This window comes from Macaca mulatta, chromosome 9, assembly GCF_049350105.2.
Source record: "Macaca mulatta isolate MMU2019108-1 chromosome 9, T2T-MMU8v2.0, whole genome shotgun sequence".
Lineage (NCBI taxonomy): Eukaryota > Metazoa > Chordata > Mammalia > Primates > Cercopithecidae > Macaca > Macaca mulatta.
Window position 1 is genome coordinate 91,563,745 of NC_133414.1, and position 144,179 is coordinate 91,707,923.

The 144,179-nt window shown below is 38.4% G+C and overlaps 2 protein-coding genes, 1 non-coding gene and 1 pseudogene across 8 annotated transcripts; 3 read left to right on the plus strand and 1 right to left on the minus strand.

The window, feature by feature from the left end:
• Positions 1–12,202: 12,202 nt before the first annotated feature.
• Positions 12,203–32,877, minus strand: CISD1 (CDGSH iron sulfur domain 1). 2 transcript variants are annotated; one of them, XM_077945120.1, is made up of 4 exons: positions 32,719–32,862; positions 25,812–25,973; positions 24,775–24,980; positions 13,472–13,894 (listed from the first exon to the last, which is right to left on the minus strand). In XM_077945120.1, exons 2-4 carry the CDS (start codon positions 25,816–25,818, stop codon positions 13,805–13,807), a joined length of 303 nt encoding a protein of 100 aa, XP_077801246.1. In that variant the 5' UTR covers positions 25,819–25,973; positions 32,719–32,862; the 3' UTR covers positions 13,472–13,804. The 2 variants fall into 2 exon arrangements, with proteins under 2 accessions (NP_001244519.1, XP_077801246.1); NM_001257590.2 differs by lacking the exon at positions 25,812–25,973 and having other exon boundaries at positions 12,203–13,894; positions 32,719–32,877.
• Positions 32,878–33,964: 1,087 nt separating this feature from the next.
• IPMK (inositol polyphosphate multikinase) lies at positions 33,965–118,593 on the plus strand. Of its 4 annotated transcripts, none has more exons than XM_015147592.3 (6): positions 33,965–34,580; positions 59,782–59,867; positions 73,275–73,371; positions 90,508–90,680; positions 111,024–111,105; positions 113,407–118,593. In XM_015147592.3, exons 1-6 carry the CDS (start codon positions 34,391–34,393, stop codon positions 114,027–114,029), a joined length of 1,251 nt encoding a protein of 416 aa, XP_015003078.1. In that variant the 5' UTR covers positions 33,965–34,390; the 3' UTR covers positions 114,030–118,593. The 4 variants fall into 4 exon arrangements, with proteins under 4 accessions (XP_015003078.1, XP_015003077.1, XP_077802862.1 ...); XM_015147591.3 differs by having other exon boundaries at positions 33,969–34,580; positions 59,782–59,876; positions 113,407–116,109; XM_077946736.1 differs by having other exon boundaries at positions 33,969–34,580; positions 59,782–59,876; positions 90,508–90,626; positions 113,407–116,109.
• Positions 58,838–58,941, plus strand: LOC114670236 (small nucleolar RNA U13). Its single transcript, XR_003719717.1, has one exon. It is a non-coding gene; the product is annotated as a small nucleolar RNA U13 (small nucleolar RNA).
• Positions 93,732–94,495, plus strand: LOC107000193 (translationally-controlled tumor protein-like; annotated as a pseudogene). The gene has a single exon (XR_013398112.1). The product of XR_013398112.1 is annotated as a translationally-controlled tumor protein-like (transcript).
• Positions 118,594–144,179: the final 25,586 nt, after the last annotated feature.

The following is a 144,179-nucleotide window of genomic DNA, read 5'->3' on the forward strand; positions in this document are numbered from 1 at the left end:
AGGAAGGAAGGGAGGGAGGGAGGGAGGGAGGGAGGAAGGAAGGAAGGAAGGAAAGAAGGAAGAAAGGAAGGAAGGAAGGAAGGAAGATGGATGTGGGGAGGTGTTGCAAGAAAAAAGAGCAGCTTGGTGTGGGATCTAGATTAGATTGGAATCGCTGATTTCTAGGGTATGGGTTGCAGATGAAGGACGACAATGCCAGAAGGGTAGTCAGGCTTGGTCTTGAACTACACTGAATAACCTTGATCTACACTAGCACACTATGCAACCTAATGCTTCTTCTTTTCCCCAGTGGCTTCCCGCCCCCCCACCCCCCACCCCCTCAGCCCCTCTTAACTTCCTCTTATTCTTGGACTGGGCACATCTCATCTATTCTTCGTGTACCAGTTCAAGTGCCACTTTCTCTGGAAAGATAGTCAGTCCAACCACCTTGTAGCCCCCAAGAACAGAATTCGAATAGACTGAACAACTGTACTTTGCACATACTATTATTTTAACACTAGTTATTCTGTTTTATAGGTATTATTCTTAGTTTTCCCACTAGGCTGGAATTGTTTTAAATTTTAAAAATTAATCTTTGTATCCAAAGCATCAGTATGATACTTTGTACTTGTTCCCTGAATGAATAGATACCTGCATATGAGTGTTTCTGAAATGCAAAAGGAGTAAGATTGTCACTGATGTCAGAGGAGAGATAATTTGAAATGGACATTAAGAATAAGTAATGTTTAACATAGAAAAAGAATGAGAGAAGACATATGCAAATGGAATAGCATAAGCAAAGACACAGAGGCCAAAATGTGAAGGCAAATACTGCAGAATAATGAATAATGACAAGGGATGAAACGTAAGGCAGGCATTAGGGGGTATTTAATGATAACAAAGTTAAGTTAGGGTTATATTATGAAGGGTCTTGAATGTCCAGTGAGGGGTTCAGATTTAATCCATTAGTTCATATGGACATTATTCATAAATGTCATTTCAGATTTTTAAAAAATTAAATTGAGTAATCAAAAGACAACGGGAAGACAAATGCAAATGTATCCTACTTTGGATATTTATTTGCGGATTGTCCAGGAATCAAAACGTGGGAGTTCCAGCTGTTTAAGAGCCCTTCTCTCTGAGCTCAGTTTACATCTCTGAGGTCATGATGCCTAATATAGGACTAGACATTACAGTGAATATTTAATCAGTATTATTGGCATCCTGAATATTGATTGCTGCTTTGGTAGAAGGTTAGATAGTAGTCCACTTTGAGAGGGAACAGAGTCCTTGAAAAATAATTGATGGAGAGAAAAAGATTGTGCCATGAAGTAACTGGGAAGTAAGCACTGGGAAGAACTGAAATTGAGAAGAGGAAAAATAATAATAAATAATAATATGGCAACTTAGCACTTATTATGGACCAGACATTGTGCTACGTGCTTTACGTATATTATCTGCCTTGTCCCTGACAACAGCCTTTTGAAGTAGCTATCACCTTTTGTATGTTACACACACACAGTCTGAGGTTCAGAGATTCAGAGGTTCATTTGCTGAGGGTCACACAGGTGATAAAATGGGGTGGGGCCAAGATCTGCAGCCAGCTTTGTCTGATAATAGTTGCTTCAAAGAGTAGAAAGGTAGTAGAAAAATAAGCAAAAGAAATGTTGTGATATCTCTTTAAAAAAATGTACAAAGGATGGAACAGAAAAAAAGCAGGGAGAGAAATTCTGCTGTACCTTGAGGAGGGGAAAAGGCAAAAGGAATTTCTGATAGAGTTGGGATATCTGCTTATTCCTCTAAGGTCACCGGAATTAAAAAGGACTGCCAGCAATGTCTCAGGGAAAAAAACACTTCATCAGAATCTCTGCAAAGATCATCTGTTGCTAGGATTAGTTTCCAAGTCAGCTGGTCCTCAGGGATTATGTAGGTGAAACTTTGATGTGAAATCCCATTTTGCCTGGTTTTAGACAGACTATGATGGAGTGTGATGTAAAGCTTACGGTTTATGTGTGAAGAAACATCTGAAGAAATAAGATCTGAAGAACAGTTTTTAAACAACATAGCATTAAGCAGCAAGCTAAAAATTTATCTATGTACATTATTATTCAGGAATAAAATTGTTGGAGATCATCTGATTAGGTGGAAGACATATTGTGGTAAAGCAGCATAATATTATAATCCAGGGCAGATATTTGATATGTGGACCTGAGAATATAAAGGTTTGGTGGCACTGTGACCAGTAAGTCCTGAAACAAACACTCTGAAATCTGATATCCAGTTAGAGACTATTTGAGATGTTGTGGAAGCTAAAGTCTGTGTAATGAATGGAAGTCTAGAGAGCATGTCAGTTTGGGCCAACTCATGCTTAAATGCCTCAGATAAGAAGAAAAGGGACCAACTCACATATAAAATCTCTGCCAAACAGCCTGTTGTCTCTAGAGTCAGAATAGAACCAACAGGAGGAGAACAAAATAATCAAAGGAAAGTAGACATTACCCATATCCTTGCAAAAGGTGTGTAGCCTGAGGGATCAGAGCTACATAAATAATAAAGAGATAAATAAGTGGGAAAAATTTGTAGGTTTCAGGAAAAAAAATTAAGGGAAGACCTTCAAACAGAAGCATGGAGATAGAGGAAGGGACAGAAGAGAAAAAATGAATTAAAATGAGTTAAATTCACATTTGGGCATGATACAAGAGGTGATCTGTTGCTGCAGAAAACATATAGCACTTCACGCCAACATTGTATACCTTCCTTGTTAATGGCGTGACCTTTGCAAGGCACCTAACTTTTCAGGCCATCTATAAAATGAGGACCAAGAAACCTTACCAACCTTACAGATTTGCTGTGAAGATCAACTGAGATGATATATGAGAAGCATTTTGCAATCACTATCAAACCCTAAGCAGAAATAATAGTATTCATTAGTAGGCAGGTTCTTATAAAATCTAGTTTAAAATGGTGGTGCAAGTGATTAAGTGGGGTTGAAAATTTAATGGCATTTGCTTAGGAGGAAGGTTGTCATGGAATTTCATGTCACACTGAGCTCTGCTTCTATTGCTTTGGGCTGTGTTCAAACATTGAGAGTGAGCCTATTTGCTTATTTGTGTTAGTGCCATTGAACAGACAAGTACGACAGGTGTTTCCTGACAGGTCTCTTCCTTGTGTATACTATTATAAAGACCCAGTTCATGTTGGACTTTTTCCATGCAGTGTTTTCCAACCATTAAAACCTAAAGAGCTCCCACCTCTTTTCTGGGTCTCTCTGAACTTTCTGCTTATACAATATCTTCCAATATAAATTATAATCAGGCTGGGTGCCGTGGCTCATGCCTGTAATCCCAGCACTTTGAGAGGCCGAGGCGGTGGATCACTTGAGGTCAGGAGTTTGAGACCAGCCTGGCCAACATGGTGAAACCCTGTCTCTACTAAAAATACAAAAATTAGCCAGGCATGGTGGTGCGTGCCTGTAATCCTAGCTACGCGGCAGGCTGAGGCACGAGAATTGCTTGAACCTGGGAGGCAGAGGTTGCAGTGAGCTGAAATGGCACTACTGCACTCCAGCCTGGGTGACCAAGCAAGACTCGGTCTCAGAAATAAATAAATAAATAATAATCCCAAAGGCATGTTTACTTGTTTTCTAATTGCATACTTTATACCTTGATTTGTATCTGTAAAGTGACTTTTTAGCTTGCGGTTGGTATTTGTAAGACATAAATACTACAAATACATAAATACACAGAGAGAGATATACAGATAGAGAGTTGAATCTTCATTTTATTTTTTTGTAGTTAATTTTTTTTTATACTTTAAGTTCTAGGGTACATGTGCACAACGTGCAGGTTTGTTAAATATGTATACATGTGCCATGTTGGTGTGCTGCACCCATTAACTCATCATTTACATTAGGTGTATCTCCTAATGCTATCCCTCCCCCCTCCCCCGTCCTGAGTTGATTCTTCATTTTATATGAGTGAGGAATTATGAATCCTTCTTACCCAGCAGGAAAAAAGAAAAAAAAAAAAAAAACCCATTAAATTAGAAGAGTAAGGGTAGAGAAATGTGCTTCACCCCGGAAATGTATTAAACATTTCTGATAATTTAAGATGTATTTGAAGGTGATGTGAGATTAGAAATTTTATTTGATATTACATGTGGAATTTCTTAGAGCTCTCTGCCTGTGCATTTTTCTGTCCCACTGATAAAAGAACAGTCTAAGATCCCCTTGCTTTGATCAGCTTACAGTCTGCTTTTTGATTCTGCCCTTAGGGTTTATATTCGACTCTTTCTTAGCACACCAATAAAAACTTAGCTGGTTGAAATCAACTTGCGTCTTTGAAATCAAGTGGCACACTTGCATTCGTCAACAGTACCACTGATTTTCTAATCTTGATGAAGTGTTAATGAGAAACTTCTACAAAAAAGAGTTTGACCCACTCCCACCTATTACCTTGCCACAGAAAAGTGTTGTCAGGCCTCCCCCTGGAGGACATGGTAACAAGTGCATAGAGGTCCCTAAAACTTGGATCTCTCGCTAGGCTTTCCTCCTATGGAGCAGATATTAATAGAGGAGGCTAAAGGACAAAATAGGACCTAGAAAAAAAGTAGAAATGTTTGAGCTACTTCTCTCAGTTCAGATTTCCAACCTCCTCACCTTTGTGTGGTGTGTTTATTGCTTCTGTCCTTCTCCAGTTTCTTCTTCTGGGTCTTCTAACAGTATTAATCAAAGGGTATAACAAAGAAAGCAACCTTAGTCCCCAAACCAACTGTAGTTGGTTGACTATAGTTACCACTAAGCTATAGTTTCTAATAAAGAAAATGGCTTCTTTGAATGGAAACATTCATGACTATGCAGTAGTCATGATTCCTACTCATTCTGATATGCTGTTAAACAGCTGAACCAAAATGGACAGTAATGAATAATGGAACACACTTACCAGGTGTTGTGCACAGTGTAAAGTGCTTCCTGTGCATTTCACCTTCATGACAGCTCTGTGAGACAAGTCTTCTCGTCCATGTTTTATAGGTTCTCAAAGAGGCTAAATGACCTGATCTAAAGTCCTTATCTCTTTGTTAGAGATTCCCCCAATGTGTTCAGTAATGAGCAGTGAATAATGAAAACAATGGCTTTGATATACACACCCACTTAGCCTTCTTCTTCAAAAATCACATGGTGGTATAGCTTAATTTATTTATTGTTATTTTTAATATTTTTGAGATGGAGTCTCGTTCTGTTGCCCAGGCTGGAGTACAGTAGTGTGATCTTGGCTCACTGCAACCTCCGCCTCCTGGGTTCAAGTGATTCTCCTGCCTCAGTCTCACGAGTAGCTGGGATTACAGGCGCCCACCACCACAACTGGCTAATTTTTTGTATTTTTAGTAGAGACAGGGTTTCACCATGTTGGCCAGGCTGGTCTTGAGTTTTTGACCCCAAGTGGTGCACCCGCCTCAGTCTCCCAAAATGCAAGGACTACAGGTGTGAGCCACCACGTGTGGCCGGTATAGTTTAATTTAAAACATCACTATTTGTACTGAGATCATGAAACATTTGTATCCAGGTCAGGTATTTCTTCAATAGGAAATGAGAGTACGTAACCACCAGTGATTTAACATTTTAGCCTCTCTGGTGAGGTGATCATGTTTGTGTAAACCAAAAATTATCTAAGACAGGTCTCAGTCAATTTAGAGATTTATTTTGCCAAGGTTAAGGATTGTGACCCATGACATATCCTCAGGAGGTCCTGAGAACATGTGTCCAAGGTAGTTGGGTTACAGCTTGGTTTTTGTGTGAAGTATACATTGGTTCCATCCAGAACATCAGGTCATAGGTGGATTCAAAGATTTTCTGATTGGCAATTTGTTGAAAAATCTAAGTTATTATTTACAAGCTGGGAATAAACAGAACAGAGTGTCTGGGTAAAGATAAGCAGTTGTGAAGATCAAGGTTATTATGCAGATAAAGCCTCAAAGGTGGCTGCTCTTAGAGGCAATAGATGGCAAATATTTCCTCTTCAGATATTTAAAGGATATTAGAGACTCTCAGCTAATCTCCTCAGGATCAGAAAAAGATCTGGGAAGGGAAGGGAAGGGAAGGGGATTCTCTATGGAATGTACATTTCCCCCACAAGAGGCAGCTTTGCAGGGCCATTTTAAAATATGTCAAAGAAATATATTTTGGGACAAAATTCTCTCATTTCCTTCAGGGCCTGCTATTTGTCATGGAATGCTATACTAGTGTCAGGTTTCATCTTTTTTTTTTTTTTTAAGACTGAGTCTTGCTCTGTTGCCCAGGCTGGAGTGCAACCTCCGCCTCCTTGGCTCCTGAGTAGCTGGAATTACCATCACACCTGGCTAGTTTTTCTACCTTTAGTAGAGACAGGGTTTCACCATGTTGGCCAGGCAGGTCTCAAACTCCTGATCTCAAGTGATCCACCTGCTTCGGCCTCCCAAAGTGCTGGGATTACAGGCATGAGCCACCGCACCTGGCCAGAATTTCATGTCTTGTTGCTACTAAGAATCTGTCAGTCTTAAGATCTCTATTTTAATGTTAATGCTGGTTTGTTGTGTCTAAACCCCAAAAGAAAGAGATATAATGAGGCATATCTGACCTCCCACTTCCCAACATGACCTGATCTAGTTTTTCATGTTTGTTTGGCATCCCTTTGGCTGAGAGGGGGTCCATTTAATTGGCTGAGAGGCTTCGAGTTTTATTTTTGGTTTACATTTGAATACAAGACCTTTTAAGTCTTGGCCAAGGCAATGTGAGCTGCCTCTTCTGTTTAATCCTGATATTGAGTCAGGAGTGACAACTAGATTTCATCTTGCATATTAAAAGTCAGGGGAAAAAATGCTATTAATGATATTATTCTACAGGAAGGCACACTGCAGACCTAACAAGTGGTGGAACCAATCACATCCATCTTGGAGAGGGCAAAGTGTATTGCTTTGAACTGGTCTCCAAGCTTTGAAACTTGCTGCCTCCATTTCCCTTCAAAAACATAACTTATTCTTTAGTTCTTATTACCCTGACCTGGGTGGTTCTAGATTTATGCCTCTTGTACTCATATAGCTTTTGTACTTCACTCTCCCACCTCATAGCTCTAATCATATTAATTAAGAATGACCTTTATATTTGTCTCTAACACTAGCCTTTTCTCCTACTAGGAGAGATGTGTGTATGTGTATTGATGAACTCCACAAGGGCAGAAATTGTTTCCGTCTTGTACTTATAGTCTGGCAAACAGTAGGTGCTCGATAATGTGAAAGAAAAGTAGCTCAGAGCAGTCTGAGCTATATGAGGTATGCAGAATTAATCAGGTGAGAGACCGGAATAAGAGACTTCAATCACACCCTTACCCACTGTTATGGTCAGGCTTTGTGTCCCCACCCAAATCGCATCTTGAATTGTAAACCCCATAATCCCCATAAGTCAAGGGAGAAACCAGGTGGAGGTAATTGAATCATGGGGGTCACTTCCCCCATGCTGTTCTCGTGATAGTGAGTTCTCAGGAGAGCTGATGGTTTTATAAGGGGCTCTTCCCCCTTTGCTTGGCACTTCTCCTTCCTGCTGCCCTGTGAAGAAGGTGCCTTGCTTCCCCTTCACCTTTTGCCATGAGTTTGTTTCCTGAGGCCTTCCCAGCTGTGCTGAACTGTGAGTCAATTGAGCCTCTTTGCTTTATAAATTACCCAGTCTTGTGCAGTTCTTTATAGCAATATGGAAATGGACTAATAGACCCACCCACTCATGCCTCGGGGCAATTGTTTAAGGGCATTTTACTTTTCCTTTCCTTTCCTGTAATTTCCAGACTAGCTAATAAGTTACCTAAAATGTTATCACAAGTTGCACAATGTAACCCTCACCTGTTATCTTCACATTACTGGAATTTGTGATAGGAAGAACCATGTGTAGCCCATCAACAGCTTATTATGGTTAATGAACCAATGTAAGAAGTGCCCCCACCCCCGCCCCCACCACAGACACTTTTTTTTCCTTTAAAAACCCACTTGTAACTGCTGCTAATCGGGGTATATATTCAGGGCAACTTGAATCTGTGTCTCCTGGGTTGCAGTCCTCAAATAAACTTTTTGCCTATATTGACTCAGTTTCTTTCTTTAGGCCAACAATAACTATTTGTAGAAATTACTATAAAATGGCCCTTTTTTTCTCTCATGCATAAAAATTCTAAAAATATTTTTTTTCCAAAATTGTTTTAGGATGTTAACAAGTTTGCCAATGTTCAATCATTTCTCCATATTAAAATTATGTAAGAAACAACTCTGAATCATTGTACTACTTTTAGCAAGTGACATGATTTTAGGCTAAGGAGGCTAAGCTTGTCTATATTATGTGTGAGATACCATGATAGATATTTAAATTCATTATCTCTAATGTTTGGAGGGTAAGGACAATCTCCTTTTTTCATGATAAAAAGGTAAATAGGATGAAGAGAGAGATTATTAGGAATTGGTTCACATGATTACGGAGGCTGACAAGATCTGCAGGGTGAGTCAGCAAGCTGGAGACACAAGAGAGCAGCTGCTTTAGTTTTAGCCTGAAAGTAGGCAGGCTTGAGATCCAGGAAGATTGCTTATTTCAGTTCAAAGCCGTCAAGCAGGAAGAATTCTCTCTTCCTGGAGAAGGAACAGCATTTTTGCTTTATTGAAGCCTTTAAAGGATTGAATGAGGCCCACCCACGTTAGGGGCTGTAATCTGCTTTACTTAGTCTACTGATTTAAATGTTAATCTCATCCAAAACCACTCACAGAAACACCCAGAAGAATGTCTGAACAAATATCTGGGCACCTTGTAGCCCAAATTGCAACATAGAATTAACCATTAGAGAGAATAATTTCTTCAAGATCTCAAATAATGAGGGGCAGATCAGGGATCTGAATTGAAGTCTGACTTAGAATTCCATCATTGTTGCTCCCATATTGCCCCAAGGACAATCAGCAGGACTTTCAAGCTGACAAACACCAGAAACTTCAGTCTTCTTCATAGCCGCTTTCTCCCACAGCACTGGCCACAGATTTGAAATAACCAAGTACCATACCTCTCCCCAGTTATGATACACCATGTACACACTGGTTTAAAACAAGCTGACTTGGATAGTTGTTTTGTTGGTTGGTTGGTTTTTATACCACAAGTTTAGCCACAGAAGTGTGGATTAGGTAGACTACTTTATAGCCAATCATGTCAGAATAAGATAGCTATTCAGTACATTTTCCTAACAGGCATGTTCAAAAATTTAGAATACAGGATGTAGAGAAACAAATAAGAAAAAAAAAAAGGTAATCAGGTTTGGGGACAGAACAAGACAAAATATTGACTTTTTGGCAGCTACCTCTGTATCCTTTAAAAATCTTGCATTCAAATCTATTTATTAAACAAATATTTACTGAACATCTGCTATGTATTTGTAAGTGTTCTGGGTACTGAGACTACTGTAATAATCAAAATTTTAAAAATTATTTTATTTCTCAGGGATTAAAAAAGGTGAGTGCTCGAACATTATAGTTACTTTCCAAACCAGATGCCAAAAGCATAAGGGAGTCACAGAAACGTAAACTGCTGCAAGTGAACAAACTTTTTGGAGTACAAAGGTACTGCAAGATCAGGGACATATACCAAATGCATATACTCGATGGCATTGTTAAATTATGAAATGTAATTCATATTACATGGCTTCATATTTTCATTATCAGAGACTCAACACTAGGTGGCATCCAGGGTCAGGCTGAAAGCAGTAACTAGCAATGGAAAGCCAATCGTATTAGCTTCTGTGCTCGATGCAGCTTCCCTGTGGATTCTAAGAGAAACAGTTTTAAAAGAGAAAGGGGTGATGTTGCTTTAAGTAATGATCAAAATGTTCTTTGCCGGGAGGGATGTGAAAGTAAAGAGATACAGAAGGTACACGTGAAGGCTACAGGGTAGACTGCATTGGAAAAATGAAGGCTGAGACATTTTAAAAGTTTAAAATCATAGTATTCAAGGAAAACACACAGCATGATTGTTCAGAATAAAGAGAAGAAACCTGTTAAGAAAGCTCAGGATTTAAAAAAAAAAAAGATTACTGTGCAGATATGGATAACATAAGTGGAACTCTACTTTTCATAGTTGGGAGATTCTGAAATAAATTTAACAGACATTGCTAAGTTTAACCGATGATAAAGCCATAAGAGACATAAACTCTCTTGTCTGTATCTCATGTCTATCTTGTATAATGAGTTAGATAAACCACTGCTTATGAAATTGTTGGCAAACAGTATCACCAGCAGAAAAATTATTTACCTCCCAGTAATGAGCATTCAGGCAGGTGGACAACGCTCAAAATTATTTTAAATGAAAAAGCTGGGAATCTACACAATGCTGCATATTTACAAATGAAAATGATGTCACAATTAAAGAATAAACTATTAACATGAATTAACTTCTGGTTATCTGTAAGGGACAGGTTGGAAGAACTAGAAATACATTATCTACAGAGATACAGGTATTAAAGAGAACATCTACTTTACACAATATCTAGCTGACAGCATTCTAAGCTCAGCATTTTTCTGTTCCATGCTTGGTGTTGAACTGTTTTTTTTGTGGTTCAGGGATGTAAGAGCTAACACCATAGCAACACTTCTAATTTATAATCTTATATTTCTTTACTGATTAGACAATTTTTCCCCTTTAGGGTGATTCCTGGCAATTTCAGTTAACACATGTTAACAATCGATCTCCCTGTTGTGTGTTTTATTTAATCATTTAAAGTTATGGGTTGAGAAGACATTAGGATGTATTGCCTTTACCCTTGGTTTGGATCCATGATGGTAAACCGAACGAAAGTAAAGACTTTTTTTTTTTTTTTTTTAAATAGTAACTTTCCATGAAGCGTCAACACATTGTGCTAATCAAAAATTCCATATAACACAAACTAAATTTCAAAAGAAAACTGTTATTTTAATACCTTAATAAGTCTCAGACCTTTAAATAGGATGTTAGCTTAGTGGTTTCCAGACTTTTAAATTCCATGGAGCAGTGAAAAAAAAAAAAAATAGGGACCAATATTGTGCTGCCACCTTATTATTTTGCCAAGCTACTACCATCAACATTTCATAAAAGACACTTCAATACCATAAGAGCTGAAATAATCATAATAAAAAATCAAATTTGAGCTATCAGCATTATTTACATTTTTCCTTTGAGGAGAGCTGAAAATTTAGTCTTGGCCTAGAATCTGGGAACAATTGCCTAAAATGCCATTTAGTCCATTCACTTCACAATTTAAAAGGCTGAGAGGTGAGTGGCTTTGCCTGAGGTCAGCTAGTATTAAAATCAAGGAGAAAAAGCACAGCTTTTGACAGCTAGAATTACGCACCCTCACAGATACCCAAGCACAAAATACCGTATGTTGCTAATCAGGAGTCATAGTCAATGCCTATCCTAAAGCAAAATCAAATAAAAAACCTACCTAACTAATGTAAAATCAAAAAATCTCACCTACTTTGTAGTAGAAATAGTAGGTATACATGGTTGTAGCTGTTTTTGTCAAGAGAATAAATCATAAATTACCATAATTATATAACCTATGCCATAAATAGTGTGAGCTTCTAATTCTCCAAAATGTTTCTCTGTCTCAATTATATGGTCTACAGATGCCTAATAAATGTCTGTTGCATGAACAGATGAACAAGATTTTTCACATTAGAAACTTCTCAACCTAGTAAAAACTCTTCAGAAGTAATCAGAATATAAATGACACAGAGAAAAAGGATGAAAGCCCCACTTGTCTTGCCTCAACGAAATAAAAAGCACTTAGAAGCATTAAAGTGCTTAGCTAGAACAGTAATTGCACACGATGATTTCTGTGTAAAAAAAATCTCATATTAACCTAACCACACTCACCTTGGTGTTTAGGTTAAATAACCTGAAAAGGTTTTAATCATAAATGAATGCTAGTTCAAGAGCATGTAAAAATTTTAACATGACCTTGAAAATACATTTACCTAATTATTTTGGCCTTTCAAAACGCTCAAGATCTATATTTCACAGTAAGGTGGTCATTTATAATTCTGCCATACATATATACACACTCATATAATCCTACAGTTTTGAGAACTGGTACCAGGTTCCCCCTGACGTTACAAAAACGCATGACTAACAATATAATTTCAAATTCAAGATAAAGAACAGTCTGTTATGTTAGAAGGATGTCCCTTTATCAGAAACATTGGGAGCTGATGCATTTAGTTTTCTACAAAACAATTCATCTTTAAAAGCATGATTGCTCTGTTTTGCTGACATGTATACTTATTTTAAAAAGGAGGTGGGCAAAGAAAAAATTTACCCTAAGAATCTAATAGAATCAGTTTGTAGGATTTTAGATTTTATGATGAATATGTGACTTAAAGACATATCCAAGTTAGTTACACAGGCTTCTTAAAACCACTGTACAATTCCGTTACCAACTTTTATCTACAGTAATACACAAAACTATGTATTTAAAAATAGCCATGATGATATATTACAGAGGAATGTTGATGTCAGGTTTGATTCCTGTCAAGGTAAATGGATTTTATCAAGTACAAACCTGTGATCGACTACTACTGAGAATTCATGTATACTAAAATAAATAATGAAGATGTTTACCAGCTTAATCAATTTCAATTATGTTTGCCCAATTTTCTATATATTTTGCCATGATTTTCCTTCTAACCTATGAAATTCAAAAATCTAATCTCTCTTTAAAAATATTATGAATTATTTGTCTTAACTCTTCTATTGCTAATTATTTTGTTTTTATATTTTCTTTTTTCTGAATCAACAATGAATGCAATGTTTCTGCTCTGAGTCTTTGAAGAATATTACATAAACAAACACTCGTCTTCAAACTTTTGCTTTTAAGAAAAAGATCACACAATTTAAAAGCCAGTGCTTCATTAGCTAGAGTGGGAAAAAAAAAATCTTCCCACGCCTTTGATCTAATCTTGTGACTACTATTTCTGTCAGGATATGTGGCTTAGTGATTAAAAGGCTTGACATTATGTGCTCCAATTCCTTCAAAGTCCTCAGTTCAAGTGCTTACCATTCCTTGGGCCAGAATTCTGGAACATTAGATTTTAAGACATTCTTCATGACTAATTTAAATCTAATATCACTTTTAACTAAATTTTCACTATTGGCTCCTTTAATGGAGCCATCTTCATTAAATATCTATGAAGATGAATACGAAGAAGTTACCACCCCTTTATTATTGACCTTACTTGTGAAATTAAGCAGAATAACATTCATCAATCATTTTGGTCGAAAACTGTGAAAAACAGAAGCCATACTTTCTCAGTGTCATTTCCAATGTCAAGAAAATCAAGGTCACAACAGGTCTTTCCTAGATTGTATTAAGAAATTTATATAGCTGAATCACATCATATTTAGTTTCTAGGTTAATATGAAAAGATGGTAATTTTTCTTTGAAACTTACAAGTACAATCTGCAAATACATAATTTTGAGAATAATTTAATATGTTGACTTCAAGATACAACTATATTCTATGTAAGATACAACTCTATATGTCAATATTTTAAAGAAACGGATCCTTACAAGACCAAAATAACCCACAGGCCACGAGGTTGGTTTTTCCTTTTTTTTTTTTTTGTTTAAACAAATGTGCACCACGATGTTTCATCAAGACAAATGCCATGAATGTGAAAGCTGCAGTTTGCAATATACCACATTTAGAACCCAGCGAAGGTGAATTAGACAGAGGTGGTAGTCATTCTAATTAAACAATCAGGTAACTTCACGACAAGCTGATTTGCAGCATCAAAAGTGTCCATTTAAGTTTCTTTTTTCTTGATGATCAGAGGGCCCACATTGTCTCCAGTCTCTTCGTTATGTTTTGTGTGAGCCCCATCACAGAATGGGAACTAGGAAGAGAAAGAATGAATGTGAAACATCTAATCTCAAAATCAGTATTATGCTTGGCAGAGTGGAAGGTGATGCTTAATTCACATAACATCACATAAAAGATTTTCTTGGCTGTCTTATATAGGCTTTCTGAAACAGCATATGTAAACTATACTACTTAGTAAGAGGAAGAAATTGACTTGAGCATAATACACCCATCATTTACTGAATTTCACTGTGATTTTGATGAGTGTTGAAGGCCTTTTTTATGTTTATATATTAGTTACATTCCTTTCTAGTGAATATGTCTATTGCCTATTTACTTCTAAGAGTTTAAGTTCATTTATTTAAAATCAATTTGTGGTCAGGCGCAATGGCTCATGCCTGTAATCTCAACACTTCGGGAGGCTGAGATGGGTGGATCGTTTGAGGTCAGGAGTTCAAGACCAGCCTGGCCAACATGGTGAAACTCTGTCTCTACTAAAAATACAAAAATCAGCCAGGCATGGTGGCAAATGCCTGTAATCCCAGCTTCTCGGGAGGCTGAAGCTTGAACCTGGGAGGTGGAAGTTTTGGTGAGCCGAGACTGCACCACTGCACTCCAGTCTTGGTCTCAAAACATATAAAAATAAAAAATAAAAAATAAAAATCAATGTGCATATTATCCCTTTATTTTTGCAGCAATCTTTCCCAAATCTTTTCATTTTGCTTATTTTTTCATATTCTCAATTTCTCCACTTTCATACAAACATGCCAATATCTCCCTTTTTAACATCATTCATGGAGACAGCTTTCTTCTAGAGATGTGACAAATATAAATTTCCGTTCATTTTCATGATTTCACATTTCATATAGCCCATTTGAATCACAGCACACATTATTTTAATTTTGCTATAAAAAACACAATTTTATCCCAGAGTTTCTCAAGGTGACTGGACTATGGACACTTTAAATTTTGATTTCTATTATCATAGTTTTCTGTAGAACACACTTTGCAAATGCTGTTCTAAGATCCTGTTGCTTCAGTATTACTGGAGGCTGTTGCTTCCCACACTAATACCTTTATTCATAATGTTATCAAAATAAATTATACATGTGAAAGCACCTATTTATAGCTTCTATGTTATGTTGATCAGCCTACTACAACACTGGGATATTTGTATTTTAAACATTTCAGTGTTTTGTAGGGCTAGTTTTCCTTCATTATTCGTCTTTGTTAACTTTATTAACTTTATCACTTTATTCCTCCAGATAAGCTTGAGAATATTTTTTGCCAAGTCTTAATTTCTTTTGTAGTTTTCATTCTTAGATCTCATGTATATTCTGGTAAGATTATTTCTGTCATATTTTTAAACACTATTATAATTAGTTATTTTCATATCTGAACTCTTGCTATATAAAATCATTTTTAACAAGTATATCCTTCTCTATTATAAAATGAACAAATAAGAATTTAATAATATTTTACTTAACTCCTCAGGATTTTACACTTAGAAGGTATAATTATCAGTAATTTTTTTGCTTCTCTATATTTGTATCTTTTATTTCTATTTCATGTCAAATGACGAGAGCTAGCAACTTTGCATTAATCTTGGAGTTTTGAATGTATCTGCAATCTAGAATCTAGAGTTTCACTGTTTAGTTTAAGGTACACTGTTGCTTTGAAGAAGACTATTCGGAAGAGTAAAGTAAGAGGAGTCTTAGCCTTATGAGTAACAAGTACCTCATTATGTGCAGTGCAGGGAATAGAATAGATCAGTGAAACTTGACAATGATGGTATTTAATCTTAAACTTTGATATCCAAAAGTCTACTTGATGTTAAAGTAATCACATTTTAATCTATCTGTAAATAATTGCAAGAGGCACTAAATTAGTTAAAAATCACAGAAAAACTCAAGTCATTGGTATATCTTATATTTCCAGATATAAACTCTATCCTGTCATAGAGGGCAGTGTAAATGTAATATATGTAAAGCTTACATTATTTCTTTTTTTGAGGTCAATAAGATGTGGTATACAGTATATTCATATTAGAAACAAGCCTTTGATGCAAAAACATATAGTTAAGCTTTCAGTTTTTTCTTGGCATGGATGAGGAAAGAGGCTATAAAAATTAAACTAAAATGTATCCCACAGCAAAGTACAGCATTTCAAAGTGACATATGTTTAATAAACAAACACAGATGATTTTACAGTGAGTATAAAAGTTTACACTGTAAAGATTCTATTTTTATAAATAGCACACACAAAACACTTCACTGTAAATCCACACAGGCTACATTTCTGAAAAATGAAATATTTCTAAATAACTTACTGAAATGGCATGTTTAACTTTTCTTTTTTAATCTTATGTTGAAAATATTAGAAACTACATTTTCTCAAATTATTTTCTTTCATTCACAGAGTAGGAGAGAAATCTATAGAAAAATATACAAAGAAAATCTTACAAAATATTAAGAAAGTCATATGTCGAAAGTGAGAATACACTTTTTCTAACCACCCAATTCTGCCTAAAAACTGAAATTAGCCTGTTTCTTCATATTCTTAAAAGCAAACACATAAACAAATAAACATTTCTTTAAAAAGCAAGTTTATCCCGGTTATTAGTTAATAAACTTTCATGTGATTAAAGTGCACAAAGCTTTTATGCCTTTAAAATGTAAACTAGGCGTATAATTTTGTTCAGAGACATATTTTTTAATGGTACTTTTTATACCACGTAACCCCAGTTACTCTGTTATGTGTCTTGCTTTATTTCTGACCTAAGCAGGAAAAAGATAATGTGTGGTGGATATACACTTTTTTTTTTTTTAAAGAGATTAAATTAGATTGCACAGTGGTGCAATCGCAGCTCACTGAAGTCTCAATCTCCCAGGCTCAAGTGAGCCTTCCATCTCAGCCTCCTGAGTAGCTAGGACTATAGGTGCATGCCATCCCACTCAATTGATTTCTACATTTTTTTTGTGGAGACAATGTTTCACTACATTGCCCGTTACATTCCCAAAGTGTTGGAATTACAGGCCTAAGCCACTGTGCCTGGCATTATATACTTTCAAATACAATGTAGGAAGTACAGTAAATTTTACATTAAATAATATACAAAAATGAGAATTTTATTAACCTTTTTTCATTAAAAATTTTAAAATTTGTTAAATTGTTTTAAATTATGAAAAAAAACACACAAAGAATATTAAATTCAGTTCATGTAGTATTGACACTTAATTTGTTCTAAGATGTCAGTGTTTGTTTATTAACAAATCCTGGAAAAAGACTATAAATCAAATTTCCTTTATGTCCAGAAAACATCCTTTTATGTTTTTAACCTAATTTGAACACTACAAATCCCAAATATCTTTAAAAGTGGGGAAGAAAAGGTTAGAAGAAGCTGGAATAAAGGTTTAGTAGAAAAAACACTGGAGATCCTTGCTCTCCACCTGGAAAGCTAGCAATGCTATTTGGATCTTCATAAAAACACAAGATTTCTTTTTCATAGTCCCACATCTCAAGTTATGTCTCTGTTTTGAGGGTAATTCAAGGTAGAAAAAATGCTCCTCTTTGACTTATCTCTTCCACCTGAAACAATTTTCTTTTAAAGACTATCTTCCCTCTCTGAACTTTGTACTTTATATTAGTTTTGATTTTCTGTCCCAAGGAAGTTGCCTGGCACCATTTTGGCTCATCACCATAAACTGTCCAGAAAAATATGCTTGTTTTGGTTGAGAAAGAAAACTGAAGTAATGAGATTTTTTGAGACTACCCTAGAGATTATGACATTTTATACCATTCTTATGTACCTACTTCAGTAAACCTAAGACAGTAACTATAATATGAAATTAAGAGCTATTAATGAAGAGCTAAAAACAAAGAGAAATTAAGGTTTTTGTAAGACTGTCTTTATGTGGATTGGCCAAGGAATGTCACCAACATTCAGAATATCGTTTTTATGAAGAAAGACTCAGTAAAACCCACTTCTAAGCCATTAACAGGATGGAGGATTTCTCTTTTTCCCCCAACACCCGCCCCCTCCCCAACAACAACAACAACAACAACAACAACAACAAAAAACAACCCAGGATCAAGCCTACTACCAATGACAAAAGTATCAAACTCAAATCTTCCACTGTAAATGAAAGAAAATGAGTCTAAATTGTCCAGTTGCATTTCATTTCAATTTCAGTTGAGCTCCTGATGTTAACTGGGAAGTCTTTCCTCTCTTTCTTCTTAGTCTGTATTCTTTTGCTGTCCTTGTTTGAACTGCCTCCTAGGTGGCCATAATACAACTCAGCAAATGATGTAACCAACCTGAAGTTGCAGGGAGAGGAATCTAGCAATACTACATCCCATAACCTTCCCTCTTACATCAGAGTCCTTTCATCTTTTTGTTTCGAAAGCAAGACTCTCTCTTCCTTTTTAAGGCTGCGTTTCACATCTGTGCTCTTACTCTCATTTCCTTCCAGCCTTTGTCAAGATACCACTGTCTCAAATACTATTTTTCCCTGTAGTCACTTTAATCATTTCCTCTATACTGGCTCATTTCATTCTCACTTCAAATATGGACAGCCCTTTTGTGAAATACAGTCGGCCCCATCTGTATCTGTGGGTTCCACATCCACGGATTCAACCAACTGCGGATAGAAAATACTCGCTAAAATAATTGTATCGGTACTGAGTATGTACACTTTTTTCTTTGTCATTCTTTTCTTTTCTTTTTTTTTTTTTTTTTTTTTTTTTGAGACGGAGTCTCGCTCTGCCGCCCAGGCTGGAGTGCAGTGGCCGGATCTCAGCTCACTGCAAGCTCCGCCTCCCGGGTTTACGCCATTCTCCTGCCTCAGCCTCCCGAGTAGTTGGGACTACAGGCGCCCGCCACCTCGCCCGGCTAGTTTTTTGTATTTTTTAGTAGAGACGGGGTTTCACCGTGTTAGCCAGGATGGTCTCGATCTCCTGACCTCGTGATCCGCCCGTCTCGGCCTCCCAAAGTGCTGGGATTACAGGCTTGAGCCACCGCGCCCGGCCCCTTGTCATTATTTTCTAAACAATACAGTATAACAACTATTTACATAGCCTTCACACTGTATTAGATATTATGTGTAATCAAGAGATGATATAATAATTTAAAGTATACAGGATTATGTGCATAGCTTATAGGCAAATACTGTCATTTTAAATCAGGGGCTTGAGCATTCTCATATTTTGGTATCCATGGGAGGTCCTGGAACCAATCCACGGTCACTGAGGGAAGACTGTACTATAAAATAAACCAATTTCTGGTCTGGACACAGTGGCTGACACCTGTAATCCCAGCACTCTGGGAGGCCAAGGTGGGTGGATCACTTGAGGTCAGGAGTTCAAGACCAGCCTGGCCAACATGGTGAAACCTCCTCTACTAAAAATACAAAAATTAGCCGGTCACAGTTGTGCATGCCTGTAATCACAGTTACTCAGGAGGTTGAAGCACGAGGATTGCTTGAACCCAAAAGGTGGAGGCTGCAGTGAGCTGAGATCACGCCACTGTACTCCAGCCTGGGTGACAGAGCGAGACTCTGTCTCAAGAAAAAGAAAAAAAAAAAAAGCCAAGCCAATTTCTGAAACATCAGATGACATACCAATGCTGGCAAGAAAAGCACTGGACAAGAGGGAAGGATATGTTTTTTAAAAAAGTAATTTCTGCACATTACTAAGAAATCTGATTCATTGGTGTTGAGACACCTGCTCAAAATGTTACAGACACATAACAGGTTACTAGTGACTGCACCTTAAGAATGAATTAGAATTGAAGTTTGTATCGCATATAACATTTTTTCCATTGGTAAAATGATGTTTAAATTTTGTTATAAATACAACTGGTTTGTATGAGGGAAAAATTACTGACTATAAACTAAAGGTAGCCACTTAATCAAAGGTATTAATTAGTCTTTGTGAACTGGCATGCAAGTGTGTGACTTGGCACCTGTGTGATAACCTTAGAACCACAGGAATGTGGGGAGTTTCCAAAAGTGTCTGAAGAATATTAACATTTGTTAACTTGGATAATATTCAAAGCAAACTGTTAATTGATTAATGCAGGAATAAGTGCCCAAGATGCAATGAAAATTCAGAACTGACAAATTCAAGACACAAAGAGGATCACTAAATGGCATAAAAGATAAGCCAGAGGGGGGAAAAAAAAGGCAGGAGAAAACTGGAAATAAAATGACTGGTCTCATTCCCTCTCCTGAAGTTCACCTACGGGAAATGGCAGTCTCTGGCCTAACCATCTGGAAACTCTAAATTGTAAAATCAAAGAATAATCCTGGAATGTTCTGAATTATAAAGTCTAATAAACATTTACACCACTAGTTTGTGTCCATTGGTGATTCTTCCCAAAATATTTGAGATCTTAGTTCATGAAAGCCCACATTTACTTCATTGGATTCTTTGCCCTCTGGGAAAACCGAATCAAAGCAAACACACTTTACTTGATCTCAAAGCCAAGCTGTAGTGTTCACTCAAGCAATTATCTTACTTTTCTTTCCATTCACTGTTGCATCTACTGAAATCTGACATAGACTTCTGTCATTTCTTTGTTAGTTAATTCACACTTTAACTCACTGGGATATAGCTTCTATTCTAATTACTCCGTTGAAATGACACCAAAAGGGCAATTGCTTAATCTAATAGTCTTGTCTATTCACGTAGCTGTCTTTGCATAGGCCAATGTTCAGTACTAAATCTTTGAAACTTTTCCCTCTTCTACTTTGAAGCTATGGTATTTTTAGTTTTATTCTAACCTCTCTGGCCCATTCCATCTCCTTAAATGGCTCTTGTGCCCTTTCCAAAATGCAGAAAATTCCCCAAGATTTCATATTTAGCCCTTGATTTTTATCCATATCAAAGATCAGTTGCATTCCTACACTTGACTCATCAGTTTTGCTGATCTATATCTCCAACCCTGATGTCTCACATTTCACGCTGTCTGCTGTGTATTTCCATTCAACTACCACCTCAAATTCGCTCTCTGAAGCAGAACTTATAGCTGTCCTGGAAAATTAGCCTTTCACCTCGAATCTCTTATTTCTGTTAATGGCATAACCCTCTTCTAATCCTACATGCTTAGATCCTTCAATGAGCTTTAGTTTTTCTCCCCTAGTCTTTCACACAGAAGTCAGTGCATCTGGCTGATCCTTTCCCCGAAATGTTTCATGTCTGCTCATTTGTCTCCATTTCCATAGCTAGCACCCTGGTAAAAGTATAACTCTATGTCTGAAACCCCTGTCAAGAAGCTCCCCATGTCTGGAGTCACAAACTCCTCACACTGTCCTCAAGACTCTCCTCAATTTAGATTTATTCCTTGGGGGGAGGGCAGTACAAGAACCAGACTAGATTCTTTATCCATTTCACCTTTGTTCACAAGTCCTTTCTTGCAGATTTTGAGAGTCTCCAATATATGCAGTTTATTCAAATGCTACCAATTTTTCTCAGAGCAATTTGACTCCCAAGTATATGACTATGCTTTCCCAGAAGATGTGGTCTATTTTTAATTAAGACACAAACAAACAAACAAACAAACAAAAACAGAGACTGGGTCTCACCATGTTGCCCAGGCTGGTCCTGAACTCCGGGCCTCAAGTGATCCTCCTGCCTTGGCATCTCAAAGTATTAGGATTACAGGTGTGAGCCACTGCATCCAGCCTTACGGTGTAATTTCTTCCTCTTAGCTTCCATTTATTTAGACCACTTACACTGCATGTACTATATACATCTGTGACATCTGTTTTACTCTTTAATGTTTCTCACGCATGCACATATAGTAGATAGTAAATGAACTACTGAAGATCACTGACTAAAGAACTATAAAACTCCAACTTAGAAATTCCACAATTTCTAGATGTATTACTTTACTATTTTCCAGTAACCCCACTAGTACTTATCAACAATTCCAAATTCCAAATGAATAGTGCTCTTCATAATTTGTTGTAATGGGCCTACTAATTTTTGGTTTATATTCAATATACTCATCAAGGAGTTTTTGAACAAAATGGCATAACCTAAGTACTTTATCATTGGATTGTACAACAGCAAACCTATTGGGAGAAAGGAGTGAGATACGCTTTCTAGTGTGCGTTCAGTAACCCTTATCTGAAATACTTGGTCATAAGAAAATGAAAAGAAAATGTTTAGGACCAGAAGAGTTTTGGATTTCAGATTTTTTTAACTTTTGAAATGTTTGCATATCCCTAATGAGGTTATCTTTGGGGATGGGATCTAAGCCTAAACATAAAATTTACTTATGTTTTATATATACCTTATACATGTAGCCTGAAAGTAATTTTTTTTTTTTTTTTTGAGATGGAGTCTTGCTCTGTCGCCCAGGCTGGAGTACGGTGGCTAGATCTCGGCTCACGGCAAGCTCCGCCTCCCAGGTTCATGCCTTTCTCCCGCCTCTGCTTCCCAAGTAGCTGAGACTACAGGTGTCCGCCACCACACCCAGCTAACCTTTTGTATTTTTAGTGGAGACGGGGTTTCACCGTGTTAGCCGGGAGCCGATCTCCTGACCCTCGTGATCCACCTGTCTCGGCCTCCCAAAGTGCTGGGATTACAGGTGCAAGCCACCGCGCCCAGCCGCTTGAAAGTAATTTCATACACTATTTTACACAGTTTTGTGAATGAAACAAAGTTTGTATACAATGAACCATCAGAAAGCAAAAGTGTCACCATCTCAGTCACACATGTGGACAATCTGTGGTTATCTTGCATCACCATCATTCCCGACTACGAATTTATATGCTACTGATAAGCAAACATTTTCTTGCATGTATTCACATGTGAGTACTTAACAGTAAAAAACATACCATACCATTAATTCAGTTAAAAAAAAAAGTGCTCCGGGAAATTAAGCAGCATAGTAGCACCACCAGAATACCGACATCAGCAGCTGGGGGGGCCTTTTTTTCCCTTTGGGTCACTGAATTAACTGTGTCCTGTGTGCCTCTGTTTTGACTTCAACTGGTGAACCGTCACATGAGGTCAGGTGTGGAATTTTCCACTTGTGGTATCATGTCAGTGTTCAAAATATTTCAAATTTTTGAGCCTTTCAGATTTCAAATTTTTGGATTATTTGGATTAGAGAAATCCAAATAAGAAGGTACAGCTTAGCCTGTACCTAGTATGTGGCTTCTTCCATATTTGTGACAAGTTATTTGTGAAAATGACCCTCTACTATGGGAAGAGATCTCAAACATAATGTGCTTTCAGAAACAGATACATCGTTTTTATTGATTTTTTTTGAGGGCCCTTTAACATCATTTTTTTTTTTTTTTTTGTAAAATCCATTGTATTTTATTTTTTGAGACAGGGTCTCACTCTGTTGCTGGAATGCAGTGTGGTGCAATCACAGCTAACTGTAGCCTCAATCTCCTGGGCTCAAGTGATCTTCCTGCTTCAGTTTCTTGAATAGCTGGGACTACAGAGGCATGCCACCATGCCTGGCTATTTTTTTTTTCAAGAGATGGTCTCACTATGTTGCCCAGGCTGCTCTTGAACTAATGGGCTCAAGTGATCTGCCTCAGCCACCCAAAGTGCTGGGATTACAGGTGTGAGACACCACGCCCTGCTGAAATTCATTTTATTTGAATGCTAAGAGTGGTAGTACAGTGTTTATACCATGTTTCTCACAACACACCAGAAATCCCAAAGCCATTCGGTGTACAAATCCTTTTGAGATGCTTGAGACAGTATAGTCTCGCTCTGTAGCCCAGGCTGGAGTGCAGTGGCCGGATCTCGGCTCACTGCAAGCTCCGCCTCCCGGGTTTACGCCATTCTCCTGCCTCAGCCTCCCGAGTAGCTGAGACTACAGGCGCCCACCACCTCGCCCCGCTAGTTTTTTGTATTTTTTAGTAGAGACGGGGTTTCACCGTGTTAGCCAGGATGGTCTCGATCTCCTGACCTCGTGATCCACCCGTCTCGGCCTCCCAAAGTGCTGGGATTACAGGCTTGAGCCACCGCGCCCGGCCTACTACTAGCTGCCATCATGTCTAAAACCTGCAGGTTTCACAGATGACACTTCCAAAAGGGACTTGATAAAACACAATTCTCATATAAGAAAATAAGATTTTAGGATCCTATATTGTTAGATATTTAACTGGAGGAGTTGCAGCTGAAAGAAGGTATAGGACATTTACCAGGTAAGTTTTTACAGGTAATTTTAAAGAAGTTTCTTTTCAAATTTCTAACACTTGTCTTAGTATCCGGTGTTTGAAAGCTCAAAAAAATATTTTACTTCTTTTGCTTCTCTTTGTGATTAGGCTGTACACTTCACTTCCTGGGACAGTGGAAGCTAAGAAATCCTAAGAGCAAATTAAAGGGATTTTTCTCTTTTCTTTGGCCAAGAATATGGTTAAATCTGCCTGAATTCGATGAAGGTACAATGTAATTCTACTGCATACTGGTTAGATATTTTAGAAAATATATTCCTTTAAGAGCGTATGAAAGACAAAGAAGAATAGGATTCCAAAAAAAAGAAAAAGAATGAAAGAATGAAAGAATGAAAGAAAGAAGGAAGGAAGGAAGGAAGGAAGGAAGGAAGGAAGGAAGGAAAGAAAGAAAGAAAGAAAAGAAAGAAAGAAAGAAAGAAGGAAAGAAAAAGAAAGGGGATATTATAACAGGTCAGGCGTGGTGGCTTATGCCTGTAATCCCAGTTACTCAGTGGTTGAGGCACAAGAATCGCTTGAACCCAGAGGTGGAGGTTGCAGTGAGCCGAGATCCCACCACTGCACTCCCACCTGGATGACAGAATAGACTCTGTCTCAACAACAACAAAAAAGGGATATCATAACAATATCTGGTGATACAAGTCTGACAGAATAATTTAAAAGGAAATATAACATTAAAAATGGTACTGTATGAAGGAATGGCTTTCCTCACCTTTTTGGACCTCCAACAACGGCAGTACACAGCTTTATCTCCCAAATCCTCCATGTCAAAAGCATGTACTATCTTGGGGTTGTCTTTCTGGATGTGAAGGTTTATCATAGCTTTATTTCGATGATCTTTAACATAAAATCTTTTGTAAGCTAGATAACCAATTGCAGCTGTCCCAGCAGCAATGGTAACTGCTGCGATCCATTCAACTAGAGCAGGGAAGGAAAAAAAATAATTATCAAAACCAAAATATACACTAATAATATCACATGAATGTTCAGAAAATCCAGTTTTTGAGTATTAAGCATCCTAATAGTCCAAGGCTTTTAATGTTAACAAAATGACCAGAAAACACTGGTATAATAGTCCTTTGTTATGACTTTCCCTGGCCCTTACTGAAGCAATTGTGTATTTTCTGCTGAGTGATGACAGCTACATTAAGAAGAAGAAACTTAAAATTATTATTTTAGAGCTGGAGTTAAAAAAACCCAAAGCTCAATACTCATTTAAAAAGTGTTTATAAGTAGATTTTAAATAACATGTGAACTTGCAGGTACCTATTGCTTAAAAAAAAGAAAAAGCCCTGAAACATAAAAATTCAGATTACAAATAACATTTTGTTATGTTAACAAAATGACTCATTTGAGTTTAAATAGTAAGATCCCTTAGTGATTTTTAAATGATTTAATCTACCAAAACTCAGTTGCAACTATTGCAGAAAGCTATAAGAGAAATGATACCCAAAGAAACAAACAAAATAAAACCACCCTTAATGTTAAACACTCAAAGGAATATATGTGGCAGGATTCCAGGTTTCAAAGTCATTCTGCATTCAAAAGGCCTTTTTAAAAAATTTTCAAAGTGTTTTCTCATTAAAATAAAAATCAGAATGTACTAACTTCATTTTTTGTAGAAAACATGATTAATATAAGTATAGTTATATTCTCATTTAATAAATTCTAAATTTACTTTCCTATAAAATTCATTTTGAATTTAATGGCATTATTCTGCTTTCTAATAATAAAAACTGTTTGACTAACAAGCCATCTAGTTATTCTTTTCAAGCAGCTTTTCAAGTCTTTAGAAACTCAAGGGCTTAACAACTACCCCAGCTCCAGGCAATGATGGAGAGAAGAAAGTTCTGCATAATCTGGTTAGCCTCAGCCTCAGAGGAGAGTTGTCTATTCCCAGCATGGAGTGGGCTGCAGGAAGAAGTTGAACAGGGGTCAGGATAAACACACTGGACTCCTTCCCAGCACTTCCTGAGTCAGATCTTCAGTGTTTGAAATAAGTTCCCAGACTATCAAATAAAACCCTAGAGAGATAAGTACAAAAAAACACATTCCGAGGCCAAATAAAAACACATAATGAATAATTAGTTGTATACTTTACTTGCACTATTGAGTCAAATTTCTTATTTCACCATACCTAATAGTACCTTACATAAAACTGGCGCTCAGTCTTCTAAAACTGTAATAGAAAGGATCATTCTCATCTCTTGTATCTTGGTCTTCTTTTCTAGTTTATTTAATAATTTAGACTTTATCTAAATTATTCCTGCATCTTGCTCATCTCGTAAGAGAGCATAATTTCCGCCTTTTCTGGTTTATCCTTGCTTTCTAATTAACGTGTTCCTTGGATTTTATTTTCAACCACGGTAGTACTTTTCTTAACAAATTAATTTATACTGTTTTCCTTCCCATAACATTTCCATTCTTTCTTGCTATAATTCCCTAATAAACATTGACATTTCGTCTTTCCCAGGTCCTGCATGACTGAGAAGACAAGTTAATATATCATCTGACAGCTTCAAACCTTTGGCTTCATCAGAAGACGTTTTTTAAGTAGGTACACATTATGTGTAGATTTATCTCAAATTTTAGTGCCACTTCATGGTATTACCCTGTGGTTATTGCAAGCAGGTCTGCAACTTTGCTATGACTTCTAGCTAGATTCATGATCTTCCTTTCTAATGTTATTTACCATGGAACTTTCTTGAGAAAACATTCCCTCTGCCAGGAGTTGTAGCAATCCACTTCTTAGCTAATGGAAAGCCACTCTGAATAGCTAATGTACCTATCACAAAATGGGCTAAAATGCTGCTTTGCATAGTATTGCACCATAACATTTGCTGAACATCGTCTTTAGTACAAACTTAAAGGGGGGCAATATCCTAAAAGAATAAAATAACTTCCTTAATGCTGTTGATTTTAGTTATACTTTACTTTTTAGGTGAATTATAAAGTACTTCATAACATATTTGTTGGGATGGCACCCACATATTGCAAAAAGTCCTGAGATCCAAAGAACTACAACTGGCTAGTATTAATTTGTTTCATGATCTAAAAAGAGAATACTATAGGAATTTCTACTTGAAACCCATCATGATAGGTGAAAACAATCTCTCCTAGTCATTAAAACATTCTTCTTGCATTCTTTTTTCTCATATAATTTACCAACTGCACCCACAGGTGACTTTTTTTAAGCTTTACCTCCCTTGGATTTTGTGATGGTGGGAGAGATGACAGAATAACTGACATGGAAAAGGGGTAACACCAAAGGCATCATTGAAAGAAATGGAAACTGACTCCAGATCCCCAAGACTAGCTGCCCCATGGGGGCATCAAAACACACATGGGGAATCAAAACACACACTTTGTGCTCTACCCCCTACTCCCCAGCAAGGGTCACTTGTGACCCTGTGCAAATGTCACAGTACCATGTGTTCGAGCAAAATAGCTTTGTATTTGCTCTGAGGTTTTGAGAAAACAATTCCCATTTCTTTTATTTTTTCCCTTCCCAAATTCTAATTCTCTAATCTCATTAGGGACAAATGCAATAGTTCTCAGAAGTTTAAAAAAAAAAATGTTGCTATTTTATCATTTCATGACTGCAGCCTGAATCAGTCTTTTCTGGCAAAAAGCTGTGGATGCCACTGACAACTCTAAAGGAAAAGGAAATTATACACAGACAGACGGATATTTCTGTTGGCACCTTTCAGATACTGGTTCAGACTTGGGATCTAGAAAAAATCTGGAGCATTCTTTGTTTTTCTCTTTTTTTGGAGACAGAGTTTCTACTGCCCAAGCTAGGGTATAGTGGCGGGATCCCGGCTCCATTGCAACCTCCAACTCCCAGGTTCAAGGGATTCTCCTGCCTCAGCCTCCTGAGTAGCTGGGATAACAGGTATGCACCACCACACCTGGCTAATTTTTTGTATTTTTTTTTTTTTTTTTTTAGTAGAAACGGGGTTTTACCATGTTGGCCAGGCTGGTCTTGAACTCCTGGCCGCAAGTGATCCACCAACTTCGGCCTCCCAAAGTGCTGGGATTAGAGGTGTGAGCCATGGCACTCAGCCCCTGAGCATTATTTCTGCCTCTTCTGGATTACCCTCACTTTTTTTTTTTTTTGAGATGGAGTCTTGCTCTGTTGCCCAGGCTGGAGTGCAATGGCACAATCTCAGCTCACTGCAACCTCCGCCTCCCGGGTTCAAGCAATTCTCCTCCCTCAGCTTCCCGAATAGCTGGGATTACAGGCGCTCACCACCATGCCTGGCTAATTTTTGAATTTTTAGTAGAGACGGGGTTTCACCATGTTGGCCGGGCTGGTCGTGAACTCCTGACCTCAGGTGATCCGCCTGCCTCGGACTCCCAAAGTGCTGAGATTACAGGCATGAGCCACCATGCCCAGCCTTCGCTTTTCTTTTCTATAGACATTTCTCAAGGAACAGTTAATTCCTGTAATTAGGTCAAACCCCACCCTACCAGACCTTGTGTAACCGTGCTTTGTATCTACACAAATACCATTAAAGATCACAAATGTTGAGAAAGGTAACACTTCTAATAATTTCTAAATAATCCTCCCATTTGCTTATTCTTCCATTGGCGTACTATTGTACAATACTTGGTTTTCTCTTTAAAATTATTCAGAGAGAGAGAAAACATGGACTTGTTCCCAAACTCAACAGCCTTGTTTACAACCCAATCTTTGGCTTTTTTTTTTTTTTTTTTTTTTTTTTTTACCGTGAGCATTATTTTGCTTTAACTTAGGAATCTCTCTCAGCTTCTTTTACCTTAGCCCCTTTTCTGCTCTAAACTGCCCTCTCCAGCCAACCATCAACTGCCATAGAATCATAATGTTTCTCCTCTTCTGTCAGGAGAGGGGGAGGGGAGCTGTGTTTAAACCTTTCCTTCCCTTAGATCTCCCATAGGCTGGTAATTTTTTTTTTTCACAAGGCCTGGCATATAAGTGGTATTCAATAATGTTGGTTGAGTCAAAAGAAATAATGTATGACTACATTAAATTTGCAATTCCTATGTGCAATTTTTTTGTCCTTACACTGCATCGCTCTTACACTAAATGACTTATCTTTACCTTCTTCTTAACCTGCTGTATCAGGGTGTGGAATTTACTCTCTGATACATATGTTAAAAACAAACAAACAAACAAAAAACTTCAGGCATATATAAGAAGCTATGTTTAAAAAAACTTTATTATGGACCATTTCAGACACACAAAGGGAATACTATAATGAACCCCATTTACCCTCAACTAGCTCTAACAACCATCAATTTGGCCAATCTATAGCTCCAAACTCCCCCCTTATTTTTCTTTTCTTTTTTTTTTTTTTAGACAGAGTCTCGCACCGTTGCCCAGGCTAGAGTGCAGTGGCGTGATCTCAGCTCACTGCAACCTCTGCCTCCCGGGTTCAAGCAATTCTCGTGCCTCAGCCACCCAAGTAGCTGGGACTACAGGTATGTGCCACCATGCCTGGCTAATTTTTTGTATTTTTTGTAGAGATGGGGTTTCATCATGTTGTCCAGACTGATCTCGAACTTCTGACCTCATGATCTGCCTGCCTCGGCCTCCCAAAGTGCTGGGATTACAGGCGTGAGCCACCGCGCCCAGCCCTCTTATTTTTCATTTATTGTTTATAACTTACAGGAGCTATCCCCTTTATTTTCAGTATGATCCATACATTCCTTTTCAGACAAAAACAAACCCTTAAATAGTGACTTTAAATGACTTGGTGAATTTAGTGAACCAAAACAATATTTTCCTATGTTGAGGTTAAATGAATTAGAAAATTAGTTTCAATAAAATACACAAGAATACAAAAGAGATAAGAATTTATGAAATGTAATTTTGGTTACAAGCATTGTAATGATCAGAGTTTGGGACAGATAACGAAATACAAGATGAAGAGACAAATCCCTATGTTGCAACTTGAGGGTAAATTAAAAAAAAGTGATTTCAGGGGAAGGCAGGTTAAGGAAGGCCTTTTAAAATTATCTGGTTTAGTTGGCTTTTTTTTTTTTTAAAGATGAGGGTGAATTATGAGTGACTTTAGGCTGAAGAGAAGAAAATCTTCATGAGGCGCTAAATATTTACGAGCAACAGGTATCACTGAGGCAAAGATTTAAGTAAAATAAAACGGCATCTGGAGGACATGGAGAGAGAACAGCCTAAGAGTTAACATCTTCCTTGCAAACAGAAGGGAAAGGGTTAAGGGTGAAAGCAATCAATGAGTGCTAGAGTTATCAAGGAGCAGGATGATGTTCAGAAAGGTCATCTATTTGGATATGAGGAAGAATCATAAGAGACTGGACAAGTAGGCAGTGAAGGCCACTTAGTACTAGAAAATATAATAAACTAATGGTCTTATCGACCATACTGGTATGAAGAGCTATCTCAGTGATCAGGATCTTAAGAGTATTTCGGTTCCAATCATTCATTCTCATTGCCTCTGTGCAATTCCAGTCCTGGCCTTGTCCCCGTAAAATTTTATTTATAAACTACCTTTTATTTTTCTTCTGAAGATGAACAAGAGTTATGCATATATGTACACACTTTATATTTAACATATATTTATATAGTGCTTACCATTGTCATATATCATTCTAAGCCCTTTATAATTACAAATTCATTTAATTGAGAAGAGACATGGTATCTTCCCCTCAATTAAAAGATCTAAATTGATTTTCAATCCGTAGGAATAAATTTGGTTTAAAGTTTGAGAGTAGAACCAAACTTGTGTGATCTAAACATTAAAAGTTAAATCGCTTTGACATTCTCTGTCCCTACCCTGCCTACTTACTACTATATTGAGGAGGGAAGTGTTGATAGAAGAGATTTACACAGGCTTTGGGCCTCTCCCTACAGTCCTCATGACAACCTGTATGCTTTTTGGTGAAATAAAAAAGTAGTCATGGCAGGGTGTGGTGTCTCACATACGTAATCCCAGCACTTTGGGAAGCCAGGGGACCAAGGAGAAAGGATGGCTTGAGCCCAGGAGTTCAAAGTTGCAGTGAGCTATGATCACAACACTGTACTCCAGCTTGGGCCACTGAGTGAGAGACTCTGTCTCAAAAAATAGATCATAGTCACTCCTCATAACAAAGCTGAATACTTCCAGTTGAAGCCAATAACCTACTTCAGTGATTTCCTATTCCTTAGGCAATGGAAAATGATTGGGAAAGTTGCCTTTGAATTCCTCTGTGGTTAGACTTGAAAAACAAAACAAAACAAAAAAACTTGTTTAAAAAAGAAATCTTGCAGACTAGCCTGCAGATAGTGGTAAGTCCTAGGGGTTCACCTGTTTCACATTTCAGTAATATGCAACCTAAATAACGTTTAGTGTTCATGTACATAAAAAGATCCCACATTTTAAACACACACTGTGGAATCTTTTGGTCCACCTCAAACATGTGCAGTCTTCCTGTAAAATTAAAAGTATCAGCGGCACAAGTCACACGAACATCTCATTTCACAAGTCTTACTCCCAAGAGAACAGTTTTCCAAAAAACAAAAACAAAAATCACACCCTATTTTAAATGCACCAAGCTGCCTCTATTAAAAAAGTCTCAAGATAAGTATCCTTTAATATAATTTTTGCAAATAATAATCTCTATATCATTAGTAACTTCGAAATGTCATGGAATATCACCCTTACTTAGCCAGGTAAATTTTGTCAACAGAAGTGGAACTCTCCAATTTTTGGAAACTACCTATTAAAAAAATAGGGCTCAAGTTAGTAGGGACTTTACATTACCTGGCACTACAGATGCTCAATATTTACTGAACGTATTTTTAATTAACCTCTGGACAATCTCTTTGCCTTTACTCAAAACCTTGCGAAGTGGTGTTTTATAGAGGGACAAAGATCACACATACCGTGTGTCTGGTACACAGTATTGTATTAACAACTATAACATCACCAAGAATGGTTATAAAGTGAAACTCCACACTAAATGACTGCTTATAAAGTCTCCTAATTTTATTATAAGGGACTTTCTGCGAAATACTGTTTCCAAACGCTAAGTACTAGCATTGGGGAAAGAAGACTCAGAAAGCTGAAGGTTCAACGAAGGCGGGTTTCAATTCTTTATCCTGGACTACTGCCACCGAGTGCCAGATGCCAGGGGCATAACAAAAAACCGGGAAAACTGAAGACCTCGGATTGGGTTTCATCCCTGGAAAAAAAAAATCTGCAAAACTAAGATGTGATTAGTCATGCAATGCTTCAGGATTGCAGGAAATCGACGTTGTGGCCCGACGCTGACTGAAACAGGAGAAGGGTAAACAGGTTTGCTGTTGTTTTCTCCCACCTTTCCTTTCTTTCCAGGCTCTGTGACTTAAGGATATGAAAGCGTCTTAGAAGAGAACAAGAAAAGCTAGCGGCGCGGTCATTTGGTGTTAGGGTTTGGCTAGTTGGGGGAAACGTGGACTCTGGTCTCGCATGGCCCCAAACCATCAATCCATCCCTGACCTCGCCCCCCTTCCCTATCCCGGCCGGAGCCCGCAGCCGGGCCGAGCACTTGCCCTTCTGCATCTCAAGGTTATAGGACCGGCGGGCGTGTAGGGCAGCGGTAAAACAACCCAGCTGAGCTGCGGGCGCAGCAACCGGTGAGCCTCACCAGCCTCACCCGCTCCCAGGCCCCACTTCACCTCGTACGCTGGAACTGGAAGTCAGACTCATGGCGCCGTCGCTTGCAAGGCGTGTGCACTAGGATACCGAGCACAAACGGGTTCGCGCGGCCGGCGAGACTAAAGGTGCCAGTGCCGTACTAAGGGCACCGACTCCGCGCTGCTACCGCGCAGGCGCCGCGGCGGGTCGTAAGCACGTGTGTGAGCTCGACCCTGGTAGGTGCTGAGCATGCGTGGAGCTGTGCCCTGGGCCTTAAGGAAGTCTGGACTCCGGATTTTGACAGCCACGGGAGCGGGGAGGAGGAAAAGACTTAGGTAGCAACGGAGTTTGCGCAACGCCGAGGGGCGGGGCCCTGAAGCGGAGGGGCAGGGCCCTGGGATTAGGGAATCCAGGCCAGATTTTACGTCTCTTCCAGGTGTGTGGGCTTGTGGGGACAGAGACAGGTGTTAATAGGACACTTACTTTAATCAGATACCTAAGATTTGACCCCAGTTTTTCTTGCTCGAGGCTTGTGACGATTTACCTTCAAGTCCAGGTCCAGCTTTTATATAACACGCCAGTGGCGGACATACAGGAATCAATGACTGAGTCCCATTCCAGAACCTCGCTTAGCTACCGGTGTCCATCCCTTTCTCCGGCTTTTGATATAATTATCTACTCAGGACCTTGGAACCTGCACTGTCTTAAAGGTCGAGTGGGAGAGAGAAAAAACTTGCTCCTTTCTTTAAAAAACGTGTTCACTTAAAAAAATTAGGATTTTTCTCTTTTACAGTATGAAATTAGTGTCGGTTCCAATTTTATTTTATTTTTATATGTTTTATTTTTTGGTAAGAGCGGTTTAGACACAGCAATCCGGGGAGGGGGTGCTGAGATTAACTAGAAGGGTATTTTGAAGGGGCATCTTCTAATAAGCTGCCTGCTTTAACTTCTGTTGTTTTTGTGCGGGGTGGGAGTTGGAGGGAGTTGAGTGCAGTTAGGGGTGGCCTTTAGAGCCACCCTTGGCAATGCTAGTGCCTTCCAATTCTAATGCCGGACTGCTCCGCACACTTGGAAGTCCCTGGCTTCTCTGAGCTGACGCGCTGAGAAGCGTGTTGAATGAATGAAGCCACAGCAGCACGCGAGACTTCGAAATGCCCGCGAGGTGGGGGTGAGAAGGAACACGAGTGCGCTTGCCCCATCCCTGCTCGCCGTCGCCAGGTCCCGGCAGCGCCGCGCGCCCTCCCCGCTGATGGCAGGGGGGTGTCCTGTCGGACGGCCTCTGGGCATGCTCAGTAGCGGCGGTGCAGGCGGCGCTGACGCGCGCGCGGCAGCTGAGGGGACTGGAGGACGGTGGGAGGGGGCGGGGGCGCAGGAGGTGGGGCCGCCGTCGCCGTCAGGGCCCCAGGGAGCGCGGGGCGCCGCTGCTGCTGCTCTTCGGCTCGGTTCTGTCTACTGGGCAGCGCCGGGGCCGGCGGCTGAGGCGGCAGAGGAGCAGGAGCCGGGAGCCGCGCTCCGCCGAGTTGGGCAGAGGAGCGCCCGCGTCCCTGCGGCGTCATGGGCCCCCTCCCGGGGCCTCAGCGGGCACCAGCCGCGGGAACCCCCGGGCCTCCTCGCGCCCGAGCCTGAGCGACCCCCGGGTTCTCCGGCGCCCCCTCCCTTGCCCTATTTTTTTTTTTCCTGCTCTCGCTGCCGCTACCGCTTCTGCTCTCCGTTATGGCAACAGAGCCACCATCCCCCCTCCGGGTCGAGGCGCCGGGTCCCCCAGAAATGCGGACCCCACCGGCGATCGAGGCCACCCCTGAGGGCACCCCGCAGCCGGCGGGCGGCAGACTCCGCTTCCTCAACGGCTGTGTACCCCTCTCGCATCAGGTGGCCGGGCACATGTACGGGAAGGACAAAGTGGGTAAGTGGGGGTGGCACGGGGTTCGCCGCTCCCCTTCCGCCTCCGCGAGCCCCCTGCCAGCCGAGGCAGCCTGGCGCTCCCGGGCCCCCCTGGTGTGCACGCCAAATCCCCGGCCTCTTCCGCTGTCCCCCGAAGCCTCGCCACTGGAGAACAAGGGGTCGGAAAGTGGGACGATTCCTAGGGTGTGGGTCGTCAGGCTTGCAGCACTGGTGGCAGGGAGAGGCGTGCCTGGTCTCACCCACCCCCCGGGGAGGTTGGGTGTTGATTGGAGACGGCGTTGTTAGTGAAAATAAGGAACTTCATTTTTACTGGACGGGGAAGTAAATTCTCCCTTGAGCACAAGGTCTGTTTATTATAGGCGAGTAGCTATTGCAAAAGAAAAGGAATGAAATGCAGATGATGCTAATCTAGTACTTCTCTGCTGGGTGCAGCTGCATAGCTGGAGGGGAAGAAAAACACTGGGCTTTTTTGGGGGGAGGTGAGAAGGGAAGAAAGCTTGTCTGTGATTTTTCCCTGTCCCTTGAGGAGGTTTTTCTGGTGTCTCCTTGATTTCTCTGGGAGGCGTGGTTCCAGTAGTGCAGAAACTCGGATTCCTGGTAGGAAATTCACACGGGTATGGTACTAGAATGATACACAAAATGTTCAACTATTCTTGTTCATTTTATAAGGCTGTACCATGGCTACTGTAATACATTTTCTGAGTTCACAAGTTTAAAGCTTATCTCAGCTTAGGAACTCTAATTCATCTAGCTTACTCGTAGTGGTTTCCTGGGCCATGATTACTTGGGTAATCTGATGGATGAGTATGTGAGTATTGTGGATCTTTGACCCAGAAGAACCACTAGATACAATTTAGTTTATGCTGGTGAAATGATTCGGGTTTAGGTTGCTAATACTGACATTTTTAGACGAGGTGACTAAGACCAACCCTGGTTAAGAATGACGTGCCTAAAGTCACGTTACAATATGTTAAGAATTGTGAAACCAAGAGTTCTTCCTTGGAGTACTGTTTTTTTTCACCATGTATTGTGTTTGCTGAAACAACTCAAGGCTTTTAGAAAATGGGTATTAGTTTGAGTATATGCTGTTTCTCAAAGCGACGTTTTCCACTACTTTTATTTTTACCTACTTTGTTTAATTGTGTGCCTTTCTCCCCACTAAACTGAATTCATAGAGGTTAGAGAGGGAATCTGTATTCTCATAGCCTTATACACGGACTGGGACTCAGTAACAGTCGGGAAATACTGAATAGTGAAAATTGACGGTTCTTTTAGTACACGGAGGTAAAGAAACAACCTCCTCAAGGTGATCAGTATAGACATTTCCTCCTGTGTGTCGGTGTCTTGTAATGAGAATTTGAGAGTACTCATGGGATTTCAGTTAATAGAGGAATGCCTATTGATTTATATTAATAAATTGTGATTTTAATATTCCTAATAATATTCTAGATGCCTGAAAAAGTAGATGTTTCTCTAAAGGTCCCTAGAGATTGACTTACATGCAAAGGAGAATAGATTTTAGAAATCTCAACATAAAAACAATCTAAATGATAATTGTCACTTAAGAGCGTAACCACTGCTTTTCACAGTATGTAATAGTGATCCCATTCAGAGAGTTATTGCAAATAGTGGCTGAAAAGTTAATTTGTCACCCAAATTGCCTAATTAAAGGAAAAGTTTAGATTCTGGAGTTTAGTACTCCTTAGTTTTATTATTTCATTCCATGTAAAATAAACTTTTTTTTTGCAATTTCACAAGGGTCTTTTGAGTAGGGACAGTCTTTGTGTCACCATAGTAGAATGGATTGAACATACTGTGCTATCAACCTAATAAATTGTTGAATTTAATTCTCAGATAGTTATACAATCCTGCATGTATTGTTAAGTAAAAGGATACTTGAATGATGATTATCTTCCCTATTTGTAAAATGGATAAGATGGTCACTAATTCAAAGTTCAACAGTTTTATTATGTTTCTCCACTGTCGTAAGTCATGTACAGTTTAAAGAATATCATTTAGCTCATGGTTTGATCTGTCAATTGAAGTAATTCTCAGGATAAGCTTTGTTAAGGACATTATGTTGGTATTTGTTTTGTTTTTAAATTTGTGTTACTATCATTAAGTAACCAGAAATGTTCAATTTAGGACTATTTTACCTATTTCCAAAAAGGAGTTGTTGGCTTTGCTAGTTTAAAAATTAAACTCATGGAACTTGATAGAACAAAGGTGCTTGAGCAGAAAAATAGATCTTGTTATATATGCTAAGTAACAAGCATATATTGGTAGTTCAGATATCAGTTATATTTTATGTTCTTCACTAAAACCATATTTCATCAAAGTACATTTAAATCTCAGTTCTAAGAATACAAAGTATTTTGTTTTTTAAATTGTAAAAATTGTATAGTATACGGATCTTTTAGGAAAAAAATTCAGTTTGAGTAGTGCCCTTCCCCCTACTCATTCTCCCAGGGGCAATCACTGGTAACTACTTCCTGTCTATCCTTTCAGGCCTTTGTTTCTGGGCACATACATAAACACATTAGCACAGTTCTGTTTTTTCATACAAATAAATCTATCAGCAACTTTTCTCACTCATTCTGTATTACATCATGTATTATACCTATATTTTTGTACTTACGATATACTTTATTCTTTCTAAAAATTGTGTTCTGCAATGTGGATGTATCACAATTTATTCATTTCTCTAATCGTAGATTTTTAGATTTTTCACCATTTGTTTGCTGTGATAAGTAATGTACTTATTAAACATTCTCGTATATTATAGCATACCTTGCACATTGTGTACCTATCTCTGTAGGAAGTTTTCACAAAAAAAGATCCATATAATTTCCCAAAACTCACCAAAGTTAGCATAAATATTTTTCTGCATAACATTCTTTTAATATCAATTTCTTTAAAAAGTCCTTAAAGTTTTAAACAAATGATGGGAATCTGATATTTATTTCTTGATCCGATATAGGATGTAGAAATGGGGCAGTCTATAGGGAAAACAAGGATTTAAACTGGTAATTGTTGTGGGGGAGAAAGACCTACAATTATCTTGGCTTAGTAGTCTCTTTTGATTAGATATCCTCTGAAACATTGACCTAAAATTATTTCAACCCTTCGGAAAAGTTGCAAGAACAATAGAAATTAACATTTTGCCAAATTTGTTTTATTATCTCTCAATGCAAATAATGTTTTCTTAACTATTTGCAAGTAGGTTGCATACATTATGTCACTTTACATGTTAATACTTCAGTGTATCTTCCTTAAGAATGAGGATATTCTCTTCTGTAGCCACAGCACATTGATCAACTATGGGAAATTTAACAGGGATATAATACTTTAATCTATAGTCCATATTCTCACTTTGTCAACTGTTCCAATACTGTAATGTCTTTTATCACATTTGTTTTTCTCAGTACAGGATCCGGTCCAGAATCATTTATTGCAATTAGTTGTTATGTCTTTTAGTGTCCTTTCATTTGTAACGGATCCCCAGCCTTTCCCTGTCTTTTATGACGTTGTCATTTTGAAGAGAACAGGCCAGTTATTTTATGAAATGTTCTTTAATTTGGGTTTCTGATAGTTCCTTAGTGATGGGATTCAGGTGATACATTTCCAGCTGGAACGTTGTATAAGTGGAGGCTAACAATAGCTGCCCTTTAGTAGTGGATTAATTCTGGTTGTCTGATTCAAGTGTAGTCTGGCTTCTTCAGTATCTAATTTTGTTTGTTTTTTGAGACAGGCTCTTGCTCTGTCACCTAGGCTGGAGTGCGGTGGCATGATATAGTTCACTGCAGCCTCAAACTTTAGGGCTCAAGCAATCCTGCCTCAGCCTCCTGAGTAGCCGGGAGTATAGGTGCGCACCACTAGGCTAGGCTAATTTTTTTTTTTTTAAATGGAGTCTCACTCTGTTGCCCAGGCTGGAGAACAGTGGTACAGTCTTGACTCACTGCAACCTCTGCCTCCCAGGTTCAAGTGATTCTCGTGCCTCAGCCTCCTAAGTAGCTGGGATTACAGGAGTGTGCCACCACACCTGGCTAGTTTTTGCATTTTTAGTAGAGATGGGGTTTTGCCATGTTGGCCAGGCTGGTCTCGAGCTCCTGGCCTCAGGTGATCTACCCACCTCCGCCTCTCGAAGTGCTGGGATTACAGGTGTGAGCCACCGCTGGGCCAGGCTAATTTTTACATTTTTTGTAGAGATGGGATCTGGCTTTGTTGCCCAGGCTGGTCTTGAACTACTGGCTTCAAGTGATCCTTCTGCTTCAGCCTCCCAAAGTGCTAGGATTACAGGAATGAGTCACCATGCCTGACTTCAGTATATAGTTAATGTTTTCTCTTCTACAATTAATAAGCTGTATGTGAGGAGACACTTTACAGTTATGCAGCTATCCGTGTTCTCATCAACCTCACCCCTAGATTTGGCATCTGTTGATTCTTGCCTGAAGCTGTATTTATTCTGATAGTTACAAAATTGTGATTTTTTCCCCCCATTCTTTCACTCCGTCTGCTTCAACAGCTAGCATTCTGAGAAATAGCTCTCCCTTTACCCCTAAGTATTTATATCCTTATTTATAATCAGTTTGCATCGTGGATTCCTATTGGATAACATGTATCATTACCCATTATGGAACTTATTTATTTGACTTTAATCACATCTCAATGTTTTTAAAAAAGGAACTTATTTATTTTGTTGCTCAAATTGTCCCAAATTTGACCATTGAGAGCACTTCCTTTCTGTCAGGTTTTTTAGAATTCTCTCATAACTATCTTCCCCAGCCCTAGAGTCAACCATTTCTCCAAGGATCCCTGGTTTCTTTTTGGGTGGAAAATGGTATTTAGAAACCAAGATCTGTGTTGTAATAGCTGTTGGAGTATCATTTCTTCCAGGACTTTTCAGTGGACATGATTTTTAAAGTATGTATAAATATTTTAGAAATTGTAATTTCGTATTTCATTTAAACCCGAGTTCTTCCTTTCCCTTGATTCTAAATTTGTATTTCCCTTCTTCTCTAGTAAGAACCCTGGCTCCCAGTGATATTAATATGTTTATTCTTTTGCTTAATCGTATAATTTTCAGAATTTCTACACCCATACTACTTCAGAAAACAAGCCTAGAATAAAGAATTCAGGATGAGTTTTGTTTTGTTTTGTTTTGTTTTCTTGTATACTTTAAGTTCTGGGGTACATGTGCACAAGGTTCAGGTTTGTTACATATGTATATATGTGCAGTGTTGGTTTGCTGCACCTCCTAACTTGTCATTTACATTAGGTATTTCTCCTAATGCTATCCCTCCCCCTTTCCCCATCCCATGACAGGCCCCAGTGTGTGATGTTCACCGCCCTGTGTCCAGGTGTTCTCATTGTTCAATTCCCACCTATGAGTGAGAACTGGCGGTGTTTGGTTTTCTGTCCTTGTGATAGTTTGCTTAGAATGATAGTTTCCAGCTTCATCCATGTCGCTACAAAGGACATGAACTCATGAATTCAGGATGAGATTTTCTTATACTGAGGGTATAAACTGTGTTCAAAAATTACCTGGGGCTGGGCACGGTGGCTAATTCCAGCACTTTGGGAGGCCAAGGCAGGTGGATCACTTGAGGCCAGGAGATCGAGACCAGCCTGGCCAACATAGCGAAACCCTGTCTCTACAAAAAAAATGCAAATATTAGCTGGATGTGTTGGTGGCACCTATAGTCCCAGCTACTCAGGAGGCTGAGGCAGGAGAATCTCTTGAACCTGGGAGCGGAGGTTACAGTGAACGGAGACTGTGCCACTGCACTCCAGCCTGGGTGACAGAGCGAGACTGTCTAAAAGAACAAACAAAAAAACAAAAGTTAGTTGGATTAGGTTTTTTGGTTTTGGTTGTTATTTCTTTTTCTCCCTTTTTGCAGTAGTAGTATTCATTTGAAATACAATTGGGTTCATTTGTTTCTGTTTAAATTCATATCCCTGCCTCCTCAAATTTTGTTTGTTTAATTATATATTTGAAAGCTCATAAAATTAACATGCTTCCAAAAAACAAAACTTTACAGAAAAGTATAATTAAAAATATCACTTCGTTATTACTCCACCCATCCATTCCTCAGCATCTCTTGTAGGTAATCAAGTTGTTTTCTGATTTATCCTTTTTGAGTTCTTTTTACAGATATGTAAGTTTTATCTCCCTTTCTTTCTGATACAAAAGCTAGTATGCTTTATATACTGTTTTTCACCTGGTTTTTAAGAGTTAAGACTATATCCTAGAAATTGATATATATCAGTTCTTAGCGTTCCGCCTCATTTTTTTTTACAGCTCAGCTGTGCATATTCAATCAATTTCCTGAATTTGCTTTTGGCCTTTTATTTTCATTGGCTTGTTTATCCTACTTCACGATCTTGATTCAAGTTGTTTTGTAATAAGTATTCATGCATCCCACTTAACTATTTCAAGATTGTCTTGGCTTTTTCTGGTCCTTTGCATTTACATACAGATTTTAAATCAACTCATTACTTTTCCCCAGAAACCCGATGAGATTTTATTTGGCATTGCCTTGAATCTGTAGATTGCTTTGGTGAGAATCGATTTCTTTACAATATTGAGTCTTCCAATACTTGAACATGGTATATCCCTCTATTTAGTCCTTTAATTTCTCTCAGTGAGTCATAGTTTTCAGTGTACAGGACTTACATATTGTTTACTAGGCTTTTTCCTTAAGTATTTGCTTTTACTGTATATTGTACTGCCTTAAGGTTTTTTTTTGAAAAAAATTTAAATTTATTAAAAATATGCCAGAATAGTACAGTGAACTAATGTATGCCATTCATCTGGATTTATCAATCGTTAATATTAATTTTGCCACATGTGCTTTATTACTCTCTGTATATGATGATTGTGCATAAACATTTAAGAATAAATTTTAGATATCATAACCTCTTTCCTCTAAATAATTGTGTATATTGCCTAAAAATAAGACAATTTTCTTACCTAACCATAGTAAAATTACAAAATTCAGAGTATTTAGCATTTGGCTTTTGCCATTATTCCAGTAATATCACTTACAGCACTTTCCCTCATCCAGGATCACACATTACATTTTGTTGTTATGATTCTTTTGTTTCCTGTTATTGGGAGCACTTCTTTCTGTATCTTTCATAACCATGGAATTTTTGAAGAGTATAGGTGTATAACATTTTAGAATGTCCTTTAAATTCACTTTGTCTGAATGTTTTGTCATGATTGTATTCAGATTATGCATTTTTGGTGAGAATATTATATGACTATGTCATGTCCTCAAAGCATATCATAAGACATAGGATGTCAGTTGCATTATTGGTGATGTAACTGATCACCTGGTTAAGTGATTTCTGCCAGGTTTTTCCACAGGAAAGTTATCATTTTTGCTGTTAAGTAATTTGAGAGGAATATTTTGAAACTGTCATATATGCTGCTCCTCATGAAACTGTACCTTGATTGATAATATTTGACAGGCTCACATAGTACTATGATAATTGCAAAATAGTAATATTCTAACTAGCATTCCTGTTACATTTGTTTTCGTTTTTGTTTTTTGAGACATGTTCTTGCTCTGTTACCCAGGCTGGAGTGCAATGGTACAATCATGGCTCACTGCAACCTCTGCCTTCCAGGCTCAAGTGATGCTCCCACCTAAGCCTCCTGAGTAGCTGGGACTGTATGCATGTACCACCATACCTGGCTAATTTTTTTTTTTTTTTCTTGTAGAGATGTGGTTTTACCATGTTGGCCAGGCTGGTCTTGAATTCCTCAGCTCATGCAATCCACCCGCCTCAGACTCTCGAAGTGTTGGCATTATAGGCCTTAGCCATTGTGCCCAGTCCTCATTTCTGTTACATTTGTTAGTTGGCATTCTATATTAAGGAATAGATTTTCCTCCTCATTCACTCATTGATTGTTAAGGTGGATTTTTTTCAAACTTCAGTGGATAGATATTATCCATTATTGTTGCTGCTTGATGTTATGGTTGTCTCAGATTTGAGCAGTTGGAACTTCAAGCTGGCTCCTATGTCTTTTTGATATTTCCTGTTTTTTCTTTTAAAACATTTTTTAACTTTCTGGCATAAAAAGATATTCCAGATATTCTTTTGTGTCTTCCCTGTCTCGGCCCTGAAATGAGCCATTTTTCTTCAAGAAACGCTTGTTCCTTTAGGGGTAAATGGTATTTAGAAACTATGGTCTGGCCATTAGGTGTGCTCATGGTTTCTTGGGTGTGATTGCTGTTTTTCCATTCACAGACTGGACTAAGAAATGTGTAATTTCATATTCTTAAACATTTGAGTTAATCCCTCTACCTATAATTTAAATTCAACACCATGAAGTTCTTTTTTGTCTCCCTCTATTCTGTATTTATATCTCCCTTCTTCCTCAGTGAGAACTCTGTCTCCTCAAAACATCAGTATATTTATTCATTTTGAAATATAAACCAACTTATGTTCCTGGAATGATCTAAAAGAACCATTTTAAAAAATTGCATTGATTTTTCTTCATTGTCCATTTCTTAGTTCTTTGATTTTTCATTCCTGTCTTTCTATTTATTTGGAATTAATACGTTCTTTTTTCTGACATCTTAAATTGGAGACTTCCTTTTTCTTCTAATACAAGCATTTAAAACTGCACATTTCCCTTTAAGTACTAAGCAATACATTATCTGCATTTCACAAATTTTGATAGGTTGAGTTTTTATTATAATTTATATTAAAAATACTTTCTAATTTCCCTTGTGAATTTTGATACATGAATAATTAGAAGGGTGTTGTTTACTTTCCGAGTATTTGGTATTTTCCCAAATATCTTATTGTTACTTCCATTGTGGTCAGAGAATATTTCCTATATGAATATTCTCTGTGATTCCAATCTTGTTAGATTTTAGACTTGTTTTATGGTCAAGCACTTAGTCAATCTTGGTGAATGCTCCATTTATATATTAGAAGAATGTATATTCGGTTGGATATAGCATTCATTCCACAGGTGTCAATTTGGTCAACTTGTTTGTTGCTGTTCAAGTTTTATATATCATTACTAATATTCTATTTGTTTTTTTTTTTTTTGGAGATGGAGTCTCGCTCTGTCTCCAGGCTGGAGTGCAGTGGCGTGGTCTTGGCTCACAGCAGCCTCCACCTCCTGGGTTCAAGCGATTCTCCTGCCTCAGCCTCCCAACTAGCTGGGATTACAGGCACGTGCCACCATGCCCGGCTAATTTTCATATTTTTAGTAGATGGCGGTTTCACCATGTTGGCCAGGCTGGTCTTGAACTCCTCACCTCGTGATCCACCTACCTTGGCCTCCCAAAGTCCTGGGATTACAGGTGTGAGCCACCGCACCCAGCCTATTCTATTTGTTTTATCAATTGTTGAGAAAGTAATTATGGATTTGTCCTTTGTGGATTTGTCTGCCCTTTCAGTTCTGTCAGTTTTTTCTCATGTATTTTGAACCACCAAATAATTTAGTACACACATATTTAGAATTTTTGTATCATCTTAATGAACTGACCTTTTTATTGTTTAGAAATGTCTCTCTTTATATATAATGTTTTGTTTCTTGTAGTCTGCTGTCTCTAATACTATGTGGTCTGACATATAATATTACTATATCAAACGTTCTTATGAGCAATAATTGCATGATATATCTTTTCCATTCTTTCACTTTTAACTCATCTGTGTCTTTAAAAAGTGTCTAGGGGTTTGATATTTTTCAGTCTGTTTCGGATTCTCTGAGCATCTTGGCTGCATGTTTTTATGTTTCTTAATACTTTTAGAACATTTCAGGCATTGCCTTGTCAAATATTTTCTCAGTACCTTTTTCACATTTTAAAAATGTTCTTTATTTTATTATTTTATTTTATTTATTTATTATTGTTTTTGAGACAGAGTCTTGCTCCATTGCCCAGGCTGGAGTACAGTGGTGTAATCTCAGCTCACTGCAACCTCTGCCTCCCAAGTTCAAGAGATTCTCATGTCTCAGCCTCCCAAGTTGCTGGGATTACAGGCACGTGCCACCATGCCTGGCTAATCTTTGTGTTTTTAGTAGAGACAGGGTTTCACCATGTTGGCCAGGCTGGTCTCGAACTCCTGACCTCAGGCGATCAACCCGCCTTGGAGTCCCAAAGTGCTAGGATTACAGGTGTTAGCCACTGGGCCTGGCTGTTAAAATACCCTGTGTTTAACTGAGATTAAACAGAATCTATTATTCTCTTAGTATGTATATAATGTATATACTTTCTTATATCACAGGTGTTCTTTGCTAATAATAAAAGCAAATATGTTGTTTTCATTTGTTTTATTCTGTTTGATTTTAGAAGCAGGGTCTTTTACACTCAGACCAGAGTGCGGTGGTGTGATCACAGCTCACTAGCAGCCTCAACCTCCTGGGCTCAAGTGATCCTCCCATCTCAGCCCCTCAAGTAGCTGGGACTACAGGCATGTGCCAACATGCCTGGCTAATTTTCATTTATTTTTTGTAGAGATGGGATCTCACTATGTTGCCGAGTCTGGTCTTGAGCTCATCAGCTCAAGTTTTCCTCCTGTCTTATCAGGGGAACCAACCCCTAGTATTTCAACGTAGGTTCTTTTCTATTTTCCCTAAGTGTTGGCTGGTCTGAGAAATAAAGAGAAAGAGTACAAAGAGAGAAATTTTACAGCTGGGCCTCTGGGGGTGACATCACATGTCGGCAGGTTCTGTGATGTCCCCGAACCACAAAACCAGCAAGTTTTTATTAGGGATTTCAAAAGGGGAGGGGGGTACGAACAGGGAGTAAATCACAAAGATCACATGCCTCAAGGGGCAATAAAAGATTACAAGGGCAGAAGGGCAGAGCGAGATCACAAGGCCAGGGCGAAATTAGAATTACTGATGAGCACGCATTGTCTTGATAAACATCTTAACAGGAAACAGGGTTCGAGAGCAGACAACCGGTCTGACTAGAATTTGCCAGGTTGGAATGTCCTAATCCTAGCAAGCCTGAGGGCACTGCAGGAGACAAGGGCATTATGTCATCCGTTATCTTCAACCACATAAGACAGACACTCCCAGAGCGGCCATTTTAGAGACCTCCACTTGGGAATGCATTCCTTTCCCAGAGTTATTCCTTGCTGAGAAAAGAATTCAGTGATATTTCTCCTATTAACTTTTGTAAGAAGAGAAATATGACTCTGTTCTGTCTGGCCCTGCAGGCAGTCAGACCTTGTGGTTAGCTCCCTAATTCCCTGAAAATCGCTGTTATCCTGTTCTTTTCAAGGTGCCTAGATTTCATATTGTTCAAACACACATGCTTTACAAACAATTTGTGCAGTTAACGCAATCATCAGGGTCCTGAGGCAACATACATCCCCAGCTTATGAAGATGACGGGATTAAGAGATTAAAGTAAAGACAGACATAGGAAATTATAAGAGTATTGATTGGGGAAGTTATAAATGTCCATGAAATCTTCACAATTTATGTTCAGAGACTGCAGTAAAGACAGGCATAAGAAATTGTAAAGGTATTAATTTGGGGAACTAATAAATGTCCATGAAATTGTCACAATTTATGTTCTCCTGCTGTGGCTTCAGTCAGTCCCTCTGGTCGGGGTCTCTGACTTCCCACATCACTGTCTCAGCTTTCCAAAGTGTTGGGATTATAGGTGTGAGCCACCACACCTGACCAATATATGTTTATCATAGAAATTTCCAGGAGAAATTTACAAAAAAGAAAAAACAAAGAAATATAAATTACCTAGATGGTGATATCATCAAGACGGCAGAATAGAAGATCCCCTAGCATCACTGCTTTCATAAAAATACGATTAGAAACCATTCAAAGACAAGAGCACCAGCCTGAATACACCAGAACTCGGGAGAATCAGAGAAATCCCCTGTATCCACAGACCTGAGAGAAACCTTGGCTGATAAGAGAAATCATCATTTCAGATTGTGCCAACCCCTCCCCCAAGCTGGCATAACACCACTCAGAAAATTTCCCTAGACCCATGGTTTCTGAGGTGAGAGGAGAGAATTGGAGGTGGATGTTTGTTCTTCTCACTGGTCTGGGAATCTTCATGGAAAGCCCACTCCAGCTCCATCTCGTAGGTACCATTGGAAATGCCAGAAGGACTGAACCAGCTGGAGTGTATTGGGAACAAAAGTGGGCCAATGATTACAGTGACAGGTGTGGATCTTTGTGGCTACTCAGTACTCCAATCAGCTGGGAAACCGTGTTGAAGAGACTGGTTGATGCCATAGAGCTGTAGGGACATAGTCTGTGGGATAGCCTGAATCCCAGGCTTTCCACAAAGCCCAGGTGCTTGCATGGAACCTTCCCTGGATAGAAACAACTAACAGTCATGATTAAGTTCCAGTGCCCACTTAAGTTTTCTCCAGTTTAAGAAACAGTGGTAGGGCAGCAATGTAGTTCTGTGGCAGTGTTTAAGCTTTGGTGCTCACTGTAAGTCTTCCCTAGAGTGGGAAACAATGGCAGGGCAGCAATTTCATCCTGCAACAGCATTTATGCTTCAATGTTCATTATAAGTCTTCCCCAGAACAGGAAACAATGACAGGGCAATGAATTAGTTCTAATGCAGTGTTTTAGTTCTGGTACTTACTCTAAGTCATCCACTAAACAGGAAGAAACAACAGGCCATGTTTAAGGTCTGATACTAAAAAGTAAAGGTCTAAGTAACAGCAATAAATAACACCTGCAAAAACTAGAAGAGTTAACTGTCTCTTCAAATGTGCAGGCATCAACATAAAGATGCAAGGATTGTGAAAATCCAACAAAGTATGATACTACTAAAAGAAACCAACTCAACTCCAGAAATGAACTACAAGAATTGAAGATCTACAAGATTTTTGAAAGAGAATTTAGAATTATTTTTTGAAGAAGTTCAGGGAATCACAAGAAAATATGGATAGAAATCTGAATGGAATTTGGAAAACACTCCAGAAATGAAATGAGAAGTTTGACAAAAATAGAAGTGTTTTTTTAAAAAACAGAGAGATTCTATAAATGAAGAGTACCATAACTGAATGGAAAAACTCATTAGAAAGTTTTGACAGCAGACTTGATCAAACAAAGGAAAGAATTATTGAGCTTGAGGGTAGAAGCTATGAATTTACCTAAACGGAAGAGCAAAAAGAAAAGAATAAAGAATGAAGAGGGCCTACAAGAATTATGAGACATCAATAAGGGAAGCAACCTCTGATAATTGGAATTTTTAAAGGAGATGAGAGTGAAAAAGGCCTAGAAGGCATATTTAAGGAAATAATGACTGAAAATTTCCAAACTCTGAGGAAAGATGACAACATCTAGGTAAAGGAAGCTGAGAGATTACCATTCAAATTCAACCTAGAGAGGGAATTCCCCAAGGCACATTATAATCAAATTAGCAAAAATCAAAGACAAAGAAAAAATACTAAAAACATTAAGAAAAAGGAAACATATCTCAGTCAGTGGAGCCCCAATATGGCTTTCAATGGATTCCTCAGCAGAAACCTTGAAGGCCAGGAGAGACTGGAATGCTATATTCAAAGGAAGGGAGGGAGGGAAAGAGGGAGGAAAATTGTCCACCAAGAATATTGTACCCAGTAAAGCTATTTTTCTTTTTCTTTTTTATTTTGGAGATGGAGTCTTACTCTGTCACTCAGGCTGGAGTGCAGTGCATGATGGCTCACTGCAGCCTTTACCTCCTGAGTTCAAGCATTCTCCTGCCTCAGCCTCCTGAGTAGCTGGGACTACAGGCACATGCCACCATGCCCAGCTAATTTTTTGTATTTTAGTAGAGACAGGGTTTCACTGTGTTGCCCAGGCTGTTCTCAAACTCCTGAAACTCCTGAGCTCAGGCAGTCTGCCTGCCTTGTCCTCCCAAAGTGCTAGGATTATAGTCTTGAGCTACTGTGCCTGGCCCAGTAAAGCTATTTTTCAAACACAAAGGAAGGATAAAGACATTTCCAGACAAACAAATGTTGAGGGAGTTCATCAATGCCAGACCTGTTTTGCCAGAACTGTGTATTAGTCTGTTTTCACGCTACTAATAGAGACATAACTGACACTGGATAATTTATAAAGGAAGGAGATTTAATTGACTCACAGTTCCACATGGCTTGGGAGGCCTCACAATCATGGCAGAAGGTGAATGAGGAGCAAAGTCACATCTTACATAGTGGCAGGCAAGACGGCTTGTGCAGGGGAACTCCCATTTATAAAACTATCAGAGACTTATTTACTACCAAAAGAACAGTATGGGGGAAACCACCCCCATTATTTAATTATCTCCATCTGACTTTGCCCTTGACATGTGAGGATTACTACAATTCAAGGTAAGATTTGGGTGGGTACACAGCCAAACCATATTAGACTGCTAGAGGGAGTTCTTCAGTCTGAAGGAAATGGATGCTAAGATGTAACAAGAAAACGTCTGAAGTTAAAAAAACTCATGGATGAGGCTGGGCACAGTGGCTCGTGCCTGTAATCCTAGCACTTTGGGAGGCCGAGGTGGGTGGACCACCTGAGGTGAGGACTTTGTGACCAGCCTGGCCAACATGGTGAAACCCCATCTCTACTAAAAATACAAAAATTACCTGGGCGGGTGATGGGTGCCTGTAATCCCAGCTATTCAGGAAGCCAAGGCAGGAGAATCACTTGAACCCAGAAGGTGAAGGTTGCAGTGAGCTGAGATCACACCATTACACTGCAGCCTGGGTGACAGAAGGTGACTGCATCTCAAAAAAAAAAAAAAAAGAAAACTCTTGGATAAAAGTAGAACAACTATTTGGTATTATGCTTATTATCTGTGTGATGAAATAATCTGTACAGCAGACTTTTGTGACATACAATTTACCTACAGAACAAACATGCACATGGACCCCTGAGCCTAAAAGTAAATCTTAAAAAAAAAAAAAGTGAAACAATCAAATTCAGAATACTCTAATACTGTAGTTATGGTAAATAAAACCACTTATATCTTAAATATGAAGACTAAAACACAAAACTCTTAAAAAACTCCAACAATTGGTTAAGAGGCAATATAAAAAGGTATAAATTGAAGCATGAAAGTCAAAGTACGGGGGGTGATATGGTGTTAAAATATAGAGTTTGTTTTTGATGCTTGTCAGTCCACATTGAGTTATTATCAGTTTAAAATAACCTGTTGTAACTACAAAATATTTTTTATAAGCCTCGTGGTAACCACAAACCAAAAACCTGTAAGAGAGGCACTAAAAATAAATGGCATAGAATCAAAACATACTACTAGAAAAAAATCCTTAACTATGACAGTAAGTGGAAAAGAAGAAAAGACCTACAAAACAACCACAAAACAACTAACAAAATGACAGTAGTAAACCCTTATCTATCATACCTTGAGTGTAAGTGTATTAAATTCCCCAATTAAAAGACATAGAGTTGCTGAATGCATAATGAAACAAGACCCAACTATATGCTGTCTGCAAGAAACTCACTTTACCTTTAAAGACATGCACAGATTGAAAGTAAAGGGATGGAAAGATATTCCATGCAAATGCAAACCAAAAAAGCTGGAGTAGCTGTGGTTGTATCAGATAAAATAAACTTTGTCAACTGTGTTACAGAGGACAAAGGAGGCCATTTGTTACATAATGGTGAAGGAGTCAGTAGTATGGCAAGAGGATATAATCATTGTAAATGTGTTTGTATGCAACACTGGAGCACCCAAGTATATAAAACATATTAATGGACCTAAAGGGAAAAACTGACTGTAATAGAATAATAGTGGGAGACTTCAACACCCCACTTCCGGCAATGAACATGTGATCCAGATAGAAAAATCAACAGTCTTCAGAGTTAAATTGGACTGTAAGCCAAATGGACCCAACAGACATTTATAGAATATTGCAGTAAACAGTTGCAGAATATACATTTTTTTCAACAATGCATGCGGCATTCTCCAGGACAAATCATATGTTAGGTTCCAAAGCAGGTCTTAACAAATTTTTAAAAATGGTATCAACCAGGGGCCAGGCACGGTGGCTCACGCCTGTAATCCCAGCACTTTGGGAGGCCGAGATGGGCGGATCATGAGGTCAGGAGATCGAGACCATCCTGGCTAACACGGTGAAACCCCATCTCTACTAAAACTACAAAAAATTAGGCCGGGGTGGTGGCAGGCCCTTATAGTCCCAGCTACTTGGGAGGCTGAGGCAGGAGAATGGTGTGAACCTGGGAGGCAGAGCTTGCAGTGAGCCGAGATCGTGCCACTGCACTCCAGCCTGGGCAACAGAGCGAGACTCCATCTCAAAACAAACAAACAAACAAATAATAATATCAACTATCCTTTCTGACCACACAGAATAAACCTACAAACCAATAATAGAAGGAAAAAATGGAAATGGTACAAATTTATGGAAATTAAACAACATGCTCCTGAACAATGAATGGAGTCAATTAAGAAATTAAATTATAAAATTCCTTCAGACAAATGAAAATGGAAACAGCATACCAACACATGGGATGCAAGAAAAGCAGTTCTTTGAGGGAAGTTTATAGCAATAAACACTGATGTCAAAATGTAGAAAGACTTCAAATAACCTAATGATGCATCTCAAGGAGTTAGAAGAGCAAGAACAAACCAAAATTAGTAGAAGTGAAATAGACGAAAAGTTTCTGAGGATGGTTTGACATACTATGGCAAATTAAGAAATATGGTACATCACATTCACAGAATAAAAAACAGAAACTATATAATTATTTCAATAGATGCTGAAAAAGATGTGATAAAATTCAACATCGCTTCCTGATAAAAACTCTCACCAAACTGTGTATAGAAGGAACGTACTTCAGAACAAATAAAGGCCATTTGTGAAAACTCACAGCTAATATAATACTGAATTGGGAAAAACTGAAGCCCTTCTGAGATCTTAGAAGAAGACAAGGATGCTCATTTTCACCACTCCTGTTTGACATACGAGTGGAAGTCCTGGTCAGAGCAGTTAGTCAAGAGAAGGAAATAAGAAAGGAGGAAGTCAAATTATCCTTGTTTGCAGACAACATGATCTTATATTTAGAAAAATCTAAAGACTGCACCGAAATACTGTTAGAGCTGATGAAAGAATTCAGCAAAGCTACAAGATACAAAGTCAACATACAAAAATCTTCATTTCTACACATCAGCAGTGAACAATATGAAAAACAAATTTAAAAAGCAATCTCATATACAATAGTTAACAACAACAACTTAACAACAACAACAGAAACCCTTGGAAAAAATTAAACCAAAAAGTGAAATAACTTTACAATGAGAACTATAAAACACTGCTGAAAGAATTGAAGAAGACACACAATGTGAAAAGATATGTTCACGGATTGGAAGAATTAATATCATTAAAATGTTCATACTACCCAAAGCAGTCAACAGAGTCAATGTAATCCCTATCAAATCACCAAAGACGTTTGTCAGAGAAATAGAAAAATGTCCTAAATTTGTATGGAACCACAAAAGACCTCACTCAAATACCCAAAGAAATCCTGAGCAAAACCAATAAAGCTGGAGGCATCATACTACCTGGCTTCAAAATTTACCACATAGGTCTAATATCCAAAACACCATGGCACTGACACAAAAACAGACACATAGTCTAATGGAGCATAATAGCGAACCTGTAAATAAATTCACACATTTCCAGCCAATTGAGTTTTGGCAAAGGTGCCAAGCACATACATTGGGGAAGGAATGATGTCTTCAATAAATGGGGTGGGAAAACTGGATATCCATAAGCAGAAAAATGAAACTAGATCACTGTCCCTTTCCATATATAACAACTGAATATGTATTTGATTGGATTGGATGTAAAACATGAAACTACCAGAATAAAATACTGAAGAAGTGCTTTAGGACAATGGTCTGGGCAAAGATTTTCTGGGCAAGACCTCAGAAGGACAGGCAACAAAAGCAAACATACAAATGGGGTTACATCAAACCAAAAAGCTTATGCACTGCAAATGAAACAATCAACAGAGTGACAGCCTATAGAATGGGAGAAAATATTTGCAAACTATCCATGTGAGAACAGATTAATAAGCAGAATATATAAATAACCAACTCAACAGCAAAAGTAATCCAATAAAAACTGGGCAAAGATTCTGAATAGACATCTCTCAAAAGTGGACATACAAATGACCAATTGGGGTATGAAAAAGTGCTCAACATCACTAATCATAAGAGAAATGCAAATCTAAAAACCAATAAGATATTATCTCATGCTAGTTAAAATGGTTGTTATTAAAATGTCAAACTGAGCATAGTGGCTTATTCCTATAGTCCCAGCCCTGGGAGGCTGGGGTGGGAGGACTGCTTGAGCCCAGAGGTTGGAGGCTGCAGTGAGCTATGATTGTGCCACTGCACTCCAGCCTGTGTTACAGAGTGAGACCCTATCTCAAAAACAACAACAGCATATACATTTTTTTTTTTTTTAAAGTGAAAGAACAGCAGATGCTGGCAAGGATGTGGAGAAAGAGAACACTACTACACAGTTGTTAGGTATGTAAATTAGCCACTTTGGGAAATAGTACGGAAATTTCTCAGAAAACTAAAAATAAATCAGCCATATGATCCGGCATTCCTACTTGTGAATATATATCCAAAAGAAATCAGTATGTTGAAGAGATATCTGTACTCCCGTGTTTACTGTAGCTGTATTCACAATAGCCAAGATATGGAATCAACCTAAGTGTCCACAACAGATGAATAGATAAAGAAAGTGTGGTTCACAATGGAATATTATTCAGCCATAGAAAAGAATGAAATCCTGTCATTTGCAACAACGTGGATGGAATTGGAGCTCATCATATGAAGTGAAATAAACCAGGCATGGAAAGACAAATAACACATGATCTTCTTCAGATGTGGGAGCTAAAAACGTTGATCTCATGGTGGTAGAGAGTAGAATGATGGTTGCCAGAAGCTGGGAAAGGTTGTTGGGAGGAATGAAGAGAGATTGTTTAACGGGTGCAAAAATATACTTAGAAGGAGTAAGTTCTAGTGTTTAATAGCATGATAGGGTGATTATAGTTCATAAAAATGTATATTTCAAAATAGCTAGAAGAGAATATTTGAAATGTTCCCAACACAAATAAATTATGTGTTTGAGGTGATGGATACGCTGATTGCCCTTATTTGATCATTACACATTGTAAGCACATTATCAAAATATATATATGTGCACACAAATATGTACAGTTATGTATCAAAAAACAACTATTTAGAAAGTGCCTTCCGCAGATAGAAATTTTAGCGTGCATTTATTTTGAATATTTGTAATCCTGCTGAATATACATTTTTAATTTCGTTAAAAAGCACATGCAGTTTGCCACCTTAGCCATTTTTAAATGTACAGTATTCTTAATTACGTGCACACTGATGTACAACAGATCTCTGGGACTTTTTCATCTTTTTATTTTATTTTATTTTATTTTTTGAGACAGAATCTTGCTCTGTCACCCAGGCTGGAGTGCAGTGGCATGATCTCAGCTCACTGTAACCTCTGCCTCCTGGGTTCAAGTGATTCTTCTGCCTCAGCCTCCCAAGTAGTTGGGTTTACAGGCATGTGCCACCACCTTTGGCTAATTTTTGTGTTTTTAGTAGAGACAGGGTTCCACCATGATGGCCAGGCTGGTTTTGAACTGCTGACCTCAAGTGATCTGGCTGCCTCGGTTTCCCAAAGTGCTGGCATTATAGGCATGAGCCACCGTTGCCTGGCCTACTTTTTCATCTTTTAAAACTCATGTCCACTGAACAACAACTCCTTTTTTCTCCCTTTTCCTGGCCCCTGGCAGCTAGCATTCTATTTTCTGTTTTCCAAGATTTTAACTGCTTTAAATATCTCATATAAGTGTAATCATGTAGTATTTATCTTTTTGTTAATTTCACTTAGCATAATGTCTTTAAGTTTCATCCATGCGTTAGCATAAGACAGAATTTTCCTTTTTGTAAAGGCAGTGACATTCTATTATATGCATATACAATGCATATTCATACATGCAATGCATATGCATGTATATATACAATATAATGACGTTCTATTGTATGCCTATACAACTTTTTTTTTTTTTTTTTTTTTTTTTTTTACCCATTCATCTGTCAATGGACATAGAAGTTGCTTCCACTTCTCAGCTATTGTGAATAATGTTATAATCAACACGGGTGTGCCTTTCTCAGATATTTTTCCTAGGATAGTGTATTAGTTCATTTTCACACTGCTATGAAGAACTACCTGAGATGTAATTTATGAAGAAAAGAGGTTTAATTAACTCAGTCCCACAGACTGTACAGGTGGTATGGCTGGGAAGGCCTCAGGAAACTTTCAGTCATGGTGGAAGGCAAAGGGGAAGCCCACACCTTCTTTACATGGCTGAGTAGGAGGGAGAGAGAGAGAAGGGGGAAGTGCTGCACACTTTCAGACTACCAGATCTTATGAGAACTCACCATCATGAGAACAGCAAGGGGGATATCTGCCCCCATGATCCAGTCACCTTCCACCAAGTCCCTCCACCAACACAGGGGATTACAATTCAACATGGGATTTAGGTGGGCACACAGAACCAAACCATATCAGATAGTTATCATTATCATAGATTGTTTGATATTATTCTAAAGATCTGGGATGCTTTCTTCTGATTTCTCCTTCCTTTTTGTTTTTTTTCCCTTTGTGTTTTAATTTGTATAATTTCTATTGACCTGACATCAAATTTACTGATTCTCCTTGGTTGTTTTGAGTCTAGTGATGAACCTGTAGAAAGCTTTCTTCATGTCTGTTACCATGTATTTTATTTCTACTATTTCCATTAAACTCTTAAAGTTTCTGTCTGATGGAAGCACTTGTCTTTTCATACATGTTGTGTACTTTTTCTCTTACAGCTTTAACATATTAATTATGGTTAAGTTCCCCTGTCTGATAATGTTAGCATCACTGTCATTTCTGATACTGGTCTGTATTTTACTGTATCTCTTGACAGTATTATTTTCCTTGCTTTTTTATGTGTTGTAATTTTTATTAAATTCTGGTGGGCATCATGGGTAGGACTGTAGCAAACTGAAGCCAACGGTATTTGTTACTGAAATGAATATACCTCTTCTGCTTGACTGATGATGTTGGTGATTTGAACCAATCTAATGAGGAGTTGAGGTAAATTTAAATATTGTTGTTATAATTGGTTTCTGTTACGGACTGAGTGTTTGTGTCCTTCAAAATTCATATGTTGAAGCCCCCCTCCCCTGGAAATGTAAGCGTATTTGGAGATTGCACCTTTATGGAGGTAAGTAAGGTTAAATGAGGTCATAAGGGTGAAGTCTTGACCCAACAGAATGTGTCATTATAAGAAAAGGCATTAGAGAGTTAGCTCTCTCTTTGTCTGCCATATGAGAACACAGTGAGAAGGTGACCTTCTACAGGCTAAGAGAGTCCATACTAGGAACCAAATCTCCCAGCACCTTGCTCTGGGACTTCTAGCCTTCAGAAATATGGAAAAATAAATTTCTATGGTTTAAGCTGCTCAGTCTATGGCATTTTGTTATGCACCACAGATTTGAAATTCTGCTAGTGTCATCTTTTGTTCAGGGTGGGCCTGATTTGCCAGAGGATTTTTCTCAGTATTCCTGTTTAACCCTCTGCTTTAGGTCTTCTTTGTGCACCTAGGCCTCAGAAGCGGTTTTCTCTATGTTCATGCCCCTCCCGCAAATGTAGATTACTGTTATTTTTTACTTGGTGATAGCTACCCCGGTGCTAGACTGAAGAGGTATCCTCTATTGTCTTGGCCCAGCTTCAATGTTAGGTATGCTCTGTGATCCTAAGTTTTGGGGAATGGGACTTGTTCAGGGATCCTGCCCCTCTTTCCTGTAGGAGTCAGACTGCCTTGTGTCTTCATCAGGTCCTTTGCATGAGTTTCCTTCCCACCCCCAGCAGTAGGAGACCTCTAAAGCTAGGACTGCACATGATATCCTGTCTTCCTTCACCCTCCCAGGGTTGGAGAATATTTTTCTTTATTCTTCTACCATCCACAATGGCTTGTCACCTGTTTCTTGGGGGCAACATGATTTGCTGCTCTTACCTCAACAACTTAAGACTTTTGGATCCAGAGGGGAAAAGGGTCTTTTTTAGTAGTGGTGCCTCACTTCCTCCATGCCTGTACCTCTGATGATCACTTTTTCTGGCTTTCTGCGTCTCTCTAGTCTTTTTCTTGACAGCCTGGAAGAAAATGTCGCAAGTGTTTGCAACTTCTTGGAGTTTTATACCCTCACTCGAATCTACACTTTGCCATTAGCTATTTGTTAAAAATTTTAGCTGTATTTTTCTAACCCCCTTGTAAGGTAACCCCACCATCCCATTCCCCTCCATGGGTGAGCCAGCGCTCTCATTTGTCTTTTTTTTTTCATGGTGTATGTCTTCCTTTAGATTTCAAGTTTGTTGGTTATTATCTCAACACTTTGATGGCTTCATGAAAAGTTATGATTTTGTAGATTATAAGTGGGAGCAATGCTTCTTTCAGCTTTCTGTATCCTAGATGGAAACTTGAAAGCACAGATTTTTTTCTCTGGCCCATTCTCTTTTCTTTTTATAGTACCCCAACTACACGTTTGTTAAAAACTCTTGGTATTACCTTACAGGTTTCTAATGCTGTATACATTTTTTTTTCTTTTTAGATACGTTTCTGTATTTGCTTTAATTTAGATATTTTGTATTGGTCTTTCTGAATGTTCTTTGCTCTTCTGTGATTGCTTATCTGTTGATTAAATCCCATTAATTAAATTTTTTATTTCAGATACTGTGCCTTTTCAGTTTTAGAGTTTTTTCATAGTTTATTTATCTCCTGAAGTACCTAATCTCTAGCATTTACGTTAATCTTTTTCTATAGTTTCTTTGGCATATTTATACTTTTTGTTTTAAAATGCTTGCTTGCTAATTACAATGACTTGGTCATCTCTATGTCATCTCCTATTAATGTTTCTCTTGATTGTGCTTCATGTTTTGCTGATATTTTGAGTATGTGTCATAATTTTTTCTTGAATCTAGGGCATTTTGTTTAAAGAACAGTGGGAAGTGATGTGTACTATTTTTTGTTTTGTTTTGATCCCCCATGGAGTACATGCCCTTTCCTGTGTTTAGGGTAAGGGACTGAGTTTAGTTGAGCTAGTGTTAGGCTGCAGTCTTAGATTCAGTGTATCTGTTATTGGCTCAGCCCATTCCAAGGTGCCTCATTTTTTATCTTGACAGTTTTTGAGCTGGGGGTGGGTATTTGGTTGCAGGCTGAGAAACTGTTGGTTGACTGTTGGTTTATTTGGATCCTGGAATTCACTCACCCAGAGAATGCCAAGATTACCACCTTCTATCTTCTCAAACATGAGGGGTTATGTTGCAGGGTGACTAATATGGGAGACATACTGGATCAAGCAATTTCTTTTTGTGTTGGGATTATTACAATCTCTAATCCATCCTGCTATCCCACACAGTTGTCTGTGGCTTGGCTGATTACTGCTTGCCTGATAAAATGTATTTGTCTAATGGGAAGATCACCTGTATCTAGACTGCGGTGTTTGCCCCAAGGCAGGGAAGCTGTCATGGTTCTCTGCTTATTTATGAAAGCTCAATTTTTATTTTCCTCTGGAATACTATTCATCAAAGCTTCTTTACTCATTTTAAGCTCCACAGAAAATGTTATAACCATGGGAATAAAGGCCTTGTGCTCCATCCAAACCTTCAGGAACAGAATTCTTCAGAAATTTTTAGTTATAGTGGACTACTCTTTGAAGTCTTTTGACTGTTTACCAACCAGTCTTATACTGAAAGATTAATATTTACCTTCCTTCTATTCTATATCTAGGCCTTTTAAAAATTTTAAACAATTTTTTTTAGAGAGGGGCTCTCGCTCTGTCACCCAGGTTGAAGTGCAGTGGCCTGATCATAGCTAATTGCAGCCTCAAACTCCTGGGCTCAAGGCATCTTCCCACCTCGTTCTCCTGAGTAGGTGGGACTATAGACACATACCACCATGCCCAGCTAATTTTCTTTTTTAAATGTTTTGTAGAAACAGGGTCTACTATGTTGCCCAGACTCACCTCAAACTCTTCCAGCCACAGACTATCAAAGTGCTGGAATTACAGGTGTGAGCCAGCAAGCTTGGCCTATTCTAAGTCTTAAGATTAAAAAAAAAAAAAAAACTTGATTTCTGTATCTCTTGAGACTTTCTGCTTCTGTTGGCTGAATTCTGCATTTTTGCCATTATTAAAAATTCTAGATCCTTTTGTAGTTCATAAGCACAATGATTGAGTTTTCATGCTCATGCGTGAGATATGCCTCACTCCAATCTTGTTGCAGTGTTAGCACATTACCTATCTGACAGAAAGAAAAAAATTCCTAACACTTGCCAAAAAGAAAAGGAAACTCAAGTGGCATATTTTATCAAAATTCTAAATATGTTATTTGAGCGATATTCTGACTAGCATGATTTTATAAAATCCCAATACATCAAAGTTTAAGATTTTAACATATAAATTTGGAATGTGTCTTCATGGTATAGGGGTAGGAACAGTGTTGGTGTATATATATGGCGACTTTATAAAAAGTCTCCCTCTTTGGACAGATTACAAAAAGTTGCCCCTTCCTGCTCTCGGCTTGTTGCCTGATTTCAGCCCTCATTTTACCCATTGGCTAGATGCCCTGGTACTATCTATATAATTGTATACAGTGCATTTGAATCAGCAAATGTTTTAGTTACTGTTAGATAAGACAGACTTGTAAAAAATTACCAAGTAGGAAATTCATATATTGCCACTGTTAACACAAATGTTCTTTTCTGGTTTTAAAAGTGGGGTCAATTTGTGCTATTGCTTTTAACTTGCTTCTTATAACTATAAATTAACATCTTATAGAAAACCTATTACTGAGGAATTTCTATACAAATTTACACTTATGTTCTATGTATTATAAAGCCTGAGGGTGCCAAAAGAGGTAGTGGTTGGAGACACTAAAATGAAGATATTTGGAATTTGTGTTCTGGTGCTTTGCATATAATAAGTACTGAAACATGTTGGTTGAATGTTAAAATTTCTGAAATAAGTAAAAGTAAACCCTTAAGTTTAATGGAAGTAGTTTACCTGTCACTTCAGGAACAAATCTATTTAATGAAGCAAGGTTTACTATTATTAAAGCATTAAAAAATTTCTGATTTTTGTTCTGTAGGTATACTACAACATCCAGATGGTACAGTTTTGAAACAGTTACAACCACCTCCAAGGGGCCCAAGAGAGCTGGAATTCTATAATATGGTAAGTGAGGTAAGATTTGTTTTGTTGTCTTCAAAGTGTTTTTCAGAGTTTTCTGGTGGTGACTCACAGTTAGACACATATTTGACAGCATAGTCACTGTATGCATATAACGGAAACAAAAGCTTCATGGAAAGCAGTGCTTATCTTTACTGTATGTGATGCAGTCTAGTATTTTCTATTCTATTTCAATTCTTAGATTCTTCTTTTGTGTTTATGGTAGATACTTCTTCTCAGGTTAAGGAAATTAAAATACCCTCTGTGTGAGGCAACGTTTTGTCAAGATACAAATGATATACTCTGTTGGTTTCATAAAGGGACTATTTACAAAGGTAGGGTTAGAGCTTATGGCAACCTGCAAGAGATGTTATAATGTTATACCATCCCTGGGCCTGAAGTGGAGAGAGTGATTCCCGGAATCTAGGGAAGGTAACTTTATGAGAAGACATGACCTGTTAAGGAGGGAGCTAGAAAAGTAAGTAACTGACCTAAACTCTTCTCATACCCTCCAGTCTCTTGTTTGTGTCTTCTAAGGGCAAGAGGGCAAGGGACCTCACTGATGGAGTTGATTCAAGTCAGCCTCTTGGGTGGAGAAGGGTGGAGTGGGAAAGGGACGATACATAGCCTCTTTTCTGTTTTGATTTTTTTCTTTTTTGAGATAGAGTCTGGCTCGTTGCCCAGGCTGAAGTACAGTGGCATGATCTTGATTCATTGCAACCTCTGCCTCCCAGGCTCAAGCTATTCTCCCAGCTCAGCCTGTGCCTCCTAACTAATCGGAACTGCAGGCGTGTGCCACAAAGCCCGGGTAATTTTTGTATTTTTTTGTAGAGATGGGGTCTCACTTTGTTGTCCAGGCTGGTCTAAAACACTTAAGCTCAAGTGATCCTCTCACCTCAGCATCTCCCCACCCCACCCCACCCAACCTCCCCACAGTAGCTGGAACTACAGGCACAGGCCAGCAAGCCTGGCTAATTTTAAAATAGTTTTTTTTTTTTGTAGAGATGGGGTTTTACCATGTTGTCCAGGCTGGTCTTGAACTCCTGGGCTCAGGCAGTCCCCCTGCCTCTGCCTCCCAAAGTTCTGTGTTATTGGTCTATTCTGAGGTTCAACTTCTTCCTGGTTTAGTCTTGGCAGGGTGTATATGTCCAGGAATTTATCTACTTCTAGATTTTGTAGTTTATTTGCGTAGAGTTGTTTATAGTATTCTCTGATGGTAGTTTGTATTTCTGTGGGATCGGTGGTGATATCCCCTTTATCATTTTTTATTGCGTCTATTTGATTCTTCTCTCTTTGCTGCTTTGTTAGTCTTGCTGGCGATCTATCAGTTTTGTTGATCTTTTCAAAAAACCAGCTGCTGGATTCATTATTTGAAGGGTTTTTTGTGTCTCTCTTTCAGCTCTGCTCTGATCTTAGTTATTTTTTGCCTTCTGCTAGCTTTCGAATGTGTTTGCTCTTGCTTCTCTAGTTCTTTTAATTGTGATGTTAGGGTGTCAATTTTAGATCTTTCCTGCTTTCTCTTGTGGGCATTTAGTGCTATAAATTTCCCTCTACGCACTGCTTTAAATGTGTCCCCGAGATTCTGGTACATGTGTCTTTGTTCTCATTGTTTTCAAAGAACATCTTTATTTCTGCCTTCATTTCGTTATGTACCCAGTTGTCATTCAGGAGCAAGTTGTTCAGTTTCCATGTAGTTGTGTGGTTTTGAGTGAGTTTCTTAATCCTGAATTCTAGTTTGATTGCACTGTGGTCTGAGAGATAGTTTGTTGTGATTTCTATTCTTTTACATTTCCTGAGGAGTGCTTTACTTCCAATTATGTGGTCGATTTTAGAATAAGTGCGATGTGGTGCTGAGAAGAATGTATATTCTGTTGATTTGAGGTGGAGAGTTCTGTAGATGTCTATTAGGTCTGCTTGGTGCAGGGCTGAGTTCAAGTCCTGGATATCCTTCTTAACCTTCTGTCTCGTCTGTCTAATGTTGACAATGGGGTGTTAAAGTCTCCCATTATTATTGTGTGGGAGTATAAGTCTTTTTAGGTCTCTCAGGACTTGCCTTATGAATCTGGGTGCTCCTGTGTTGGGTGAATATATATTTAGGATAGTTAGCTCTACTTGTTGAATTGTGTATAATGGACTTCTTTGTCTCTTTTGATCTTTGTTGGTTTAAAGTCTGTTTTATCAGAGACTAGGATTGCAACCTTTGCTTTTTTTTGCTTTCCATTTACTTGGTAGATCTTCCTCCATCCCTTTATTTTGAGCCTGTGTGCGTCTTTGCATGTGAGATGGGTCTCCAGAATATAGCACACCAATGGGTTTTGATTTTTTTTGTCCAATATTCCAGTCTGTGTCTTTTAATTGGAGCATTTAGCCCATTTACATTTAAGTTTAATATTTTTAAGTGTGAATTTGATCCTGTCATTATAATGTTGGCTGGTTATTTTGCCCGTTAATTGATGCAGTTTTTTCATAACATCAGTGGTCTGTACAATTTGGTGTGTTTTTGCAGTGGTAGTACTGGTTGTTTCTTTACAGGTTTAGTGCTTACTTCAGGAGCTTTTGTAAGGCAGGTCTGGTGGTGACAAAGTCTCTCAGCATTTACTTGTCTAAAGGATTTTATTTCTCCTTCACTTATGAAGCTTAGTTTGGCTGGATATGAAATTCTGGGTTGAAAATTCTTTTCTTTAAGAATGTTGAATATTGGCCCCCACTCTTTTCTGGCTTTAGGGTTTCTGCCAAGAGATCCGCTGTTAGTCTGATGGGCTTCCCTTTGTGGGTAATACAACCTTTCTCTCTGGCTGCCCTTAACACTTTTTCCTTCATTTCAACCATTCGTGAATCTGACTATTACGTGTCTTGGAGTTGCTCTTCTCGAGAAGTATCTTTGTGGCGTTCTCTGTATTTCCTGAATTTGAATGTTGGCCTGCTTCGCTAGGTTGGGGAAGTTCTCCTGGATAGTATCTTGAAGAGTGTTTTCTAACTTGGTTCCTTTCTCCCCGTTGCTTCCAGGTATACCAGTCAAACATAGATTTGGTCTTTTCACATAGTCCCATATTTCTTGGAGGCTTTGTTCATTTCTTTTTACTCTTTTTTCTCTAACCTTGTCTTCTCGCTTTATTTCATTAATTTGATCTTCAATCACTGATACCCTTTCTTCCACTGTTAGAATTGGCTATTGAAACTTGTGTATGCATCACAAAGTTCTCTTGCCATGGTTTTGAGCTCTATCAGGTCATTTAAGGACGTCTCTATACTGTTTATTCTAGTTAGCTAACTCGTCAAAGTCATTCTCTGTCCAGCTTTGTACCATTGCTGGCAAGGAGATGTGATCCTTTGGAGGAGAAGAGACGCTCTGATTTTTGAATTTTCAGTTTTTCTGCTCTGGTTTCTCCCTATCTTTGTGGTTTTATCTACCTTTTGTCTTTGATGTTGTTGACCTACAGATGGGATTTTGGTGTAGATGAAGTTTTTGTTGATGTTGATGCTATTCCTTTCTGTTTGTTAGTTTTCCTTCTAACAGGTCCCTCAGCTCTAGGTCTGTTGGAGTTTGCTGGAGGTCCACTCAAGACCCTGTTTGCCTGGGTATCACCAGTGGAGGCTGCAGAACAGCAAATGCTGCACAACAGCAAATATTGCTGCCTGATCCTTCCTCTGGAAGCTTTGTCCCAGAGGAGCAGCCGCCTATATGAGCTGTCTGTTGGCCCCTACTGGGAGGTGTCTCCCAGTTAGGGTATACGGGGGTCAGGGACACACTTGAGGAGGCAGTCTGTCTATTCTCAGAGCTCAAATGCCATGCTGGGAGAACCACTGCTGTCTTCAGAGCTGTCAGACAGGGATGTTTAAGTCTGCAGAAGTTGTCTGCTGCCTTTTGTTCAGCTATGCTCTGCCCACAGAGTTGGAGTCTAGAGGCGATAGGCCTTGTTGGGCTGTGGTGGGCTCCACCCCGTTCAAGCTTCCCAGCTTCTTTGTTTACCTACTCAAGCCTCAGCAATGGTGGTCTCCCCTCCCCCAGCCAGGCTGTCGCCTCACAGTTCGATCTCAGACTGCTGTGCTAGCAGTGATCAAGGCTCCATTGGCATGGGACCCACTGAGCCATGCACAGGAGAGAATCTCCTTACCTGCCAGTTGTTAAGACCTTGGGAAAAGCGCAGTATTTGGGTGGGAGTGTCCCGTTTTTCCAGGTAGTCTGTCATGGCTTCCTTTGGCTAGGAAAGGGAAATCCCCCAACCTCTTGTGCTTCCCTGGTGAGGCAAGCATGGATCACGCTGGGAGCTGCTACTGGAGCTGTTCCTATTCGGCCATCTTGGAATGTCCCCCTCTTTCTTTTTCTTTCTTTCCTCTTTTTTGTGCTTTCTTTCTTTCATTTTTTCCTGGGAAGGGATATATTTTTAACCAGTGATTCAGTTTCTTAAAGTTCTTCAGATTTTTATTTTATTTGTTAGTGTGATAGTACAATATATTTAGATTACTTTTTTTCTTTTGAGAGATGGTCTTGCTATTGCCCAGGCTGCAGTGCAGTGGCATGATCTCTGCTCATTGCAACCTCCAGCTCCAAGGTTCAAGTGATTCTCCTGCCTCAGCTTCCTGAGTAGCTGGGATTACAGGCGCATGCCACCATGCCTGGCTAATTTTTGTATTTTTGGTAGAGATGGGGTTTTGCCATGTTGGCCAGGCTGGTCTGGAACTCCTGACCTCAGGTTATCCACCTACCTCAGCCTCCCAAAGTGCTGGCATTACAGGCGTTAGCCACCGCGCCTGGCCTAGATTGCTTTTTAAATACAAATTGCCCTCTTGACAAAGCTTTTCCTAGTATTAAAAAAAATTATGCTCTATCAGTTGAGATTCCCTTTTCATTCCTAATATTGTTTATTTGCTACTTCTCTGTTTTTGTCTGTAAGGTTAGCTGCCAGCATTCTTGGAGTTCAGTGGTTGGGGGAGGCAGAAGGAAGCCAAGATTTTTATTTTTCAGGATTTAGAATTTTATTTAGTCTCCATGTTTCAGTATAGTAACTCTATCCTCAGCTCTGCCTCATCCTTGAGTTCTGAGATCCTTTGGTTCAGGTCCTGAGTGAACCTCTGTGAAGCCCAAACATCACTGCTTGTGTTAACACTTTTGTTTCATAGGCATGCAAAACTAAGAAGAATTCCCTTTTTTTTCCTTGAGAGCTCAGCGATGCATTTAAGAAAATATTTGTTATATTTTATACTACATTTCAAGATAGAAAGGTTTTTAGGTTATCTTAGGCTGAGGCGGGCGGATCAGGAGGTCAGGAGATCGAGACCATCCTGGCTAACATGGTGAAACCTCGTCCCTACTAAAAATACAAAAAATTAGCCAGGCGTGGTGGCGGATACCTGTAGTCCCAGCTACCTGGGAGGTTGAGGCAGGAGAATGATGTAAACCCAGGAGGCAGAGCTTGCAGTAAGCTGAGATCATGCCACTGCACTCCAGCCTGGGCGACAGAGCGAGACTCCATCTCAAAAAACAAAAAACAACAACAAAAAGAAAGGTTCTTACGTTATCTTGCCTGGCATGTTGCAGTAAACACCAGCCCCACTACTTTAAAAAATATTCTAAATAAGAAGAGAAAATTTATCTGTCTTTCATTTCCGTTCCAGAATTAAACTATCAGTAGTTTCAAATGAATATTTATCATTTTTCCTGTGCCTTTGCAGAGATGATACCCATATATGTATCTTTCTTAATTCCATAGACCTGCTATATATATTTGTAACTAATATGCCTTTTATCTTTTTCATTTATAAATATAGCATGGAGTTCTTTAGATAGTACACAGAGATCTACTTCATTCCTCCATCTTGTAATTAGCTCATCCTCAGCACTGCACCCATGGTCATTGTGCTAGGAATGGAGGGATGTTCAGGTACACTTGCTCTAAGTTACCTTGGCCTGGAAGTGACTAATATGAATCACTTCTACTAACAATTCAACAGGGGAGTCTGGGAAATACAATGTACCACATGGATATTTGGTCTGCCAAGAATCTGCCACACTTGAATTTATTCTGAAGAATTATGTTGCATACAACTACTTGACATAAATATGGTTTGGCATATATAATTAGATTCTAATACTAAGTTTTCGTAAGCATTTTACACCAGTAAACTTCATTGGTTTTAAATAATTAGGTAGGGAATATTTAGAGAAAGTTCATTAGATAAAATGTGTTACATGTCATTTTTTTTTTTTTAAATTTATTTATTATTATTATACTTTAAGTTGTAGGGTACATGTGCATAACGTGCAGGTTTGTTACATATGTATACTTGTGCCATGTTGGTGTGCTGCACCCATCAACTTGTCATTTACATCAGGTATAACTCCCAATGCAATCCCTCCGCCCTCCCCCCTCCCCATGACAGGCCCCTGTGTGTGATATTCCCCTTCCTGAGTCCAAGTGATCTCATTGTTCAGTTCCCACCTATGAGTGAGAACATGCGGTGTTTGGTTTTCTGTTCTTGTGATAGATTGCTAAGAATGATGGTTTCCAGCTGCATCCATGTTCCTACAAAGGACACAAACTCATCCTTTTTGATGGCTGCATAGTATTCCATGGTGTATATGTGCCACATTTTCTTAATCCAATCTGTCACTGATGGACATTTGGGTTGATTCCAAGTCTTTGCTATTGTGAATAGTGCTGCAATAAACATACGAGTGCATGTGTCTTTATAGCAGCATAATTTATAATCCTTTGGGTATATACCCAGTAATGGGATGGCTGGGTCATATGGTACATCTAGTTCTAGATCCTTGAGGAATCGCCATACTGTTTTCCATAATGGTTGAACTAGTTTACAATCCCACCAACAGTGTAAAAGTTTCCTATTTCTCCACATCCTCTCCAGCACCTGTTGTTTCCTGACTTTTTAATGATCGCCATTCTAACTGGTGTGAGATGGTATCTCATTGTGGTTTTGATTTGCATTTCTCTGATGGCCAGTGATGATGAGCATTTTTTCATGTGTCTGTTGGCTGTATGAATGTCTTCTTTTGAGAAATGTCTGTTCATATCCTTTGCCCACTTTTTGATGGGGTTGTTTGTTTTTTTCTTGTAAATTTGTTTGAGTTCTTTGTAGGTTCTGGATATTAGCCCTTTGTCAGATGAGTAGATTGCAAAAATTTTCTCCCATTCTGTAGGTTGCCTGTTCACTCTGATGGTAGTTTCTTTTGCTGTGCAGAAGCTCTTTAGTTTAATGAGATCCCATTTGTCAATTTTGGCTTTTGCTGCCGTTGCTTTTGGTGTTTTAGACATGAAGTCTTTGCCCATGCCTATGTCCTGAATGGTACTACCTAGGTTTTCCTCTAGGATTTTTATGGTATTAGGTCTAACATTTAAGTCTCTAATCCATCTTGAATTAATTTTCGTATAAGGAGTAAGGAAAGGATCCAGTTTCAGCTTTCTACTTATGGCTAGCCAATTTTCCCAGCACCATTTATTAAATAGGGAATCCTTTCCCTATTTCTTGTTTCTCTCAGGTTTGTCAAAGATCAGATGGCTGTAGATGTGTGGTATTATTTCTGAGGACTCTGTTCTGTTCCATTGGTCTATATCTCTGTTTTGGTACCAGTACCATGCTGTTTTGGTTACTGTAGCCTTGTAGTATAGTTTGAAGTCAGGTAGCATGATGCCTCCAGCTTTGTTCTTTTGACTTAGGATTGTCTTGGAGATGCGGGCTCTTTTTTGGTTCCATATGAACTTTAAAGCAGTTTTTTCCAATTCTGTGAAGAAACTCATTGGTAGCTTGATGGGGATGGCATTGAATCTATAAATTACCTTGGGCAGTATGGCCATTTTCACAATATTGATTCTTCCTATCCATGAGCATGGTATGTTCTTCCATTTGTTTGTGTCCTCTTTTATTTCCCTGAGCAGTGGTTTGTAGTTCTCCTTGAAGAGGTCCTTTACATCCCTTGTAAGTTGGATTCCTAGGTATTTTATTCTCTTTGAAGCAATTGTGAATGGAAGTTCATTCCTGATTTGGCTCTCTGTTTGTCTGTTACTGGTGTATAAGAATGCTTGTGATTTTTGCACATAAATTTTGTATCCTGAGACTTTGCTGAAGTTGCTTATCAGCTTAAGGAGATTTTGGGCTGAGACAATGGGGTTTTCTAAATATACAATCATGTCATCTGCAAACAGGGACAGTTTGACTTCTTCTTTTCCTAACTGAATACCCTTGATTTCTTTCTCTTGCCTAATTGCCCTAGCCAGAACTTCCAACACTATGTTGAATAGGAGTGGTGAGAGAGGGCATCCCTGTCTTGTGCCAGTTTTCAAAGGGAATTTTTCCAGTTTTTGCCCATTCAGTATGATATTGGCTGTGGGTTTGTCATAAATAGCTCTTATTATTTTGAGGTACGTTCCATCAATACCGAATTTATTGAGCGTTTTTAGCATGAAGGGCTGTTGAATTTTGTCAAAAGCCTTTTCTGCATCTATTGAGATAATCATGTGGTTCTTGTCTTTGGTTCTGTTTATATGCTGGATTATGTTTATTGATTTGCGAATGTTGAACCAGCCTTGCATCCCAGGGATGAAGCCCACTTGATCATGGTGGATAAGCTTTTTGATGTGTTGCTGAATCCGGTTTGCCAGTATTTTATTGAGGATTTTTGCATCGATGTTCATCAGGGATATTGGTCTAAAATTCTCTTTTTTTGTTGTGTCTCTGCCAGGCTTTGGTATCAGGATGATGTTGGCCTCATAAAATGAGTTAGGGAGGATTCCCTCTTTTTCTATTGATTGGAATCGTTTCAGAAGGAATGGTACCAACTCCTCCTTGTACCTCTGGTAGAATTCAGCTGTGAATCCATCTGGTCCTGGACTTTTTTTGGTTGGTAGGCTATTAATTATTGCCTCAATTTCAGAGCCTGCTATTGGTCTATTCAGGGATTCAACTTCTTCCTGGTTTAGTCTTGGAAGAGTGTAAGTGTCCAGGAAATTATCCATTTCTTCTAGATTTTCCAGTTTATTTGCGTAGAGGTGTTTATAGTATTATCTGATGGTAGTTTGTATTTCTGTGGGGTCGGTGGTGATATCCCCTTTATCATTTTTAATTGCGTCGATTTGATTCTTCTCTCTTTTCTTCTTTATTAGTCTTGCTAGTGGTCTGTCAATTTTGTTGATCTTTTCAAAAAACCAACTCCTGGATTCATTGATTTTTTGGAGAGTTTTTTGTGTCTCTATCTCCTTCAGTTCTGCTCTGATCTTAAGTTATTTCTAGCCTTCTGCTAGTTTTCGAATGTGTTTGCTCTTGCTTCTCTAGTTCTTTTAATTGCGATGTTAGAGTGTCAATTTTAGATCTTTCCTGCTTTCTCTTGTGGGCATTTAGTGCTATAAATTTCCCTCTACACACTGCTTTAAATGTGTCCCAGAGATTCTGGTATGTTGTATCTTTGTTCTCATTGGTTTCAAAGAACATCTTTATTTCTGCCTTCATTTCGTTATGTACCCAGTAGTCATTCAGGAGCAGGTTGTTCAGTTTCCATGTAGTTGAGCGGTTTTGATTGAGTTTCTTAGTCCTGAGTTCTAGTTTGATTGCACTGTGGTCTGAGAGACAGTTTGTTATAATTTCTGTTCTTGTACATTTGCTGAGGAGTGCTTTACTTCCAATTACGTGGTCGATTTTGGAGTAAGTAGGATGTGGTGCTGAGAAGAATGTATATTCTGTTGATTTGGGGTGGAGAGTTCTATAGATGTCTATTAGGTCTGCTTGCTGCAGAGATGAGTTCAATTCCTGGATATCCTTGTTAACTTTCTGTCTCATTGATCTGTCTAATGTTGACAGTGGAGTGTTGAAGTCTCCCATTATTATTGTATGGGAGTCTAAGTCTCTTTGTAAGTCTCTAAGGACTTGCTTTATGAATCTGGGTGCTCCTGTATTGGGTGCATATATATTTAGGATAGTTAGCTCTTCCTGTTGAATTGATCCCTTTACCATTATGTAATGGCCTTCTTTGTCTCTTTTGATCTTTGATGGTTTAAAGTCTGTTTTATCAGAGACTAGTATTGCAACCCCCGCTTTTTTTTGTTCTCCATTTGCTTGGTAAATCTTCCTCCATCCCTTTATTTTGAGCCTATGTATGTCTCTGCGTGTGAGATGGGTCTCCTGAATACAGCAGACTGATGGGTCTTGACTCTTTATCCAGTTTGCCAGTCTGTGTCTTTTAATTGGAGCATTTAGTCCATTTACATTTAAGGTTAAGATTGTTATGTGTGAACTTGATCCTGCCATTATGATATTAACTGGTTATTTTGCTCGTTAGTTGATGCAGTTTCTTCCTAGCCTCGATGGTCTTTACATTTTGGCATGTTTTTGCAATGGCTGGTACCGGTTGTTCCTTTCCATGTTTAGTGCTTCCTTCAGGATCTCTTGTAAGGCAGGCCTAGTGGTGACAAAATCTCTAAGCATTTGCTTATCTGTAAAGGATTTTATTTCTCCTTCACTTATGAAACTTAGTTTGGCTGGATATGAAATTCTGGGTTTAAAATTCTTTTCTTTAAGAATGTTGAATATTGGCCCCCACTCTCTTCTGGCTTGGAGAGTTTCTGCCGAGAGATCTGCTGTTAGTCTGATGGGCTTCCCTTTGTGGGTAACCCGACCTTTCTCTCTGGCTGCCCTTAAGATTTTTTCCTTCATTTCAACTTTGGTGAATCTGGCAATTATGTGTCTTGGAGTTGCTCTTCTCAAGGAGTATCTTTGTGGCGTTCTCTGTATTTCCTGGATTTGAATGTTGGCCTGCCCTACTAGGTTGGGGAAGTTCTCCTGGATGATATCCTGAAGAGTGTTTTCCAACTTGGTTCCATTTTCCCCCTCACTTTCAGGCACCCCAATCAGACGTAGATTTGGTCTTTTTATATAATCCCATACTTCTTGCAGGCTTTGTTCATTTCTTTTTCTTCTTTTTTCTTTTGGTTTCTCTTCTCGCTTCATTTCATTCATTTGATCCTCAATCGCAGATACTCTTTCTTCCAGTTGATCGAGTCGGTTACTGAAGCTTGTGCATTTGTCACGTATTTCTCGTGTCATGGTTTTCATCTCTTTCATTTCGTTTATGACCTTCTCTGCATTAATTACTCTAGCCATCAATTCTTCCACTTTTTTTTCAAGATTTTTAGTTTCTTTGCGCTGGGTACGTAATTCCTCCTTTAGCTCTGAGAAATGTGATGGACTGAAGCCTTCTTCTCTCATCTCGTCAAAGTCATTCTCCGTCCAGCTTTGATCCGTTGCTGGCGATGAGCTGCGCTCCTTTGCCGGGGGAGATGTGCTCTTATTTTTTGAATTTCCAGCTTTTCTGCCCTGCTTTTTCCCCATCTTTGTGGTTTTATCTGCCTCTCGTCTTTGATGATGGTGATGTACTGATGGGGTTTTGGTGTAGGTGTCCTTCCTGTTTGATAGTTTTCCTTCTAACAGTCAGGACCCTCAGCTGCAGGTCTGTTGGAGATTGCTTGAGGTCCACTCCAGACCCTGTTTGCCTGGGTATCAGCAGCAGAGGCTGCAGAAGATAGAATATTTTTGAACAGCGAGTGTACCTGTCTGATTCTTGCTTTGGAAGCTTCCTCTCAGGGGTGTACTCCACCCTGTGAGGTGTGGGGTGTCAGACTGCCCCTAATGGGGGATGTCTCCCAGTTAGGCTACTCAGGGGTCAGGGACCCACTTGAGCAGGGAGTCTGTCCCTTCTCAGATCTCAACCTCCGTGTTGGGAGATCCACTGCTCTCTTCAAAGCTGTCAGACAGAGTCGTTTGCGTCTGCAGAGGTTTCTGCCAAGTTTGTTATTGTTTACTGTGCCCTGTCCCCAGAGTTGGAGTCTACAGAGACAGGCAGGTTTCCTTGAGCTGCTGTGAGCTCCACCCAGTTCGAGCTTCCCAGCAGCTTTGTTTACCTACTTAAGCCTGAGCAATGGCGGGCGCCCCTCCCCCAGCCTCGCTGCTGCCTTGCCGGTAGATCACAGACTGCTGTGCTAGCAATGAGGGAGGATCCGTGGGTGTGGGACCCTCCCGGCCAGGTGTGGGATATGATCTCCTGGTGTGCCTGTTTGCTTAAAGCGCAGTATTGGGGTGGGAGTTACCCGATTTTCCAGGTGTTGTGTGTCTCAGTTCCCCTGGCTAGGAAAAGGGATTCCCTTCCCCCTTGCGCTTCCCAGGTGAGGCAATGCCTCGCCCTGCTTCAGCTCTCGCTGGTCGGGCTGCAGCAGCTGACCAGCACCGATCGTCCGGCACTCCCCAGTGAGATGAACCCAGTACCTCAGTTGAAAATGCAGAAATCACCGGTCTTCTGTGTCGCTCGCGCTGGGAGTTGGAGACTGGAGCTGTTCCTATTCGGCCATCTTGCTCCGCCCCTCCACATGTCATTTTTTTTTTTTTTTTTTTTTTTTTCTTTTTTTTTGAGACAGAGTCTCGCTCTGCCGCCCAGGCTGGAGTGCAGTGGCGTGATCTTGGCTCACTGCAAGCTCCGCCTCCCGGGTTCACGCCATTCTCCTGCCTCAGCCTCCCGAGTAGCTGGGACTACAGGCGCCCGCCACCTCGCCCGGCTAGTTTTTTTTTGTATTTTTTTAGTAGAGACGGGGTTTCACTGTGTTAGCCAGGATGGTCTCGATCTCCTGACCTCGTGATCCGCCCGTCTCGGCCTCCCAAAGTGCTGGGATTACAGGCTTGAGCCACCGCGCCCGGCCCACATGTCATTTTTTTAAACAAAAAATATTCTCTCTTTTCTTCTAGGAAAACTAGAATCTAGTTCTAGGATATTAGAATTTTCTAGTATCTTTTAGAATTATTAACGGTTACAAATCAAGGAATTAAATGAGCAGCAATTAGACTTACACTGTGTTAAAGGATATTTTTAAAAAAAGATAAAAGCAAAAATCACCTTATAGATATAAAATAAATATGTGTTAAAGATTTGCTTTAACGTATTGTTTAATGAGGGAACCAGATAGATGTTAAAACTTGTTCAAAAGAGAAGTTAAAGAAACACACATTTATCTGGAATAATGGAAGTTTGACGTAAATTTTCATATTGCCACTACATTTCCTCCTCTCAGCGTGCATGGAGGAAAGTCAGAAGAACATCCTCTGGCCAGAATATATTTACATGTCTATGGACAAGAGTTATTTTGCATTTGCTATCAGCATCTATAACTTACAAAGTTATAAAATAGTTCAAGGATAGTAAAAGGCTAGAATTAGATAACCAACAAGAGTGTACTCTAAATAATACATAGTTACTCATTGGAGACACACAGTAATATTTTTTGCTTGTTTCAAATTTACTTGCAATTGAAGCCATACCAGATGAATTATAATTCAACATAATATATTTTATTTGAGAAATGTGCAGCGCAGTTACAAAGCATTGTAAGAACCTAGCAATGTTATATTTCTCTGTTTCAGGTTTATGCTGCTGACTGTTTTGATGGTGTTCTTCTAGAACTACGAAAATATTTGCCAAAATATTATGGCATCTGGTCACCTCCCACTGCACCAAACGGTAATCTTTTCATAAAAATTATCTTTCAGTTTTAATTTATGAGTGTACCTTCTTTAAAGGCCTTATATAAAATTAAACTTTAACATAGTATATATTATAAAAACACAGAATATATATGTTTTGCTTTCTAATCTTTCTTTCACTAAATGAAACTTATTAATACTTTTGTTTTCATAATGATTTTTAAAGTGGCCAATCTCTTATAGTTGAATGGAAGCATATATACTTAATACCATCTTAATTTGCAGATGTTCTGTCCTAATTTATTGTGTAGTTTCTTTTCCCATTTTGAGTAATTTTTACAAAATCAAGAAAAATATTGTCTCTGCATGACTTCCTCCCTGTCTCTTATCCTATTCCTTCATCCCTCACCTCCAGGCTTTAAATTACAGTCTTTTGAAAAACACTGGTAAGTTTTATAGGGAATAAAATGACCTAAATAAGGACACAGAATTTCTCTTTTTTGAGATTAACTAATACCTGAAGCAGTATTTGCCCCCAGAAGGCATTTGCCAAAGCAGACACAATTTAATTAAACAAGCAGCTTGACTGACCATTGACAAAGGTGAATTGAGGGGAAAGGGCTTCAAACTTCAGTGGGTTTAAAAATAACCTATGGTCTTGTTAAAATGCAAATATAAAAGTCCAACTCCCAGACATTTTGTTTATACAGGTCTATGTTGGAGTATAGTGATATAACTGTTAAATAAAAGCCATGGGTGTTTCTGATGTGGATAATTCTTGATCCACACTTGGAGGACAGAAAGAGAAGGGGATTCCAGTGTGAGCCTGCCTAATCCTTTGGTCAATTCTTGTCTTCCTTTAACTTACTGACTTTGTGTGCCAGGATTCACTAATAGGGAACCCTGTTATCTGTGAGTATCCTCAGCTAGCTAATAGTAAATCCGTATCTCCCTTGAGTATTTATGATTCCTTTGTACTTTAATTGTATAAAAAAAAGAAAGTGAGCTGAAGCTCTATTAACTATCTTTTTTCCTCCCTCCCTTAATTCCTTCCTTCTTTTTTGTGGGCTTACAGGTCTTTTTAGTCCTAAATATATCTATGTGTCTATGGTTCAGGTCAACATTTTGCTTAAATTACTTTACAAGTCATTATGATTGCCCTTTGGTCATCATTCCCTATATAATCTCTCACAAACTCATTTCATGCCTTCCTTTTTTTTCCCCCTTTGCTGTAAGTGGAAGTTTTCAGGAATGCTATAAATGAGATAAAGGAAAGGAGAAGGTACAGTATCTAGATTCCAATGAACTTTGCTACTGATTGCTGTTTAATTTAGAGTAAATCATTATTCCTCAGTAAAGTGACGCTGAAAAATTAATGAAGGTTGCTGAGGATGGTGTTTGATTAAAAATCTAGATAATTAAACGCTTAGTTTAAAAGATTGTTTGGAAAGAGTAGAATAACAGCAAACATAGCATAATTACTATGAATAGAGTATACAGAAAGAATTTGGATAAGAGAAGAAATATTTTAATTAAAGATAACATTTTTAGTTTAGGATTACTAGCATATAATTTAAATAATCAAGGGATTGCTAGTAATCAACCTTTTTGGTCTTCAGTACTATATAATCTTGAAGTTCAGCTATGCTAATATAGAAGGAGCAGTAACTTTGAAGTAAAAATATTTGGCCTCTGTCTTGGTTATTTACAAATTTTGTGAACTTGGCTAACTCAGTAATCTTTTTGAGCTCCGCCTTCTACTAATAGAAAGTAATACCACTGAGTTGTAAAGATGCATGTTATCTTATGTGAAAATATTTTATAAACTCTAATTCTCTCATTTGAAAATAAATGGAGATATTTATTTTCAAATATCTCCATTTTTGGAGATATTGTGCTACTAAGATGAGAGGATGAAGTGAGGAAGCTGAGTGAAGAGAGGAGAAAACATAAACTGAAGGGGAAAAAGGACAAGAAATAAAGTATATATGATAACACGGTGGTCCAGTAGTACCAACAGTTGCTTCAAGGGATTTTCTACTTCTTTCCTACTTTGTTAGCTCTGGAAGAAGTGGGGCAAAACTGTTGGACCATGCAGATTGTTTTCTTTTGATTTTACTGGCAACTTCATAGAATCATCTTTCTGTTTTTATCCTTTGGATTGCAAATGAAAGAAATAGAAGATGGCAATGTATGTACATGTTTAGCTCACAGGATCATAAAAACATATTTGCTTGAGTTTTAGTAGAATACTACAGTTTGCATTACTGTGTTTTACATAGTCTTAAATTAATGACATTATTTCCTGTTGGTTTTTGTTCTTGTTGTTGGGGTATCTTTTCTTATGTGTTCAGGGTAGAATTTTATAAAGCTGATACTGTTTTTAATAATCCAAAGTAGTAAAATGCTGAAAGCCAACTTGTTCAACAAACTATCATATAATAATTTGAACAATAAGAATGTTTTGACCAATGAGGTTTTTTCTTTTAATTTTGTTATGATAGTTTTATTGAGATATAATTTACATACCATAAAACTGATCCATTTAAAGTATACAACTCAGTGGTTTCTTGTGTGTTCACAGAATTGTACAATCATCACTATTATCTACTTTTAGCACATGAGCAGTGGAATTTTATTTTACTTTATTTATTTATTATACTTTAAGTTCTAGGGTACACGTGCACAACATGCAGGTTTGTTACATATGTATACATCTGCCATGTTGGTGTGCTGCACCCATTAACTCGTCATTTACATTAGGTATATCTCCTAATGCTATTCCTCCCCACTGCCCTGACCCCACGACAGGCCCTGGTGCGTGATGTTTCCCCTTCCTGTGTCCAAGTGTTCTCATTGTTCAATTCCCACCTATGATTGAGAACATGTGGTGTTTGGTTTTTTGTCCTTGCGATAGTTTGCTGAGAATGATGGCTTCCAGCTTCATCCATGTCCCTACAAAGGACATGAAGTCATCCTTTTTTATGGCTGCATAGTATTCCATGGTGTATGTGTGCCACATTTTCTTAATCCAGTCTATCATTGATGGACATTTGGGTTGGTTCCAAGTCTTTGCTATTGTAAATAGTGCCACAATAAACATATGTGTGCAGGTGTCTATAGCAGCATGATTTATAATCCTTTGGGTATATACCCAGTAATGGGATTGCTGGGTCAAATGGTATTTCTAGTTCTAGATCCTTGAGGAATCGCCACACTGTCTTCCACAATGGTTGAACTAGTTTACAGTCCCAGCAACAGTGTAAAAGTGTTCCTATATCTCCATATCCTCTCCAGCACCTGTTGCTTCCTGACTTTTTAATGATCACCATTCTAACTGGTGTGAGATGGTATCTTATTGTGGTTTTGATTTGCATTTCTCTGATGGCCAATGATGATGAACATTTTTTCATGTGTCTGTTGGCTGCATAAATGTCTTCTTTTGAGAAGTGTCTGTTCAAATCCTTTGCCCACTTTTTGGTGGGGTTGTTTGTTTTTTCTTGTAAATTTGTTTGAGTTCTTTGTAGATTCTGGATATTAGCCCTTTCTCAGATGGGTAGATTGCAAAAATTTTCTCCCATTCTGTAGGTTGCCTGTTCACTCTGATGGCAGTTTCTTTTGCCATGCAGAAGCTCTTTAGTTTAATTAGATCCCATTTGTCAATTTTGGCTTTTGTTGCCATTGCTTTTGGTGTTTTAGACATGAAGTCCTTGCCCATGCCTATGTCCTGAATGGTATTGTCTAGGTTTTCTTCTAGGGTTTTTATGGTTTTAGGTCTAACATTTAAGTCTTTAATCCATCTTGAATTAATTTTTGTATAAGATGTAAGGGAGAGATCCAGTTTCAGCTTTCTACATATAGCTAGCCAGTTTTCCAAGCACCATTTATTAAATAGGGAATCCTTTCCCCATTTTTTGTTTTTGTCAGGTTTGTCAAAGATCAGATAGTTGTAGATGTGTGGTATTATTTCTGAGGCCTCTGTTCTGTTCCATTGGTCTATCTTTTCTGTTTTGGTACCAGTACCATGCTATTTTGGTTACTGTAGCCTTGTAGTATAGTTTGAAGTCAGGTAGCTTGATGCCTCTAGCTTTGTTCTTTTGGCTTAGGATTGACTTGGCAGTGCAGGCTGTTTTTTGGTACCATATGGACTTTAAAGTAGTTTTTTCCAATTCTGTGAAGAAAGTCATTGGTAGCTTGATGGGGATGGCATACATTACCATGGGCAGTATGGCCATTTTCATGATATTGATTCTTCCTAGCCATGAGCATGGAATGTTCGTTCTTCCATTTGTTTGTGTCCTCTTTTATTTCATTGAGCAGTGATTTGTAATTCCCTTAAAGAGGTCCTTTCACATCCCTTGTGAGTTGGATTCCTGGGTATTTTATTCTCTTTGAAGCAATGGTGAATGGGAGTTCACTCATGATTTCACTCTGTTTGTCTGTTATTGGTGTATAAGAACGCTTGTGATTTTTCCACATTGATTTTGTATCCTGAGACTTTGCTGAAGTTGCTTATCAGCTTAAGGAGCTTTTGGGCTGAGACGATGGGGTTTTCTAAATATACAATCATGTCATCTGCAAACAGGGACAATCTGACTTCCTCTTTTCCTAATTGAATACCCTTTATTTCTTTCTCCTGCCTGATTGCCCTGGCCAGAACTTCCAACACTATGTTGAGGAGTGGTAAGAGAGGGCATCCCTGTGTTGTTCCAGTTTTCAAAGGGAATGCTTCCAGTTTTTGCCCATTCAGTATCATATTGGCTGTGGGTTTGTCATAAATAGCTCTTGGTATTTTGAGATACGTCGCGTCGAAAGGGCTTTGAATTTTGTCAAAGGCCTTTTCTACATCTGTTGAGATAATCATGTGGTTTTTGTCTTTGGTTCTGTTTATATGCTGGATTACATTTATTGATTTGTGTATGTTGAACCAGCCCTGCATCCCAGGGATGAAGCTGACTTGATCATGGTGGATAAGCTTTTTGATGTGCTGCTGGATTCGGTTTGCCAGTATTTTATTGAGGATTTTTGCATAGATGTTCATAAGGGATATTGGTCTAAAATGCTCTTTTTTTGTTGTGTCTCTGCTGGCCTTTGGTGTCAGGATGATGCTGGCCTCATAAAATGAGTTAGGGAGGATTCCCTCTTTTTCTATTGATTGGAATAGTTTCAGAAGGAATGGTACCAGCTCCTCTTCGTTCCTCTGGTAGAATTTGTCTGTGAATACGTCTGGTCCTGGACTTTTCTTGGTTGGTAGGCTATTAATTATTGCCTCAATTTCAGAGCCTATTATTGGTCTATTCAGGGATTCAACTTCTTCCTGGTTTAGTCTTGGGAGGGTGTATGTGTCCTGGAATTTATCCATTTCTTCTAGATTTTGTAGTTTATTTGTGTAGAGTTGTTTATAGTATTCTCTGATAATAGTTTGTATTTCTGTGGGATCAGTGGTGATATCCCCTTTATCATTTTTTATTGCATCTATTTGATTCTTCTCTCTTTTCTTCTTTATTAGTCTTGCTAGTGGTCTATCAATTTTGTTGATCTTTTCAAAACACCAGCTCTTGGATTCATTGATTTTTTTTAAGGGCTTTTTGTATCTGTCTCCTTCAGTTCTGCTCTGATTTTAGTTATTTCTGGCCTTCTGCTAGCTTTTGAATGTGTTTTCTCTTGCTTCTCTAGTTCTTTTAATTGTGATGTTAGGGTGTCAATTTTAGATCTTTCCTGCTTTCTCTTGTGGGATTTAGTGCTATAAATTTCCCTCTACGCACTGCTTTAAATGTGTCCCCGAGATTCTGGTACATGTGTCTTTATTCTCATTGTTTTCAAAGAGCATCTTTATTTCTGTCTTCATTTCGGTATGTACCCAGTTGTCATTCAGGAGCAAGTTGTTCAGTTTCCATGTAGTTGAGCAGTTTTGAGTGAGTTTCTTAATCCTGAGTTCTAGTTTGATTGCACTGTGGTCTGAGAGACAGTTTGTTATAATTTCTGTTCTTTTACATTTGCTGAGGAGTGCTTTACTTTCAACTATGCGGTCAAATTTGGAATAAGTGCGATGTGATGCTGAAAAGAATGTATATTCTGTTGATTTGAGGTGGAGAGTTCTGTAGATGTCTATTAGGTCTGCTTGGTGCAGGGCTGAGTTCAAGTCCTGGGATATCCTTCTTAACCTTCTGTCTCGTTGATCTGTCTAATGTTGACAATGGGGTGTTAAAGTCTCCCATTATTATTGTGTGGGAGTATAAGTCTTTTTAGGTCTCTCAGGACTTGCTTTATGAATCTGGGTGCTCCTGTGTTGGGTGAATATATATTTAGGATAGTTAGCTCTACTTGTTGAATTGAGTGATCCCTTTACTATTGTGTAATGGCCTTCTTTGTCTCTTTTGATCTTTTGTTGGTTTAAAGTCTGTTTTATCAGAGACTAGGATTGCAACCTCTGCTTTTTTTTTGCTTTCCATTTGCTGGGTAGATCCTCCTCCATCCCTTTATTTTGAGCCTATGTGTGTCTCTGCACGTGAGATGGGTCTCCTGAATATAGCACACTGATGGGTCTTGACTCTTTATCCAGTTTGCCAGTCTGTGTCTTTTAATTGGAGCATTTAGCCCATTTACATTTAAGTTTAATATTATTATGTGTAAATTTGATCTTGTCATTATGATGTTAGTTGGTTATTTTGCTCGTTAGTTGATGCAGTTTCTTCCTGGCATCGATGGTCTTTACAATTTGGCATGTTTTAGAAGTGGCTTGTACTGGTTGTTCCTTTCCATGTGTAATGCTTCCTTCAGGAGCTCTTGTGGGGCATGCTTGGTGGTGACAAAATCTCTCAACATTTGCTTGTCTGTAAAGGATTTTATTTCTCCTTCACTTATGAAGCTTAGTTTGGCTGTACATGAAATTCTGGGTTGAAAATTCTTATCTTTAAGAATGTTGAATATTGGCCCCCACTGTTTTCTGACTTGTAGAGTTTCTGCTGAGAGATCTGTTGTTAGTCTGATGGGCTTAACTTTGTGGGTAACCCGACCTTTCTCTCTGGCTGCCCTTAACATTTTTTCCTTCATTTCAACTTTGGTGAATCTGACAATTATGTGTCTTGGAATTGCTCTTCTCGAGGAGTATCTTTGTGGCATTCTCTGTATTTCCTGAATTTGAATATTGGCCTGCCTTGCTAGATTGGGGAAGTTCTCCTGGATAATATCCTACAGAGTGTTTTCCAACTTGGTTCCATTCTCCCTGTCACTTTCAGATACACCAATCAAACATAGATTTGGTCTTTTCTTATAGTCCCATATTTCTTGGAGGATTTTTTCGTTTCTGTTTACTCTTTTTTCTCTAAACTTCTATTCTTGCTTCATTTCATTCATTTGATCTTCAGTCACTGCTACCCTTTCTTCCAGTTGATCGACTCGGCTACTGAAGCTTGTGCATTCATCATGTAGTTCTCATGCCATGGTTTTCAGCTCCATCAGGTCATTTAAGGACTTCTCTACACTATTTATTCTAGTTAGCCATTCGTCTAATCTTTTTTCAAGGCTTTTATCTTCTTTGCCATGGGTTCGAACTTCCTCCTTTATCTTGGAGAAGTTTGATCATCTGAAGCCTACTCTCAACTCGTCAAAGTTATTCTCCGTCCAGCTTTGTTCTGTTGCTGGCGAGCAGCTGCATTCCTTTGGAGGGGGAGAGGTGCTCTCATTTTTAGAATTTTCAGCTTTTCTGCTCTTTTTTTCCCCCATCTTTGTGGTTTTATCTACTTTTGGTCTTTGATGATGGTGACGTACAAATGGGGTTTCAGTGTGGGTGTCCTTTCTGTTTGTTAGTTTTCCTTCTAACAGTCAGGACCCTCAGCTGCAGGTCTGTTGGAGTTTGCTGGAGGTCCCATTCCAGACCCTGTTTGCCTGGGTATCAGCAGTGGAGGCTGCAGAACAGTGAATATTGCTGAACAGCAAATGTTGTTGCCTGATCTTTCCTCTGGAAGCTTCGTCTCAGAGGGGTACCCAGCTGTGTGAGGTGTCAGTCTGCCCCTCCTGGGGGGTGCCTCCCGGTTAGGCTACTCGGGGGTCAGGGACCCACTTGAGGAGGCAGTCTGTCCGTTCTCAGATCTCAACCTCCATTTTGGGACAACCACTAGTCTCTTCAAAGCTGTCAGAGAGGGACATTTAAATCTGCAGAGGTTTCTACTGCCTTCTGTTTGGCTTTGCCCTGCCCCCAGAGGTGGAGTCTACAGAGGCAGGCAGGCCTCCTTGAGCTGCAGTGGGGTCCACCCAGTTCAAGCTTTCTGGCTGCTTTGTTTACCTACTGAAGCCTCAGTAATGGTGGGCACCCCTCCCCCAACCTTGCTGCCACCTTGCAGTTCCATCTCAGATGACTGTGCTAGCAATGGGCGAGGCTCTGTGGGTGTGGGACCCTCTATGCCAGGCCTGGGATGTAATCTCCTGCTGTGCCATTTGCTAAGACCCTTGGAAAAGCACAGTATTAGGGTGGGAGTGACCCAGTTTTCCAGGTGCCATCTGTCACAGCTTCCCTTGGCTAGGGATGGGAATTCCCTGACCTCTTGGCTTCCTGGGTGAGGCAATGCCTCACCCTGCTTCAGCTAATGCTCAGTGGGCTGCACCCACTGTCGGACAAGCCCCAGTGAGATGAACCCAGTACCTCAGTTGGAAATGCAGAAATCACCCGTCTTGTGCATCTCTCATGCTGGGAGTTGTAGACTGGAGCTGTTCCCATTTGGCCATCTTGGAACTGCCCTGGAATTTAAAAATATAACATTTGTTGGCAATTATCTTTGAACATTTCATGCTATTCATACAAATAAGTATCATTTGTACCTGTGTATAAACACATAAGAGGCTAATACATAGTAGCATCACAAACCTTTGAATATAATTATTTGGAGGGATAGAAAAGTATAACCTTTAGTAGGTTTGAAAAAATTGAGACTTTTCAAAATGTAATCTCTAGCCTGTTTGGTAGTTTTCTGGAGCTACTAGTCATGTTGCAGGTGGCATGAACTGAAACAAGCTGACATACATGTCTGTTGCATCCCTCTTCCTTCACCCCTAATCTGTGGACCCAAAGTCTCTACTTACTATTCTTTCTGCTTTCAACTTGTATTGTTCTCAGGAATAGCTGGAGATTGATGTGGAAAAGAAAGGTCTTATTGTATTAGTCCATTTTCATACTGCTTTAAAGATACTACCTGAGACTGGATAATTTATAAAGAAAAGTGGTTTTGTTGACTCATAGTTCTGCATGGCTGGGGAGGCCTCAGGAAACTTAGAATCATGGGGGAAGGTGAAGGGAAAACAAGGCAGGTCTTACATGGCGGCAGGAAAGAGAAAGTGCAGGGGAGACTGCCACTTTTAAAACTATCAGATCTCATGAGAACTCCTTCACTATCACAAGAACAATTTGGGGGAAAACGCTCCCATAATCCAATCACCTCCCAACAGGTTCCTCCCTCAGTACATGGGGATTCCAATTAGAGATGACATTTGGTTGGGGACAGAGAGCCAAACCATATCATCTGTTTTTCCAGTTGGCTTCATAATTGAGCAGTGGTTCTTCCTCTGGCTTTTCCTCCTTTTTGTGAGGTTTAGAAATCAAACTAGTAGCTAATACCTAGTAGATTTTCCAGATAGGGTGAGGAAAAACTTAATGCAATTTGAAACCTGTATTTTCATGATTTATGAAATCAACAATATTGATTAAGGGGCTATAAATAAGTATTCCTTCAATTCCCTAAGTGCCCTCCCTATTGCCTTCCCTTTAAAGGAACTGGTTATTTCAGCTTTACTATTCAGTTATCTGTAGATTTTTTGAGATTTTTCTGTAGGGCACTTTTTGCCTCTCTTTCTTAGGATACCAAGAATAGCAGTAGAAAATTAGCCAAAGGAATTTTTTTATACCTAACACTTATAAAAGAATATGTATATTTAACTTATGTTTAAGATAATTATATTTAATTATATATGTTTAGCAAGATAGAAAAGTTTCATTCATAGTAACCTGGTGTAATCTTTATTTTTAAATTTTTTAAAATTTCAATAGGTTTTTGGGGAACAGGTGGTGTTTGGTTACATGAATAAGTTCTTTAGTGGTGATTTCTGAGATTTTGGTGCACCCATTGCCGGAGCACTGTACACTGTACCCAGTGTGTAGTCTTTTATCCCTCACCCACCTTCTGCCCTTTCCCCGGAATCCCCAAAGTCCATTGTATTATTCTTATGCCTTTGCATCCTCATAGTTTTGCTCCGACTTATGAGGGAGAACATACAATGTTTGGTTTTCCATTCCTGAGTTACTTCACTTAACCAAATATAATCTCATACTGTCATCAGCATCATGAAATATATAAATATTTTGAGCATGAAAACAATGTCCTTGGTAAAGCCACAGAGGGATCTTATGTAGTCTGCTTAAAACAGCAGGAAGTGTTATATTTCTGAACACGTGGCATTTTCATGATCTTTACCTCAGAAAAATTAAGGGACTACAGAAATTCTTTATATACTTTCTATAAATTAATAAGTGATAAGTTATTGACCATAGCCTCTTAAATGTAACTTTATTTCTAAACATTGTTACCTCTTGAAATGAACTCCACATATTTATGAAGAGTAGATATCCTTTTATTTATTATACAAGTACCAGCACTAAACTTTACAGACCCTCTCTCTTAGATCTGGGGTTTACAAGTGCCAGTCCTTAGACTTCTGCAGGAGTCGCTTCATAAGAGTCCTAAATAGAGTTTTCAGAGTTATAAAAGTAAATCTAGTTAATTGTGCTATCTATCTTTATGATATACACATGTCTGTGTATATAGATATATAAAAATAATCTCTATTCTAATATTCAGAATTCTGCCTTATAAACTGCATCATATGAAATAATCATATTACAATTATTTTACCAGATATTTCCCAAACATCATATTAATATAGTCTAATTTATATTCTTGACCTTGAACAGAGTGAACTTAAACTATTCCAGATAGAACACATCTATCTTGCCAGGCGCAGTGGCTCTCACCTGTAATCCCAGCACTTTGGGAGGCCAAGGTCGGAGGATTTCTTAAGGCAGGAGTTCAAGACCAGCCTGGGCAACATAACAAGACTCTGTATCTACAACAAATTTTAAAAATTAGGCCAGGTAGGCAGGGCGCGGTGGCTCAAGCCTGTAATCCCAGCACTTTGGGAGGCCGAGACGGGCGGATCACGAGGTCAGGAGATCAAGACCATCCTGGCTAACACGGTGAAACCCCGTCTCTACTAAAAAATACAAAAAACTAGCCGGGCGAGGTGGTGGGCGCCTGTAGTCCCAGTTACTCGGGAGGCTGAGGCAGGACAATGGTGTAAACCCAGGAAGCAGAGCTTGCAGTGAGCTGAGATCCGGCCACTGCACTCCAGCCTGTACGACAGAGCGAGACTCCGTCTCAAAAAAAAAAAAAAAAAAAAAATTAGGCCAGGTGCAGTGGCTAATGTCTGTAATCCCAGCACTTTGGGAGGCTGAGGCGGGTGGATCACCTGAGGCCAGGAGTTCAAGACCAGCCTGGCAAACATGGTGAAACCCTGTCTCTACTAAAAATACAAAAATTAGCTGGGCATGGTGGTGGGTGCCTATAGTCCCAGCTACTCAGGAGGCTGAGGCAACAGAATTGGCTTGAACCCAGGAGGCAGAGGTTGCAGTGAGCCAAGGTCACACCACTGCACTCCAGCCTGGGAGACAGAGAGAGACCTTGTTTCAAAAATAAAATAAAATAAAGAGAAAAGAAAAGAAAAGAAAAAAATAAAAATTAGCTGGGTGTGGTAACATGCACCTGTAGTCCCAGCTACTCAGGAGGCTGCAGTGAGAGGATCACTTTAGCCCAGGAGTTCGAGGCTGCGGTGAGCCATGACTGTACCGCTGTACTCCATCCTGCTGTACAGAATGAGACCCTGTCTCAAACAACAAAAACAAAAATCTGTCTTATTTTTAGTTCATTAGATTTTTTTGGATCAATCTTAGAACAAATTTCTTATTTGCCGTCATCTTTTTTATGTTACTATTGCATCAAAGAAAACCTAGCTGTCATATTTATTGTAGTAATGTTTACCATCTATAACCTTGACTAAGCTGTACCTTTTTCTTTAGAATTAAAAAAAAAAATAGGCAAGCTGAGCTTATGGATGATGGGGGAAGGAAGGATGAAATTGTAGTCTCAGAGGATGGAAAAGTGAGATTTGGGAAACAGATCATGATAGTTGAGCAACTTTAAGGGCATACTTGAGGTTAGTGGTCAGATTGAGTGTGTTTTGCAGTCATGACACATGGAAAAGAGAGTTACTTTAACTTGAGATGAAATCAATTTGCAGTAAGTAGGTTTATTATATATAGGTATTATTTTTAATATTTAACTAAAGGCTAAGGCTTGATATTAGCCTGAGGGTTGGAGAATATCCATTATCAAGTGCATAATTGAGTTGTGAATACATCTTTTAATTTTGTGTTTATTATGTTTGTCTCATCTGGAAGGATAAGAATAGACTCCAGGGAATCATCTTATATTTTTATTTATACTGAATATCGAAGTTAGACCTGGACTTGTTGGTGACCTAACATGGTAGCAGGTTTTAATATTTTATCAGTGACTTGCATGTTTAATATTTATATATACTGATAAAATTAATATTCAGCAGCAATTATGCTAAGCGTAATGCGATTTCAACTCTTCAAAAGCAGCTCTATGAAGGCAGGTTTTTATCTGTTTTCTTCACCTGTGTGCCTTGACAGTAATTATATATGGAATGCATGAAAATTTATTTTGGAGGGTATGTGGGAATGTGTAACCTGCATTTATGGGGTGAGGACTGACACTATGCTAAGTGCTTTACTGTATATTATCTCATTTAGTCTTCTTAATATCTGTGTGGTAGAGTCTATAATTATCTGCATTTTACATACAGTTGAGGTTTTGATAAGTGCTCCTGAGGTCACAGGCTAACAAATTGTAGAGTTGAAATTTGAGCCTCCTTTTTCTTCTTCTAAAGCATTTGCTTTAAACTGTATTATCTCAGTTAAGATTCTTTGGGCACAAGTTATAGAAATGAACTTGAACTTGATTAAGCAACAACGAAAAGTTCTTATAAGGATATGAGGGGTCTTATGAAAGCCAAGGGCCATGCATCTGAGTCTCAGATGGGACTGGAACTAGAATCCGAACCCAAAGCCTAGGGAGATCTCTCTCTGCATATTTTGTTAGCCCTTTCTGTTCTCTCCTCTGCCTTCCTTGCTATCCACACCTCTCCCTTCCCTACCAAGGGACTTACATGTTATACTACCAGTCACCCACAGAGGTTAGCAACAGATTTTCTCTGCATTCCAGTTCCAAATTGGCAAGACTGGCCAAGCTTGTATCAGGTATTTGCTCCTGCCCCAGTCAGTGACGGTGGCCCATGGGCTGGATTCCCAAAGTATGATGGTGTTGGCAAAGGGATTCTGTAGGTCTGAGGATAGTTCTTGAGCTGGGCAGACATACTAATGATGTAGTGACATTCTATCTAGTCAAATGTTTTTAAAACTTCTTTGTCTAAAAGGAAAAAAAAAAACACTGGGCCTTTAGGGCATGGGGGGAATAAACTTCTTAGTCTATGATACGTAATAAATACATTTTTACATTGCAACTCAATGTTTATAAGACTGAGACCAACCCAGACAACAATACTTAGTCTTACTCTATGTGAGATAGTCTCATATATTCTCTTTTCTCTTTCATTTAGGAAACTTTTGGTTACAACCTATTAAGTTGAATTCATAATCCAATGATGGGTTGTGACCTAGAAATGGAAAAATACTGCTCCACTCTACACCCAGAGGGGCCTAGCTGAAAAGGTGTCCTTTGTTAATCCAGAATTTGATATTGCTTTGTAAGTGAGGCTCCCTGTAGTAAAATGTCTTTGGTCATTTAAGTAATTGAGTCTCAGGATTGACCCACCTTGAATTAAGCTCTATTCTAGGGAAAGAATTTGCTAATAGCATTTTTCAGGGTGAATTAATATTCAGATTTATTTCTATTAATGACAGCCTGTAAAAAATCAGTAAAAATCTCAATGCTCAGATCATACCCTATTTTTCTATTTACCTTTTTCAAAAACACAGTAAGTGGTGAAATACATGGTATCGCATTCTTTTGTAAGAATTCTGCATCTCTAAAGCAGGTTTTGATGTTTATTTTTTAACTCAGAGGGAAAGGTAGAAATGAGAATCTCAAGTTCTTATTTTCACTTAAAAAAATGTAAGATTAGAGAACAGAAAGAAAACACCAAACCAGTCTTCAATAGGCTTAACTTACAGTTTTATTTCTGAAGGCTAATAAATAATTTAGCAGTTACTTGGTAATTCCAACCATATGAAACATAATAAGGACCTGAAAGTAAAGTAAAGAAAAACACGTTTGGATAGTGTAACTAAATATCAAATAAAACCCATGGCATTCATCCCTATTTACTGAAGGGGTGCCTCAATTTATTATAGCGTGAGGAAGGCCACATCTGAAGTTTCACTAGACAATAGGAATGGGAAGGGCAAACACTCATTCATTCAGCAAACATTTATTGTATTTCCACTATATATAGAGTTTGCATTTGTATTTTACTCCTTTCAAAGAGAAAAAGGAAGAGATAGGGGATTTTATTTCAGATTTGCAAAGCCTTTACTCTAGGTTCTGTTATCTTTATCTTATCATAAAAAGTTTGTTGTTTGTTTTTAATCCCTATCAAGTTGACAGGTAGAAGATACTAACCCTACAGTGAGATATAGACGCTATGACAGTTAGCTATGTTCTCTCACTATCTTTATACTCCCATATACAACTTTACCCCAGTAAGATTTCTGGAGTCCCTTGAGTCTAAATTAATGATAATAAATTTGTGAATGCCAAGGATCTACTGTACTATGTATTACTATCTAATTAGTTTTATTCTGATATTTGAAATTCAAGTCTTTTTACTGAAATTATCATGCAGCCCTAGAGAGGGGCTGGATCTGTTTTCTTCCTTTTTGCATAAGGTAGTTGGAAATGGGAGGAGAAAATCTGAAGGTAACTGTTCTGTGCTGCTCTCTTCTCTCATACCATCCGTGGTTATCTTTTAGACACAGAAGCTTGGGTGTGTTCCAACTCCTTGATCAGGATATTTCCACTTGTCCCATTAGTTTTCACAGACAGCAGTTTCATGTCTCTGTCAAGATCTTTTGTTTTATATTATCCTGAAGGTGTCTGTCTAGGAGAACCTTTCTTTCAAGTGTGGAGGGCTCCTTGGGTGTGTCAGTGCTGCTCCCTTGGACTGCAATAACTTTTTTGTTATATTTGGGCTTAACTTCACTTAGTTCTACAGAGTTATAACCCTGCTCTCATCTTCTTTGACTAAAGCATAAAAAGTATATCTTATCCTTTGAAGGAGAAGATTTATGCCTTTTAAATCTGAGAGGCTTAAAACTTTTCAAGCCTTAACTGGGTTCTCACTTTTGTTTGAGCACAAACTTCTTTATTGTAATTCAGTAACTATGCTAGTCTTGGTGGGATGAGGATAATGAAAGGACATCAGAGAGTAAGGCTTCTCTTACCCCGGTACTCTTTTATTTATTTCAGAAAAAATACACACCTTCTCTAATCTTATTTGTCACGTTGGTTGAAAGTAATCTTTTCTGCCTTTGAGTAGAAATACTTCTTATTGCATTCCTAACTAAAAAATGAGTCATGATCTCATTCAGAACTTTGAGACAATTCTTTTTTTTTTTTTTTTTTTTTTTGAAATGGAGTTTTGCTCTTGTTGCCCAGGCTGGAGTGCAATGGCACGATCTCGGCTCACCACAACCTCTGCCTCCCATGTTCAAGCCATTTTCCTGCCTCAGCCTCCCAAGTAGCTGGGATTACAGGCGCCTGCCACCATGCCTGGCTAATTTTGTATTTTTAAAAGAGATAGGGTTTCTCCATGTTGGTCAGGCTGGTCTCGAACTCTCACCCTCAGGTGATCCACCTGCCTCGGCCTCCTAAAGTTCTGGGATTACAGGCATGAGGTACCTTGCTCAGCCGAGACGATTCTTTAACGCAGGAAAGGAGGGAAGAATTTCTTTCCTTACTGTTTCCCTCAGGGGACCTGGACCCTTGCTTTCAAACTAAAACTATAAGCAGGTCAGCCGTGTATGATAACTGGGGCTTTTATAATACTATATTTGAATCTCTATTTAATTTTTTTGTGGAAACATGTATGTAGGATGCCAGCAAGATATACAGAGCAACTTTTGGGAAATGCCTGTGTTCCAAAAAAAAAAAAACAAAAAACAAAAAACAGCTAGAGGGGCTGAGCGTGGTGACTCACACCTGTAACCTCAGCAGTTTGGGAGGCCGAGAGAGGCAGATCACTTGAGGCCAGAAGTTGGAGACCAGGCTGGCCAACATGGCGAAACACCATCTCTACTAAAAATATAAAAATTAGCCAGGCGGTGGTACATGCCTGTCATCCCAGTTATTTGACAGCCTGAGGCACCCAAGAATTGCTTGATCCCGGGAAGCAGAGGTTACACTGAGCTAAGATTGGCCACTACATTCTAGCCCAGGCAACAAAGCAAGACCCTATCTCAATAAAATGAAAAGCAAGATACTTGTTTTTCCTTTGAAACTAGTAAGACTAAAATGTATATTTGACAATGATCATCATTTGGATTGGTTTACCCTTTCTTAATCTGTACTTCTGTTGTATTGCTCTGTGGGAAGGATTTATTCCGATTACTAATTTTAAACAAATAAATTTTTAAAAATTATTAAAGTACTAAGAGATCTGCTGAAACATATGGCTTAAATTGTATTCACAAGGGGAATGCATTCTGGAAAAACTTTTGAAATGATCCCATTGCCTTTTTAATATTGTTGGAAACCTTGTATCTGCTGTCTTTTGCTAATGGTTGAATTTATTTAATTCACCTCCTGCAGGAGTTTCTCTGTGATGTTTATACTTGTTATAAATTTGTTGTTTAGGTTTATTTTTGTTTTGTTTTGTTTTTTTAGGTAGAGTAAGAATAATTATTGACTCTACATTTATTTTAACTTTTTCCTCTGTTTTAAGATTTTCTCATTTTGTTTTTCCCTGGCAAGTACTTGAGTAGTAATATGTTTGCCTATTACTAATTAATATTTTTCTTTAATAACAGATTTATACCTAAAACTGGAAGATGTGACCCATAAATTTAATAAGCCCTGTATAATGGATGTAAAGATAGGGCAAAAAAGCTATGATCCTTTTGCCTCATCTGAGAAGATTCAGCAACAGGTCAGCAAGTACCCATTAATGGAAGAGATTGGGTTCTTGGTGCTTGGCATGAGGGTAAGAGTGCTTATTAGTGTAATATGCACATTTCTCTGTACTTGTTCTTCCCTTGAAAATTATGGATGTCATTGTAGTACTAATATATCAGAAAATAATGTATTCTGGAATTGAGTTGTCTGTAACTCCCCAATGTGAAAAGCGAGGGCAAGGCTTTTTAAATTTTTTGTTTGTTTGTTCACTGATATATGATCAGTTTCTCTGGTTCAGGAACATAGTAGGGTGATTAATAAATAAATGGATAGTGGCTGAATCTCAAGACTATAATTCTGGTAATTTTGTTTTAAAGAAGTCTTAAATTTAGGTGCAAGCAAATATTAAATGTAAACGTGATATTGTTTATGATTGTCCCATGAGAAAAGTGCTAAATTTATATATTCAGTCATTTTTCTCCATTTTTGAAATAGAAAATAAATTAAAATTTTGGTAATTGTGTGGCTGGGCACAGTGGCTCACACCTATAATCCTAGCACTTTGGGAGGCCAAGATGGGTGGATTACTTGAGCTCAGGAGTTTGAGACCAGCCTGGGCAACATGGTAAACCCCATCTCTACAAAAATGCAAAAACCGGCTGGTTGAGAGGTAGCATGTGCCTATAGTCTGAGCTACTCGAGAGGCTGAGGTGGGAGGATCACTTGAGCCCAGGAGGTCAAGGCTGAAGTGAGCCGTGATCATGCCACTGCACTCCAGCTTGGGTGACAAAGTGAGATCCTGTCTCAGAAAAACAAACAACGCCCCCCCCCCAAAAAAAACACAAATAGGTCATTGTTTCAGACTTTTTAGGTTAAAATAGTTGTTTTATTTTCTCACAATTCTGTGAATTTGCAATTTGAGCTAGTCTCAAGTGTGCAGTTCTTTTGCTGATCTCATCTACGGTTCCTTCTGCAGTCATCTGATGGTTCAACTGGGTATAGATGGTCTAAAATGACTCTCTCTCATTTATTTGGTTTGTATATAAAACCAGAGAAATTGTTCTTGTGTCAGGAAGTTGGTACTGTTGGCTGGGACTTTTTCTTTGTGGTATTATCTATCAGAAGGCTAGCTTGGGCTTTTTTATTTTGAAGTACCACATTCCAAGAAAGTGATAGCAGGAGCTATAAGGGTTCTTAAACTCTAGGTTAGAAAGTTATTTGCTGTCACTTCTATGAAATTCTGTAGGGCAAAATCTAGCCCAGATTTGTAGGGTGAGGAAACAGACTCCACCTCCGACGGTAGGAAAAGCAAAGTCACAGCATGAATAGCAATGTGCACAGGGTGAGGAGAATTGTTGAGGCCATTTTGAAAAAAAGAAGTAATGTGGTATAAAGTCCTCTGAACAAATGCTGCATTTTCTAGATGTGTGAAGGTAAAATTTGTGGATATACCAAGTACTTGTTTACCTATATGTAAGCATGATGGGTAGTTCTGAAATTCCTGTAAAATGATATATGGATCTTCCTTTTTGAGTTTTAAACAGAAGAGCTAATAGGAAGCATTATGGATAAATTGTCATTGTGATGGTAGTAGCAAAATTGAATTTGATATTTGGGTTGTGTATAAAACCAGAGAAATTGTTCAAGCAGTTATTTCATTTTAGAAAACTATAATTAAATATGAGTGTATAGAAAAAGAAAAAACGGTAATGGAATGAAGTTAAAACAAACAAGAAATAAACATCCCACAGGAATCTGACTGGGCAACTATTTAAGCCTCCACTGTTTTCAGATCTCTCACCCCCCCTCTTTCCTTCTGACTTTTAGCAGATGACTGCTTTCTGCTTCAGAAAAAATAAAAATCATCAGACAGGATTTCCCGTAATTTCCTGCTAACACATGCACATGCCATACCTGCAGTTGCTTTTATTCCCTCATTGTTCTTTCCTGTCACATTGAAGAATTTTCTGTCCTCCTATCTAAGGACTGCTCCTTTGTATACCCTCTGAATCTCATTCCTTCTTACGTCTTCAAGAACCTTATACTATTGATTTTCTCTTATCTTTCTTATATTTTCAACTTCTGCCTCTCTCTACTGGCTTTTATCGTTTTGCTTTAAATATCTTCAAATCACTGTCAAGTTTTTTAAAAAACAAAACATCAAAACCCCACCTTTAACCTGCTTTGCTTTCCAACCGCAGATTTAGCTTGTCTTCGCTTTACAACCAAACTCATTTCTATTTCCCTGTTTCCCATTCAGTATTCAGCTCATTCTAATCTGGCTTCTGCCCCATCATGCTAATGGATTAGCTCTTCATTAAGCACCACCATGCCACTAATTCCAAATGGCATTTTTCATTACCTTAACTTTACTTTGAAAAGTAGCTTTCAATGCCAACCACGTCCTCCTTGAAACATTATTCTTTGAATCTGACACCCACCCCTCTCCTGGTTTTTGCCTAAGGCCACTTTGTAGTCCTCTTTGCCAGCCCATTTCTATTTATTCTCTCCTTTTTTTTTTTTTTTTTTTTTTTTTGAGATGGAGTCTGACTCTGTCGCCCAGGCTGGAGTGCAGTGGCGCATCTCCGCTTACTGCAAGCTCCGCCTCCCGGGTTCACGCCATTCTCCTACCTCAGCCTCCCGAGTAGCTGGGACTATAGTCGCCCGCCACCACGCCCAGCTAATTTCTTGTATTTTTTTTAGTAGAGACGGGGTTTCACCATGTTAGCCAGGATGGTCTCAATCTCCTGACCTCGTGATCCGCCCACCTTGGCTTCCCAAAGTGCTGGGATTACAGGCGTGAGCCACCGTGCCTGGCCTCTATTTATTCTTTAAATGCTGAGGTATTCCTCTTGGTTCCATTTTAATGTCTACCTTTCTTTTCTATTTCTTCCTAAGCAGGGCTCTCTATTCTCATTAGTTCAGTATTAGTTACACAGATAATTCATGAATGTTTATCAGCAGGCTCTGCTTTTTCTTTAATCTCCTGATACGTACATCTAACAACTTACTGAACACCTTACTTAAATATTTTAAGTGCTTAAAGATGTCTTGAACTCAATACGTAAAAAACTGACATAGCTTTTTCCATGGTTCCCCATTCCTGGAGCGCTCTGGCTCCACCACCCTGGCCCAGAGCTCCTGGCTCCTGCTAAGCTAGCACCGCTGTCCTCTGTCTCCCTTCAGCTGCCATCATGATTGTTTACCAGCATCTCATCAGCTGTGATGAGATAGGTGTTCTTCCACATTTACGAGATTGCAGATGGGCTGTGCCTGGTGGTGGAGGGCAAGATGGTCAGTAAGACAGAGGGTAACATTGATGACTTCCTCATTGGTGGAAATGCCTCTGCTGAAGGTCCAGAGGGCGAAGGTACCAAAACCACAGTTATCACTGTTGTTGTTGCTGTCACAAACTATCACTTGCAAGAAACCAGCTTCACTAAAAACACCTGCAAGAACTACATCAAAGATTACATGATAACAATCAAAGGCAAACTTGAAGAACAGAGACCAGAAAGAGTAAAACCTTTTGCGACAGAGGCTGCACATCCTTGCTAATTGCAAAAACTACTAGTTCTTTATTTGTGAAAACATGAATCCAGATGGTATGGTTGCTCTATTGAACTATCATGAGGATAGTGTGACTGCATAAATGATTTTCTTTAAGGGTGGTTCAGAAATGGAAAAATGTTAAAAGCGTTTGGCAATTACTTTGTATCTATCACTTATCATCGTAACTGGCTACTGCTTGTCATCCATACAACACCAGGACTTAAGACAAATGGGACTGATGTCATCTTGAGCTCTTCATTTATTTTGACTGTGGATGCGTGGAGTGGATGCATTGTTTTTAAGAAAAACGTGCCATGTAGGTTGTCTAAAAATAAAGTGCATTTAAACTCATTTGAGAGAATACCTTTTATTTTAATACATATTTAAACTAAATCCATCTTGTAACGTTCCTGGAGAAGCTAGAGCCTGGCAGTAAGCTACTACTAGAAAGAATAAGACTGTCATTAGATAACTTTTATGGCGGAAACTACTTCTGGAACTGAAATATAAAAAATAAGAAGCAAAAATTTTAATTCTGAGTTGCAGTAAAAGGGAGAGACCATGCTCATAGCAGTGCCAACATCTGAAGTGGAGCCTTACAGATTTTATCACCTACAATGGAAGTAGTTGACTCTGGAAGAGATTACTAAGAGAATAAAAAGATTCTAATTTAGTTGGGGGAAAAAACCCCACAACACTGACACACATTATCCCTCTTGCAAACCAACCACCACAGCAATGAAAACAAGTATCTCTGTGTGTGTGTGTGTGTGTGTGTGTGTGTGTGTGTGTCTGTGTGTGTGTGTGTGTGTGTGTGAAATGTCACCCAGGCTGGAGTGCAGTGGCAAGATCATGGCTCTCTGCAGCCTCAACCCCTGGGTTCAAGGGATCCTCCTGCCTCAGCCTCCTTCCGAGTAGCTGGGACTACAGGCATGTGCCACTACACTTGGCTGACTTTTTTTTTTTTTTTTTAAGTGTAGATGAGGTTTTACTGTGTTGCCCAGGCTGGTCTTGAACTCCTGGGCTCAAGTGATCCTGGGCAATCCCAAGCAGTGCTGGGATTGCAAGCATGAGCCACTGTGCTCAACCTAAAAACAAATCTCTATTATTCCCTGTCTCAGTAAATGGCATCACCATATATCCAGTGTTACACAGTAGATACCAGGTAGTCAGTTGGGCGTGGTGGCTCATGCCTGTAATCCCAGCACTTTGCAAGGCCGAGGCAGGTGGATCACCTGAGGTCAGGAGTTCGAGAGCAGCCTGGCCAACATGCCAAAACCCTGTCTCTAATAAAAAATATTAAAATTAGCTGAACATGGTGGCACACGCCTGTAGTCCCAGCTACTCGAGAGACTGAGGCAGGAGAATCGCTTGAACCCAGAAGTGGAGGTTGTGGTGAGCTGAGATTGTACCACTGCACTCCAGCCTGGGTGACAGAGCAAGACTGTCTCATAAAAAAAAAAAAAAAAAAAAAAGGCCAGGCGCGGTGGCTCAAGCCTGTAATCCCAGCACTTTGGGAGGCCAAGATGGGCAGATCACAAGGTCAGGAGATCGAGACCATCCTGGCTAACCAGGTGAAACCCCGTCTCTACTAAAAAAAAAAAATACAAAAATCTAGCTGGGCGAGGTGGCGGGCGCCTGTAGTCCTAGCTACTCGGGAGGCTGAGGCAGGAGAATGGCGTAAACCCGGGAGGCGGAGCTTGCGGTGAGCTGAGATCCGGCCACTGCACTCCAGCCTGGACGACAGAGCGAGACTCTGTCTCAAAAAAAAAAAAAAAAAAAAAAAGAAAGAAAGAAACCGGGTAATCACTGTTACCTGTCAGCCATCCATCAATCCTACTGATCTTGATTCCTGAACTTCTCAAGTTTCATTATCACTGTTATCCCTCTCCAGACTCTAGTCTCTCAAGTTCAGTTTTGTTATTTTATAATCCTTTCTCTAAACATTGTAGAATGTATATCTAATCATGATATTCCCTATTCAAAAACTCTTCTGTCAGATGGTAGGAGGATGGTGGATGGCAGGCAGGGCTAATGCGCATCTTCCACGTGGATGGACAGAACAGTGTGTGGAGATTCACAAAGTGAACTGTCGTTCTGAAAACCACCACAGGAAAGTACCAGGAAAACCAAATGAATTCACAGATCTTTTGAAAGGATCCCTGCAAACTCTGTGAGTCAGGTGAAAAACTGTGAGTTCCCAAAGTTTGAAGGGGGAAAACCTGCCTCTGAACACATACCCCCTGGGTGAATCCGAGAATCCAGATCACAGTAGAAGGATTTAACCTTACCTAGAGGTGGAATGGATTTAGGGAGCCACGTAAAATGTAAAAGTATAAGCAACAGCCGGAACAACCTTGTAGGTACTCCCAGTCTCCAGCGCAAGCCCAGGGAAGTCATTCCCTGACTATATCTCACATGAGATCTCAGGGAAGGCAGCCAGCAGAATTAGGGAGTAGTCATTGGGTGAAAGGAAGCTTGCAGCTGAATTTCTGGGCAATTTCAAGTGGGCACGAACTTCCTTGAGCAGAATCCAGGGGCAAATAGGAACTGCTGCAGATAGGAGCACAGGAGCCACCACCATTGTTGGTAGACAAGGAGGGGTGTGGCCTCAAAGCCATGATTGTTTTCTCAGTGGGGAAGCTTATGGCCCAGGGCAGGTCTATGTTTCACACGCAGGCTGCCTGGATCTAAACTTGGAGCTGTTAACATGCACTGCGGGAGCAACACCGGCCTCGCCAACTGCATGGAAGCTGGGTGAGGCCTTTTGCTACTGGCTATTCCCCACTTCTCTGGCAAACTGGATAGCACGACAGAGACAGCAATATGTCCCTCTGGAATATAACCCCATTGGCCTGAGAGAACCACCCCCCATCCCCGACAGTGGCTGCAGCAAGCCCCACCCAAGGAGAGTCTGAGCTCAGATCTGCCTAACCCTACCCCCACCTGATGGTTTTTCTCTACCTGCCCTGATAAGACATAAACTCTTGGGAGCTTTATGGCAATGCCCATCATGTGAGAAACCAGAATACTTCCCGCTTGCCAACTTAGGGCAAGCTCAAATCCTACTGCCAATACTGCAAGTATTGCAATATTCTCTTGAAAGTGCTACCTCCTGGCTGGAGGCCGACAAACTCAGGCCATTACAGCAACTCATGACGGAATAACTCTGCTCCCAGGAAGGAGAAAACAAGCACCAAAGGTACTGCCTCCAACACCCTGGCTAACCAGTGGTCCTCAGTCTTTCCATGTGACAACTTCACTGCTAGCATAACCAGCATTCGAGAAAGCCAGCACACTAAACCTACCTACACTGAGGGAGTCTCACAGAGTCGACATCACTCCCCTGCCACCTCCACAAGAGCAGGTGCTGTTATCCATGACTGGGAGACCTGAAGACTGATTGCATCACAGGCAAACATTCCCCAGCACAAACCGGAGCCTGGTAGCCCTGCTGAGTGGCTAGACCCAGAAGAACAATAACAATCACTACCGTCTGGCTCTCAGGAAGCCCCATCACTAGGGGAATGGGGAGAGCACCACGTCAAAGGATCACCCTTTGGGACAAAAGAATCTGAACAGCAGGCCTTGAGTTCCAGATCTTTTCACTGGTGGGTAGTTTCTCACAGCAGAGACACAATTGCAGTGCTAGGCATAGCTGGGAAAGTCTGCACATACACTGCAACAGGCAGGCAGCCACTGTGATCACCTTGTTCTCCCCGGCACTCCACTGTAGATATAGCTGGGACATCCCCCACAGCAATGCAGCATGGAGGCACCTACAGACAGCCCTCCTGGAATAATCCAGGGTGAGTGCAACCTGACAGGAGGAGCCATCCCCCCAATTCAGGCCTGCACGAGAGGCACAGTCACAATCATTCCCTGTTTGGAATACCAACATTCCTATAGATGAAAAGAGGTGCTTGTCTAATCTGAATAGCTGAAACACTAGTATAGGAATGAGGCTGCGAGGTAAATAGTTTTCCTGCTGACTTGGCAGGGGAGCTGTGGTAGTTTCCACTCTTCACTCTGATAAGTCCTCAGCACATCTAATTGAGAGCCGCCCCAGCTACCCTCATCAAGGCTGGGACCTTGGCCCACCATTGGGTATTACATCTACTCACCTGCCTTAGCCACACCTGGTGCCTACCCAGGGATACCTCCTCTATGGGCCTGAAACTGGAATCATCAACTTAGGAAATAAAACACCAGGAAAAAATTAAATAAATGAAGCATGCACCACGAGAGAACAAGATAAGCTTCAAGAGATCCCTGCCATTCCAACTCTATAGGAGACAGTGAACTCACTCACCCACCAATAATATAACTACTATAGCCAGCATTGGGGAAAGCCAGCACACAAAGACTCTCTATAACTAAGGAAATCATACAGAGTCTTTACCCCTACAAGTACCAAGAATCAGTTTAGACTAAAATAAAAATTAAAGCCTAATCCTTAAGAGAGAGAGAGAAAAAAAGTAAATAAATTAAAAAAAAGTCCAATCAAAAATGTATTCAAGAACAATTCGAAGAAGCAGTCTACCCAAATGAGAAGGAATTAGAAAAGTAATTCTGGTAATATGACGAAAACAGGGCTCTATAACACCCCCAAAGATCACAGTAGCTCCCTAGCAATGGTTCCAAACCTAGAAGAAATCTCTGAATTGCCATATAAATAATTCTGAAGGCTGATTATTAAGCTACTCAAGGAGATACCAGAGAAAGGTGAAAAGCAACTTAAATTTAAAAAACAGAGCCAGGTGTGGTGGCTCATGCCTGTAATCCCAGCACTTTGGGAGGCTAAGGCGGGCGGATCACGAGGTCAGGAGATCGAGACCATCCTGGCTAACACGATGAAACCCCATCTCTACTAAAAATACAAAAAATTAGCCGCATGTGGTGGCGGGCGCCTGTAGTCCCAGCTACGTGGGAGGCTGAGGCAGGAGAATGGCATGAACCCAGGAGGCAGAGCTTGCAGTAAGCCAAGATCACACCACTGCACTCCAGCCTGGCTGACAAAGCAAAACTCCATCTCAAAAAAAAAAAAAAAAAAAAAAAGAACAAAACCTCCAAGAAATTTGGGTTTATGTTAAATGGCCAAACCTAAGAATAATTGGTCTTCCTAAAGAAGAGAAATCTAAAAGTTTGGAAAACTTATCTGAGGAAATAATTGAGGAAAACTTCTCTGGCCTTGCTAGAGATCTAGACATCAATTACAGGAAGCTCAAAGAAGTCCTAGGAAATTCATTGCAAAAAGATCATCACAATCCTAAATATATATGCACCTAACACTGGAGCTCCTAAATTCATAAAGTAATTACTGCTAGACCTAAGAAATGATATAACACACAGTAATAGTGGGGCACTTCAGTACTCCACTGACAGCACTCGACAGGTTATCAAGATAGAAAGTCAACAAAGAAACAATGGACTTAAAGTATACCCTAGAACAAATGGACTTTAACAGATATTTACAGAACATTCTACCTAACAACTGCAGAATAAACATTCAAAACATCCTCCAAGATAGACCATATGATAGGCCACAAAACAAGTCTCAATAAATTTAAGAAAATCAAAATCATAACAAGTATCTTCTGAGACCACAGTGGAATAAAATTGGAAATTAACTCCAAAAGAAACCTCAAAGCCACACAAATACATGGAAATTAAACAATCTGCCCTTGAATTATTTTTGTGAATGATTTTTGTGTAAACAATGAAATCAAGATGGAAGTGTAAAAATTCTTTAATCTGAACGATAATAGCGACACAACTTATCAAAACCTCTGGGATACAGCAAAAGCAGTGCCAAGAGTAAAGTTCATAGCATTAAATGCCTACATCAAAAAGTCTGAAAGAGCACAAATAGACAATCTAATGTCACATCTCAAGGAACTAGGGAACCAGAACAAACCAAAGCCAAACCCAGCAGAATAAAAGAAATAACAAAGATCAGAGCAGAACTAAATGAAATTGAAACAACAAAAAATAATGCAAAATATAAATGAAACAAAAAGCTGGTTCTTTGAAAAGATCAACAAAATCGATAGACCATTAGCTAGATTAACCAAGAAGAGAGAAGATCCAAATAAGCTGAATTAGAAGCAAAACTGGTGACATTACAACTGATACCGCAGAAATACAAGAGATCATTCAAGGCTACTATGAACACCTTCATGTGCACAAACTAGAAAATCTAGAGGAGATGAATAAATTCCTGGAAATGTACAACTCACCTAGTAAATCAGGAAAAAATAGAAACTCCGAACAGACCAGTAACAAGTAGCGAGATTGAAACAGTAATAAAGAAATTACCAAGAAAAAAAGTCCAAGACCTGATGGATTCACAGCTGAGTTCTACCAGATATTCAAAGAAGAATTGGTACCAATCTTACTGAAATTCCATAAGATAAAGAGGGAATCCTCGCTAAATCATTCTGTGAAGCCAATATTTCCCTAATACCAAAACCAGCAAAGGACATAACAAAGAAAGAAAACTACAGACCAATATCCCTGATGAACATAGATGCAAAAATCCTCAACAAAATACTAGCTAACCAAATCCAACAGCATAGCAAAAACATAATACACCATGATCAAGTGGATTTCATACCAGGGATGCAGGAATGGTTTAACATACACAAGTCTATAAATGTGATATATCACATAAACAGAATTAAAAATAAAAATCATATAATCATCTCAATAGATGCAGAAAATCATTTGACAGAATCTTGCATGCCTTTATGATAAAAACCCTGAGCAAAATTGGCATCGGAGGGACATACTTCAAAATCATAAAAGCTGTCTATGACAGACCCACAGCCATCATCATACTGAATAGGGAAAAGTTGAAAGCATTTCCCCTGAGTACTGGGACAAGACAAGGATGCCCACTTTCACCACTTCTGTTTAACATAGTACTGGAGGTCCTTGCCAGAGCAGTCAGACAAGAGAAAGAAATAAAGGGCATCCAGATCAGTAAAGAGGAAATCAAACTGTCACTGTTCACCAGTGACATGATTGAATACCTAGAAAATCCTAGAGACTTATCCAGAAAGTTCCTAGATCTGAGAAATGAATTCAGTAAAGTTTCAGGATACAAAATCTGTGTACACAAACTGCTATACACCAACAACTACCAAGCTGAGAATCAAATCAAGAACTTAAATCTCTTTTGCAACAGCCACAAAATAAAAAATAAAAGTACTTAGGAATATACTTAACCAAGGAGGTGAAAGATTTCTACAAGGAAAACTACAACACACTGCTGAAAGAAATCATAGATAACACAAAGAAATTGAAACACATCCCATGCTCATGAATGAGTAGAGTCAATATTGTGAAAACGACCATACTGCCAAAAACAAACATACTGCCAAAAGATTCAATGCAATGCTCATCAAAATACCATCATCATTCTTCTCAGAACTACAAAAAGAAAAAAGAAAAAAAAAAGCTAAAATTTATATGGAACCAAAAAAGAGTCCATATAGCCAAAGAAATACTAAACAAAAAGAACAAATCTCTAGGCATCACATTACCCGACTACAAACTACACTGCAAGGGTATAGTTACCAAAACAGCATGGTACTGGTATAAAAATAGGCACATAGACCAGTGGAACAGAATAGAGAATCCAGAAATAAAGCCAAATACTTACAATCAACTGATCTTCAACAAAGCATGCAAAAACATAAATTGGGTAAAGGACACCCTGTCTAACAAATGGTTCTGGCATAATTGGCAAGTCACATGTAGAAGAATGAAACTGAATCCTCATCTCTCACTTTATACAAAAATCTATTCAAGATGGATCAAAGACTTAAATCTAATACCTGAAACTATAAAAATTCTAGATGATAACATTGGAAATACTCTTCTACAGTTGGCTTAGGCAAGGAATTTATGACCAAGAATCCAAAAGCAAATGCAACAAAAACAAAAATAAATAAATGGGACCTAATTAAAAGCTTCTGCACAGCAAAATAAATAATCAGCAGAGTAAACAGACAACCCACAGATTTGGAGAAAATGTTTGCAAACTGTGCATCTGACAAAGGACTACTATCTAGAATCTACAAGGAATTCAAAGAAATCTGCAAGCGAGAAGCAAATAATCCCTTCAAAAAGTGAGCAAAGGGCATAGACAATTCTGAAAAGAAGATATACAAATGGCCAACACACATATGAACAAATGCTCAACATCACTAATTGAGAAATGCAAATTAAAACTGCAAGGGAATACCACCTTACTCCTGTAGGAATGGCAATAACTAAAAAATCAAAAAATAACAGATGTTGGCATGGATGTGTTGAAAAGGGAAAACTTTTATACTGCTGGTGGGAATGTAAACTAATATAACCACTATGGAAAACAGTATGGAGATCCCTTAAAGAACTAAAAGTAGGCCGGGCGCGGTGGCTCATGCCTGTAATCCCAGCACTTTGGGAGGCCGGGGTGGGTGGATCACGAGGTCAGGAGATCGAGACCGTCCTGGCTAACACGGTGAAACCCCGTCTCTACTAAAAATACAAAAAATTAGCCAAGCATGGTGGCGGGTACCTGTAGTCCCAACTACTCAGGAGGCTGAGGCAGGAGAATGGCGTGAACCCAAGAGACAGAGCTTGCAGTGAGCTGACATTGCGCCACTGCACTTCAGCCTGGGCGAGAGCGAGACTCCATCTCAAAAAAAAAAAAAAAAAAAAAGAACTAAAAGTAGAACTCATTCGACCTAGCAATCCCACTACTGGGTATCTACCCAAAGAAAAAGAAGTTGTTATATGAAAAAGACACTTGCATACGCATGTTTATAGTGGTAGAATTCACAGTTGCAAAAATATGGAACCCATCTAAATGCCCGTCAACCAATGAATGGATAAAGAAATATACACGATGGAATATTACTCAGCCATAAAAAGGAATGAAATAATGGCATTTGCAGCAACTTGAATGGAGTTGGAGACAATTATTCTAAGTGAACTCAAGAATGGAAAACCAAATACTGTATGCTTGCACAAGTGGGAGCTAAGCTTTGAGGATGCAAAAGCATAAGAATGAGATTAATGGACTTTGGGAACTTGAGGAAGGGTAGGACGCGGGTGAGGGATAAGACCACACATTCAGTAAAATGTACACTGCTTGGGTGACAGGTGCACCAAGATCTCAGAAATCACCACTGAAGAACTTATTCGTGTAACAAAAAACCACCTGTTCCCCAAAAGCTATTGAAATAAAATAATAACAATAGTAAACTCTTCTTTGGGTTTGCATTACCTTTAGGGTACATAAACAGGATAAGCAAATAAGGTATTGTATGATTTCGCTCTACTGGGATATATTGTTTCCCTAGACATAAATAGAAGTTTTATTCCTTAAAGAGGTTTATTTTTTTATGATGGCTTTAGTGATATGTCATTTACATAACATTCTGTTAATTATTTAAAGTATACAGTTCACTGGTTTTAGTCAATTCATAGACTTGGGCAACTGTCACCACATTCAACTTACAATATTTTTATCACTTCTGCAAAAAACTTCATATGCATTAGCAGTCCCTACCAATTTCCTTCCAAACTCCCTGTCCCTAGGGAACCACTAATCTATTTTCTATCTCTACGGATTTGCGGCTTCTGGACAATTCATATAAATCGAATTGTACAGTACAACGTGTGGTATTTTGTGACTGTCTTCTTTCATTTAGTTTCATGTTTTTAAAGTTCACCCATGTCATATAAGTCAGTACTTTGTTTTTTATTGCCAAATAATATTCTATTATATGGATATACCGCATTTTGTTTATCCATTCATTCATTGATGGACTTTGGGTTGTTTTTACTTTTTGGCTACTAATAACTGTTATGAACATTTGTATACACATTTCTGTGCAGGTATATATTTTATTTCTCTCAGGTAGATTCTTATGTGTGAAATTGGTAGGTCCTAGGGTTAAGTTTATGTTTAACTTTTTGAGAAACTGCCAAAGTATTTTTCCAAAGTGACTTCACCGTTTTCTTTAGTTATTTAATTTTTCAAAAAATTATTTAAGTAGGTTTTGGGGTATAGTTTTTTGTTGTTATTGTTACATGGATGAATTATGTAGTGGTAAATGCTAAGATTTTAGTGTATTCATCACCTGAGTAGCGTACATTGTACCTAATATGTAGGTTTTTTAATCCCTAGCCACCCTTCCCACTCTTCTCCTTCCAAGTGTCTAAAGTCCATTATATTACTCTGTATGCCTTTGTTTACTCATACCTTAGTTTCCACTTGTAAGTGAGAACATATGGTGTCTTCACTATTCATTTTACATTCCCACCAGCAATTCATGATGGTTCCATTTTCTCCACATTCTTGAAACCTTTGTTCCTTTTTGTTTTTATGCTATAAGCCATCCTAGTAGGTGTCAAGTAGCATCTCCTTGTGGTTTGATTTGCCTTTCTCTAATGATTAATGATGTTCAGCATCTTTTTGTGTGCAATATTATTGACTACATATGTCTTCTTTGGGAAAATGTCTATTCAGACATTTTGTTTTTAATTATTGACTTGTATATAAATCCATCAAACTTTTGATTTGCAAATATTTTTTCTAATCTGATTGTCTTTATGTTATAGTATTTGTTGAAGCCTCCAAATTTTTAGTTTTGAAGTCCAATTTGCTTTTTTGTTGTTGTTGTTGTTACCTTGGCTTTTGGTGTAAAATCTAAGAAACCATTGCCTAACCCAAACTCATCAATATTTACTCCTATTTTTCTTGTAAGAATGTTGTAATTTTATCTCTTGCATTGAGATTTATGATACATTTTAATTAAATTTTTTGTATGCTTTAAGGAAGGAGTCAAACTTCATTCTTTTGCATATGGATATCCAGTTGTCCCAGCACCATTTGTTGATAAGACTGTTACTCCCCCAGTGAATATTCTTGATACCTTTGTTGAAAATAAATTGACCATAAATGTTTTCCATTATTTCATATTGTCTATCCTTATGCCAAGTACTACACTGCTTTGATTAATGTCGCTTTGGAGTAAGTTTTGAATAATGAGTCCTCTAATTTTGTTCTTTTTTTTTTTTTTTTTTCCCGAGACGGAGTCTCGCTCTGTCACCCAAGCTGGAGTGCAGTGGCCGGATCTCAGCTCACTGCAAGCTCCACCTCCCGGGTTCACGCCATTCTCCTGCCTCAGCCTCCCGAGTAGCTGGGACTACAGGCGCCCGCCACCTCGCCCGGCTAGTTTTTTGTATTTTTTTAGTAGAGACGGGGTTTCACCATGTTAGCCAGGATGGTCTCAATCTCCTGACCTTGTGATCCGCCCGTCTCGGCCTCCCAAAGTGCTGGGATTACAGGCTTGAGCCACCGCGCCCGGCCCCCTAATTTTGTTCTTTTTAAAATTTTATTTTATTTTGAGACTGAGTCTTTGCTCTGTCATCCAGGCTAGAGTGCAGTAGCATGATCGTGTCTTACTGCAGCCTCAAATTACTGGGCTCAAGCAGTCCTCCTACTTAAGCCTCCCAAGTAACTGAGACTACAAGTGTACACCATCACACCCAACTAGTTTTTAAGTTATTTTGTGGAGACTGTGTCTCACTTTGTTACCCAGGCTAGTCTTGAACTCCTGGGCTCAAGTGATCCTCCTGCCTTGGCCTCCCAAAGTGGTGAGATTGCAGGTGTGAGCCACTGCACCTGGCCTCAACTTTGTTCTTCTTTTTCAAATTTGTTTTGGCTATTCTGGGTCCCTTTCGTTTCCACATGAATTTTAAGATCAGCTTGTCAGTTTCTGCAAAGAAGTCGCAAAATGAGCAAGTAATATGGTGATGTACAATCCAGGAAAAGCAGAGGCTTGCTTTTGCTTATCATTCTGTCCTCCTACACCTGTTTCTCAGTTTTCTTTACATTAAAAAAAAAATTGGATACTTTTTTCTACATATTTACATGTTTTTAGGTTGAGAATGTTAACTTTTTATTACAAATATCTTTGCTACCACACCTGGCTTATTTTTTATTTCTTATAGAGATGGGGTCTTGCCATATTGCCCAGGCTGGTCTTAAACTCCTAGGCTCAAGCAATCTTCCTGCCTCGGCCTCCCAGAGCATTATTATTAAAGGCATGAGGCACTGTGTCTGGCTGCATTGTGTTTTTTAAAAAACAACGTGTATGCTTTAATTAAAAAATACTTATTGCTAAAGAATACTAATGATTATCTGAGCATTCAGTGAGTTGTTTCCTTTTGCTAGTAGAGGCTCTTGCCTGTGGCTGCTGATTGATCAAGGTAGTGGCTGCTGAAGGTTGGAGTGCCTGCAGCAATTTCTTAAAATAAGACAGCAATGAAGTTTGCCACATAAATTTACTCTTTTTTAAATGAAAGGTTTCTCTGGAGCATGTGATGCTCTTTGATAGAATTTTACCCACAGTAGAACTTTCAAAATTGGAGTCACTCCTCTCAGATCCTGCCTCTGCTTTATCAAGTAAGTTTATGTAATATTCTAAATCATTCATTGTCATTTCAACAATGCATTTCAACATTGTCATTTCAACAATGTCATTTCAACAATGCTTTCAACAATGCATCTTTACTAGGAGTAGATTCCATCTCAAGAAACCACTTTCTTTGCTCATCCATAAGAAGCCACTCTGAGGCCAGGGGCAGTGACTTCTGCCAGTAATCCCAACACTTTGGGAGGCCAGGGTGGGTGGATCGCTAGAGCTCAGGAGTTTGAGACCAGCCTGGGCAACATGGCGAAACCCCGTCTACAAAAGAATACAAAAATTAGCCAGACTTGGTGGCGCACACCTGTAGTCCCAGATACTCAGGAGGCTGAGGTGGGAAGGATTGCTTGAGTACAAGAGTGAGCCATGATTGTGCCACTGCCCTCCAGCCTGGGTGACAGAGCGAGACCCTATCTCAGTCAGCCAATCAATAAAACAAGCAAGCAAGCCACTGTTCATCCATTCAAGGTTTATCATGAGTTTGCAGCAATTCAGTCACCTCTTACAGCCTTCAGTCTTAATTCTAGTTCACTTGCTCTTTCTACCACATCTGCAGTTACCTCCTCCACTGAAGTCTTGAATTGAACTCCTCAGAGTCATCCATGAGGGTTGGAATTATCTTCTTCCAAACTCCTGTTAATGTTGATATTTTGACCTCCTCCCAGGAATCTCGAATCTTCTTTATGCCATCTAGAATGGTGAATTCTTTCCAAAAGCTTTTCAATTTACATTGCCCCAGTCCATCAGAGGAATTACTATCAATGGCAGCTGTATGTAGCCTTGCAAAATATATTTCTTAAATAATACAACTTAAAAGTTGAAATTACTCCTTGATCCATAGAACTGCAAAAGGAATGTTGTTAGCAGGCATGCAAACAACATTAATCTCCTTGTACATCATCAGTGCTCTTGTTAGGTGACCAGGTGCACTGTCAATGAGCAGTAATATTTTGGAAGGAATCTTTTTTTCTGAGTAGTAGTTCTCAATGGTTGGCTGAAAATATTGAGTAAACCATGCTATAAACAGATGTGCTGTCATCCAGGCTTTGAGCCCAGGCAGAGTAGATTCAGCACTTTTTTTTTTTGAGACAGGGTCTTGGCCTGCGCTGGAGTCCAGTGGCATAATCATAGCTCACTGTAGCCCCCAACTCCTGGGCTCAAGCCATCCTCCCACCTCAGCCTCTCGAGTAGCTGGGACTACAGGCATGTTCCACCACACCCAACTAATTTTTAAATTTTTTGTAGAGACGGAGTCTCACTATGATGCTCAGGCTGTTCTTGAGCTCCTTGCCTCAAGTTGTCCTCTGGTCTCAAGCAATCCTCCCATCTCAGCCTCCGAAAGAGCTGGGAGATTCAGCATAATTCTTAAGGGCTCTAGGACAAATGAGTGAGTATTGGCTTCAACTTAAAGTCACCAGCTGCATTTGCCCCTAACAAGAGAGTTAGCCTGTCCTTTGAAGCTTTGAAGCAGATACTGACTTCTTATCTCTAGCTATGAAAACCCTAGGTGGCATTTTTTTCAATAGAGGGCTGTTTCATCTACATTGAGAATCTGTTGTTTGGGGTAGATACCTTCATCAGTTGTCTTCTGGATAAGTTGCTGTAGCTTCTACAACAGCACTTTCTGCTTCACCTTGCATTTTAGGTTAAAAACAACATCTTTCCATAAACTTCTGCTAGGATCTATGAACCAGCATTTGCTAGCTTTGCGTTTTTCTTCTGCAGCTTCCTCATGGTGACTCTCAGCCTTAATACAGTTGAAAAGAGTCTTATCCTGGATTAGGCTTTGGCCTGAGGTAATGTTGTGGCTGATTTGGTCTTCTATCCAGACCACTAAAACTTTCTTCATATTAGCAGTCAGGCTGTTTCACTTTCTTATCATTTGTGTGTTTACTGTAGTTAGCACTCTGAATTTCCTTCAAGAGCTTTTTCTTTGCATTCATAGCTTGGCTGTTTGGTACAAGAGGCCTAGTTTTAGGCCTGTCTTTGCTTTCAAAATGCCTTCCTTACTAAGTTAATCACTTTTTAGCTTTTGATTTAAAGTGAGAAACGTGACATTTCCTTTCATTGAACACTTAGAGGCCGTTGGAGGGTTATTAATTATTCATTGGAGGGTTATTAATTATTAATTGGCCTAATTTCAATATTATTGTGTCTCAGGGATAGGGAGGCCTGAGGAGAGGAAGAGAGATGGGGGAACAGCTGGTCAGTGGAGCAGTCAAGACGCACATATTTATCCAATTTGCCATCTTATGTGGGTGTGCTTCGTGACATCCCAAAATAATCACAAGAGTAACATCAAAGATCACTAATCACAGATCACCATAACAGATATAATAAGTTTGAAAAATTTCAAAAATTACCAAATTGTAATACAGAGACATGAAGTGAGCACATGCTGTTGGAGAAGTGGTGCCAATAGGTTTGCTCAAGCTGCCACAGACCTTCAATTTGTAAATAATGCAGTATATTTATAAAGCACAATGAAGTGAAACACAATAAAATGAGGTGTACCTGTACAGTTGCATAGTCTGCCTCCACACAAGATATTATAGTTATTTTTCTCTATATATCCTTCCAGAGATATTTTTAAACATGCAAATACTGTATATGTTTATTACAAAATCTACCTTAAACACTTTCTGTTTCTTGTTTTTTCCCCCATAAGTGTAAACCTGCCCTTTGTTCATCAAATACATTTCAAATGATTTTTTTAATCTTTTTTTCTTTTGATTTCTGCATGGGAAAAACACTGTGAACCCATAGAAATGATAAATATTTGTAGTGGTGAATACCCTAAATACTCTCACTTGATCATTACACATTCTATGCCTGTAAGAAAATATCACATGTACCCCATAAGTATGTACAAATACTATCTACCAAAAAAAAAACAACTGTGACATTTCTGAGTTTTAGTTGGAAATGCCGTCCCTAGTTATTATCAGTTACTCAAGGATTCCTACATGTTTTCAGGGACCCTTTTATCATTTCAATCTTTGATACATTTGGAATTTATCCTGACATATGCTATCAAGTATGAATACAATTTATTTTTTCCTGATCACTGTTTAATCAGAATAACACCATTTAATAAATAATCCTTCCCCATTGATTTAAAATCCCATTCTCATATAGTAAGTTCTCACGTATGTTTCATTCTAAAATATGTTTTAATATCTGGTAGGATGGCAAGGTTAGTTCCACCTTATTAATCTTATTTATTTTTTTTTTTAATTTTTTTTTTTTACATATGTGAACTTTAGAGTTGGCTTATGGTTAAAAACAATTTTTGAGGCCGGGCATGGTGGCTTACTCCGGTAATCCCAGCACTTTGGGAGGCTGAGGCGGGTGGATTGCTTGAGGCCAGGAGTTTGAGACCAGCCTGGCCAACATGGTGAAACCTCACCTCTACTAAAAATACAAAAATTAGCTGGCTGTGTTGTCACGCACCTGTAATCCCAGGTACTTGGAGGCTGAGGCACAAGAATCACTTGAATCCTGGAGGCGGGGGTTGCAGTGAGCCGAGATCACATCACTGCACTCTAGCCTGGGCAACAGAGAGAGACTGTGTCCCTCCCCATCCCCCAAAAAAAGAGTTGGTATTTTTATTATAATCGCACTTTAGCTGTAGATTAAGGAAAATTGATATAGTTTATTATGTTGAATCTTTTTTGAGAACATAGGTGTGTGTCTTAGGAATGTTTTAAAGATACCTTCTTATACATCTTTTACTTATCTAGCTTATTTTCATGTTTTGGGGGGGTTACATTTTATAAATGGGGTCTTTTCTTTCATTACATTTTCTAATGCATTGTTTGTGTTTAGAAAGCTTATTTTCTGTTTACTAATTTGTATTCAAATGCCATGTCATATATTTTATTATTTGTATTTGTCTTTAATTTTATTTTCCAGTGTACAAATATTCAGAGTATTTATCTCCACCTTTCCAAATTATTATACCTCTAATTTCTTTCTCTCTAATTGCATTTACTAGGAACTCCAGAATATTAGATGATAATAATATAAAAGACATCGTGATAAAATATTTTTGTGAAAGCTTCTTGTATTTTAAAAGAAGTGCTTTTTCAGTTCTGTCCTTTAAACTTGAGACTAACTCCTGGTAGGTTGAGGTAGATAGTTTTATCATATTGGAAATATTCATCTATCCTTATATTACAAAGAGTTTTCATCAGTAGTGGATGTTAAATTTGTAAAGTGCCTTTTCAGCATCCATTGATATGACTGCGATTTTTTTTTCTTCTCAAATCTATTAGAATGAATTACCTGAGTAGATTTCATCTTTTGCCACCCTTGTGGCTGGGATAAACCCCACATGGTCAAGGAGTATTAGCTTTTTAATATTCACTGGTTTTTTTTTTTGACAGGTTTATCATGTTCATTCCGATAGCTATGAGACACAAAATCAGCATTATGGAAGAAGCTTAACAAAAGAAACTATAAAAGATGGTAAGGATTAAAAAACTAATGCTTTTATGATTGAACAGTTAATTCTAAAGTTATTTCAGTTTTAGTTGTCATTTGGAAAAGTGATTTGATTCATAATCATTTTTTTAAAAAAAATAATGATGCTGACAAGTTGATGGGTGCAGCACAGCAACATGGCACAAGTATACATATGTAACAAACCTGCATGTTATGCACATGTACCCTAGAACTTAAAGTATAATAATAAAAATAAATAAATAAATAAATAAAATAAAAAAATAATGAAACTTAGATTTACAGAATTGGATTAATCGCAAGCCCTGGTTCATAATACATCAAGACCATGGGACTATGAATGGCCCTGTTACATTTTCATTTATTTCTTATTAATATAACTTAAAAAAATAATGAACAGCTGTGTACCAACCATCTAGCTCAATACTGGAACTAGAGGTTGTCTATAAAATTATTTTGTAAGTAAACGTTATAGATCATAGTATATTAAAACTGCTTGTTACATAAGAGACTTTAAAATATGTGTTGTAGCATGTAATGTATTTTTATTGAATTTTTCCATGTGTAGTTGAACTATGTAAGTTTCTAGAGCTCTTCATAATGAATAATTAAGTGGCATTAAACTGATTTAAATAAAATCTGTTAACATACATATAGTATGTTTCTAAAATATTTATGGCCAAGATATTACAAAAACAACAATATCCTAGATTCCTGGAAATAACTTTATATTACATGTTTATTCTTAGCTATACTAAGATAGTTAGAGAAGAACTTATGCATAGTGTAAAAAGTTTGTAGAACAATTCTTACTTTGTGTATAGAAAGCAAACATCCATAGCTTGAGCTTAACAATTAGTGTTTGCCTTGGAGTACTTAACAGCAAAATAACTTTCAGATGGGCTATTTAAAAAATATTTTCCCATGCTACTAATTTAGTCATACCTGAATGTATCTTTTAATAGTTTCTGTCCCAAATTGGGGAAACAAGTTATTTGAAAGCAGAAATCAAATTATATATACCTATAAATTCCCAAGTATGATAAACTAGGCCTAGTTTTTAAAAAGCCCTAATAATCTGATAGGTTAAAACATTTAAAGGTCTCAATTTTCAATAATATACCTAACCTGGAAAAGCGCTATTCCCAAAAGTAAGCTGAACTTTTTGGAACAATTGACTTAATCAATATTATTGAAAGCAAATGAAAATTAGTAGAGTTATGGTTTGGTATTTGGTAATGGTACCATTAAAAAATAATTAAATTTGACTCTAGGTTTTAGTTAGCTCTAAATGAGATTCTAACAAACAAGTTTTTTTGTTTTTTTTTTCCAAGACAATCTTGCTCTATTGCCCAGGCTGGAGCGCAGTGGCACGATCTCGGGTCACTGCATCCTCTACCTCCCAGGTTCAGGTGATTCTCGTGCCTCAGCCTCCCAAGTAGCTGGGAGTACAGGCATGCATCACCAAGCCTAATTTTTGTATTTTTAGTAGAGACGAGGTTTTACCATGTTGGCCAGGCTGGTCTTGAACTCCTGACCTCAGGTGATCTACCCGCCTCTGTCTCCAAAAGTGCTGGGATTACAGGCGTGAGCCACTGTGCCCAGCCCAAACAAGTAATTTTACTGTAAAATTTCTCACAATAGTAAATAGAGCAAGTCTTGGAATCCTATTTCTTTTTTCTTTTTTCTTTTTTTTTAGACGGAGTCTAGCTCTGTCGCCCATGTTGGAGTGCAGTGGCATGATCTCGGCTCACTGCAAGCTCCGCCTCCCGCATTCACACAATTCTCCTGCTCAGCCTCCCGAGTAGCTGGGATTACAGGCACCTGCCACCATGCCTGGCTAATTTTCTTTTTTTTTTTTGTATTTTTAGTAGAGATGGGGTTTCACCATGTTAGCCAGGACGGTCTCGATCTCCTGACCTCGTGATCCGCCCGTCTCAGCCTCCCAAAGTGCTGGGATTACACGCATGAGCCACCACACCCAGCCTGGAATCCTATTTCTTAAGAGAATATAGTGAGAGAAGTAAACTATCAGTCAAGTGTAATAAATTTTCTTTTGTCTAAATAGGACATTTCATATCATGTTAGTGTAATTTAAATGTTTTCTAGTAAGATCATCTTCACCAAAAATTAAGCTGAGGTCAGATTTCTATGTCTGACTAGAATTCTTAGAATTCTAGGATTAACTGTTCACTTAATTATAAGGGAGGATGGGGAAAATATTGGAGAATTCTGTGATGAGTTTACTTCCCAAATAATAGTTATTTCATAATTTGATTATAATGCTCATATTTTTCTTTTTTATAGGAGTCTCCAGATTTTTTCATAATGGGTATTGCTTAAGAAAAGATGCTGTTGCTGCCAGTATTCAGAAGATTGAGAAAATTCTGCAGTGGTTTGAAAACCAGAAGCAGCTTAACTTTTACGCAAGTTCATTACTATTTGTTTATGAAGGTTCATCTCAGCCAACCACTACAAAATTGAATGACAGAACTTTGGCAGAAAAGTTTTTGTCCAAAGGACAACTGTCAGACACAGAAGTACTAGAGTACAATAATAACTTTCATGTGTTAAGTTCCACAGCTAATGGAAAAATAGAGGCTTCAGTGGGCAAAAGCTTGTCCAAGATGTATGCTCGTCACAGGAAAATGTATACAAAAAAGCATCACAGTCAGACTTCATTGAAAGTTGAACATCTGGAGCAAGACAATGGGTGGAAAAGCATGTCACAGGAACATTTAAATGGAAATGTACTTTCCCAACTGGAAAAAGTTTTCTACCATCTTCCCACTGGTTGCCAAGAGATCGCTGAAGTAGAAGTGCGAATGATAGATTTTGCTCATGTGTTCCCTAGCAACACAATAGATGAGGGATATGTTTATGGGCTAAAGCATTTAATTTCTGTACTTCGAAGTATTTTAGACAATTGAATTCTCTGTTACAGTCTTTTTAAAGGGTGGGCCAATCATAGTGAAGAGGAGCAGTCAATATCTCTGCACCTGTAATGCTGTGTAAAAAATTTGTATTGTGAGTCGACATTTTATTTGTCTTTATACTTTTGGAAGAAAGGTTAACTTTTTTATAATCTTACTCAGGAAAACTAATTATTTGTTCATTAGAAAACTATGAAGAATAAAGAAACTTAGGAATGTTAAGCAGGGAATGTGGTGGTACATGGCTTAAACATCTTTTTTGGCTCAAGCAAAATGCAAACCATTATTCAGTCATTAAGAGTTTAGTTAGCTTTCTGTAGCCAGTTCATGAAATCTCTGTCCACCCAGCCTTGACAATGAGCCATATCTAAAATATTACGTTATTAGAACACCTATCAAAATCTCAAAAGCACAGGTTGATGTCCTTAGTATTGCTATGTATGAAGTTACTAAAACTGGAGAAAATTCTACTTCAGAAATAAGTACTGTTTAGGTTTTATATTAAAAGTTCAGACCAGTGTGTCAAAGGGTGCTTCTTAGTGAAATGATTTAGAATCGTTGCATTCCAAAAGCAGATTTTCTCTTTAATTTTTACATCTCTCTCTCAAAATACTATACTTCATGAAAAAGACAATTGACATGGATGACAACAACAAAGTCTTGAAATTAAGGGCACACTAATTGTTCTTACCTGGGTTAGGGGAAGAGAGATGTTATTTTCAAGGAACAAAATATTTTCTTTTACAATCGAAAATTCATGAGAAAATTGGAATATAAATTTATTACATTGTGAAAAGTATCGTAAACCATATACCTTTGTATCTAAATGCAGCTTCAAAAAAGTAAATAATTGAAGTTTTATTTCTCCTCTAAATAACTTGAATTTTTTCTTTAAAAATTTATGTATTTTTGTGTCCCCATTTAGTTAAGCAGTAGTGTAAATGTTGTTAAAAGCAGTTTCTCAGAATTATAGTAAGCAATGAAAGACAGTATCTAATTAGGTTGTTATCAAAATACCATGTGTAAATTAGTCCCTAATATAGGGTTTGGTGCGTATCTATATTCATGCTTCTATTTCACTCTTAATCAAAACAGTTTTATATTATGTTGAATGGTGAAATTATAACTTAATTTCATGGGGACAGGAGCAGTGCTACTGTTCCCGGAAAAATTAGATTTGTATTATCTTTGTTTCACACCCACCACCTTAAAAAAAATCAACTAGTTGTTTGTCATTGAAAACATTTAAAACTTTGAGTCTTCAAATACATTTGATGTTAATGCTGTCATTACTTGCACTTCGATTCACTAATAACATTTCTAGGTAGTTATCAGTTTTGTCATAGTTCTGGAAAATATTTTGGGGTTGTAAATTGTTTCTCCTCTTTTTCTTCTAGAGTTACAAATTGAATTTTTAAATCTGAGCGCCTTTGTTGTGGTGTGGAGAAAATTTCACAATTTTATGTTTATTTTACCTTCTCAGCCTTTTCTGGGGGTACTTTGCAAATACCTGAGTACAAACAGAAGTACCAACTAAATGCTCTATGAACTCTATCCTTAGTAAATCTATTAAACCTGAATAACCTAAAATCACATGCATTTTGTAATAGCAAAATTTGATTTTAATTTTTTATTTAGAATTGGTGTAATTATCACGGGGACTTCCAATTTTTCTTCACTTTTCAAATGGATATTGGCTATAGTTTTATGTTTTAATGGGAATGAATTTCAAGTGATAATCAGAAAATTTTTAGTTTTACTTTTTTCTTTTACAATATGGATTTTGTTGTTATTTGGATAGTGGTTCAATAAATCTTAAGTTCAGATAATTAAACACTATTTTGAATCTTAACAAGATACTGAGGCTTTTTATGTATGGGATTATATCAACCTATGTACAATGAATTTAATACACTTAAGTATTATCAGATTTTTGCACATTTTAGCTCAATAAAATCTGAATTAACTGTTCAAGATTTTTTTTTATCTGTATTTGGAAATATAATTTTGTAAAATCAATGTCTTACCCTTTTGATAAAATAGATCGTTTTGTTTTTAATAAAGCAAGAAGCCCTCTTATCTGTTGTTTTTCAGGGAAGGGATTAACATTTAATTCTGTTTGTTTACATTTGTTATTGTTATCCAGTGCTCATTTTGTGTTGCTTTATAAGAAAGCTTAGGTATAACAGAATAAGTATCTGTTTATCTAATCTACATGTGACTATTTTAGTCTCTCTCAGTCACTTAATGTTATGCTGAAATTTACCACTGTGGGGATGAATGATCACTATTCAACAAGCATATTTGAACATGTAAAGGCTTAAGAAATAAGCATATTAGGGATATAGTTTGGGTAAATAGGATTCTCATAGTTTTTTTCCCTATGAAACATAAGTAATGATTTTAGTGTATTTCTTATGGAATACACTCATTTAAAAAGGACTTTAAGAAATTGTGGATGTGAATAATACCTTTCTCTAATAAAAATTTAAATTGTATAATAGTTTTGTAATAAAGTATTTACATTAATTGATATTTTAATATGGATGGACATTGCATAGATTCAAGTAAATTAAAATCAATGATAAATGCTAAATATTTTATCTAAATAGTTTTTCAAGAAACAGTTATGAAAATGTGTATATTAAATGGCTCTAATGTGGAGCTTGTGGTATTTCAACTCAGTATTCATTATTCTTTGTTTCGTGCGTCTGGAAAGATTGTACTTACTTTTCTTCTTTACACTACAATTTGCTCTTATGGGGCTCTAAACTGTTCAACTGAAGAAGCTTTGTCTGTATTTTGATTGAGCATAATTTAGTATTTTATGATTTCCAAGATGATGTTCTTATGTCTATCAAGTCTGTGTATCAAATTTATAACATCATTTAAGAAAAAGGAATTTCCGTAGACCCTTCAGTTGCAATTTTTTGTTTCACACAACTGAAAATACATTTGTTTCTAGGGGTTGGAATATTGTAGAAGATGTAGGATGAAAGAAAACGATAGAACAACGAAAGAATTCTGTTTGTGAAATTACAGGAATTGTGTCTACTATGGTAAAGCATTGTCATCATTTTAGTACATTTTCTCTTACTAGTTTGACATTTACACGTTAAAACTTGTTTTGCTTTAAAAAATGTTTACAATGCTTACCTTTTTGCTCTGGTGCCTTTAGTCTTGATTTGATACGTTTGTACCCTCAGTTATCCTTTCTATTACATGTTTTTGATGTTTTCATAGCCTAGGAAACATCTATTCCTTTTGAATAATTGTCAATCTGATTATCTAAAGAGGTAACAATTATCTGTTATTGCTTTGGAAAAACAAGTAGGGTTGTCTTTGGAGGCCAGGCTTCTTAGTTCATTCAAAAATATTTCTTGGATTTATGCCATGTGTTAAGCATTTTTAGCCCCCAGTATTACAACTGTGAACCAAACAGATAAGGTCCTAACCATTTTCAGCATTCTCTTTGGATAGGGTGGGATTGGGGACTTAATTAAAATAGAGATATAGAAAAATAGGCATCTAAATAATAAGTATGGGGTTGAAATGAAGCAACTAACAATAGTTGAAGTGAGAAGTAATATTTTGCAGTATTGTAACCTCTATTTAAGTTTGGGTAGTAGTTACAGATAGCATAAAAAAGCCTTAATTTTTCACTTTCCTTGCTGGCAAAGGTACATTTATTTAGACTGTCCATTTAAAGTAATGTTTAACATAAACATTGCTCTGAGAAACATTCCATTACATATTCCCAAGCAAATGAGCTGCATCTTTCCTGTATTTTACAATTTAGTACAACAGTTTTAGGCCTCAATCTTAACATCACTGTTATTTTAAATTTGGCAATGAATATGAAATTACTTTTGACTTACAGACTGATTATATTATTACTTTGAAAATGCATTAATTTCTTAGAAAAGTTTGGAGCCTCTATCTTTTTTTGAGTTAATATTTAAGTTCTCATTACTTATATTAATAGCCTGTACTAAGTGAAAATATTATTCATGCAAGTAAACAAGTCACTATAGGCTTTCAAGACTTTTCTTTAATTTTAGATTTTGTCATCATTGAGGTTTAAATTTTTTACCTACTGTCCACTTAAAATATATATTAACAATTTGTGAAGTGAAATAGTTTTAAGTATGATGTATGATGCACCTGCATATAAATGAAAATGGCGTGCACAAAGACACTTTACTATGGGAACTGTACTGGAAGATTTATGAAAGCATGTGAAATTGCACCTAAAATTGTGTTATTAGTGACTATGAGCAACAATGCTAAATTTATTGTACTTGATGAATGAATGTATTTAGTCTAGTCACAGTTACTTTGGTTTAAATGTATAAATGTCTTTAGGGTTTTTTTTTTTAATGTGTTTGTAATTTGTACTATTGTGGGAGTATACTTGGACTGCAGGGGTTATTGTCAATGTGTGATTTGTGTTTTTATTTTATAGAATCATCTAATGTGATATACCAATTTTTATAAGTGATATTTACATAATTCTAATAACTGTATATTTGACAACCTATTAAAATGTTTTGCATTGGAACTTTTTTCATTAATTGTAACATGCTAACGAACATGGTGGTTTAAAAATAACTCATTCATTCAACAGATATTTGAATGTTATGTATCAGAAACTACAGGAATCATTGGGGAATCAAAGATGACAAAGTGCATCAATAGAAATTCCCTAATTTCAGACAAATTGGAGAAGGGATTTTTTTTTAAGCGTACATATTGGAAATGATAAAATATTTAAAGTTTTCCATGGATATTTATATTTTCTATCACATAAACTAAAATCTTTAGAATCAACCTAGAAGGAGAAGTGGGCCATAGGAGAAACAAATTGATATGGCTATGAAAATGCAATAACTTAAGCTTAAGTAGGTAAGTTTTTTGTTTTTGTTTTTGTTTTTGCGTGTATTTGAAATTTCAGGAATTAGTGACCAAGTTATTCTTTTCATTATTAGTTAAAAAGAGGGTACTGTTGAACACCTACTGGTTTTCCAGGCACTATATCTTGCTTTGGAGATTTTAAAAAGTTAAAAAGGATTCAGTACCTATTATCAAGACATATACTGACTGAAAGAGAAGAAAACATGTTGATGTGGGATAAAGTAGTGGAATTATGATTGACTTTTCAATATCCAGCAGGGTTGTAAAGATAGAGAAGTCATTCTAATAGCATGCAAGAGGAAGAAGAGAGTGTAATTTATAAGATCGTAGTGCTAAAGGTGGTTGTATTGAATTCCACCTTAATGCCTGCTTCTTTGTGAATGCTATGAGGAGGAGCAATACTATGTGATGTAGTAGTTTTTTCCCTCCTGATTAAGATAGGCTGCTTAACTGCTAAAAACAAAACAAAACAAAAAACCATGGAACCCCACTGCCACAGTCCCCAAGTTATAGCTAAGTGTAAAGACTAAATAAAAGCTAAAGAGAAAGAATAAAAAGTGAAAATAATTGTAAGTAAAAATAATCACGTGAGGATTTTGTTTAAATGCAGATTCTGATTAAGTAGACTGGACTGGACTCTGATGCTGGTCCATGGACCGCACTTTTGACTAACAAGATTTGCAACAAGTTCCTTGGAGGTAGGGTGTGCACTACCACTTGAACAGAGGCCCAACTAGAGCTGTTTGAAGGCCAAGAGAGTGCTGACAACAGAAAAGGAAATGGGCTTAGAATGTGAAGAAAATACAGCCAGAAATGGCTTAAGATAACGCTGGCCACTAAATTGGAAGAAAAAGTTCATTGGAAAGTTAATGTCAAGGACATTAAACCATGCCTCCTGCAACAAGTTTTGGGAGTCCTGTAATGATAGACTTGTTATTTTCTATTATTTGTGCCACTGGCCTTTTTTTTTTTTTTTCTTTCTGTGTGAATAATTACTACTTTGCCAACCTAAGAAAATATCTGCATATGCTTGTTAATTACATTGTTCTTGTCATCTGACAACATTCTAGATGTGCTTTGGGCATAAATGACATGGTACCATAGGCTCAAATGCCAAGAAATGTTGAAAACCAAGTCTTTCTAAGAGGAGTTAGGAAGGTCTTTAAAATTATTATTTAATGAAAGTTAGATTTTTAAAGTGCCTTGGAATAGGCTCTAGGACAATGATGAGTGTGGAAGCATCGTGTGGAGACAGTTCACAGAGGAATAACCAGTCTCACCTCATACACTTTAAAGATCATACACTCAAGGTAAATAGACCTAGTTTATAGCTTTTGAGGCTTTAATGCAGTTCAAATAACATCCTCATATTTACAAATTTGTAAAGAAACTGTAATACCATAACTTTTAATTCTTACTCGTTTTAACTCCCAGTTTCCACTCTTCATAGTGGTTGGCCCTGACCCACCCAAGTTATGTCAGAGGTGGAGGGGATAATCAGTCCAACTCGTGGACTAGCCTGACCACTCTGTCCGCAATTATTGCTGCATAACACCCCAAAGGGTCAGCGTAAGTCTTAACCCCGTTTATTATTTGGATGGGTCTGCAAGTTGGCTGAGCAGTTCTACTGATCTTGGCTAGACTTATGTCTCTAGAATCAGCTGGCAGGTCATCTGGGGGTAGGGGTGGGACAATATGTCTCATATTTCAGCAGGCTAGTCCCGGCATTTCTCTTAGTTGTAGTTAGGAGTTCAGGAGAAGCTGAAAACATGCAAACAGTTTTCAAGTTTCTGTTTAAGTTTGCTACTGTTGCTGAATGCAGTTAGAGTGGGAGGACGCTGAAGAAGGGTGTGGATACGGGGAAACCACAGTACAATCAACTACATGCTCCAACCTCAGATTAACTCACACAGGGCACCAAGAAAGTGTGTCTTGTCGTCCATGGCTTTCTGGGGCAGCAATGTCAGAACAAGTTAGACATTTAACTTGGATATTTAATTCTGTGAATCAGAACAGAGGCAGCAGGACAAGCAGCATATGCGAATTTTAAAATCCCTTTTCTTGTTTCTTTGTTTCTTCTTTCATCCGTTACCTCTTCTAAGTAGAGCCCACTGGGCAGTCCTAGAGTATTGCCGTCTTCCTCTTTAAATTATGATGTTATAGTTTGGAGAGTGGTTTGGTGTCCTAAGCAATCTTGTCTTATTCATGAGTTTCCTTGGTGATCAATGTCAACTGATTTTATTTGTAATGTAGGCAAACTGTTCGCTTCTATGACAGAAATAATGCAAAATAATGCATACCTTCTATTGTGTGTTATAAACACCAGTTCACTAGTTAATGTTGAAACTCTTTTCACAGATCTAGTAGTTTTAGTTCAGCTTTTAGATGCAGGGGCTACTTAGTTTTAAAATACTGTTTGAACTTGAATATGCTGTTTTATTTCAGTTTAGTTGGATTTTCATCATCCTAAATCAGAATTTCACATTAATTCATTGTCATTTTCTCCCTGCTATTTTTTTTTTCTTTTTAATGTACCAAAGAGGGTGAAAAGTCTTAGGAGGAATGCCTATTTACTTTATAATTTCCCTTTCCCATGCACTTCCCATTCATTTTTTCCCCAGAGGGGATACTGTTAGGTTTTTACTCTGTTATTGATAATAATATGTACATTTGCATATGTAATAATTAGTTTTGAATCTGTTTCTTGGGGATAATAAAATTAGTAAATCTCCTTTGAAAAATGGCAACATCTAGCACTCTGGCCTTATCCAAATATATCAGTGTGTTTATCCCTAACTTCTAGTTTCTAGATTTAAGTAAATTTGCCTAATCTTAAATAGAAGGGTTAATCAGACCTGTGCTCAGTTACTACACAAATATGTGCTATGTAGCTTTTCCAGGCTAATTTTTACTTTTTCCATATAGCTTTTGTAGAGACCTTACTTTCATGAAAGTGCTCAAGGATCTGAGTTTTTGAAATATGGTATCATCCATTTGAGATGAAGCCATAAATAGCAGATAACATATTAGAAGCTTCCACATAACAAATCTGCAAATAACTGAAGTGCATTTCTTCAAGTATTACAGTGTTCTCAAACTGTTTATAATAATCCTTCCAAAAGATATTGCACAATTCCTTATATTTTCAGAAGGAGATATTTAAGGTAAACAGTGGCTATTTTTTCACCGTATTTAAATAAGGTCAGGCCAGGAGGTGGTAGATGTTCTGTAGCCACTTTCAGAATCATTGTTATTCCTGCTCCTTCCTTTAATAAAACAAGGCAAGTGCCTCTGAAGTACCTGCTCTCCCTCCTTATTTCAGTTATCTATCCATAGCTCCTCCAATGATGTCAAACACAGTACCTGGCTCACATTCATACTCCACATTACAGTTTCTGAAGTTATTTTTGATGATTTTTTGTACACATAGGTCATTTTTCCGATACCTTGACCTCTCAGTCCCTGACCTCCTCACTTCCAGTGATTTTATTTTCTACCCCAACTTCAGCCACTCGTTCTCATGGGCACTCTAGACATTACTGATTAATATCCCACCCTATCTCCTCCTATACTTTCATCTTCCTCTTTCTACTATTTTCACCCACAAGGATCCAGTGCGTTGATTCTAACCTTTGCATTGTCCATCATCTTCATGTTCTTACTTTAAGCCTTATACAACTTGGATTCAAAAGTCCTTCATTACAGTCACTCCCATATACACAGTTACAGACTTTCTAGCCCTATTCCTTTCATTGTATTTCCCTGGGAAACTCAAACCCTGGTTTTCTTTATTTTCCACCAACTCAGTACCTGTACCTTAGAGATGAAAAAAGTTGGCATGTTCTCACTTAAAAGAGGGAGCTAAACAAAGGATACTGATGGACATAAAGATGGCAACAACAGACACTGGGAACTACTGGGGGTGGGGTGGGTCAAGGAATAAAAACTATTAGGTACTGTGCTTAGTACCTGAGTGATGGAATCAATCATACTCTAAACCTCAGCATCACACAATATAATATACCCAGGTAATATAATATATATTAATATAATCCATATAATCTATATAATATATAAATATATAATATAATATAATATGTATAATATAATACAAACCTGCAAAAGTATGGCCTGAATCTAAAATAAAAGTTGAAATTATTTTAATAAAAAGAGCTAGATGAAAATGGTTGGAGAAAAACACAGCAATCTTCCTGGTGTCTCTTGAAATTTATTACTTCAAACTCCAAGTGGTTTGAAGATTGCCTGCACTACTGTCAAGGCAATCTTACTACGCCTTCAAAGCCAATTACCCCACCATTCTCCAGAGGGCTGTTTCACCATGCCTCCTCCCTCAGCCTCCCTTAGTCCATGTTTTTACTTTTTCACTAAGAAAATGGTTGTAATCAAAATGTTAGCACATCTTCAAACCTACATATCCATCTCCTTCTAGATCCATATATATATATATATTTCTTTTCTGCTGTTATAATGGATGAACACTGCCATTTTCTACGTGAATTTAACTCTTCTCCTGTTGCCCTTAGATCCAATACTCTCTCTCATATTAAAAACCATCACTGGGCCAAGTGTGGTGGCTCATGCCTGTAATCCTAGCACTTTGGGAGGTCAAGGAGGGATGATCTCTTGAGCCCAGAAGTCCGAGACCAGCCTGGGCAGCACAGTGGGATCCTGCCTCTAAAACAGCAACAAACAAACAAAAAGGCATTTGTGGTAGTAGGTGCCAGTAGTCCCAGCTACTCAAAAGGCTGAGGTGGGAGGATCACTTGAACCCACGAGGTGGAGGATGCAGTGAGTTGCGATGGTGCCACTACACTTCAGCCTGGGCAACTGAGTGAGACCTGTCTCAAAAACAACAGCAAAACATTACTACTGCTATGCTCACTCCCGCAACTGAAATGTTTCTCTCTCTACTGTGGCATTCCCATTAGTATACAGGTAAGATTTTCCACACCTATGATATTCCCCCCTTTAAGCATCTATTATTGACTTTTCCTTTACTCCTACACCTACCACCCTATTTCTTTGCTCCCTTTTCAGCAAAATGCCTCAAGTTATTTCCAATTCTCCTTCTTTTCTCTGTTAACTCACTCCAGTCAGGCTTTCTCACCATCCCAGCCCTGACACCCCCATAAATTGAAACAGTTCTTGACAAGAACAACTTCTTTATTATTAAATCTGAAGTACAATTCTCCTCATTTTACATGACGTAATAGCATTGGATACAGTTGAATGTGTTCTCCATTATAAATGTTCTCTTTCTTCATTTGGCCTTATTGACATTTCATTCTCCATATTTTTCTCCCACATTTTATCTTCTCAGCACCTTTCATTGAATCATTCTCTATTCACCAACCCTTGAGTCTTGGTGTATTCTGAAAGTCAGTCTTCTCTTTTACGTAATACTTCTTTAGGTCAGGTTCTGAAACCTATTAGACTTAATAGGTTTCAATAATGACTACTTTATAAAACCATATTTGCTATCCTAAACTGAAACTTATAGGTAATATAATCTATTCACACATATGATTTTTAAAAATCAATACACAGAACACTGATAAAAAGTCAAGGAAGACCTAAATAAATTGAAGATATGGCATAGTTATGGATTGAAAACTCAGTTTTTAAGATGTCAGTTATTATCAAAATGATCTATAGATTTGAAACAATCCTGTTTTAAATCCTAGCAGAATATTTTTCCCTTAAAAAAATCTACATTCTAAAATATGTATGGAAAGGCAAAGGGAATAAAACAGACAAAACTATTTTGAAAAAGAATGAAGTTGTATGGCCAGGTGTAGTGGCTCATGCCTGTAATCCCAGCACTTTGGGAGGCCAAGAAGGATGGATCACCTGAGGTCAGGGGTTCGAGACCATCCTGGCCAACATGGTGAAACCCCATCTTTATTAAAAATACAAAAATTAGCCAGGTGTAGTGGTGCATGCCTGTGGTCTCAGCTACTCATGAGGCTGAGGCAGGAAAATTGCTTGAACTCAGGAGGCAGAGGTTGCAGTGAGCTGAGATCACGGCACTGCACTGCACTGCAGCCTGGATGACAGAGGGAGGCTCCATCTAAAAAAAAAAAAAAAAAAAAAAGTGAAGTTGTATAATTCACACTACCAAATTCCAGGGTTCACTCTAAAGCTGCAAAAAACAAAGACACTGTGGTATTGAGAGATAGATATAGATAAATGGAACAGAAAATAAAGTTCAGAAGTAGACACAAACAAATATGATCAATTGGTTTTTTAACAGCTTTATTATATAATACACAATAAATTGCACATATATAAAATATACAATCTGATAATTTTGATATATGCATATACCCTTGAAACCAGGAAAATGAACATGTCAATCAATTGTAAAAATTTCCTTATGCCCATTGGTAATCCTGCTTGTAGGCCCTCCTCATCATCCCTCCTTCCTTTCTCCATTCCCAGGCAAATAATGATCTGCTTTCAAGTACATACAGTTATTTGAATTTTTGTTATTTCTATACTTTTTATTTATTGATTTACTTGGTGTGGCTTCTTGCTTTCAGAATAATTGTTTTAAAATTTATTCTCATAGTTTCATGTATCAATAGTTCATTTCTTTTTAACTGCTACATAGTATTCATATATATATATATAGAGAGAGAGAGCACAATTTTCTTGTCTGTTGACCTGTTGATAGAAATTTAGATTATTTCTGGTTTTTGACTATTACCATAATAAAGCTACTATGAACTTTTGTGTACAAATCTTTGTATGAACATATGCTTTGGTTTTTCTTGGATAAATACCTAGAAGTAGACTGGCTGGGTCATTTAGTGGTTTAACATTTTAAGAAATTGCTGAACTGTTTTCCATAGTGATTTGACTATTTCACATTTTTACCATTCTGGTTGCTCCACATCCTCACCAACACTGGTATGGTCAGTTTTGTTTTTTTTTTTTTTCCCCCAATTTGAGGCATTCTAATAGATTTATAGTAGTATCTCATTGTGGTTTTAATTTGCATGTCACTGATGGCTAATGATGTCATTTTATGTGTTTATTTACCATGTATACATCTTCTTTGGGGAAGTATCTGTTTAACTTTTTAAGCATTCCTTTCTTATAGGCTTTCCCGCCCATATCATTATTGCACATTGGGAGTTAATGATACATCCTGGATACAAGTTATTTATTAGATATAATTTGCAAGTATTTTCTCCCAGTCTGTGAATTGTCTTTCATTCTCATTACAGAGAAAACATTCTTTTTGAAAACCAGAAATTTTTAAATTTGCAGAAGTGAATTCATCAATGTTTTTTCTTTTTTATGTATAGTACATTCGATACCGGCTCTAAGAAGTATTTACTTAACCCAAGGTCACAAAGATTTTTACATTATGGATAAGTCATGAATTATGATTCAAGATTCTTAGTACACATGTATTGAATGAACAAACGAAATTACACTTCTTACATTTTAAAATCACATAGCTTCATCTTGCAGTGCTTTTGTGTGTGTGTGTAAAACATTTTTAGGCTACAATTTATTTTCACTACAATCCCCATTGGGTTGATGAGAGAGTCTGGGCCCCCGATGGTTTAACAGTTCTGTCCACAGTATCAGGAACTTGGGTACAAACCCAAACACACCACACCACAATTCAAACAGAGTCAAGCTCCAGCCACAAGCTAGGTGTATTTCATTATTAGGAACGCACTAAAACATGCTAGTTATTTTTTCTAAACTAGGAGTGGGTATTAATTAGATTGTGAGAAAAGTTTAAGTAGAGTTTCTGCAGTTCAGTGGCCTCTCCTCTAGTGAAAATACTTGGACCTTGTGTAATAAATCATCCCATGTGTTCTCATAAAACAGTGGCATTATTTTTTAAAAGACCTTAAATAGTAAATGAACAAAAATAGAAAATTTAGGTTGTATTTTCATATCTGTAAATGTCTTTCTTAATGAAGAAATGAGCCTCTTCTACGTAAAAATTTGCAACTTGATTATTTCAGGCATTTTCAGCCTTTTCTACTCTTGATTCTTTTCCTGTCTTCATCATGTTCATTCCGTGAAAACGGGCCACAAAGGAGTGCGCCACAAAGAATATCACAAGACGGGCGGATCACGAGGTCAGGAGATCGAGACCATCCTGGCGAACACGGTGAAACCCCGTCTCTACTAAAAAAAAAAATACAAAAAACTAGCCGGGCGAAGTGGCGGGCGCCTGTAGTCCCAGCTACACAGGAGGCTGAGGCAGGAGAATGGCGTAAACCCGGGAGGCGGAGCTTGCAGTGAGCTGAGATCCGGCCACTGCGCTCCAGCCCCGGCGACAGAGCGAGACTCCGTCTCAAAAAAAAAAAAAAAAAAAAAAAAAGAATATCACAAGAAACAGGTTCTTTAAAAAGAATCTTTCTGAGGGAACCAAAGTTGAGGTGAGGCCAAAAGATTTAGAAGACACTTAGAGAGACACTGTGGGCTCCACAGCCTGGATCAGCTGCTTCCTCTGGGCCAGGCCTGTGAAGCAGTGATGGTGAGTATTGCAGCAGAAGCAGGTCCTGCCTTACCCTCCAGGACACAAACGGATCCAGTCAGTACATGAGGCCACTATTGTCCATTTTACAAATGAGGGAACGGAGGCCCATGTCTAACGTCATGCAGTTAATTGGTGTTAAAGCTAAGATGTGGGCCCAGGGCTGGTGGGCACTTGTCTTTCTCCCTTGGTAACTATCATTTCTCCACATTTAGGTACACAATTTGTTCATTTGCATCAGTACGAAGTTAGAAAAGTCCCACCCAAAGACAGACAGACAGACTGACAGACAGACATACTTTTATCTAGTAGCACTTGAGGAAAATAACACAGTTGGCTCTATGTATCTGCAGGTTCCTCATTTGCAGATCCAACCAATCAGAGATGGGAAATATTCAGGAAAAAAAAAAAAAAAACTCCAACAAAAATAACAATACAACAATTAGAAATAATACAAATTTTAAAATACAGTAAAACAACTATATAGCTTTTACATTGTATTATGTATAGTACATAATCTAGAGATGATTTAAAGTACACAGTAGGATATGGGTAGGCAACCTGCCCATATAAAATGATATTTTATATCACAGACTTGAGTATTCACAGATTTTGGAATCCATTTGGAACCAATCCTCCACAGATACCAAAGGATGACTGAATTAGATAAAATTCAGCAAGTATGTCACTAATACCACCCTCTCTTTCCCACTATATCAGGGAGTGTCACTGTGAGGTGGAATTTCTTCCTTCTCCCCGAAAGGAGAAAAACTACTGAACTCATAGGATTCATTTTCCCTGGCTGGACAGAGATTGGTGACTTGGAGTTAATAATCTTTAACAATAAATAGAAGAGGTGATCTCCAGAAGAGATGAGGGGTTCTGGGAAAACACTGATGGCAATATTGTTTACCTTGATTGTGACAGTGGTTATACAAATGTTATCTATTTGTCAAGACTTGAGAAACTTATGAATGGTTGCATTTTGTTATATGTAAATTATAATTAAATAGGGTTATGAAAATAAGCAATAGGCAATGTAAAGCCTGCACATGCTCTGCCAACTGTCCTTGTTCTAAAACACATTCAGTTTGTTTTCATGAAAATTAAGCAGTAAAGCACAGAGCAGACCACAATCTGACTGAAAGAAAAACACATTTTCTGGTTTATAAAGGTTAAATGTCCTTCCCCCAGCAACATCTCTTAGCAGACCACTAATTATTTTAATCTCTAGCTCTTAAACTTGTATTCTAAAAGAACAAATTAGAGATCCATGCATTCAAGTTTAGTTTCTTCTGAGTGTTCACACACTTGAACACCCTTCGTTTACTTAGATGGATAAGTCACCAAGTCGGCAAACATTGGGTTACTTTCTCATGAACTATTCTAATTTTTGGCCTGGTTATTCCGGATATTTTACTGAAGTTAAACTGTGATCTAAAGTATAGTAACTAGAAGTTAAATTGTGGTCCAAAGTGTAGTAACAGTAGCTAGTATTCATTGAGTTCGTAGTCAGTCCCAGCACTGTACTTTACATGAATTAAGCCATTAGCCATTTAGCAGCCAAAGTAATTAGAAATAGTCACAGTGTAATTTAGCTACATCAGAGCAGTAAGAATACCAAAAAGTCTTAGAAAAATATAGATTCCTTTCTAGTGATCCTTAGCTCCATCTTTGGAGTCAACGCCATCTTTCCAGTTGTCTCTGCAACAAAACGAAAAAAGAGTCATCTTTGACTTTTTCTTCCAAATCCATTCTATTAGTAAGGTTTGTTGGTTCTACCTTCAAAAATGCACCCAGAGTCCGACTCCCTCTCACCACCTCCAGTGTTAGTCCCCATCATCTCTTTCCAGGGTTGCCCAGTGGCCTTTTAGATTCTTGCATGCTTTCCCTTTTGTCACCCTATCCTTTTTCTCCATTAGCAGTGAGAATGAGGATGTTAAAATCCGAGTCAAATCATTTCACTCTCCCACTCAAGATCCTCCAATAGTATCCCATCTCACTTGAATAAAATCCAAAATACAGTTTTCCAGAGCCTTATATTCTCGAAACTGTGGCTGCCTCTCTGATCTCATTTCCTTACATTCCTATCATACTTAGCCCTCTGGCTAAGCTGGCATTGCCCTTCACGCAGTTCTTCCTCCTACGCCTGGAATTTGCACTTGCCTTTACCTGGAACTTTCAATTCTCACATCTAAATAGACTTCTCCCCAACGCTTTCCAGTTCGCTTTGCCTGTATCATTGCCCTAGAAGGTTTTTTGCTGGGTAAGAACAGCCAGTGCCTCATGACTCAGGCATTTTACACTGTCAAATGTTTCTTCGTAGCACTTATTATTATCTGACATATATTATGTTTTTCTGATTTATTTATTGTCTGTCTCTCCCATCCCGTGTCCCAGTGCCACCCACCCCCCCACCATATTCTCCCTCTGTAGAAGGGAAGCTCAAGGAAAGCAAAAGCTTTGTCATTTTTGTTTCTGGTTGCTTCTGTAGCATCTAGAACACGGTTTGGAACAGAGTAGGTGCTCATTATATGAAAAAGAAAGAAAGAAAGAAAGAAAGAAAGAAAGAAAGAAAGAAAGAAAGAAAGAAAGAAAGAAAGAAAGAAAGAAAGAAAGAAAGAGAAAGAGAAAGAAGGAAGGAAGGAAGGAAGGAAGCAGGCAAGAGAAAGAAAGAAAGAAAGAAAGAAAGAAAGAAAGAAAGAGAAAGAAAGAAAGAAAGAAAGCAGGCAAGAAAGAAAGAAAGAAAGAAAGAAAAAGAAAAAAGAAAGAAAAGAAAGAGAAAAAGAAAAGAAAAGAAAGAAAGAGAAAAAGAAAAGAAAAGAAAGGAAGGAAGGAAGGTAGGAAGGAAGGAAGGAAAGAAAGAAAGAAAAGTCTTTTTGGTGACTTTAAAATTTAGAGAACAAATATTTGTGATCTTGTTCCCCACTAGCTGCAGGGGCTTTTGAGGGTTCCAAGGCTGTTGGAGCATAAATGGCTCTAGTTGGCTGTGCTCTCTGGTAGTTCTGCTCTCCCTGCTTTTCGACAGCTACTCTCTTTCTTTTGAATAGAAGCTTTCTAGCAGGCAAGGAAGCAGTATGTTTGGGGAAGCGGTATGTTTGGGGGCCCTTTGTGTCTCTTCGCTTAATTGTCCTGGTTTGTATCCTTTATAATATGCTGTAATCATAAGTGTAGCACTCTCCTGAGATCTGTGAGTCATTTTAGTGAGTTACTGAACCCGAGGGAGTCCTTGAAACCCGCAGATTTGTAGCCAGTTGGTCAGAAGTATGGGTGTAATATTATTGTAATATTGATTCACACTGAATATGTGAATCAATAATATTGATTCACACTGAATCAATATTACAGCCAATAGCACTGTAACTCATGCCTGAATGAAGCTTATCTGCATGTGTATTTTCTTCCTCACGCATATTACAGCCTTCTACACTTAGGAACACTAGGCAACCCTTCAGTACTACTCTCGGTAGGGCCATTTTAAACAGCAATATCTCCAAAAAAAAAAAGTAAATAAAAATAATAAAAGTACCAAAATGCAAAATCATGGCAGTAAATAGACTGTGAAAAGGAAACTTGTTTTTGTGAGCTGAAGCAAGAAGGCAGAACATTACCTTGTTTCATGGCAGCTAGGAAAGTGTGCCTCCGGTGACTCAATTTTTTTTTTTTGTCTGCTCTGTGCGTGTCTGCAAATGACTGAGAAAATGCTGTCAATATTTATTGTTGTTTATGGTATTTATGTTGGGGCTGCAAATAAATTTTAGCAAGTAGGTGAATTTGCAAATACGAAGTCCATGAATAATGAGATTCAACTCTGTATACATTAAAACACCCCCACCTACACACACACAAGCAAACACACACATTTGATTACAACCTTCTATCTTACATCTTAGAAAACATTTGAGGCCTGGTGCAGTGGTTCATGCCTGTAATCCCAGCACTTCGGGAGGCTGAGGTGGGAGGATGACTTGAGGCCAAGAGTTTGAGACAAGCCTGGGCAACAAAGCAGAACCCTGTCTCTATAAAAAAATTTTAAAAACCAGCCAGGCATGATGACTCAGGCCTATAGTCCCAATTACTTGTGAGGCTGAGATGGGAGGATCACTTAACCTCAGGAGTTGGAGGTTACAGTGAGCTATGATCACGTCACTGCACTCCAGCCTGGACAACAGCCCTTAATCTTGTTTAATTCTGCAGCTGCTCTTTCTGCTCCATAACAAGCTAGGGTAAGACTCAGCTCCTTTTCCTTCATTTCCTCTCATACTAATCACACAGAGACTTTGTTTGTGTAGCAGGATTAGAGGAAGGCTTACGAATGATAAACTTGGTTGCATTACAATAACACAAACAAATTGAAATAGAATATTAAACATCTGTGTCTTAAACTACCCTTTAGTCCCTGCATCTCTCCCTCCTGGAATTTTTAACAGTTACTATATCTGAGTCCTTAATGTCTTTATTAAAAACAACAAGCCATCTACCTACTTCAGATATTAAGCTTAACATCACTGGCCAAGACTTCCAGTCTCAGTTTTGTTCCCCTGTTTCTCAACAACGTCTGTGAATAGAGGAACAGAGGTTTAATTTTACAAAAATGAATTATGATAGCCACTTTTGGCAAGCACGGTTGACTATGGTAGTTTCGGTAACATTTTTCTTCCTCTATGTTACTGATGTCAAACCCATTTAATCCACATACACTCTCTATGAGAAAGTTTTATTCCAAATTTACAGATGAGGAAAAGGCCTGCGGAGGTTAAGCAGCTTCCAACTTCTGAACACTGCTCAAGCTCACAGAGCTTAGGATAAGGAGTTCAATGCAAATCGAAGCGGCCAAGGGATTTAACTACTGCATTAGATTTACTTACTTCCCAATTCTGTAATTTCCTTAAGGGATACTTGCATTAGTGATAATATGCTGTACCACGTACATCGCTGTGGAAAAAATTCCTGTCTTTAATCAAATTAAATGCTGAAAATACCATCCAAATTAAAAGTTAAAGATGTGGGTTTATGGACTCTTGCATTTCATAGAGATACTCTGCATGGTAAAGAAGCTATTGAAAGGCAATACCAAAAACCAAATTTGTTTCTATTTGAGAGTACTATATAAAAGGGTTTTAAATAAGTACTTAATTATATTGGTTAATTAGGTACCCGCAATATTAGGGCAATTTTCTGATGTAAGGCAATTCTGAAAGTATGCAAATTAAAGAAGTAAAAGTACAATGGTGGAAGCATGTCCAGATTATATAAATGAATTAAAAATTTTCAATTTGTCACTAAGCAGATTGCTTGCTTTCTTTTAAATATACAGAAAAAGCATATGGATTCTGAAGATAAACCACATATGAAAAAGTTTTAGTTTTTAAAAAAATTTTTTACAGCTTTACTGAGATGTCATTCAAGACATATTAGTAAATTTGTGATTTAAATTTATAAACCATCACCACAATCCAATTTTAGAACTTTTCCAGCACTGCCCAAATTTCCTTTAATTTTACCTTTTAAGGAGTGTTAAGAGCAGAAAACACACGCAAATCATCCGCCTTAACGAGAAAAGAAAAAAATCTCCTAGTACCACCTAGTGGTGTATAAGTAGATAGCGAGTTGATTTTGGAATTTTTGAAATCCAATACTCAGATTAGACATTTCTCTTCCATGGGATTGCGAATCAGCTGCTAATATTTCTGTTTTTTAACCGAAAGTCAACTTCAAAATATCCACAAGCTTATCCAAAATATCTACTAGATAAATTTTAAAACTTTAGTTTTAAAAACAAACAATATCCTTCAAATGAAAGTTTACTTGGAGTCCCAGTATGTTTAGCTGATAAATAGTTAATCATTGGATGGTCTACTCGCTCCCTTACTTGCTGAAAATAACTGTAGAAAGTAAAGTTAGAAATAACTGGAGAAATACACAAAGTGGAAAGAGTAGTTATCTTTGAGTACTGGAAGATGAGTGAGGTTTTCCTTTGGTTTTATTTTTTTGCTGGAGTGTGTATGTATAATTGAACAAAAAACTGTAATACATTTTATTTAAAAATTGAATATAAAATTTTAAAGTATTGCAAAAATGCCTACCGAGGTCCTTGCAAAACAGCAATATTCCATGAATATTATTTGCCCTTCTCATTTCCTTCCTATTGGTGACAGTAACTCTCCATCACTCACAGGCTGAGGACAAAGGAAAATGTCTATGTTTTATGGTTAGCTTGAGCTGCCATAACCTGGTGTTATAGACCAGGTGGTTTAAACAATATAAATTCACCTTCTCGCAGTTCTTGGGGCTGGTAGTACAATGGTTAAGGTGGAAGGCAATGGTTAATTAGGAATGTCTTGTTTCAGCCTCGCTATGTAATTCCTTGCAGGAGTCTCTGCTAATGATATCTGGCTTCATGGAAACTCAATGTCCAATGAGTGATAAAGTCATGTTGTGTAAGGTTCATATGGTGAAATGCACATAATTCTGATAGTGTTCCTGGAAAACAGTGCTTTATTAGTGAAAAATTATTCAGAGAAAGAATAATTGCAGCAAATAGAGTTATGTAAGAAGTCATGTCAAATAGAATAATAGTAGTAAATGCCTAATTTGGATTCCACTTCTGGTTCTGATTCTTACTATCCATGTGACCTTGAGCAAACCACTTGATGTCCTCTTGAGTTTGTTTCTCAACTGTCAAATGGGGATAATAAAAATATCTACTTTATAGGGTTGTTATGAGGATTAAATGAAATAATAAACATATAGCATATATTAAACACTCAAGAAACATTAGGCATTGCTACCATTATTTTACATTAATATTATTTTCTTAGGACGGCATATGAAAGAGCTGTCTTAACTGTGACTTTGGGGGAAATCTAATCACACCACTCCCATAGGTGTAGATTACAAAACTGTCTGGGAGAGATAGACACAGTGCTGTCCTTGGTTCTGAAACCACCACACTAAGTAGGACATAATAGATGTGAAACCTTAGGATACCGGTGACTGCTGCTCCAACCTCTTCCAAGAATTTTGAAACAGGCAAGGGCAAAAGTGGAGGAAAATATGGAGGAGGAGGAGAAAGAGGAGGAGGAAGAGAGAGAGAAGCATAACTCCTAAGAACTTGCTAGGCAAGGGGTTGGAAGAAACGTGTTTGACATTGTTTTCAAAGTGCATTGCTTGCTGTCATCAAGCAAGAAACAACCCCCTTGTATTTGGCAGAGAGTTGTAGGTGTGTGTTGAGGAGGTACTTTATATATTCCTTTCCTCAAGCTATCCTTGGTGTACTTCCCTATCTCTGTGGCTAATCACCCTGTATCAGTACCTAATCAGTAAACTGAGAGTTCCCTGAAGGCAGGGACTGGGTCTCCTGCACTCTTGTGAGGACAAAGGAAAATGTCCATGTCTTAGTTAGCTTGGGCTGCCATAAAAAGTGTTGTAGTCTAGGTGGTTTAAGCAATATAAATTCATTTTCTCACAGTTCTGGGGGCTGGAAGTCCAAGGTAAGGGTGCCAGCATAGTTGAATTCTGGTGAGGGCTCTTTTCCTGTCTTGTACATGACCACCATCGACTCCTTGTGTCCTCACATGAGGGTAAGGGAGAATGGTGAAGAGAGCTTTATAGAGCAAACTCTCTGGTCTCTTTTTATAAGGACACAAATTCCATTATCACGAGGGCCCCTAATTACCTCCCAAAGACCCTATCTCCAAATATCATCACATTGGGGGTTAGGGTTCAATATGTGAAATATGAGGGGACATAAATTTTTGGGTGGACATCAATCTACGATAGCTTGTAAAGTGGGAAGCACACAGTTTCTGTAACTGAAGGCCCTCAATAAATGGTAGTTTTATAAAAAGAAGCAGCTGTATACTGGGCCTCACTGTTTTCGTCTCACTATATAATTCTACTTTTTCATGTTGCAGATTAAGTAAGTTGAATCTGGGGTCAGCACATTTGGCTTTGTTATTGTCTTTGTTTCCTTAGCCATGTGCACCTGCTCATCATAGAAGATGTGCAGATTGACTGTGCTGAGAATGGCAGACAGAGGTGTGGAACACAGCAGCAGGGAGCCTCCATAGCAGAAAAGGCCAGAGTCTAACTACACTAAGGGATGACTGCTGGGTGGAGCCTGAGTGCATTGTATTATAGAGTTTAATGTGCACTGGTAGCTATGACTTACATAGTACTTAGTGTATGCCAGCTGTTCTAAGAATTATATATATTCATTTTAATTATTACAAAAACCCTAATGGATAAAACTGTTATTATTTGAATTTTACTGATGAAGAAATTAAGGCAAAAATATGTAGAAAACCTTGACAAAGGTCACACAGTAAGTGTCACAGGGGGGATTTGAATTCAGGCTGTTGGATTTTTGTGTTTTAACCACCATGGTATAGTATCCTTCCTGAAATTTAAGTAACATACTACAAAGAATTTTCTTCTTGGGTTTAGTCTGCTAGCATATACTAGATCTTCCTATGGTTAATACCTAAAGACTGTGAGGAGTGGTGGGGGGAGTGGGGCAAGACTGAAGATGAGAATTGAGAAGTGGCTTCCTCTGGGAAAGTGATTTACTCAGGTAAGGGAGAGACAGTGTCTTTCAGAAGGTGGCACAGCCTCACCAGGACAGGGCAGAGAGGGCTGATCCATTTGTCTGAGGAGGTTTAGGGGAAGTTGGAGTCTTGGTGTAGTCCAAATCTTCTAAATTCTGTCCCACTCCTTTGTGACCAATGCTATAACTGTAATGTAAGAAATCATGAAACTGTGACCTCAGACTGGAAGAAATTCAGTCTCTAATTATCTTAGCTTTAGTGCTAAATAATAATAAAAAGTCTTGAGTTCATCACAGTTCAGCGAATTCAAGCATTTGAGCTTTTCTTTGTTTAAACTTTCTGGTTTTGTTAGAAGTTGCTACTCCACAATATTGAATTCCTTTAGTTTTTCATACTAGTCTAAGGTCAGAGAGCAGCTCAGTTTCCTTAAGTCTCTTTTAAAGGTCAATTTATTCCAGGTGACCATAGGAATTTGTTTAATTAGATAATTCGCCACAGCGTGCTATGGGCTGCTAAAGTCTAGTTTCTGAGAATTAACATGGTTCTTACTACCTTTAAGTCAAATAACCAGTGCCAGATTTTTCCATATTCCTGAGGGTTGAGTGTCTGCAACTAACTCTTGATGACATAGTAGAAAATTTTGAGCCAGAAATATCATTTCCATCTATGTTTGTTTCCTAGGACTGCTGAACCAAATTACTACAAACTGAGCGGCTTAAAACAATAGAAATTTATTCTCTCACAGTTCTGGAGGCTGGAAGCCCTAAATCAAGATGCTGGCAGGGCCATGTACCCTCTGAAGGCTCCCTGAACTTTCAGAGACTCAAGGACTCCTTCCTTTGTCTTTTTCTAGCTTCTGGTAACTCCCAGCATTCCTTGGTGTTCCTTGGTTGATATGGTTTGATTGTGTCCCTGCCCAAATCTCATCTTGAATTGCAGTTCCCATAATCCCCATGTGTCATGGAAGGAACCAAGTGGAGATAACTGAATCATAGGGGCGGTTTCCCCATCCTGTTCTCATGATAGTGAGTTAGTTCTCATGAGATTTGATGGTTTTATAATGGGAGTTCCCCTTCACTGGGCACTCATTCGTCTCCTTCCTGCCATAATGTGAAGAAGGACATGTTTGCTTCCCCTTCCGCCATTGTAAGTTTCCCGAGGCCTCCCAGCCATGCTGAACTGTGAGTCAATTAAACCTCTTTCCTTTATAAAGTACCCAGTCTCGGGAATGTCTTTATTAGCAACATGAGAATGAACTAATATATTGGTTTGTACCTGTCTGACTCCCATCTCTGCCTCTGTCTTTATTTGGCCTTTCCCCCTCTATGTGTGTCTGTGTCTCTGTGTCTCTAAATTTTCCTTTCCTTACAAGGACACTAGTTATTGAATTTAGGGCCCACCCTCATCCAGTATGAGCTCATCTTAATTTGATTACATTTGCAAAGGGCCTGTTTTAAAATAAGATCATGTTTACAGGTACTGGAAGTTAGAACTTGAAAATAAATTGTATTTTAGCTTTTTAATTGTTTAATGCTTGCTTTTAAATCAAATTATACAGTCACATAGATTAAAGTGCCAAATCATTCTGAAATTCTTTTTCCAAAGCACCTTTATGCCTTTTATTCCATTTCTTTTCTTGCAGAAAATTATTTGCTCACAGATAAACTGTGTTTTAAAAATTTTAGCTTTTGTTTCCTGAGCACAGCTAGCTGTATTTCAGCTTCTTCCTCAGTCTTGCCCTCTTTTACTTGAGTCCTGGTTGAACATAACTTTTTGTGGGACACAATTTATCATCATTGCACACCATTGGTGGTTATAGTTCCTGTTATCATTTTTGCATGTCTTATACCTTCAGGACTCTCACATTCCTGCTAAACATCTCCTAAGACTTCTGAATTAGGCAAAGGAACAAATGACAGGAAAAGCACATTATAAAATGCAGGACACAGGAAAGTGAATGTGCCATCTGACAGTAGCTAATTTCCACTGGCTATAATTGGATCCATCCCTAAAAATATGGTAAGTTGCTTACCTGGTACTGAGCACTGATGTTGGCAGGCAGGCAGTAGCCCTCCAGTAAAAAGATGATATTGTCAATTCCTGTAATCTCCTCTTTAATACATTTTTTCTAAACAAATGTAAATTTTCAACAGATTTTACTTGTGTATCTACATTTTCTTGTGTGGCATGGGGAAGAGGAGACAAGCAGTATAATAGAAAATGATATTTCATTTCTATTCACTCCAGTAATAAGTGTCAACAGGTCTCTTAACTCTTTCAATGTTCAACAATATTTCATGATTCTGCCAGGAAGGCTGGAGACTAAAATATTTCTGAATAAAAAATTAAGCTTTCATACAGGCTATTCCGTTTCTTGGAAAGTAACTAGAAGCCTTCTGTGAAAAGAAACTATGCCATTTCAAATCTACTTGGAGGAGTCAATTATTTCCCCCAAAATATTCTCCTCTGCATTCCATTAAACAATTGATTGGCTTGTCAAATGCCCATTTGCTTTCCAGAGATGGTGTTCTTGATACCAAAGAGGTATTACAAATCCTTGTCAGTGCATTCAAAAAGGTTTATAGTCTTTTCATGTGAAAAGAATGGATAATATAAAACTATTAGTAAATCATGGCATATCATAAACAGAAATGAAAGGTAGTCTGATTTTCACTGAAAGTCATTGGCTGCCATCAGTCCTCAGGGCTTGAACTATCTAGCACTTCTGCTTAATAACATCCCAGACAGCATTGCTTCAAAGGCTCCATAAAAGGTGAAGGCTAAAAAAACTTCAAGTAATTAAATGTTGGACTGAATAAACAAATGTTTCCCAAAAAAGATTTGCATGCATACTTTTTTTTTCTTTCCAAACCTAGTTTTGGCCTATTTTTCAAATTCAAAATCTCGAGAAGCAGACAACTTTCCAAACCCAAATGAACCATCTGAGAACATTAAAAAGGGGCTGGATTCACCACCAAAGTCTGAGAGTTAAAAAAATTTACTTCAGTGTGTATCCTGTGCTAGAGTATGCTGGCTATCTCTTCAATGTCTATTCTCTTTTTCTTCTGCAGTAATAGAACCCCCAGTTTTCATCTTGGTACATGGAAGCCTATAATAAAGTATACATTTCCCAGATCCTCAGAAAGCTTGGTGTAGTCATGACCAAATTCTGGTCAATGAGAATGTTCATGTTGCATCTTTTTCAGGCCACACCGTTTTAAAAGGAAGGGGTTTGCTTTTCCCCTCCTTTTCCTTTTTTTTTTTTTTTCCTGATAGCTGAAATGCAAATATGATATTGAGCTATCTTGGACTATGCAGATGCATGTAACACACTAGACTTGTATCTCATTGTTTTCATTTGCCTATCTCTAAATATTAATTAGGCTGAGCATCTTTTTTCATATATTTACGGATCATTCAAGTGCAGCATTCAACTCAATGAGTTGAAGAGAGTAATAAGACACATCTAAAGAAGCAAGAAGGAGAGAAATAATAAAGATGTTTATTTTTAACCTTTCTTAATTCCTAGTGAGTCCATGTAAACAATAAATTTCCCAAGTGCTGCCTTAGCTATGTCAAACTAAATTTTACATAAACTGGGTTTTGTCTGCATTCAGTTATAAATAGATCTTTATTTTCTTTAAGGTTTTTTTTTTTCCTCTTAGCCCATGGATTGTTTGGTCATATATTATTTAGTTCTCAAATATTTGTTACATCTCAATAGCTATATTTTTGGTATTAATTTATAAACTTATTGTACAAACTATTGAATAATAGTTTGAAGTACATATTGGTCATTTGGAATTTATTGAGATAATTGTAAAGGCTTGAAATGGTTCATTCTTATATATGTTACATGTATATTCAAAACGTATGTCATCTACTATGTCTAATGTATCAGAATGGTGCAAAAGTAATTGTAGTTTTTGCCATTAAAAGTAATTGGATATATGAAATGTATTTAAATAGTAAACTTTAATAGTGGGCAAAAATTGCAATTACTTTTGCACCAGCCATATATATATATATATATATTTTTAAAATTATACTTTAAGTTCTAGGGTACATGTGCACAACTTGCAGGTTGGATACATAGGTGTACATGTACCATGTTGGTTTGCTGCACTCATCAACTCATCATTTACATTAGGTATTTCTCCATACCAGCCTAATATTTAAATAAATTTCATATATCCAATACTAATTATTCAAGTATTTGATATCTTCATTTGTTATTGTCTGCTTGTTCTATTAGTTTCTGAGGAAATTATGTTATAAATCTCTTACTGTTGTTGTTCTTTTTAGAATAATGCTTTTTAAGCCGGGTACAGTGGCTCATTCCTGTAATCTCAGCCCTTTAGGAGGCCGAGGCAGGAGGATTGCTTGAGCCCAGAAATTCAAGACCAACCTCAGCAGCATAGTGATGTTCCTGTCTCTACGAAAAAATTAAAAAATTTTCTGGGCACCGTGGCTTGCATCTATAGTCCTAGATACACAGGAGGCTGAGGTGAGGATCACTTGAGCCCAGGATTTGAGGCTGCGGTGAGCAATGACCATATGACTTCACCCCAGCCTGGGCAATAGAGTGATGTCTCAAGAAAAAATAAAATAAAGAGAATAATGTGTTTTGCATTTATTTTGATGAGCAATTAAATATACTTCTTTTGGTCTTTGTCAAATGATACAGAAATTGATTGCATTTATAGTTTGGCTTGATTAGATTATTTTCAATTATTTTAGTGTTCAGAGACAGCATTCTTATTTTGAGAGAGGAGCTTACTTTTACTTATTATTTCTCTCTCTTCCAGTGTGCCCATCATGTTTGTTTAGTGATTTTGCAATTATAAAAGGAAGGATGAAATTTTAACAAGAAGCAATGTTTTCAGGAAGTTTCACCCGGAGTGCCTAGCAGCATCAAAGGATTCACGTGAAAACCTGAGGACTGTGCAGAATGAATAGGTAATTACGCTGAAACACTGGCTGCATTTGATCATAGTGTTAAATGACATGGGAGCCTTCAGAATGACAAGCCAAAGAGACAGGGAAAATGGTCCATTTTTATGCTTGCGTTCAGGCAAGTATGCACAGCCGTGTAGAAATATGACTGGACAAAAAGGGTGTGATATAACACTAATAGACTGAATAGGGAAACCCAGAAAGGTCTGTCTGGATTCTAATACGGCCTCTGAGCAGCATTTCTTCCTCCTGGGTGTGGCACAGGAACTTCTCTGGAATGAGGGGCCAGGGACAGGAGGGAAGAGGGTTGGAGAATAACTTTTGCTTCTGATACTGCTTCTGAGGGCTTCATTTGGGGGTATTGTTTTCCTGAACCCCAACAGTACATAGTTCATGTTGACTGAGCCAGGACTGCATCTCAGCTCTATCTTCCCCCAAAGACTGGCTTTTCCTTTTCACCACCCTGCCTCCTTAGGGCAGATTTATTTGGAGTAAAAATCAGTGGATGACTGTGGAGCATGGGGGTATACTTCTTCTTGAGTTGTGTAATTCAAGTGTCATGCTACAGGGTAGGACAAACACCTCTAGTGCCATGAGGGGTATAGTTAAAACGAGGCCTATTGGGAGAGCTTGAAAGAGTCAGCCCATTGTGTGCAGGGTTCTCAGGTGGAGCTGGATGCTCTGAGGAAGGTGCTCCTTGTGAAGAATCCTGCCCCGGTACCACTTTTCATTTATATGGATAAGAAGGGAGCAGGAAATACTGGACTGGCCATGGGCCATGTGAGATTTCTGGCTGCAAGAAGTGGCCTTGCTGGAACAAGGGAGTGTCCAGCACCCAGGGGTCAATGGTTTAGGGAGTTCACCTACCAAAGCCAGTATGAGCTAATGACTTTGTAGCCTTCAGCTGAACCAGCTCAGTCCTGCTGGGCTAGTGCATTGCTAGACCTCCTAAAGGGTAGGGGGGACCAGAAGGAGGTACAGTGTGGGTGGGGCCACCAGGACCATCTAGCAGGCACATAGCTTGTGTCCTCTCAGCAAATGAGGAGCTTCCCAAGATGACTACTTTATTTGAGTAGATATATGTCTCTCATTTTCTCTTTTCTTTTTGGTCTCGTTCATTTTCATCTTATTTCCTTTCTCATTACTTTACTCTGTATAGCATATTTCTAGATTATGCCCCCAAATGGTAACAGAATTGACACTTTTTTTGAAATGAGCTACAGAAGAGTGCCTTGGGCATAGACTATCCAGGATTCTCAATTTCCTGTCTGTTTGAAAGAAAGTCACCCATGAGCTTTAACAGAGAAAAGGAGTATCTTGTTATCTGCAACACCGATGGTGATAATCTAGCTAGAACCTGCCAGGGTAACAAAGAGGCCCAAGGCTTTCTGATAGTATCATATTTTCTGTACCTGCTCTTTTGAACCTAATCCAGTTAGGAATTGCCACTGGAATAGAGGCAGTGAGTCAGGTTCCCTGATGGATACACATGCTGCTGTCTGTAGATAGAAGCTGTTGTTTTTAAAAAGAAAATTTAACACTTTAGGCAGGAGGCTTTCATTTTGCCTGCTTTTTCTCTACCCCCCCATGTAATCAGTTTTTCCAGCACTGACAGAGTGGGCAACGGTCACATGTTGCTTCAGGCTTCATCTAAAGCCTGAAGGGATTGACAAGTCTGCACACCCATGACTCATTTGCAGCACACCACTGGGCCTCTGCATAGGATTTATATAAGCCCAAGGTAGCAGCGATCCTGTGGACAGACTGTTCTTGCTCTGGGTCTGCCTTGAGGCTGGACTCACCTTGATGCAGCCCCCCGATATATCCAAATTGTTCCCACATCAATGAGACTTGAAAATTTTACTGAGGATACATAGATGAGTATTAATGTGGCACAACAGAACAACCAAAGTCTGCATTTGATGATCCGTTGTTTACCCTTCTAGCTGCCTCATGCTTCATCCTTCTTTCACTTCTCTTAACTCATAGAATATCAAATCCTTGCTGTGATCCTGAACAATTTACTTCTCTCCCAAGCTTGTGTACTCTACTCAACACAACAGAGCCCCTGTTGTATAGCTGGACAGTGGTAATGTTCCTTGGGTGACTTGATTTACTCCACTATATCTAAAAAGGGAGATATTTTTGGCTTACCTTTGTTCTTGGTGCCATGATTCTTAGACTGGGCCATGACTTACCCTCCCTTGCCACCATCTCTGGCAAGGTGTATCAGCCTGGGTCCAATCAGGAGATAGAAGCCACACAATGATTTAAATAGGGGACATATAATATAAAGAATTATTAAACTATGATAAAGCATAACTATAAGATACAAGAAAAACCTTACAGGACATCCTGGGGCTGAGGAGGAGTTCACAGGAAGGACAAATGCATTTTTGGGGGCTCCCTCTTGAGACTGAGGTTCAGACCTTACTGGAGAAGGTGTACTTGTAGCCTATTGGATGGCAGAGAATTTTGCTGGTTTGTATGGGCCAGAGCTGGTCTGCAGTTTCTGGGCAAGGAGGAAGCAACTCTTTAGGAACAGAGGAGAAGAGGGGAACAGGTGAGCTGCAGCTAGTGGCTAGGCAGGGCATGTGGGTGTGCAGAGGGAACAATGGCATCAGAACAGGCCAGTGTCAGTGTTGATAGGGTTCTGGGAAGGTGAGCACTAGGTAAGGCCAGAGCTGTAAGGTCAAGAGACCATGTCTTCTAAGTGTATGGCTGGGGTCAAACACTATACACACCTTCACATAACACCCCTGACTGACCGTGCAGTCACAGGAAAAATAAGAGGAGTCCCTTCCTTTTGCGATATTGCTGCAATGTCCTCCTCTGTAAAAGCTTAATATCATGCTCATTGCACAAGAGAAATGCATACAGAAATTCATTCATTAATGCAGAGCATGTATTAAAGGGTGAATTTGGAGCTGAGCAATAGATTGATAACTGCACACAGGGTTCCTTGTCTCTGCTCATAGTAAGTCCTCAATAAATGTTGGCTAGATCCTTTGTCCCAAGCTAGTTAGGTGAGTTAGCAGATGCATGACTTAGAAAGAATCTTAGATTGAAAGCCAGGTGACGTGGAGTTCTACTACTTCCTGTAGCATGAAATTTGTAACCTTGAACAAGTCACTTACCCTCCCTAGGCCTTAATTTCCTCATTTATAAAATGAAGGGGGTGGGCTAAAAAGACAGCCA

What these genes read in the sequence shown, in the direction of transcription:
- CISD1 (NM_001257590.2), bottom strand. Translation starts at nt 32,749, where the DNA reads ATGAGTCTGACTTCCAGTTCCAGCGTACGAG. An exon ending in TTCCAGTTCCAGCGTACGAG is followed by an intron (nt 24,981 to 32,718) that starts GTGAAGTGGGGC and finishes TCCCTGCTCTAG; the next exon opens with TTGAATGGATCGCAGCAGTT. An exon ending in GTTGTTGGAGGTCCAAAAAG is followed by an intron (nt 13,895 to 24,774) that starts GTGAGGAAAGCC and finishes TTCTCTTCCTAG; the next exon opens with TTCCCATTCTGTGATGGGGC.
- IPMK (XM_015147591.3), top strand. Translation starts at nt 34,391, where the DNA reads ATGGCAACAGAGCCACCATCCCCCCTCCGGGTCGAGGCGCCGGGTCCC. An exon ending in GTACGGGAAGGACAAAGTGG is followed by an intron (nt 34,581 to 59,781) that starts GTAAGTGGGGGT and finishes TTTGTTCTGTAG; the next exon opens with GTATACTACAACATCCAGAT. An exon ending in TCTTGGTGCTTGGCATGAGG is followed by an intron (nt 90,681 to 111,023) that starts GTAAGAGTGCTT and finishes TTTTTTTGACAG; the next exon opens with GTTTATCATGTTCATTCCGA.